Below are 105,955 nucleotides of genomic sequence, written 5' to 3'. Positions count from 1 at the left end.
CTACAGTGCATAATATCATCCAAAGATTCAGAGAATCTGGAACAATCTCTGTGCATAAGGGTCAAGGCCGGAAAACCATACTGGATGCCCGTGATCTTCGGGCCCTCAGACGGCACTGCATCACATACAGGAATGATACTGTAATGGAAATCACAACATGGGCTCAGGAATACTTCCAGAAAACATTGTCGGTGAACACAATCCACCATGCCATTCGCCGTTGCTGGCTAAAACTCAATATTTCAAAAAAGAAGCCGTATCTAAACAGGATCCAGAAGCGCAGGCGTTTTCTCTGGGCCAATGATTATTTAAAATGGACTGTGGCAAAGTGGAAAAGTGTTCTGTGGTCAGACAAATCAAAATTTGAAGTTCATTTTGGAAAACTGGGACGCCATGTCATCCGGACTAAAGAGGACAAGGACAACCCAAGTTGTTATCAGCGCTCAGTTCAGAAGCCTGCATCTCTGATGGTATGGGGTTGCATGAGTGCGTGTGGCATGGGCAGCCTACACATCTGGAAAGGCACCATCAATGCTGACTGTTATATCCAAGTACTAGAACAACATATGCTCCCATCCAGACGTCATCTCTTTCAGGGAAGACCTTGCATTTTCCAACATGACAATGCCAGACCACATACTGCATCAATTACAATGTCATGGCTGCATAGAAGGAGGATCCGGGTACTGAAATGGCCAGCCTGCAGTCCAGATCTTTCACCCATAGAAAACATTTGGCACATCATAAAGAGGAAGGTGCGGCAAAGAAGACCTAAGACAGTTGAACAACTAGAAGCCTGTATTAGACAAAAATGGGACAACATTCCTATTAATAAACTTGAGCAACTTGTCTCCTCAGTCCGCAGACGTTTGCAGTCTGTTATAAAAACAAGAGGGGATGCCACACAGTGGTAAACATGGCCCTGTCCCAGCTTTTTGAGATGTGTTGATGCCATGACATTTAAAATCAACTTATTTTTCCCTTAAAGTGATACATTTTTCTCAGTTTAAACTTTTGATATGTCATCTATGTTGTATTTTGAATAAAATATTGAAATTTGAAAGTTCCACAGCATTGCATTCTGTTTTTATTCACAATTGTACAGTGTCCCAACTTTTTTGGAATTGGGTTTGTACACTTCTAGGAGTGTGGTAATATAATGCCAAACCGGTCAGGCTCCTTATATTGTCAGTCGTACATGTCGGCGTACCTGTGCTTGTTAAGACTATCATCCACACCTGATTAAATGTTTCACATACCGAAAATCTTATTTTATATGTATATTTTAGTCTGTTAACAGGATAATGAGCTAGTTAGACTAGATTCTCACAAGCTGAAGCTCCTGTGGTGTTGCTTCAGGAACTGCTGTTGGCGCTCCATCTGCCCGTTTCTTCTTTCCCGGGCCCTCCCCCCGCCCCCCTCCTCCCGCTCCTTCTCGGCATCCTCCCCGGGAAGACTGCCGACGTCGCTGAGGTCCCCGAGGTGTTCAACGGAGTCACATTTCTGCAGGTCGGAGGCGATGGTCTGCAGGCTGAAGACAGAGAGGGAATCAGACCCTGCTCTCTCCCCATGTGTTTCGGGCCTCTCCTGCCCGCATTCCTTCTCCCTGTGTTTCTCCACCAGCTCATCCGTCTTATCTGCCGCTCCACTTCCCTCCACCCTGTCAGTCTCCATCACGTCTCCTCCGCACGGCCCGCCTTCTGCGCCGCACACCCCGCTGTCCGACTCCGCCCCAACAGGAGGACTCCGCCCACAGCAGACCACACTTGGACCACCTTTAGCTTGGTCTCTCTGGGCGTGGATGGCCTCGCTGATTTGCTCAAGGTTGCGCAGGGCGACAGAGTAGCGGTTCTTAACTTTGGCCACATGCTCCTCCAGCTCCATCACTTTGGTTTTATGCTCCTAGAGTAAGACGATGGAAATAAAAGATGGAGCAATTAACACCTTTAATTCCTTGTTGGTTTTAGAACAGAGAGGGAACAGTAACCTAAAGTAACCTAGTGGACATGACAGTTGTTAGAACGACTTCACTGTCTTTTGTTTCTAACAATGACCGCTTGAAATTACATTATTTGCAAAAATAACACATTTAGTAATCTCCAAAGTTATTGGCACTCATTGATGAAGATAAGAAAAAGGGGTGTATAAAAAAAAAACACAGGCAACCACTGGTCAAAATGGAAAGATTGCCAAAAACTGTTGAAAGCAAACAAGCGTAAGCTCCTGGGTTTGCTAAACAGCATTGGCACTTTGATTAGTACCACGTGCAATGGTCGGATGAAACAAAAATAACGCTTTTTTGGTCACAGACACCAGCTTTGGGTTTGACATCAAAAGAAGGATGTATGTGCAGAAAAGAACATCATACCTACTGTACAATATGATGGTGGATCTTAGATGTTATGGCACTGTTGTGCTTCCGCTGGTCCTGGGGCACTTGTTAAGGTCAACAGCATCATGGATTCTACCAAATACCAGGACATTTTAGCAAAAATGCAGCTGCTCTTTAGGGGCTGCAACTGTAAGCGGATCTTCCAGCAAGGTTGTGACCCCAAGGTAATGACCCCAAGTACACATTAAAATCCAGAAACAAAAGTAGTTTTTTTTATACAGCTTTTTTTAGGGTCATCTTATCAATGGTGCCAATCATTATGGAGGTGACCGTTTGTACCTCCAGTATATAGTTGAACTGGGCCTTGAGCTCGAAGTAAGGCTTGGACTTGACAATTGCCCTCTTCAGAGATTTCTGCAGCGTCTGGACACGAGCCTCAGCAGTCTGACAAGAGTGGGTGACGCGCATGTGCTCCCGTTCGCTACGCAGACGCTCCTCCTCTGCCTCGTTCACCTTGAAGACAACAACACAAAGTTTGGTCAGGAAAACACCTTAGCACCAGTCAACCCGATAAGCAGAACTACCTAAATGAAACAAGGCCAATTCAAGCAGAGTTTAAGCATAGGAATGATGACCAGAATACTGCTACATGATTTCATGTACATCTAGATGCATTTAGATATTATATAATAGAAGACATGTACATTTTAGTTAGAATCAATTTGGTGGAATTCACTTTGATTGGAAGAACAAATGTATAAGATCAGTTAAAAGAGATTGAAGCACTAACATTTCAGAAAGAACAGAAACATTCTAAATTCAAAATGTCGGTGACAGACTTAAAGAGCATGGCCTCTCTGTCCTTGATCTGTCTGGGCGGATGTGTTTTAGCGTGGTGGCTGCCTGGCTGGGCATCTATAACATTAGAATGAAGGGGCAGGGTAGATCATTCTTCATCTCCTCCCATATAGGTTCCTTCTTGTAATTTATTTGTGCTACTTGAATGGTTCCGATCATTAGGAGGTTTTTTCCCAAAGCTTCTTCTGTTGTGACTCGGCAGCAGAGCGAGTCCTAGATAGAAAATGATCATTCTTACTGCTACACATCATGTGTTCTTAAAGACAAGCAATTTGAGAAGACAGAGTTCATTTTTGCAAAGGATCAATACTGTCCTCATATCTGAAACAATTTAATGGGGGATTGATTCATAAGGCACATCCCTACTGGTTATGCTGGAATAGCTAGCACCGTTGAGCACAACAAACAATGGAAAATGACTGAAACCAAGTTTAGTCATGAGGGTAAATCGCTACAGGAATGGCAATGGAAATACTCCTTTAACCTATCAACACACTCATCTATATCATATATTTCAGCATTATTTGATTAGGTTTTAACTAACTCAGTAGAGTATGAATTTTCAATGAGGACTTGGCTAAAGCCATTCAATGGCAAGAGGACAGGACCAAACAGAAAACCAGACCAATAATGTACAAAAATAAATAAAAAATCAATACGATATAAGTACAAGGGTTAGTGATCCAGTAGTGAAGCATTGGGCCAGTAAAAGAAAGGTTGTCGATTCTAATCCCTAGCCGACAAGATGTAAATCCCTGTGGTTCAGTCCCTGAGCAACACATCTCACCCTAATTGCTCCCAGATTGTTCCAGGAAACAGCAATGTGTTCATACTGTTAAAATGACAGAAAAATAAGCATATACTCAAAACAAATCCCATTTGTCGTATTGACACATTAAAAGCAATTACCTTGGAAGTAGCATGGTTCAGCATCTCCTGCCAGGTTGGGTCCAGGGTATTCCTGCCGTCGGCCATGAGACCCTGCTCTGCCACATACACCATCTCCCTGGCAGCGGTGTGCATGGAGACCGCCCGCTCGTAACTCAGCGCTGCCTTCTGAGTCTCCTGCTGAGCCTGTTTGAGGGCCAGCCAATCAGGCATTGAGTAAGCAGGCCATATCGAAACAGCAGCCAATTGCATGGTACCGAGTTTGAGAACAGTGGGATAGACAGGTGAACGGAAAGCACCACTACCGCAAATACCAAGGTGTTTTGACCTGACGATGGAGGTTACATTAACACAGAAGTTGTCAGTTTACACAAAAATCTATAATCTTGCTGCATTTTGTATAGACGAATTATGTGCTTCAATTCTCCACAAAAAAAATAAATAGATCTTGTCTCTTTAGACCAATAAAACCTAATTCACGAACTAGCCTTTAATAGCCAAACCCTATAGGCAGTCATTTTCTCAGAATTTTTCTCGATCAGTCACAAACAAGTTTAAATGTAAGATTTACTTGAAAGGAAGCATTACAAAGAATGTAGCCAATCATCACCTTCAACAGAAATAGGTTGTTGTAGCTAAAATGTTTGTGTCAAAGTACCTAAATAGATTTGCACTACAGCTGATAAAAACAAGTTAACATATACCGAATGTTTACATTAATTTACTTTACAAATATTAACCGAATGCTTTATTACTTTTTATTTACTATTGAAACAAAAATAACTGATGTCTTTCAATATGAAACGCAGGTGAATTTCAAAAGTGCACATTCATGATGGCTCATGCGATCCCTGAGCAACAAATAGGATTTCCCACAAAGTTAATGCACAACAGTACCTCCTTGGCAAGTCGACGAGCCTCATAGTAGGGCCTGGCCTTCTCAATGCAAGTACCAAGCTGGGAGCTGTGGGCGTTAAGTTTTCTGGCCGAGTCCGTTAGGATCTTTCTGTAACCCGATCTGGCCTCCTACACATGAAAATAACATTTCCAAATCAGATTGCATTGTAATGAGATTTCATGCTCATCAACAGGACATTTTCCAGATTAACAACGGATTAAAGCATGTTATGGGAATAGCATGGGAAACGGAGACGATTGATTCTAAAGGAAACATCATCCTCACAGAAGATGGGCGATGTACCAGCCCATATTTATCATGGGCGAGATGATGATATCCACTTACATCCAAGTGCAGTTCGAGTTGGTTGATCTCTGCACTCGCCTCATTGAGATGTTCCAACTCCTCCTGTAAACAGATACGAGGGAGCACAGGAGGAGGCAGATTTGATTAGTTCACTCATAACCTCACAGTTTGTGAACTCTAGGCACCACGGTTATCATTTGTGGATCATTAACTGATTATTGCATCATGATATCAGGAAGTGTGTTGTCAATGGCATGTGTGAAAATATTGATGCAGTTCTTGTGAATTGGCTATGGACTAAGCAAAACATCACTCCTCTGATGTATAATTTACAGTAGGCCAACGTGAACCCTCGAAGACAAAAGACAGCATTGAATCAACTCATGAATGTAACTCATTGTGTAAATCTTTAGCTATGCAGTCTAGATCAGGAAACCCCATTGAGATAAAAATATGTATTACAAGAACTACGTCATTTTTTCCTAACCTGAATTCTGGGATCCAATTCCTCTTCATATGGACTGAGTAGTTCGCCTTTCTTCTCTTTCTCTATCAACTCTTCCTCGCAGGTACCTTTTTCTTTTAGCATATTTTCAGCTCCATCAATCTCCTTGTCATTTGGTTCCCTGACCTTCGCCTCAGCATCCTCACCCAGGGTCTCTTCCCTCCATTCGACCACTTCTGGGTCTCCGGAGCCGGCTGGGCTCTCACGCAAATCACCTGGCTCCATTCCAGGCCCGTAACGTATTTCGCTAGCTAAACTTAGCTAACGACTTGGCTACAGTAGATAATGGTGGTATCTTACTTTTCTTTTTAGTTCGCTGGCTAACGGTAACTATATATGATTCTAGCCAGTTAGCAAACTGCGTTTGATCGGGAGGAATTTCGTAACATAGAAATTAAAAAGTGTGTAATAGCAGCAATATCACTAGTAGTGTATCATTCAATCCCGGCACTAGCTAGCCACAGTAGGCTAACATGCTAGAGTAACAACATAAAAATTACTGTACCTAGCTAGCTCGACTAATACAGTTGACGTTGCATTAAAACAGCTTTATTTAAAAGGTAATCGACTTCTGATAAAGTTGACTTTAAAATACTACAAAATTCAAATGAAGTACTATGTTTTCTCATTACTCGTAGTCTTTCCTCCATCTCTCCAATATAGCCTTCACCCACTTCGGTAGCTAGTATTGCGCTAACCTCCGGTCCGTACTAGAGCCATAAGGTAAATAAAGAACGCTTACTACGTCAAGTGGATTGAACTCGTCGGCCTTCGTAGCCACATCGACTTTAAGTCATCAATCAGCGTAGCATATATATAAGTCTGGTTTATGCGTTAATGTCTATCATGATAACAACCGAGATAATGTATTACTTTTAATTGGTAAACAGTTTGCCAGACATCCAGGTAACTTCTTATACATAGGCTTATTTCTTATTTACGTTTTACCAGCACTTCAAAACCGTGGACAACAAATACAACAAATAAGTTGATTGTTGTAATTTAATTACAAATGAATAATACATACTGTGTGATGAGTGTCTTGCATTTGCAAAAATATATACTTTAGCACCCATCTCTTTGGGAAAATATGAACAAAACATTAAGCACAATGCAGCCATCTCAAAAGATTATTACCAAAACATGGGGACTAATTGAGTTCTAATCTCAAAATGATTCATTTGAAATGATTGTGCTGCAATAATAGAAACCAATGAAAAATGGACCACCACCCTTGCTGATCACATCACGAGGGTGGTGGTTTCACCTGACAAATATTAGATATAATGATAACTCCCGCTAGTCTCAAATCATTTTGAAATTATTTAATAGAAGTTGCATTGAATGTCATGTGCATGATTATAGAATATAAAAATACATCTTTGAAATAATAACATTTCTACCTAGCCCACTATCCCAACCCTACCTTGTAAAAATATATATCTTTGAGAATATGAAAAAACCTGAGCAGTATGGGAAAATTCAGAAGTTGAGGAGAAAAATGGAGACATCTGTCATAAGGACCACAATGTAGTTTAAAGCTAAACAGTACCTCCACATCTAGCATTCACTCACAATTATACAGTGTGGTGAGGAATCAAGTCTATACAGTTGTATTTCTGTATAGCAGGACATATGGATATTTTATCCTAATTTCAGCACGATTGACAGATAAAATAAAACACATTTTAAAAATAACACAGACAAATTACACTTTGAAATAATTTATGCAATTAAGATAAAAAAGGAAATTGCCTTCTGGGGAATAGATAAAACACCCTACCCTCATCATCCCATCCAAAAACAAACCTTTATCAACTACACCAGACAGGTGCATATTCTTAATAAAGCAACTTAAATAGGAAGGTCCAGCCTTTACTTTGGTGTTTACCATACATGTGTGTGGTGACATATCAGAACAACATCAAAATAGTTCTCAGGGGTGCTTAAAAGAAAGACTGTTGATGCCTGTGGTTGCAATTTCAATTCTACCGTTCCACTGTACAACAGATAATATACACATGGAGAAAATTCCAGAAAACTTAAAGTCTACCAAATTCTGCCAGAGATGTTCAATATATAGTCTCTAAGTACACTAGAGTCCCATTAATGATAATAACATGGAAGGGTATGAAAAAAGAAAGAAAATGAAAGTCTGCTCTCTAACAGCTGAAGTAACCAAAAATGGATACTGCAACAGGTCAATGATACAAAACACTTGAACACAATCCATAAGAGAATGACTAGAAATAAAAACATTGAAGGTTATGAGATGGTGAAGTTCAAGCCCAGATCCTATGGAATTGTTGGGGGGGACTTGAAAAGCCCATACATGGACAAAAGCCCTGAAACGTTACAGTTGAAGCAAGAAAGCTTTGTTATGTTCTTAAAGTAAGAAAATATAGCCCAAGTGAATTTCTTTCAAAACACTTAGAACAAGGGGTGTTCTATTTTCTTTCCTTATACTTAATATTTCCCCTTTTTTCTGTCAATTTTTGTTAAATAAATGACTGCAAAGGTAATTACATTGTTTTGTGTTCAAATAGGTTACATTTATCTGTCAATATTATTCAAAGGAAAATTAAATATCCATGTGTCATAATATACAACATTTTCCAGGGGTTGTACTAACTGTTCTCATAACATTAGCCCTACATGTAATATGCAGACCCTTTCCTCCTCCGTCCGTGATGTTTGTCATCAACTCCAGGTGGGGTCATATTTGTTCCATCCTGGAGGGGGTGCCAAGAAGATTCTCTTTCCCTTTGATAGAAAACTGACCACTCCCCGGTATCCTGTCCTTGGGACCCCAGACTTCAAATCCTCCATCACCCCAAGGTTTTTGGCCAACACTTTAAAACCCTCTTTGCTTGAGTACTGCACACGAAAGGGTCCTGGTCCTTTTAACTGTCCCTGCTGGATCTCTTCATATCGGACCAAAGGCACACTGTAAACCTGCTTTTCAAAGATCTCCTTGTATTTCTCCTCCTTCAAGTAAGACAGATCCAGCTTGGAAAAAGGCACAAATTCACTGTTTAGTTTTATGTAACGTAAGTATTTGTCATAAAATTGGCCCAGGCTTACACCTTTCCGTCCAAAGGTTAAAGTTCGGGAAATTTCAGGCCGAATACAGGCTCTGTCTCTGCGCTGCTCTGGCTGACGCATCCAATCATCCCAGAATGCCCCGGGCCACTTGGGCTCCAGCTCTTCCCAGAGCTCCTTGAGAAGCATCCACCCCAGCCCCGGGAAGAAGTCTGTCCTGTACAGAAGGTCTGCTTTACCAGGGTCAACGTAGCCATCCCGGCCATTATCATTCCAGGCAGACACACACCACAGAGAATGGTCAGACTTCAAGATTGGATGAAGGGATCTGAAGTACTCAAAGAAGTCTGGTGCCACCTAGTGAGAGAATCGAAAAGATTAAGTCCCTGTGCTTCAACTGAAAAAGATGAGACATTAACATAAAATGTTTCAACATTAATCATAGCAACCTTACTTCATATTCAAAGTCAGTAGAATGTAATAATATGATTACCTCCAAATCATCCTCCACTATGACAACAGCAGAATGGGAGAGTGAGTTGAATACTTGGTTCAGAGCCCAGTGATAGTGCCTTGAGATTTTGTAGTAGCCCTGGAATTTCTTGTGTTCCGGTTTCACAGAGATATCTGACAGGTCCGGTTGTTTCAGGTGTTTTACTTGACTGCCGTATGAACCAATAACCTGTGCAGTCTCAGCATGGCCACAGTCCTGGCTGACAATTATTGGGTAGAGTTCGGCTGAGGGGCGGTACTCTATGAGTTTGTCCAGGCAGCGTTTAATGCTGACCCTGTTACAGGCTATAACCAAGATAGGAATCGCCACTTGAGCGGGGGCACCTCTGCTCACACCATTGTCGTTGGCTTGTTCCCATTGTGACCGATGACCCTGTATCTGTAGGAGGATCTTTCTCTGCTTTTCAAGCTCTGCCTCAAAAGCTTCTGCCATTTGGATCACATCCCCAGCCAAATCAGCCCCTCCTCTTTTTCCAGCCAGCTCCCTGTCCTCTCGGCTAGACAGGGGTCGGCCCCACAAATACAGCACCAAGATCGCATTCCAGGCGACAAACAGAAAAGCACCACAAAGAATGGCAGAACCTCTCTTACGGAGCATGGCCCAACAACTTAGGAGGGAAAGGAATAAAGTTTGTAAAAAATATGTACCAAAGGAACACTAAAAGCAAAAATAACATCTAGAGAGGTGACTTGGTAAGGTTAAATCTTCATGTAATAAAGTAAGGAAGATGTGTCCAGGTAAACAGAATGAGGTAAAGACAGTCAAAAAAAGACAAGGAAAATGTATAGGGTATGAGGAAAAAATTGAGGGAGAGCGGGATTCATCTTGGACAGGAGAAAGGTAAACTGGTGGAGATCAAGCAACTGGTCTTCAATTCATACCTTCTATGTCAATCTGAAATTATAAAATGTAGGGGTAAGGTTTAAAACATATTTCATCATCATTTCATTACATATCAGATATAGTATAGGCCCAGTATTTAGCGAAAGCCTTATTGGAAAGGTGACATTCACCGGCTAATCGATTTTTATCACCTGTAGCTAATCCCGTCAACCATCGCCCAAATATGACAGTTTATGTATTGTAAAATATCTATTATTTGACACCTCTACTGAACCTTAAAAATAGGTCAACCAAATTGGTTACCAGCTCACACTGCTAGTTACATAAAACATTTCAATCTCAGAAATTAGCACTTACCTCCAGCTTCATAAAACACATGCGGTGTCTGTTCTCATTTATTACATCGCTTATCAAATCTCTTTCATAACAATATGCCGGACCATACGAAGCAGTGATGAGTAATTCTGTATCGTTGTCACATTTTAATTTTCAATTGTTTTCTTAAGAAATCAACTTCATTTCGATAGTTTCCTTCTTGACATTTGTTTTCAAGACACAAGAGTGCAAACTTCCGGATAGCTAATTTTCCCCGGAAGTCCCGCCCAAACGGTTACTTCTGAAGTCTGCACGTAATACAGTGTGTATTCATAATTGTCCTTCTTGACTGTTTCACACCTTAAAATTAGATGTATTTTGGAGGAAGGTTATTTGTCATGTTTTACTACGTGACAACTATTTTAATAAACATGAGTGTCGCACATTGTTAAAAATCATAAATTGTAATCATAAATACTGCATCTTGACGGGCTGTAGGCCTTTCTTAATAATGGGCATACTTTACTTGCATCTCCAGTAACTCATGGAAACTACAATAACTGACAATTTTACATTATCATATACATTTTTATCAGCTACTAGATTCTAAATGACGTCTGTCGATATTAGAATCAACAGAAAATATATTTTAACTTGGCTTACTATTATGCAATATGCAACAGGACAGGCGTAGCCTACACAGACTGGCTATCATAGACTCACTTGCTTTCTTCTTTAAAAGGTGTACGGTGATATTATTAAGGGGTTTTAAAATCTTTATTTCAACCCCTTATTGTTGGCCAGTTCTAAACATTGAAAGTAGACTACTTTATAGTCAAAAAGGACTTCACATCATAGAGTTGATATGATGATTATGTCATGTAGGCTACAGAATAAAATGCAACTGTGAAATTAACTTATTCCTAGTAATTATCAGAGCTAACAATAGATATATGGTTTTCATATAAAGTGATTGTAAAGTGACAGAGTGAAAAATTATGCAACGAGACATCATTAAGCTCTCTCTAGATCAGATAAATTATATTTCGAAATGTGTGACAATCCTTCTCCTAAACAAAGCACTTTAGAATCGTTAAAGCAGCAAAGCAGCTACTTCACAGTTTGTTTTCACATGTGGCCTGACAGACCCCATCTGAGTTTCATTGTACTGTAAATTGAGGAATGTCAAGACTCTTAGTCTACCGGACATTCGTGTTGTCCATTTTATGACACCTTGCAAATGGAAACCAAATACACTATAGTTTAGTACGTATTGTTTTGACATGAGTCATCATTTCACCGGGACACAGCACAAGGATTTCTTTATGATTCAGGTGTAGAGGCATTTAATTCTCCATGTTCTTCACTCACTAGCAGAACAGGTTTTCTGCCTGAGATGCTTTTAACTCTGAATCTGATCAGGTTTGTATGTTGTCCTTCCATACTTGCCTCATTATTTGGTTGATGACCTACATAACACTCTCAGTTTCACTGATTATTTCGGATATAAATAAGGTTAAAATGGGCATCTGATTTCACAGAAGACCATCCAATTTGCATGAAAGAAAGATTGTGTCCCTATTTTATACAAAGTTTACATATACATTCAAAACTTCAGGGGACATTTCTTTGATTTGATCACAAAATGTGTTTATGATTACTAGCATTATCATATTTACATTATTTTAATAATACAATATGTCAGACCAAGCTGAAAGCAGAGTCAATAAGGGACAGCTGTGTTGCAATCGTTCATCTTTGTACTTGGCAATTTCGAGAAACTTGTTTTTGTGCCTCCTGACGCACCTGTCTAGGATATGTTTGGTTTACAGACATTTTATACAGACTGGTCATATGCATTTTTGTGCCTCCTGACGCACCTGTCTAGGATATGTTTGGTTTACAGACATTTACAGATTGGTCGTATGCATGTTTGTGCCTCCTGACCCACCTGTCTAGGATATGTTTGGTTTACAGACATTTACAGACTGATCGTATGCATTTTTGTGCCTCCTGACGCACCTGTCTAGGATATGTTTGGTTTACAGACATTTACAGACTGATCATATGCATTTTTGTGCCTCCTGACGCACCTGTCTAGGATATGTTTGGTTTACAGACATTTACAGACTGGTCGTATGCATGTTTGTGCCTCCTGACGCACCTGTCTAGGATATGTTTGGTTTACAGACATTTACAGACTGGTCGTATGCATGTTTGTGCCTCCTGACGCACCTGTCTAGGATATGTTTGGTTTACAGACATTTACAGACTGGTCGTATGCATGTTTGTGCTGCCATATTTGTGACTTGCGTTACGTTTGTGAGTGGCCTTACAGATTTATGAGTTGCTCGACATATTTGTGAGTAGCATTTTACTAATCAGTTGCCTGCGGCATCCAGATTAGGGCCTCTTTAGTTCTGGTTATGTTTAGGCTCCAGAAACCCTATACTTTCAAAATAACAACTCATAATTACTTGTGTAAATAAAGTGTTGGGTAATAAGTATGATTTATGTTCACACATTTTACAATTAAATTTTCCATCACCCAGTTAGCTTATTGAATATTGGTTGTCTTTCTACTAAATCAAGTCACCTAATAAACAATATAATCTATAGTATATTTTAGCATATTATAGTGAAGCACCAAGGGAGATATTCAGACAATAATGATATTGGTATTAGCACAATTAGCTAAAGTAAAAGAATGCTTTGCTCAATGTCTAGCTAGCTTTTTGCTTTTTTAACTACATCTGGCATGCAGTATCATTTCATTAGCTTGTTAGCTCATCTCATCCTTGGCTAGATTACACTGACTATTAGTTAACTTGTGTTAACTGCACACTGAGGCAAAAAAAAACTCCTTACACCAGGATCTTGCGTTGATAGCTTTAGTGTCAGCTGTAGCAGAAAGATATCACAGTAAACAACAGGCTTTTTAAAAGATGGTCATGGCATTCACTGCTCATCAGTTGCATCTTTTGGACTTGTCATCACAATGTACATGTATAATAAGATATGAAACACGAGTAGGTTAAATAAATCATTTACAACAACGCGAGGTGGTATAAAACCTGCATAGTATTCAACCATAGTTTTTTAACTTTTGTTAAGTAATTGTAAATATAGACTGAAACTAATAATGCGTATTTGTAAACATGTAGGAGTTGCTAAATAAAGGCCATAGCAACACTTGTCAGCTAAGCATTTGATGGTCAGTCTATCCTCCACAGCATGCTACACCTGTCGCTTTATGAACTATGTTAAATATGAAATTGCATGCCTTACTTTTGGAAAGTAATACATACACACTTTTGCTATAACCCTTCAACATAACTGAATCATGTATTGAATTAGTTTAACACAATTTGCAATATTTGCAATATTAAATTAGCAAACTTGGTGAAGAAAATGTAAAAGACACCTGCGACAGCTTCCAAACGCCAATATTCAAAGTCAATGTTTGTCTTAATAATTTTGTGACTATGCGGTAGAACTCAACAACATACAGCCTAAAATTATGCAGAACTGTAAAATGTGTAAACATAAATCATACTTACTACCCAACACTTCATTTGTACAAGTAATTAAGTGCTGTGTTATTGTGAATGTATGTTTTAAGCATATAAGGTTTCTGGAGACTTAGCATAACCAGAACTAAGGAGGTCCTAATCTGGATTCTATGGACCGCTATTCACAAATATATAGCAGCTCCCACAAATATGTAAGGCCACTCACAAATGAAGTGCAAGTCACAAATCTGTAAAATTCAGGTAACAAATGCTGTAACGTTCACAAAAACATGTTAGAACATTAAAATCAGTCGTAAATTAATTTTTACGACTTGTTTCTGTTTACTAATCATTATTTTATTTAGGATTTTGACATATGTTTGTGAAATTATAAGAATATATTTCTTGGCAGTGAGTTTTATTTGACAGTTGCATTATGTATTTGTGACTTGCTGTATATATACGTGACTCACTACATACAAGTTTACAACAATTTAATAGATATCTATCTCCATAGATCAATCAATCTGTCAAATTTACTTTCAGTAGGAGGAACTGGACAGGGCCCAACAGACAGGAAGATTAAGACAATTCTAATCATTCCTTCTATCACGTCTGGTAAATACCAATTCCAGAGGAAAACATGGATATTACATAATGTAACTTGAACACTGGGAAGGTTAGCCTACATCCAGTTGGCGACAGGGGACAGGGTCTGGTTCACCCACATAATAGCCTTTCAGGGTAATCAGGGTTGTGTCATTGTCCAAAATATGGATAGGTTAGGCTATAAACTGTTATCTTCACACAGTACAGTGCCGCCTGTTATTATGGGACAGCTAAGATTTTTTATTTTGGTTATATAATCTAAAAGTTTGGATTTGAAAGAAAACAATTATGAAATTATAAGTATAGATTTTTAGCTTTTATTTGAGGCTATTTTAGTAAATATTGGTTTCACCCTCTAAAATGTACAGTGATTTGTTATACATAGTCCCCTTATTTCAAGACACCCAAGTATTTGAACAGGTTATGATGTCCAAGTTACAAAGATGCAATAGTATTTGATCGCATATGTTCTTTGCATATTCACCTCGGGAACAAATGAAGAGACTACTGCTCCTTTTTCTTTACTGAATAATACAAGAAAAATATTAGAAATGTTTGCAAATCCTGAGCTGTATAAGCTGTCATGCTTACCAAGATTATATAAAAACATTTATTGAATATTTTAATGACATACCTTAACCAATGAATAAAGAATATTTCTGATCACATGCTGTCAATCTTGTTGTCAAATGTCACGTTCCATGAATACAGCGACAAATGTCAAACTGGTTTGTCTGACGCACAATCACAATCTGACGCACAAAAACTTAGAACAGCGACGACATTATTTCAGGGGCGTAAATCAATTACTAGGAAATAGTGTATTAAAGAATTATATACAGTACCAGTCAAAAGTTTGGATACCCTTACTCATTCAAAGGTAGTTCTGTATTTTTACTATTTTCCAGATTGTACAATAGTGAAGACATCAAAACTTTGAAATTAAACATATGGAATCATGTAGTAACCAAAAAATTGTTAAACAAATCAAAATACAATTGTATTTTACATTCTTCAGTGTAGCTATCCTTTGCCTTGATGACAACTGCACACTCTTGGCAGTCTCTCAACCAGCTTAATCAGGCAACTGGAACGCTTTTCCAACAGTCTTGAAGGAGTTCCCACTCGACCTTCATGCCATAAAATAATTATGGACTGTCATTTCAGTTCTCTTTTTTGAGCCATATTATGGACTACTACAATACAGACAATGTTTTGCTGTGCACCAATCCTACCTTGTCACCCCCTGTATACCCACAATGGAGTATGAAGTAAATTCTACAAATAAAGGCACACCTGATAATTGAAATGCATTCCAGGTGAGTGCCTCATGAAACTGGTTAGGAGAACGCTAAGTGTGTGCAAAGTTGTCATCAAGGCAAAGGGTGGCTACATTTAAGAATCTATAATATGAAATTAATTTGTTTAACACTTAATAATGCAATTCTTATGGCAAGGAATGTTCGCTGCTAGGCAAAGACAGAAATCAAAATATCACATTTATTTATTACTGTCGGATAATGTTATGTGTAATGCCAGTGGGCTGAATGTAAAATCTTGTACTTCTAGGTGGTAGGATATATTACATGGCAAAGAAACATCTTCAGCTTGGTTGAATATGAAGATGGAAAGAAGATTTGCATAAATGTATCATTATTCTATATTAGAGAAGAAATCCATATATTCACATTTTGTACAGAAATCTATACATTTTTAATTCAGTTATTGTTAATGTAAAAAAATATTGAGCTGAACATTTATATTTTGCAATAATAAGAAAAATGCTTAATACAATCAAGTAGTCTAAAAAGTAATCATTCTCATTGGCACACATCAGTGCAATTACACCATTTAATAAATGAATATAAATGAATTCACCACCAGGGTCTGACTGGTCATCTGCCAAACAAAAGCAGTTTGACAAGCCTGTTACACTAAAAACTGATCAGCCGAATTGGCATTCTGGGCCATTGCCAGATAAGCTAGTGCATTTATAATAAAAGTAGGCCTGTCTAACTTCTATAGTTTTTCAACAAATTGGGCCAGTGTATAAGAAAGGTCAGGGACCATTTCTGGTCCTAGTCCATCCCTGTTCCAAGCAATAGCTGTCCCGTTCACATTGAGTTTATATACGTAAGGTTTATGTTGCGTACAGTGTAGAAAGGAAGAAAAACATTTAGATAAAAACAACTATTGCCTCACTTTTCCCGTAAGTCCTGCTTGTGCATCAGTCCAGCCAAACCACATAATCCAACGTTTCTTCAGTTAGTTCCTCACAGTAAGTTATTTGTGGATCCCAGTTGACTGTACTTTCAGGGTTACCTTCCTTTTCAGTAAATTCCTATTTCATTGTATGTCTAGCCGAAGCATCTAAAGTATTCTCCCTCCCTCCGGTCTTACCTCACCTCATACCACCACCCCCTGGCCAACCGATCGACCCCCTTAGTGAGGCATGTTGGGATTGCCCTCATTCGGTTTGATGGCAGTGTTCACGTTGGGCATGATCACAAAGGCCAGGATGCCCACCAGCATCAGAACCACCGTGACCACGATGATGGACGCCACCACGGCGTAGTAGCACTGGTCAGAGCGGAACATCCTGTGCACGCGACCTCTGACCCTGCTGGGGGGGCGACCCACGTCCACGACAGTGGCTACGCCCTGCTCCACGGTGCCCAATTGGGGGTTGCTGGAAGGCTGTGTGTTCTGCTTCTTAAGAGTGGGCAGGTTGATGCTCGACTTGGGGCTGGTACCCGGAGGGGGCTTCTTGAGGACCAACTTGCCCTTGTTGCGCATGAAGCGCACGGACAGTGCCCTCTGCATCTCTGGGGGGAGCTTGCTGAATATGTCCTTGTTGTTGTTGAGCTGAGGCAGGTCGCGGCCGTGGGGCAAGTCAGTGAGTTCCCGACACACGGGGCAGGACAGGAATTTGAGTTCCTGGGAAGTCACGTTGATCCGGGCCAGGCATTCCAGACAGAATGTGTGGCCGCAGGAAAGCAGCTTCGGGGTTTTGAAAACGTTGTCATAAGAGCAGAAACACACCACACACTCCGTATCATTAATGTCGTTCTCATGCGGGTCAGGGGCATCCTTCCTGTGCTGCCCCCGACTCTCCTCGCTCCTCCCACGTTCTCTCCTGGATTCTCGGTCTCTCTTTTTTTCCCTCCTTCTCCCAGATCTCTCTCCTCTCTCCGAGTCAGTGCTCCTGGACCTACGGATGTTGGCAGATTTCTCCTTCTTGATGGGGTTTTTAACATTGGGTTTGGGTTTGACATTGGATGAGTGGCCTCCATCGGCACCCTGTCTCTCCCGCTCGTCACTCATGGTGGATAGAGGCAGGTGGATGTGCCAATGTATCGAGGCAGGTGGATGTGCCGACGTGTAGATGCAGGTGGATGTGCCGACGTGTAGATGCAGGTGGATGTGCCGACGTGTAGATGCAGGTGGATGTGCCGACGTGTAGATGCAGGTGGATGTGCCGACGTGTAGATGCAGGTGGATGTGCCGATGTATAGAGGCAGGTGGATGTGCCGATGTATAGATGCAGGTGGATGTGCCGATGTATAGAGGCAGGTGGATGTGCCGATGTTTCACTTGGTAGCTGTGATGGCTGTGGTCGGATGAAGAGCAACGTCTGTGAGGTTCTAGTTTATCAGTCTCTCCAGAGGAGCTGTGGGGGAATGCATTTATAGGTGAGAAAAGGCGATGGGGTTGTCAGAAGGAATTAATGTAGTTCAGGCAACACAAAGAACAAAGGGCAATGGATCTCTATCAGCACCATGACACAGCAAAACTGATCTCAAGTAAGTGATGACAGGGATGTTGTTATAGTCTATGACAAGTAACTCCTTACTTTCCTACAGTGTTGTGCCTGAGAATATCCATTTACATAACAAGCCTATGGGGTGTTTGATGGCATTTTCCATGACAACTGTTTGCTTAAGGCTTATAAGATGAAGATGAGACATTGACAAACAGGGTCTGTCCACACTACTCATTGTGTTTGTTTTGACCAGTTACAGAATGTATTCTGAATAGTACAGCTGAAACATTGCGCTCATTGGTGGCTGATCGTAAAATGGCAATCTGCTACTGATTGTTACATCATTTTTTAACAACTTAGAGGTGTTTCTGTTTTTGTTTGACCAGTACAGCAAGGTTGAGGTCAATATTCATTAAAGTCAGACAATCAACATGATGATTTGACCTGGCAATATCCAGTTGCTGCACTGAAACATACCCATTTATTCTTGAACAACATGTCCTAAAGGTTTCATGAGTGTAGTTATAGCTACTGTAAACCCCATCAGAACTCAAGGACTGTCACTTTATGTCCAATAGTAAATATAACATAATAATCCATCTGCAGAGCAACTCAAGAAATGGATACACTTTAAAAATCCATTTTAAAAACCCCTTTGATCTTTTAAGGTCAAAACATGACTTTCCTGTTTTCTTTAATTATATGTCCACACCATGATGTTGAAATAATCTGGAATTGGAAAAATGACAATAATGCTCTTGTTGTGTTTGAATTCTAGCCTGTTCAGGACATTGTGATGTCCATCAAGGCTGAGCGTACTCATCTTCAAACATTAATATTGTTATTTTCATTAAATCAGTGTTTATTAATCCTGATCTTGGGGACCTAAAGGGGTGCACGTTTTTGTTTCTGCCCTAGCACTCACACACCTGATTCAAACTAAAGGCTTGATGACAGGTTGATTACATCAATCATGTGTGGTAGGGCAACATTTGAATCAGGTATTTAATGCAAGAAACACTGCACTAAAAAAAACACACACATTGATGTTTTAATAAAATCTAAAAGACTGCACTGAGCATTTGACCCAGTATATGCCCAGGACCCAGCAGAATGACACCCTGAATCCCACCCCTGGTTTACATTTGAAGCTGGGTCAGCCCTGGTCAGAGAAGCTACTAAGAGTGGTATTGGAAGGACAGTAGGAGGTACTGTTGTGGTGTAAAGGTCAAATCCCTACAACCTATTACAGTGAAGGGGATACTGTCCTGCATAGTGGTGCTGTCTTTTGGATGGGACGTTAACCATGGTGTACAGGCAAATTGTCCATTCCAGCCCTCATATCTTAGCCCCAAAATCATCCTCAAATTTCAGTTGGCTCTCCATAACAAAATATGATTGAATTGTAAATTACTAAATGGATGTACTAAGTAGCTGTGGATATACTTATGGATCAGCTTAATGACTAGAATGTGAAGGTAATTTTCTGTTAGAGTAACCCAATTCTTGTGATTTATTTGTTTTATAGTTAGTCTGACCATAGTTAAGCAACTTTAATATAAGCAAAATTAGGAAATGTATCAAGCTAGCCAATCTTGTCGGTTAAAGAATAATTCTGATTATACTACTAATACAATTAATGTATTTACCACTTTCCACATTCCTAATTCCAAGCAGCAAATGTAGACAGCATTTTCTCTCAGTTACTTAAACGCTCAATGCAGTAGTTCTGATTTCTTACTGACCAAGATCGCTGCCATTTTGGAGCTTTGAGTGATTGACATTACCTATCTGGTAAATTAATTGGATTTCTACAGTTATTTGACCGCATGGTGGGATATACACACACACACACGTTCCTTTAACTAGAAAATCTTATGTTTGATTGCCCTGGGCCATTAACCTTTTGCATCATCGTAACAGTCATCAACAAGATTGCAAAACTTTATACACAGTGATTCGATTACTTCATTAGTTACTAAGGATAAATCCATTAACTTGCTCATGACATCAAGACAGAAATGGTGGAAAAGCAAAGTTCTTCATAACCATTCCACTCTTACCTATGTCGGTGGCAGACGAATCCCAGGCTGTCAGAGATGGTCCTTTCCAAAATGGAAACGATCCCATTCAGTGAGTCTCCTGCATGTTCATTGAGACACACACTCAAACACTTACATGGGGACCTTAATCCTTCAGCCTATTCATCTCTTCCTGGTTTCTCTTCCTGGTTTCCTTATTTTTAATTCCTCCGTCTACATACATCTACAACTAGTCTGTGTACTGTATTTCTCTCTTGATATTTCTCTCTCACTCATCCCTCCCTTTTCTACGTGCGTTCTCTCTCTCCCCCTCGTCTGACCAGTCGGACCAGTTGGAGTGGCATTTCAATTTGTTCTAAACAATGCCTTAGTCTTTAGTCTTCAGAGTAGGAGTTTTAAGGACATTTTAATACAGTTAATTTTTGAAGACTGGCAGATCATGTTAAATTTAACAGACGTTAAAAGCACTTTGGCATTGGTGCCCAGACCACCTACCTAAGTTATCAGAAGCTGTAAAAAAAAAACACACAAAGATATTTGTGCGATGCCCTGATAATAATAATAATAATGTATGACACAATTTCTAATTGCTCCTACAGTTATTCATCTTTTAACTTTACATTTATTATTCTAAGCTTCTATGTTTTTGGCACACTACGCATAGGAATGTAAAACGTGTTTGTTTCATTGTCACCTGTTAGTAAAAGAAAATGGGCCATCTGGTCTACAGCAACAGGCGTATCAGAGACATACTGATCATACCGACAGTACTGTTGTGTTATTAGACAAGCGCTGACACACAGGTTTGCATTCATGACAAGATAAATACAAAAAGCCCTCAAGGAAACTGAAAAATTATTCAGCAACACCCTTTATGCAGTTTCCATGATCATGTTTTTAAGATCCTATTAACATCAAAGGGAATCAAATAATCAAAGTTAAATGGCATGTTATTTGCTGGTAATTAGGGATGAGTCAGCTAAATGTGATCATTTTCTCATTTTCTCAAGACAAATTATCCAAAAACTGTTTGGTGGATCAACTACAAGCACAACAGAAAATAAGGACTTTTTTAAGATATTTTAAGATTACTACATCATTTTTACAATTTTATTTTTGTTTTAGTTAAAGACACAGTCTGTACATGTTGTGAAAGACTATTTTGAGCTGGATAGTTAATGTTCTTAATGAGCAAAAGTGAGTGGTTTTGATGACATGGGGCACAAGCAGGCACGACTTAATATACAGTCCTCAGGGTCCCATTTTGGCTCAACAGCATCACTATTATCACTAGATTTATATATTAGTAGAAACTAATGTTTAAAAACATAAAGGTCCAAGGCAATCCTTGAGTGCAAAGTACACATATGCATATGCAATTTAAGATTAATTCTGCATAGATCGTGTATTTTTTTTATTATTTCATATTACAATGAAATTGTCTTAAGCAGATAATTGTGGATTGTGGGTAAAAGCAGATTCTACCAAATGTACAAAGTTTTTCATAAAATGTGGAAATAAATCGTTTTATTTAATTACTTACTATTTTCCTATATTTTTATCCAAAAGATGGGGGCAAAAGTATAAATTTTCCTCTGACTCATTAGGGCACCCAATCTCCACAAAAAGACTGTAAATTACACATTCATTAACCCATGTACCGTAAAGGCTTATGTCGCACATTTTGCAACATTATGCTTAACACGGTAAAAGAAAAATGGTTTGGTTAGCACAAACACAACAGAATCAGCCGACCCATAACACAATCAAATTCATAGACTCGTATGGGTTAAATGGGTTGACCAATCAGCCACAAAGTGGACAGAGAACTGCGCATGTCATCCTGACTTCTCATGTTAAGTTAGTTCCTCCCCATTAAGTTATAATATTTAACAGAAAATACCCATTGAAAGTACTTTAACTACAGCAGATGAAAGTCTTTTGCGGATTTTACGACATGTATAGAAGTCCAATCAAAATTAGCCAGATTGTTTGAAAAAAAATAACCAGTTGCGTGAAATACATACTTTACCAAAAACGTTCTGTTAAATCCATTGGCGTAGCAAATAAAATACTAACAACAACCCAAAAAACTAACCCTGATCCTAGGATTTACATGTTACTGGTAGACACACCATCATCTAGAGTCATTCAAACAGGCAAAGCAGCAGCTTAAATTCAGCCCTAACACTCAACTTCCTCATACAAGCAAAGTCAAGACCAGAACCACTAGGCTAATTCTATTTACAGCCTTCCATACAGTTAATGAATAATGAGGACAAGGAATGAGTCGAGCAGGAACAGTACGTAATCGGCCATGTTAACAAAAACACAGCCTAAGGTAGTCGCAGGTCAAAACAATTTTCTGTAAAACTTTTATTTTGGTAGAAAAATAATGACTGCCACACCCAAGTCAAACAAATAGCATTACTGGCTGTCAGTTGGTCATGCGTAACAGGGGACAGTAAAAAGGTAGACCAAACAAAACCCAGGCAGACAAAGCAAACTATTTAATCCAAGTAAATAGGTCAAATCCAGTTGTCAAGACCCATTACATTCTAATTACTTATCCATTTGATGTAGAGTACTCATTGGTTTGGACTGGTCTAATCCATTTGATGTAGAGTACTCATTGGTTTGGACCGGTCTAATCCATTTGATGTAGAGTACTCATTGGTTTGGACCGGTCTAATCCATTTGATGTGGAGTACTCATTGGTTTGGACCGGTCTAAGCTGGCTACTGTTTCTGCCACATGAAGCAGCGTGAGGTTCCATGGTGAAGCTGGGTCTGCTTGTGTACTTTCCACACTAATGGTTGGGACAGAAGGAGCTGAAGCTGATCCCAGATCTGCACTAAAGACACATTGTCACATTCGAGCCTGCCCCACACCCAAGACACAGGAAACCGTGACAGTCCGAGTGTGGAACACCCCGTCAAGCCGGTCTAGAACTGACATGTGGTTTAATAAGACCAACAGCCCATCCACCAGTGTTTATGATGATGATTCTGATGATCCCAGTCCCTTATGGCAGACCTGTTCGGCGCTCTGCCTCCCTGATCCTCTCAGCCCAGCTCCTCTTTGGCCTTGCCCTGTTTGCGGGGCATTTTCTTACTGCTGCTGTCCTCCAGCTCCTTGTTCTTGTAGTAGTGGGGAGCCACCTCCAGAAGCCAGCTGCTGTCTATCTCAATCACCTGCAGACATGTGGCACGGGGGTTTTAAAAACAATGTAGGAGAGAACGTTTTGTCACCATGGTGACCAACTGCAGCAGTGCAATGCTGAACGATATGCAAATATGAAACCGAAAGGTGTGGTGACCAATAATATGTCTGTCTGCAAAAACCACTTGTTGGTAGTTATCTAGGCCAAAGGCTATGCCACAGACTGCTAGATGTGGGGCGCCATCATTTACACTGAGGCCTTTTTTGCCCCTAAAACAAAATGGCCTACTTACGTTTACAGAAATAAAACAGGTCCTCGTGATGGTGAGTATAAACACCAACACGGTTTGTATGTCAACCGTACACAAAGGCAAAGCAGTGTGGGCTCACTGGATAACACTTGTTTCAACACACAGTTCTAACTAGCGTTGATGCAGACCTGTCTCATGAACTCCTTGGTGGTGAAGACCAGCTCGTGGTATATGAGCCAGCGGGGCTGCTCCTCGAACAGGGAGCTGTTGGGGTGGACGTAGACTGTTTGCTGGTGCTTCACCGTCTTGTAGCCTCCCTTGCTGAGCCGCGCCGTGTGGTAGAAGTACCCCGCTGTCACCGCCTGAGGGAACATTGTTCAGTCTGTCATTTGAACAGGCTTTTATGACTGAATGAGTGAGAAAGACAGTTTGTGAGCATAACGGCGACGAGGACGATGATGAAGGACGGAAAGGTGTAGCAGTTTCACCGGAGGATGAACTGCGATGATGACGACGGGTTTTGTGCTCAGGCAGAGCGACCGTTCTGACTGATTAGGCGAAGTTAAAAAGGTCGCCCTCCCCATCTCCTGCAACCAAGTGGCTGGGTTAACAATCGGACAGATTGGAGCAGCATCTCCGGGAGCAGACAATGACTAATCCCATCTGCTATAATGGGCTCCACCACACGGTCCCTCCAACCTGCCATCACTCCATTGAAACCAGCGGCGTAACGGACGCTATCTGAATCTGCAGAGTCAGCGGTTTAATGAGGCGTTCACAGAAATGAAGTGTGAAGCAAACTGGTCAGGTGACAAAGTAGTAACCACATTCAAATACCTTAACTGACACAGTGGAAAATCCGTCAGTGTCACTAAGCACTTCACCCTAACTGTTCCTGTAAGCAGATCTTGATTAGAAAGTGCCTGCTGAATGACTGAAAGGTCAATGTAAGTTCTCAGTTGTTACATATACGTGTCTACCTCGGGAACCTCATTGCTGCTATTCCTGCATTTCAGTTGCACATGATACATTGCACCTTCAATTTGCCTGCACTGCACATTTAGAATTGCCATTTGTACTTGCATTTGCCTCATCGCACAACTATTCATTTCCCACTTGTACATACATATACTTAATACTTGGACATTTTCTTCCCTGCCTTCATTGCTCATTTAGAATTGCCAGTTGCACTGTATTCTATACATTCCACTTGTAACATTTCCTGCCCTCTTCGTCTATTTGCACTTCAGGATAGATGCTACCTGCATTTCGTTGTATTATACTCATACTGTTCAATGACAAGAAAGTTGAATTGAATCTAATCTAAACACACACTGGACTAACCACTGAACCCGGGGGGCTTGGTTTGGCTGTGTTCACCCTTTAGGACAAGTGGCCTGTCCCCCTAGGAGGATGTTGAAGATTCTCTGAGACAATGTGATGTAAATGGCGCGTCCCAATGCCAACCTTCCGGATGGGCACGCTGTCTCCCTCACTGCTGCACACCTCCACCTCAATCCTGTCCATCAGGCCCTCCAGCTGCTCCCGGACATCTCGCGCCCGCTTCATGGAGCGGAACTGGATGAAGTTCTCGTAGCACCACTGAGTGGAGTAGCCACTCTCCGCCCACTGGGAGGGAACCGAACAGGGAGAACAGCTTAACACAGGAATCACATACTTCCACAGGACAGGAGGCAAACAGTTCATGAGACAAGGTTCAACAAAAACAAAACGAGCACTGTAGTCATTCAAAAAATGTCAAAAATGTATTTTTTCTTAACTATCGCTTTAAGTGGTTCCACACCATTTCAGAAGTTGTGACTCTAAAATTGGATTTGAAAAACAGAAAGAGTAGACAATCACTCCCTGTTATCATCTTAGCTGCTGTAGCTTTATTCAAACTCATCGGCAGGAATAAAAAGTCACACGCAGCTTCCTAACCATCTACAGCATCCTAAGTTAACATCTACAGCATCCTGATCACATACAGTGTCCTAAGTAACCATCTACAGCATCCTAAGTTAACATCTACAGCATCCTGATCACATACAGTGTCCTAAGTAACCATCTACAGCATCCTAAGTTATCATCTCTACAGTGTCCTATGTTACCATCTACAGCGTCCGAAGTTACCATCTACAGCGTCCTAAGTTACCATCTACAGCGTCCTAAGTTACCATCTACAGTGTCCTAAGTTACCATCTACAGTGTCCTATGTTACCATCTACAGCGTCCTAACCATCTACAGCGTCCTAACCTACCATCTACAGCGTCCTAACCTACCATCTACAGCGTCCTAAGTTACCATCTACAGTGTCCTAAGTTACCATCTACAGTGTCCTAAGTTACCATCTACAGTGTCCTAAGTTACCATCTACAGCGTCCTAAGTTACCATCTACAGCGTCCTAAGTTACCATCTACAGTGTCCTAAGTTACCATCTACAGCGTCCTAAGTTACCATCTACAGCGTCCTAAGTTACCATCTACAGTGTCCTAAGTTACCATCTACAGCGTCCTAAGTTACCATCTACAGTGTCCTAAGTTACCATCTACAGTGTCCTAAGTTACCATCTACAGCATCCTAAGTTACCATCTACAGTGTCCTAAGTTACCATCTACAGTGTCCTATGTTACCATCTACAGCGTCCTAACCATCTACAGCGTCCTAACCATCTACAGCATCCTAACCTACCATCTACAGCGTCCTAAGTTACCATCTACAGTGTCCTAACCATCTACAGCGTCTTAAGTAACCATCTACAGCGTCCTAAGTTACCATCTCTACAGTGTCCTATGTTACCATCTACAGCATCCTAACCATCTACAGCATCCTAACCATCTACAGCGTCCTAAGTTACCATCTCTACAGTGTCCTATGTTACCATCTACAGCGTCCTAACCTACCATCTACAGCGTCCTAACCTACCATCTACAGCATCCTAACCTACCATCTACAGCGTCCTAAGTTACCAGCTACAGCGTCCTAAGTTACCAGCTACAGCGTCCTAAGTTACCAGCTACAGCGTCCTAAGTTACCAGCTACAGTGTCCTAAGTTACCAGCTACAGCGTTCTAACAATCTACAGCGTCCTAACAATCTACAGCGTCCTAAGTTACCATCTACAGCGTCCTAACAATCTACAGCGTCCTAAGTTACCATCTACAGCGTCCTAACAATCTACAGCATCCTAAGTTACCATCTACAACATCCTAAGTTACCATCCACAGCGTCCTAAGTTACCATCTACAGCGTCCTAACAATCTACAGCATCCTAAGTTACCATCTACAGGGTCCTAACAATCTACAGCGTCCTAAGTTACCACCTACAGCGTCCTAAGTTACCACCTACCGCGTCCTAAGTTACCACCTACCGCGTCCTAAGTTACCACCTACCGCGTCCTAAGTTACCACCTACCGCGTCCTAAGTTACCACCTACCGCGTCCTAAGTTACCATCTACAGCGTCCTAAGTTACCACCTACAGCGTCCTAAGTTACCATCTACAGCGTCCTAAGTTACCATCTACAGCGTCCTAAGTTACCACCTACAGCGTCCTAAGTTACCACCTACAGCGTCCTAAGTTACCACCTACAGCGTCCTAAGTTACCATCTACAGCGTCCTAAGTTACCATCTACAGCATCCTAAGTTACCATCTACAGCGTCCTAAGTTACCATCTACAGCGTCCTAAGTTACCATCTACAGCGTCCTAAGTTACCATCTACAGCGTCCTAAGTTACCATCTACAGCGTCCTAAGTTACCATCTACAGCGTCCTAATCACATACAGCATCCTAAGTTACCATCTACAGTGTCCTAAGTTACCATCTACAGCGTCCTAACCATATACAGTCATCTCAAACCATGATCATCACCTGTGTGTAGACATTGAGCAGCACCATGTGGTCTCCTCCGGGCACCACAAAGTTCTGCCTGGCATTGTCCGCGTGAACCACCTTATCTTTGGGCCGGTAGAAGATGGAGTTGTTCACAGACAGCATGGCGGCGATGGTCAACACCTGCTCAGAACACTTATACCTGGAAGGGGGACGGAGATGGTCCGGAAAATACAAACAATTGCTATTGTGGTAACCACTACCGTACATAAGGGTGCCAAAGATTGTGGCCCGCCTGTGTTTGAAAGAAATTGAAAAATATATATATTTTCACTGAATTACAGGTTAGATTCATATGATTTTTGGAGCGGAAGATCAAGCCTATAAAGAAAAAACGCTTCAAAGTCTATATATACTACAAAGACATGGCAAACTAAAAACAATCTGATTTTAACAAAGAATACAGATGGAACTGTCCATTTAATTTACGTCTTATTTTAGCAAGCCTTGAGCAGACAAGATGAACTACAAGTTGCATCAGGAAGATGCACAGGGAGCTTGAGAGAAAGACAGAAAGAGCAGAATGATGAGCTGGTGACAACAGACAATGAGAGACAATGTTGGGTAAAAACAACCAGGGAGAGACAAAGCCGGGCAAAAACAGCCAGGACCATAGACTCACTGTTCCGAGGCCAGGATCATCTTGCTCAACATAGGATCCACAGGCAACTCAGCCATCCTACGGCCCAGCTAGAACAACAGACACACAACATGATGTCTCCTTTCATGTACAATACATAACCTACAGGCCGATCTAGAGTTAGTTGGATATTTTAAATTATGTGAAGGGAAATGTTTTGGTAATTTAAGGGAAAGACTAAGACATAAGATTACAACAGAAAGACATGCATCTTGAAGTCAGTTGTCAGCTGACATTCCACATTCGAACCGTTCTGCTGAAGAGGAGTGCCTCAGAATTCAATTGAGCAGTAACCACTTTTTGAAAATGGCTGTGATGACACTCAAGCCTGCTATATTTTCAGAAGAAATCATCGATAGGTTTGAAACCACATATGATAGAGACGTGGAGTATGCAGTTGTCACAATCCAGAAGATGGACATAACCTTAGAAACTTGAATGTATCGTGTTACACTGATTTCATACTAAATAACTCCTTCCATGAGGCGGTGATCCCTGAGTTCACAAGGTAGGAGCAGGGAACAGTGCCGCCGATGCACTTGTATTTTGGTAGACAGTCCTGGGTTGGTTACCTTGGTGAGCTCTCCGAGGTGGTTGAGCGCACCCAGTGCGTACAGCTGCTCTAAAGCCAGGACCAGGGTCTCGTGAGGGGGTGGGTCCATGAAGTCAAAGTGGATGAGGTCATTAATTCCTGTCGGAAAATACGAGACATCATTGAAAGTCTGCGTTTTTGCTACACTCATGATGAGGTTCCAGCCCGGGCCTCATGAGATCAAAGGAAAACGTCATAAATGTAAAACTGTACATAAGTGGATTACTCTAACAGGATCACTCAGTAAAAAGTCTCAGATTTGAATGTGTTATAGTAAAAACCCAAATACTGGCTGTTGCGAGCTTTTGAAAGATCAATGTCATAGGAGTTATGAAAAGCTTTTTATCCACACCCAAACTCTTGAGGAGAAGCACAACATTGCCCAGGTTGGTTCTCTGGATTTCTGGCACGGTGGTCTCTTCCATCTCGTGTTTGAACGCCCACGCTGTGTAGAGACGGAAACACTTCCCAGCAGCCACTCTCCCTGCCCGGCCTGCTCGCTGATTGGCTGAGGCCTGCGGTGTGTTAAAACAGACAATGGGCCTAAATATAGAACAAAATACCTCAAACACGTACATTGAGGTAGTGAAAGAAACCAGTGCTTGGAAAGGCGACGTCATGCGTTCCTTCACAACCACAAATACAAAAAAAAGCAACAGGAATAACACTTTCTCTGAGAATTACAACACAGTGGCCTCATTGACAGTAAGTGCCCACTGAAAATACCACTATCAAAAGTTCATGTTTGGTTAACTCCTACACAAATACAAATACATCCAAAAAACCACCTTAATGAGGCATCTCAAACAAACCTAAGAAATATTTGTTCGCTATTTCCTCATATAATCGCTCTGGAACACCAATAAAAGTAACAAATGAAGGTAAATTCTTCACAACATTATACTGTTACTGAAGAATAGGTGAAATGCAACCCTAGGATGCTAGTAAGTTACCCGCGAGCAAGGTGTGACGATCAGAGACTCCATCCCAGTGCGGGCGTTGTAGCTCTTCTGCTTACAGAAGCCTGGGTCTATCACGTAGATTATCCCATCGATGGTCAGAGAGGTCTCTGCAATGTTAGTGGCCACCACCACCTGAAGACCCAGAGAGGATACTTAACATTAGATGTGTACAAACAAGGGAATGACAAGGGCAGGTAGACGAACCATGACGTAACAGCACCGTGGGACACAATCAAATCATTCAGCATGAGAGCACACTGAAAGAACCCAATAGCATCAACCTAGTATTAGGCAGGCTTTGGTCTAGCAGTTTGTACCCATGATTGGAAATGTAATGACACGTGTAGAATGATTACACACAGTGTATATTTTCACCTGTGACAATTTATCTGTATTTTTGTAAGGGTGATGATACAGACAGGATGGGTTTCCTTCCTGGTGAACTTTGTGCTTCGGCTCTACCATTGTAATTAATGCAGTATAATAAAAGTGCATCATTTGACGTCACTAACGGGATTCAACTCAGTTTGTAGTTAGTGACTCTTCTAAATTAAAGGGAGGCATTGACTATATTGTGAAACAACGTTGCCGGTTTCTCTGTTCTTCTAAAATGAGGTAGACATTTACTACATTCTGAAACAACCTTCCTTGTCTCCCTATGCAAACAGAAATTGCTGTCTGAAACACCAAAGTAGTAGTCATTTAGATAAAACACTCACTCAGAAGCCTGGGTTTGTGAAAGCACCCATTGTAGTAGGGCTGGAGCAAAACGTCCTTAAGTGCTACATTCATTGGTAGACATTTTACTAGCATTAGGGGGTAAATGCCAGAGGATACAGACATAAAGTAGCTGTCCATGCATCAAGGTTTGCCACTACGTCCAAGGTACTCTGGGATAAAAGCCTCAGGTATTCAGGGGTAAGAGCCAGAGGGATTCTGGGGTGAAAGCCAGAGGGATTCTGGGGTGAAAGCCAGAGGGATTCTGGGGTAAAAGCCCGAGGGATTCTGGGGTAAAAGCCCGAGGGATTCTGGGGTAAAAGCCCGAGGGATTCTGGGGTAAAAGCCCGAGGGATTCTGGGGTAAAAGCCCGAGGGATTCTGGGGTATAAGCCCGAGGGATTCTGGGGTATAAGCCCGAGGGATTCTGGGGTATAAGCCCGAGGGATTCTGGGGTATAAGCCCGAGGGATTCTGGGGTAAAAGCCAGAGGGATTCTGGGGTAAAAGCCAGAGGGATTCTGGGGTAAGAGCCCGAGGGATTCTGGGGTAAAAGCCCGAGGGATTCTGGGGTAAGAGACAGAGGGATTCTGGGGTAAGAGACAGAGGGATTCTGGGGTAAGAGACAGAGGGATTCTGGGGTAAGAGACAGAGGGATTCTGGGGTAAGAGACAGAGGGATTCTGGGGTAAGAGACAGAGGGATTCTGGGGTAAGAGACAGAGGGATTCTGGGGTAAGAGACAGAGGGATTCTGGGGTAAGAGACAGAGGGATTCTGGGGTAAGAGACAGAGGGATTCTGGGGTAAGAGACAGAGGGATTCTGGGGTAAGAGACAGAGGGATTCTGGGGTAAGAGACAGAGGGATTCTGGGGTAAGAGACAGAGGGATTCTGGGGTAAGAGACAGAGGGATTCTGGGGTAAGAGACAGAGGGATTCTGGGGTAAGAGACAGAGGGATTCTGGGGTAAGAGACAGAGGGATTCTGGGGTAAGAGACAGAGGGATTCTGGGGTAAGAGACAGAGGGATTCTGGGGTAAGAGACAGAGGGATTCTGGGGTAAGAGACAGAGGGATTCTGGGGTAAGAGACAGAGGGATTCTGGGGTAAAAGACAGAGGGATTCTGGGGTAAAAGCCAGAGGGATTCTGGGGTAAAAGCCAGAGGGATTCTGGGGTAAGAGCCAGAGGGATTCTGGGGTAAGAGCCAGAGGGATTCTGGGGTAAAAGCCCGAGGGATTCTGGGGTAAAAGCCCGAGGGATTCTGGGGTAAAAGCCCGAGGGATTCTGGGGTAAAAGCCCGAGGGATTCTGGGGTATAAGCCCGAGGGATTCTGGGGTATAAGCCCGAGGGATTCTGGGGTATAAGCCCGAGGGATTCTGGGGTATAAGCCCGAGGGATTCTGGGGTAAAAGCCAGAGGGATTCTGGGGTAAAAGCCAGAGGGATTCTGGGGTAAGAGCCCGAGGGATTCTGGGGTAAAAGCCCGAGGGATTCTGGGGTATAAGCCCGAGGGATTCTGGGGTATAAGCCCGAGGGATTCTGGGGTATAAGCCCGAGGGATTCTGGGGTATAAGCCCGAGGGATTCTGGGGTATAAGCCCGAGGGATTCTGGGGTAAAAGCCAGAGGGATTCTGGGGTAAAAGCCCGAGGGATTCTGGGGTAAGAGCCCGAGGGATTCTGGGGTAAAAGCCCGAGGGATTCTGGGGTAAGAGACAGAGGGATTCTGGGGTAAGAGACAGAGGGATTCTGGGGTAAGAGACAGAGGGATTCTGGGGTAAGAGACAGAGGGATTCTGGGGTAAGAGACAGAGGGATTCTGGGGTAAGAGACAGAGGGATTCTGGGGTAAGAGACAGAGGGATTCTGGGGTAAGAGACAGAGGGATTCTGGGGTAAGAGACAGAGGGATTCTGGGGTAAGAGACAGAGGGATTCTGGGGTAAGAGACAGAGGGATTCTGGGGTAAGAGACAGAGGGATTCTGGGGTAAGAGACAGAGGGATTCTGGGGTAAGAGACAGAGGGATTCTGGGGTAAGAGACAGAGGGATTCTGGGGTAAGAGACAGAGGGATTCTGGGGTAAGAGACAGAGGGATTCTGGGGTAAGAGACAGAGGGATTCTGGGGTAAGAGACAGAGGGATTCTGGGGTAAGAGACAGAGGGATTCTGGGGTAAGAGACAGAGGGATTCTGGGGTAAGAGACAGAGGGATTCTGGGGTAAGAGACAGAGGGATTCTGGGGTAAGAGACAGAGGGATTCTGGGGTAAGAGACAGAGGGATTCTGGGGTAAGAGACAGAGGGATTCTGGGGTAAGAGACAGAGGGATTCTGGGGTAAGAGACAGAGGGATTCTGGGGTAAGAGACAGAGGGATTCTGGGGTAAGAGACAGAGGGATTCTGGGGTAAGAGACAGAGGGATTCTGGGGTAAGAGACAGAGGGATTCTGGGGTATAAGCCCGAGGGATTCTGGGGTATAAGCCAGAGGGATTCTGGGGTAAAAGCCAGAGGGATTCTGGGGTAAGAGCCAGAGGGATTCTGGGGTAAGAGCCAGAGGGATTCTGGGGTAAGAGCCAGAGGGATTCTGGGGTAAGAGCCAGAGGGATTCTGGGGTAAGAGCCAGAGGGATTCTGGGGTAAGAGCCAGAGGGATTCTGGGGTAAGAGCCAGAGGGATTCTGGGGTAAGAGCCAGAGGGTAAGAGCCAGAGGGTAAGAGCCAGAGGGATTCTGGGGTAAGAGCCAGAGGGATTCTGGTGTAAGAGCCAGAGGGATTCTGGAGTACACAATGTGTACATGTAGCCAGACAACGGCAGTGGCCAAAGTCCTCTACCTGTCAGACAACAGCACACCCTTGTGGCGTACTGCAGAACAGACAAAAGAAGAGGAGCTCTCACCTTGCGGGAGCCAGGCGGTGTGGGGCTGAAGATCTTAGCCTGCATATCTGATGGTAGGTTGGCATAGATGGGCAGCACCAGGAGCTCCGAGATCTTGGAACCCAGGCGTCTGCATCTCTCCTGAAGTAGCTCACAGCAAGTCTCGATCTCCTCCTGTAGAAACACTCAAGGAAGGAAGAGACATTCGGAAATGTGGCTTCAATACAAACTGAATACAGGCAGAACTTTTCCAAATCAACGCAATGCAGCAGCTGATTTAATGTCATGTATTAGCTGACGGACTATCTGCTAGTGTGACATATTACGAGGTGTGTTTTAACTGAGTATGTAGCCCTTGACATTGTATTTCCTAAGGTGTGGTCGTGCAGAAGTGTGTTAATGTGTTACAGTAACACGTAGATGACATAGAGCTAATGATTTCCTATGATTATATCATGCAGATGGGGCAATGTGTTGTGGCAACCGATGGAAGGTGAATGTGTTGAGCTCTTCTGACCTGTCCAGTGAGGAAGACGAGGCAGTCGCCAGGCGGTTGGGTGACATGGATCTGCAGCACAGACACCACACAGGCCTCCAGGTAGTCTGCCTCCGGAGCCTGACAAACAGGACACAGGAATACTGAATCAACTACACCAGAGCCAAGAAGAGCGGTAGCAAAAATGTGACCTACATCAACAAAATCAGAATCAACCAGTTCAGACGATTCCCCTTCTAAAAAGGTCAAGTCAGACAATTCCCCTTCTAAAAAGGTCAAGTCAAACAATTCCCCTTCTAAAAAGGTCAAGTCAGACAATTCCCCTTCTAAAAAGGTCAAGTCAGACAATTCCCCTTCTAAAAAGGTCAAGTCAGACAATTCCCCTTCTAAAAAGGTCAAGTCAGACAATTCCCTTTCTAAAAAGGTCAAGTCAGACAATTCCCATATAAGACATTTCCCCATCTAAAAGGTCAAGTCAGACAATTCCCCTTCTAAAAAGTAATGTCCAATGTTTCCCTTGCCACACTACTCAAACATCCTTTCTCCTGCTAAATGATACATCACCCCCACAGATGCTGGTTACTTTCCCTGCAGTTAATTTGAATCAAGAACACCTTCAGGAGTGGCTGCCCTATTCAAAGATACAATTACCAAGTGTATTATCTATGCACTGGAATGTATTTCTTTTGAACACCTCTATTTTATATTGAAGGGTTCTCCCAAAGCTAACCATTTACAGACCTTCGCGATATTCTGTAAATTTTATTGATGATTTTGCTTAACTACTCTCTGTAATATCTGTTGAATATAACTTGTTTATTATAACAGGGGATTTGAACATCCACATTCATAATAATACGGACAATAATGCCAAAGAACGTGTTGCACTACATGACACTTTTGATCTCACTCAACATGTGAAAGACTCGAGGCCACATTCTAGATGAGGTTATCTGCAAAGGTCTCAATATTTCCTCTGTCATGGTTAAGGACTTGGCCCTGTTTGATCATTTCAGTGTCTTTTTTGAATTACTGATTACACCGGATGTTCAAGTAAACTCAGTTTCTGTTAAGAAAAGGTACATTAATGAGTACCAATGCTCCGTTTATGGAGGCCATAGCTATCTCTGAAACAATAAAAGTGCAGAGTCAGTTGATGTACTCCTGGACCATTTTAAAGCCAAAATATTGAATGTCATGGATCGTGTTGCACCAGTAAAGGTAAAGAAAACTATGAGCAAACAGAAAACACCATGGAGAACCACCATGATGGTAAGTGCCCTAAAAAGAGAATGTAGGAAAGCGGAACGTTAGTGGAGAAAAACTAAATTTCAAATTCACTATGACATCTATAAACAAAGCCTTGTTGCTTCAACAATGAGTTACGCAGGGCCAGACAGCAACATTTATCAGGCATGATCAACAAGAATATCAACAATACCTGCACTCTATTTGCTATGGTCGACAAGCCTACAAACCACCTAAAGCAGATAGCATCAGAACTCATGTCCACTGTGAAATGTAATGAATTTGCGCGTTCCTATAGTGAAAAAATTATAAGTATTAGAAGGACCATCAGAACTACACAGTGTAACAATGTCACTGTACCGTCATTATGACCACTAAAACTATTTTGCAGGTATTCCTACTTACAAAGCATGTAGAGGTCTGTCATTTTTATCATAGGTACACTTCAACTGTGAGAGACGGAATCTAAAACAAAAATCCAGAAAATTACATTGTATGATTTTTAAATAATTAATTTGCATTTTATTGCATGACATAAGTATTTGATCACCTACCAACCAGTAAGAATTCCGGCTCTCACAGACCTGTTTGTTTTTCTTTAAGAAGCCCTCCTGTTCTCCACTCATTACCTGTATTAACTACACCTGTTTGAACTTGTTACCTGTATAAAAGACAAGTGTCCACATACTCAATCAAACAGACTCCAACCTCTCCACAATGGCCAAGACCAGAGAGCTGTGTAAGGACATCAGGGATAAAACTGTAGACCTGCACAAGGCTGAGATGGGCTACAGGGCAATAGGCAAGCAGCTTGGTGAGAAGGCAACAACTGTTGGCACAATTATTAGAAAACGGAAGAAGTTCAAGATGATGGTCAATCTCCCTCGGTCTGGGGCGCCATGCAAGATCTCACCTCATGGGGCATCAATGATTATGAGGAAGGTGAGGGATCAGCCCAGAACTACACGGCAGGACCTGGTCAATGACCTGAAGAGAGCTGGGACCACAGTCTCAAAGAAAACCATTAGTAACACACTACGCCGTCATGGATTAAAATCCTGCAGCGCACGCAAGGTCCCCCAGCTCAAGCCAGCGCATGTCCAAGCCCGTCTGAAGTTTGCCAGTGACCATCTGGATGATCCAAAGGAGGAATGGGAGAAGGTCATGTGGTCTGATGAGACAAAAATCGAGCTTTTTGGTCTAAACTCCACTCGCTGTGTTTGGAGGAAGAAGGATGAGTACAAGCCCAAGAACATCATCCCAACCGTGTAGCATGGAGGTGGAAACATCATTCTTTGGGGATGCTTTTCTGCAAAGGGGACAGGACAACTGCACCGTATTGAGGGGAGGATGGATGGGGCCATGTATCGTGAGATCTTGGCCAACAACCTCCTTCCCTCAGTAAGAGCATTGTAGATGGGTCGTGGCTGGGTCTTCCAGCATGACAACGACCCGAAACACACAGCCAGGGCAACTAAGGAGTGGCTCCGTAAGAAGCATCTCAAGGTCCTGGAGTGGCCTAGCCAGTCTCCAGACCTGAACCCAATGGAAAATCTTTGGAGGGAGCTGAAAGTCGGTATTGCCCAGTGACAGCCCCAAAACCTGAAGGATCTGGAGAAGGTCTGTATGGAGGAGTGGGCCAATATCCCTGCTGCAGTGTGTGCAAACCTGGTCAAGAACTACAGGAAACATATGATCTCTGAAATTGCAAACAAAGGCTTCTGTACCAAATATTAAGTTCTGCTTTTCTGATGTATCAAATACTTGTGTCATGCAATAAAATGCAAATTAATTACTAAAAAACATACAATGTGAACTGTCTCTAGATTATTTTTTTTAGATTCTGTCACTCACAGTTGAAGAGTACCTATGATACATATTACAGACTTCTAAATGCTTTGTAAGTGGGAAAACCTGCAAAATTGGCAGTGTATCAAATACTTGTTCTCCCCACTGTAACTTGGTTATTATGTCGCAATATAATATAATTGACAATAAACAGTTCAACATCTTAAAGCTTCCACATGTTGTCTCGACACACTGCCATCTGATTATTATTATTTTAACTATTTCTAACTGTATAACAATGGATCTACACTACAGCACATAGTTAATGGCACTCTGAAATCAGGCATTTGACACTGTAGATCATAGAACACATCTAGACAGGCTGGAAAATTGGGTAGGACTCTCCGGGACAGTCCTTAATCGGTTCAGATCTTATTTAGATGGCTAGAGTCACTTTGTCACCATTGGCAATCATGAATCTGATAGGGTGGCTATGACATGCGTAGTTCCCCAGGGATCAGGTCTCGGACCACTCCTATTCAATCTCTATATGCTACCTCTGGGCTAAATTCTACAAAACAACAACATTAACTACCATAGCTATGCAGATGAATCTTGGTGTTCTTATAGACTCAGACCTCACATTTAACAGTCATATCAAAGTGGTCACCAAAATAGCATTCTATCATCTAAAAAATATAGCCAGAATCCAAGACTTGGTGTCCCAAAACGACCAAGAGAAGCTCATCCATGCTTTTATCTCAAATAGGGTTGACAACTGGAGCAGGTTGGGGTTCAGACATTTTTCACATGCTGTCCAGAGGGATTCAGGTGGTACCAGTTTTACTTACTCAAACATGTTCTGAGGGAAGAAAGAAATTGATTGGTTCAGGCGAACACCCAATCGAAAAAGAGGAGGCAGTGGAAGCAGTGCTCATTCCACGATTATCACTTGATGAAAAATTGAATTAATGTCACCTTTATTGATAGTTATTGTATAAAATGTCATTCACAAATAAAAAATGTGTTTTGCCATGAAAAAAAACAACATGTACTTATGCCATGAAATGAAATAGCTTTGGCAGACTCAAGCTGTTGCTCAATTCTTAGAAGTCAGTAGATACCGGTAAAGCTTATTACTGGCTAATACGCTGTTAAAACAGCCAGTGGCAAACAGCATACATAGCCGCTATTTGCGGTGGAGGTAAATTTAGTAAACGTTAGTAAGTTTAACTCTGTCAATGTCATTCACGAATGGCCAATTAACTATTAAAACAGCCAGTGGCAAAAAAGGATTTGTTCAGGATAGAGACAAGAGTCTATACCGACAGCCGGCATATGTACTGCACCGTGGTGTAGTGGTTAACGACACAGCCTTTTACGTGGGCGACCCGGGTTCGAATCTCAAGATGGCAACACTTTCTATTGCAGGCCGGCTGAACTTGGCTTGCCTGGTTTCTTGTTCAACCCTGCTCCTGGCCACCCCCTGCCCTGCATGTTTTAGATCTCTCCCTGCTCTGTCACACCTGATTTAAATAATCAGCTCATTATCAAGTCCTTCATGAGCTACATCAGGTATGTTAGGGCAGGGAGAGATCGAAAATATGCAGGGCAGGGGCGTCCAGGAGCAGGGTTGAAAAACCCTGCTGTAGGTTAAATGAATGAATAGTGGATGTAATCAACTTCTCTTTTGAAGTGTTTGAAAAAGTCGTCCACATGCTGAGATTAGGGAGGGGGAGGAGGATGACCGAGGGGGTACAGTTTCTCCTGAGGCCATTCCAATTCAGCGTACGAGCGGTGGTCGGCTGTACCTTGGTGTAAAAGATGTCCACCGGGAACCTCCTTCCGGGGATCCGGAAGACAGGCGCGTCGTCAAAGAAGCAGGAGAAACGCTCCGTGTCCAGGGTGGCGCTAGCCACCAGCACCTTCAGGTCCGGCCGGAAACGAGCGATGTCCTTGATCAGGCCGAACAGGATGTCCGTGTGTAGAGTCCGCTCGTGGGCCTCGTCAATGATGACCACGCTAAGTGAGATTGATGAATAGAAAATGTATAGTGTGTTTAATATATAGATCAGAAAGAAACCATGTAGAAGGACAGTTTCATTCCTCATTTTCTACAACATCACTTAGGCTGTGTTGGTACCTGTAGCTGGCCAGATCGGGCTCCGTGAGGAACTCTCGGAGCAGCATGCCATCCGTCATGTATTTGAGCACGGTCCTCTCCGACGTACAGTCCTCAAAACGGATACTGTAGCCCACCTGAGGGACAAACGGGCCGTTGGAGCGACTAGATCGATTTCACTCCTATGAATGGTTTGGCTGGTTTATTTAAACCGGAACTGAGAGTTGGTGCAACACTCACCTCGTTACCCAGCTTGACGCCCACTTCCTGTGCAACCCTAGCTGCTACGGACATGGCTGCCACTCTGCGAGGCTGGGTACACCCGATCTTCATGCCCCCTTCATTGTAGCCCTGGAGATGTGAGGTCAGTCACAGGTTAAAGGGGTATGAGATATAGACAATACGACTGTACCTCAAACCCTTTGTTCCTAAACATAGTACAACCCTGTTTCCAAAAAGGTTGGGTCGCTGTGGAAAATGTAAAGAAAAACAGAATACAATGACGTGTAAATCATGTAAACACTATATTCAATAGAAAGTAGTACTGACACAACATTTCAAATGTTGAAACTGAGAAATGTTATTGTATCTTGAAAAATATATGCCCACTTTGAATGAAGCCAGCAACACGTTTAAAAAAAGTTGGGACAGAGGCCACAAAAGACTGGAAAAGTTGTGTAATACAAAAAAAGAACATCTCACAACTAATTAGGTTAATTGGCAACTTGTCAGTAACATGATTGGGTATTAAAAGGTCATTCCAGATAGGATGGGCCTGTCAGAAGAGATGTTCACCACTCTGAAAGACTGCATGGTCAAATACTGCCACAATTCAAAAACCAAGAATCACAATGTAAAACTGCAGAGAGTTTGGGGAGCTCATTGTCTACGGTACGCAGTGTCATTAAAAGATTCAGAGAATCTGGAGTAATCTCTGTATGCAAGGGACAAGGCCAAAAACCAATATCGGATGGCCGTGATCTTTGGGCCCTCAGGCAGCACTGCATTAAAAACAGACACGATTCTGTATTGGAAATCACTGCATGGACTCAGGAACACTTCCAAAAACCATTGTCTGTGAACACAGTACGTCGCTGCATTCACAAATACAAGTTAAAACTCTTCCATGCAAAGAAGAAAACATACATAAACATCCAGAAATGCCAGCAACTTCTCATTTTAGATGTACTGAGGCGAAGTGGAAACATTTCAAAATGTGAGATTATTTTCGGGAATCAAGGACACCGCGTCCTCCAGGCTAAAGAAGAGGGGGACCTTCCGGCACAGGTGACTTGAACACCTTTGAAGGCACCATTAAGGCTGAACAATATGTCCAGGTTTTAGAGCCAGATATGCGGCCATACAGACAACCAACGTTGTTTTCAGGGAAGGCCTTGCTAATTTCAGCAGGACAAGGCCAAACCACATTCTGCACGTATTACAGCATGGCTCCACTGAAAAAAAGGGCGGGTGCTAAACTGACCTGCCTGCTGTCCAGACCTGTCACCCACTGAAAACATTTGGCACATTATTCAACCAAAAACACAACAAAGGAGAGCCCGAACTGTTAAACAGCTCAAATCCTATATCAAGCAAGAATGGGAAAACATTTCAATTTAAAAACTACAGCAATTGGTCTCCTCAGTTCCCAAACACTTACTGAATATTGAAGAGGTGATGCAACACAGTGGTAAACATGCCCTGTCCCAACTTGTGTTACTGGCATCAAATGTATTTTTCCAAAAACTATAAAATGTTTCAATTTCAGAATTTGATATGGTGTCTTTGTAATATTTTCAATAAAGAAATGTGCTAAACTTTTTTGGAAACGGGGTCGTAAAAGACTGAAGATTACTATACTTTCAAATCTACTCAATGTCCAACGGCCATGTCTCTTCTGCTTTCTGTCTCTTCTCCAATCTCTCTGAAATGTGACCATATTAATGATAAGGTTTATGAAGTGACCCTTGAGTACTTTACCCACCGACTCCATGAGATACTGGGGGATCTGGGTGGTCTTGCCAGAGCCTGTCTCTCCCTCGATGATCAGGATCTGGTGCTGCTGGATGGCTAGGAGCAGGTCCTCTCTGTAAGGGAACACGGGTAGACTGCGTCGTACCTCCTGGATGGACTGTTTCACCACCTCGGCCTGGGACAGAGCCATCCGCTCCCGCTCCTGGAGATACACGGGAAAATACATGATTGGATCTGTACTGGACCTACAAACAAATGACTACACACCTGGGATAAAAGGGAGAACAAATGAATTAACATTCACACAAGTACCAGACTGCATCTTTAAGTTGGATGGACAGTAAAGAAACCTCACCAGGAATGTCACAGAATGGAAAACCCTGCTTCAGACCAAATATCCAGAAGCATCACTCTGGAAAACATCACTCTTTCTTGACAATCTATGAGAGATCACACATTAACAACCAAACAGTGTCTACACACCTTCTCATCCTGGGTTCCCTTCATGGTGACTGCACTGCTGACAAAGTTGATCATCTCATCCTCCTCTAAAATCAGCTGGTACTTCTCCCGTTCTGCCTTCAAACCCTTCTCCCTCTCCTCCTTGGCCCCGAAGCTGAGTGAAGCGGTCTTCAGCCTTTCTTCCTCCCAACGGCCCTGCTCTCCTCCACCTTCCATGGGCATGTCTAACTCCAGCTCCATGTCCCTCTGAGGAACCTCCTGGAGAGACAAAAGGACAAAGAAAGAGCCAAAGAGAAAGACGGGCAAACATCAAGTCTTGAGTCCTAATGATTTCCATATGTATACATTTAAACACCACTCAACTGATCCTCAATGACAGGGCCTTTAGAAGCCAGCCATCTTCTCCTCACCTTGCTCCTCTTCTCCTCGGGCATGTAATATCTGTTCTTCCTCTCCTCCTTCTCCTTGGCACCGGCCTTCTTGTAGTCTTTGGCCAGGTCACGGATTTTGCGTTTGTACTCCAGTTCCTTCCGCTCCCTCTCCGTCAGCGCGTCTGTGGAGAACAGGTACTCCTCATCGGCTATCTCCGCCTCCAGGTCCTCTAACTTTTCTGCCTCTCTTTTGGAAAGGTAGTTCCTTCTAGACTCCTTCCTCAATTCTGGCAACTAAAGGAGATTAGGCAGATTAAGCCTGTCTGTTCTAGTAATTCGGTTACGTTAAGGCACCTATGACAAGACAATAGAACTTGGAATTTGTCATTGCACTCACAATTTTCTTTTGATCCTCCTCTGCCATCTTCAGTCTCTTCTGAGCCTCTTCGTAAGCCTGATGAGACCACCAAAAATTAAACCACCTTTGATACCATATCTACAAGTCTACAAGTACATGTCAGAGAACAGGTCTGGTAATTGAATCTCCATCCCACCTTCTTGTCTGTTCTCTCCATAATGTTGCGGGTTTTGTCTTTGTCCTTTAGTTTTATCCGTTCAGCAAAAGCGTCCCTCTCCTCCAAATCGAGTATTCGTTCTCTCTCTTCCTTCTCCCACTCCTCCTCCTCTTCTTCGTCAACCTTTTGGTTGCCATGGCCCAACCTGTTCAAAACAGACTGAAGTTATTTAAAGAATAGCAGGTGAATTCAACATAGCATGACAGCAATACAAATATTTTAGGGGAATAGAGTAGGGTAACTGGCTTCACTGTTGTAATGTATTTATGCTTGAGATCCAGTTAATTAGACCAAAGACTCAACAACCATACTGCTGCCTCTCGCTGACATCCAGAGCAAAAAGTCATGAGAAAAGCAGGTAGAATGTGACAAGCAAGCAGCCTGAAACCACTTTCGATATAAACTACCTTTTAGGGGCCTCCTCTTCACTTGACTCCTGACTCTCCTCCCTTTTCCTCAGGTGCTTCCTCTTATTTCCTTTCTCTTTATTCTTCTTCTTCTTCTTCTCTTTTTCGTTCTCTATCGCTGCCTCTCCATCACTCTCGCTGTCCGACAGCAGGGTGTAAGTCTGATTCTTCCTCTCAATCTCCATGACACGTCGCTCCATCGCTCGGGCTGGCTTTTCAACAACTTGTTTACGAGGAATCTAAAAGCCATGGAAGAAAGTCATTATTAGAGGTGCATAATAACAGGGATTGTGAGTGGTGATGGTAGCTGTAATTTGAGTATTAATATTCCACCAGATAATTATGAATGAGAATCCATTTAAATTTTTAGTAATGACCTAGGGTTTAACCAGTCAGGAACAGGCGACAGACTTTAACTTGGATCTAGCAACTTCAGTTACTGGTCAGAGGTTCTAATCCATGGAGCCAATTTCTGGATTTTTTAGGTAAATAGACAAGTCACATATTTGGTTTCCAAGTTATGTTTTACAAACAACTTTTTTTTTTATGTGTATATGTTGGTCTGCTTCATGTTTTTGTCATGGAAAAACTATTTTGATAGTGGTATTGTCACAGATGTTAAAATAACCAGTTAAAAATAAGATAGAGCTTAATGCCAAAAACAAAATATCTTCATACCTTTTCATACAGTTCCTGTGCAAAGGCGATTACTCTCTGGTTAATGTCGATGGTGCCTGTCGACTGAAGGCGGGCCACAAAGTCTTGAGAGCTCAAAGACTTCCGGGCAGAGCCGATCATGAACTGAGCAACATATCTGTCACTTAGGCCGAGGATGTCATGCAGACTATCGTTCACCCACTGCTCTAAATTTGCCATGTTGCCTAGTTGAGAGACAAAATCCATTAGCTACTCAGGTACAGACATGTAGAGATGTGGTTAATGGCATTGTGCTACTTTTACAATGTCACAGGAATAGGAAGACTCTAGTCGATCAGTGGTATCTTTTTTATAACAGTACCATCTCACTGAGTTTTTTTCTCTACTTAGAGAACAGCCTCGTGTGCATTTAACTAGTTGGGTTATGGTCTCATTCCATTATGTTTTCTCACGATATACTGTTAGGGAACCACAGTGGTAGAAATAGAAGGCATTGGCTATCACGGTCAGCAAAATGAATATTCCCACACAAGTCCTATAACAAATATAAACTAAATGATTTCCCGGTATTATATCAGCTCAGTTAATAGTGCAGTCATTACGAGGATACCGTTTGCTAAACATCCTAATAAAGCATGAACAGTTAAACAGCGGCTAACGTTAGCTACTATGTACTTAGCTAGATACTAAATGAACCATTACAGCAAACATTACGTAAGACCACATTAGCCAGTTATAACCAATTACTGTAGCCTGCCCTCTGAGTGTGTCTGTCCTTTCTTTCATTTTTTTCTTAAAAAGCTCTGACCAGAAAACACATACCTTGTTTAGAAAGCCTCAATCAACGTGGGGTGCTAAAAGCAAGTAGCACCTAGCTTAGCAAAAAGCAAGCTCCGTTTAGGTTAATTTGTTGGCAACCTGACATGTAAATGAACGTTTACGTAACAAGCGAAGTAACAATAAGTTGGGGCATAGCTAGATAGGTACAATGGTTTCGATTTTGATCAAATATTGCTTCCAAGCAATAAACATGAAAACATACACTAAACTTTTCTGATAAGGGACAACCGGATGCGGAATTACGTATTTCAATAACACAACCAAAAAAAATATAAAGACCTCTAGTCCGCTACTGTCGAATTCAGCGTTCTGCCCACTTGTGGCTGATGATTTGATCTAACAGCTCAATCCAAACAAAATTAATTAAATGTGTAAATCTAAAGGACCTGCATTATTAACACTGCAGGTGCATAATTTACCAATCGGATAGATATTTGTAAGCAATAAGGCAAAAGGGGGTGTAGTATATGGCCAATTGGCACATTAGGCACAACGCATCTCGTACCTCCTGGACACTTAGCAGTGGTATTGGCAATATATCACAAACCCCGGAGATGCCTTATTGCGCTTATAAACCAGCTTCCACGGGTAACAACCAATCAGCATTCAGGGTTGAAATCCCCCAGTTTATAAGTAGGCCTAAGCAATGAAGCATGCTGGGGTGTGGTATATGGACAATTTGGTATATGAACAATATACCACAGCTAAGACCTTTTTTACGTCTTGTTCGATATGTCTCGATATGTATCATAATGTAAATAAGCCCAAAGAGGTGTTCTTAGGACACAGCACATAGCCATGGTATTTTGGCAATATATCAAACTCCTAAAATGCCTCATTGTGTTTATTAACTGATTACCAACTCAAAAAGTGATGTGAGCAGTAAAAAGTAATGTGATGTTATACCCATTGGTTACATGTCATATACCATGGCTATCAGGCAATCAGCATACATGATTCAGACGATCTCGTTTATAAGATACCCTACACCACGGGGATGACATTAAATACATTTTTATTGTAATAAAGGTGTTGGTAATGGTTTATAATAGCAATAACGTATCTCTGTCACAGTTCTCCCGAGGTAGGTCAGCAGGACAGGCGCAGAAGTGTATAACCAAAAGGTTCTTTAATTCCAACAACTTGATGTGACATCATACTCTAACACAACGACCATACCATGCAACAGCAACATCCACAGTGACAGCAACAATGAAACAACAAACACAGGGGCATGAGGAACTTACGAACTAAAAAAGATGTTAAAGAGGAACAGGTGATCCGACTTAACAAGACAGGTGAAACCAAGAAACCTACGGGAACCAAACTGAACATAGAAAGGCTGTAACCAGTCATTACTGTACCCCCCACTCCAGGTGCGATTCCAGACGCAAGACAAGAAAAAGAAAAGAGGGCGGAGGACAGGGCACAAAAATACTTGGGGTGGACTCTGGGTAGTGGACGGATGCAGAGCAGGCCTTATGGCGTTTGGGTAAGATGTGGTGCTTACCAGGGTGCCAGGCATGTTGGGCTCGACAGACGGCCAGATGACCACCAGTCCAGTCTTTAAGATATGTGGAAGGCCCTCCAGCGGGTGAGGGTAGGAGTCTTCCTCCTCGAAGTCAGAATCCAGCCATCCAAGGAGTTCCTCTACCGTCCACCTCTGTTGCGTCCTTTGTAGTGGATTGGTCATTCTGTCACGGTTGTCCAGAGATAGGGTAGCAGGATACAGGCGCAGCGGTATATAACCAAACATTTCTTAATTTCCAACAACTAGAGTAATGTATCCATCTGCCACCATCTCACCAAACAGTGTCCTTTCTTAAATTCTGGATCCATGGCTTGATTCCTTGTTCACTTTAGTTTAATCTAAATTGGGCAGTGGTCAGCTATTGCGAGTAAAAAGTTCCATTGTGGCAAACCGTAATGAGTTGTTCATTGATTAGTTGATTGATAGTACTTTATTGAACATGTTGCCATGAAGTTTCTTTGTTGCCAACGTTACACAAATAAACACACAAAACAGAGATGCCAAAATGCAATTGCAATTTGATTAGCGGATATAGCTATTCGGTACCAATATAAAATACGTAAACAGAGAATATACAGATTATAATCCCAAAGCTATAAACAAAAAAAAATCTAAAATGCATACAGTGCAGGTTCAAATAGTCAACAATGGGGGGAAGTGGGGTGGGTCAGGTGGAGTGGATGAGGGTATGGAGGGGTAGAAATAAGAGTTACAAGTTTCAGGTTCAAAGTTCACTACACCAGTGAGGCATTGTGTCTGATGATGTTAGGCAGACTGAGGTGTGCAGTGTAGAGAGGAAGTGTGCCAGAACTGTGCCCTGCGGGCGTCCTGTGCTGACACACAGCTTTGTAGCTGTACAATGTTTGGTCTGCCCGTCAGGTAGTCAGTGACCCAGGAGACCAGGGGTTCCTCCACCTGCATCTTCCTCATCTTCTCATCCAGCAGCACAGACTGAATGGCCTTGAAGGCACTGGAGAAGTAAAAATACATTACCCTCATAGTGCTCCCTGCTTTGTCCATATAGTAGTTTGCCTTCTGCAGCAGGTAGATGATCGGGTCATCCACTCCTAGGTCTGGTAGGCAAACTGCAGACATTCGTGACAGAGGGCAGCCCCTTCTTGGGCTTCGTGACCAGGCAGGACGTCTTCCACAACACAGGGACCTTTTCCCAGGTAAGGCTGGGGTTGAAGAGCCGCTGAAGTACCCCACACAGTTGGTCAGCACAGCCCCTCAGCCCCTTTGGTTTGATGTGATCGGGACCTGCCGCATTATGTGGGTATAGCCTCAGCAACTCTCCTCTCATCTGCATAGTGCTGAATGCTAGTCCAGGTAGGCGGGGAGGGGAGAGCAAACAATGGAAGATGCTAGGCTTACCAGGGCAGGGAGGGGAGATGTAACGGGAGCAGGGAGAAGGTTCAAGGCTGTGCCATTGGGCTGTGAGAGAGGGGAGATCAAACTTGTTAAAAAACAGGTCCAGTTCATTGGCCCTGTCCAGGTTCCCCTCACCCTGTCTGTTGGCAGTCTGTTTGAAACCAGCAGTGGTCTTCAAACCAATCCAGACTTCTCTCAATATGTCCTTGTCTGGCTTGTCCTCCATCTTGTCTTTTTAGACTCTCTTCCCATCCCTAATCTTCACCCTCAGCTCCTTATGAACACATTTCAGCCTGTTATTGTCTCCCTCCATAAAGGACCTCTTCTTCTCATTTAGCATAGCCTTCAGCTCACTGGTGACCCATGATTTGTCATTGGGAAAGCCGCATACAGTACCTTCCTGGGGGGTACAGTAATGTCGACACATAAGTTGATGTACCCTGCTCTGCAGTGAACAAGCCCATCAATATCCTCGTCATGCGGCTCGCAGAGTGCAGCCTAGTTTGTAGTCACAAAACAGTCATGTAGGGCCTCATTCACCTCCTGTGTCCATTTCCTCACCTCCCTGGTGGTCAAAAGCAGCTAACTGGCCACCGGTGTGTAGTCTGATTAGGTGAACCAGGTTGTGATCAGACCTGCCCAGGGGTGGTAGTGCTGTGCAGCTGTATGCATTTTTAACATTTGCATACAGCAAGTCCAAGGTCCAATTTCCCCTGGTTGGACACGTCACATACTATTAGAATAAGGGCTGAGAAGAGGAGTGGGAGGCATGGCTGAAGTCCCTAGACATAACCATGAAAGCATGAGTGATGTTTTTGGAGCCTGGCCGTCACAGAATGGATGACATCACATTCTGCAGTAGTGTTTCTCAATGGGCCGGACATAAATAACAAAAATTCTGGCTAGGCCAAATTCCCTTGGTAGGAAATAAGGGCGAAGCCCCACTGCCAATAATTCAATTTTCAGACTTTAGATGCACTCCTTAACATTAACATGACCAGGGTGACAACATCGGTTGTTCACAAGCACAGCAAGTCTCTCCTTTCCGCTTACGTGCACTTTCCGGAAACCATTGATAGTTATTTTAGCTTCCATATTGCGATCCCGAGCCATGTTTCCAAAAAACACATAACACTGCGTTTACAACACTCCCACTGGTTCCTTGCTAGCGTCGTCGGTTCCTCCATTTTCATGGCGAGAGATCGTACCCCTCATTCACACATAAGCGGCATGCCGTTGTTGAAAGCGGAAACACTCCCTTGCTAGCCATTCCAAAAAGGCTTACCGCCCTGCTCAATGAAGCGGGACGGCAGAGTTGGCAATGGCGGAACCGCAAATGTGAAGAAATAGAGCATTGTTCTACTTAGCTGTTCCTTCTCCGTCGCGGAAAGCCAAACAGAGCACACCGGAAAATCCATAGAAAAGCTTGTAGGAGGTACTACAATACTGAATAGTCCATTACCTAACCAACACGTCAGAAGAACAGCTAATTTTACTAGCCTACAAGGACAGGAGGAAATATGCCACACTCAAGGTATATCGAGACAATATAAGAAGCAATATAGCTTGGTAAAGGATTGTTCAGAATCTCATACCTATAGTTACCCTCGATCAGTTAATACGTAATATGTATTTAGTAGCGCTAGCTTTTGCTATCAACCAAACCGAAATACTAGCTACCTGATACAATAGTAGTTTTTAAAACAAATGGCATGCACCCATTTTCGTTAATTAACTGTTTCTGTGTGGCTGTCGCGGTTCTCTTGAATTGCTAGTAGGCTATAGCAGAGAAATCCGCTCAAATCCCCTGTTTTCTTTTAGTGAGTTTCATTTTAATGAACGGAGATGACTACTCCATTTGGTTTATGTTGAGCCCGACTTTTTTCTTTTACGCAATAGGCTATTTTTCCCAGCTTGAAGTAGGTAACTGGTGAAAAACACAAAGGCGGGACAATTTCAGTTGCCTCCTGTTGTCACTAGCGGAATGGAAAGCGATTTCACCACTTGTGTGTGAATGGTTATATGCCCCATTACAATGGAGGGAATACAGGGCTTGTATTTACGCAGCATGGCTTTCAGCTTCACCCCAGCCCTGCATCCCCAACGTCGCCTAATCAGATGGACAAAGATATGAGATCCTGGCCCAAGTTCAACCAGCACCCCTCGGCTGTATGTTGTCCATTTGGCGTCCATAGGCTTGTAACTGTGGTAACGCCACGATAAGCCTTGAAGAAGTTATTGAATAAATTATCAAAAAACAAAAATAACAAAATAATAATAATATTATGAACTAAACCAGTTTACAACTCTGCAGAAGTTCGAAGAAGTGACATAAAGACGCAATAGCTGACAAAAGTCCCTTGGTCATGGATTTTGTCTAGAGGGGATGACCATATTGACAAAAAGGTGTTCGCAACAGGCTGCTACCTTCACAGCTCCAAACGACACAAGGTGATTTGTATATCGTCAGCAGTAGTTTTGATCCACTCGAACATGCCCAACGGCACAAAATATGCTTCACTTTCAAGTGTTTATACCTGGTTGTGTTGATAACCAAACATATTTAGAAATGAGGGCAGAGATTCTCTCAGTTTCGTTTGTTCTGCGGGAGCCGCGGGTATTGTGGTACGATAATAACAATGGTTGGTTACTGTGGTCTTTGTGTTAAGAAGTTTGCTGGTTCGAGAACCGCATGGGGAGATCGGTTTCATTAGAATTTGATTAAATATCAGTAATCTGAAACTTTGACTGCTTAGCCCAGAGGTGTCAAACCAGTTCCGAGGAGGGCCGTGTGTCTGCTGGGTTTCGCGCTCATCTTGTACTTGATTGTTTAATTAGGTCACTAATTGGTTAGGTCTACCCTCACCTGGTTGTTTAGGTCTGAACTGGGAACCAATTTAAAGGAAAAACCAAAAACCTGCAGACACTCGGCCCTCCGTGGAACCGGTTTGACACCTCTGGCTTACCCTATCCTTTTGGCCTGGTGTCTCTTTCAAAAAATATATTCTTAGTCTTTATGGCACCAACCAAATAATGGCGAAAAATCAATAAAAATGAACAGTATGATTTCAGTTCAACCTTAAAGTCAGAATGGCCTTACTGCCATCATAGGTAGGCTACTTGTCAGTGTTCAAGTTAGGTCTGGATATTTTCACAAAATTATTCTGAGCAGAATTTTAAATATAATCTAATTTCAATTCAGGAAATGTCTCCATGCTATCAGATAAAGCTCAGTGATAAAATAACAATGAGGAAAAATAATATAAATAGACTACAATATATATATTACATTGTATATTTTTACGAAAGTAAAAATGTCTATTGTAAATTCCATTCAGGACATATTCTTAAGTAGATGAATGAAGATTTAAATATCATTAATCAGCAACTCAACCACCACCCAGATTTCCACATCGAAATGGTGATTTGGGTGAATCCTAATAATAACGGAAGGAAAATTGACCGCCCAAAACTAAAGTTAGGATATGAAATGTGATTTAGATGATAAAGGAGGAAGAAGGAAGTGTCTTCTTCCGTGAACCTCAGAACAGTAATGAAAGTAACTATAGTAACTGGGACTGAAATGTGCATTTCATTTAGAAGTTATGCAACCGCTTTTTTCTCCAGCACGCTAATTCTGATTTGAGAAAAAAAACTGGTATTAACTGAAAATGACAGAATTGTTGAACGTCAGTGGGCTCCTACTGATGCTGTGTGGAGTTAACCTGTGCGACACGCTGGGGTACAAACCGGTCATCATTGTTCACGGTCTTTTTGATGGACCTAAACAATTTGTTCAGATGGCTCGTATTATAGAAAAGGTAAGTTCTTAAAAACGGAGATCGCAAAAGCATTACAACACATATTTAGGAATAATACATATTTAATAGTGTATAAAACAATGCTTATGCAATTTGAGACTAATCACATCACGGAGATATGGAAAATGAATAATGTAAAATTTCATTTTATCAGGGTAGGAATAATGGTAGTCTATTATAAATGGTACTATTATGGGCTAACTATTATGATAAATGCAATGGTGAAATAACTGATAAAAACCGCTAGTAAAATAAAACATTCAATCAGAAATTGACTGAATTCTAGCACATAGAACATTTTACTGGCACAGCATGTAGTTCCTTTTTAATACACGGATAAATGTAGGCTACAGGAGCAGAGCAATACTGAAGATCCAGCTATATTTTTTAAGTATAAAATACATTTTACCAAGACATGTGATTCTTCATCAAACAGGATGGTTTGAATCCTGAATGCTGACTGGCTCTAAGCCGTGGTATATGAGACCACGTTTATACCTCGGGTATGACATTACATAATGCATTGTTATAATTGCGTTGTTAATGGTTTATAATAACAATAAAGAATCTCAGGGTTCGTGGTATTTTGCCACTATACCAAAGTTAAGTGACCCAAACTCTCTACCTAAGTTAAGTAACCCGTCCCTAAGCTCGCTGTGACATATTGACTAAATACAACAACACTTTATGTCTTTGTTTAAATATACACTGTATATTAGCGCAGATACATTTATCCCCAAAGAACACCAGAAACTTGTTCTGTCTAAATTGCCTCATTAAATAATTGCTTTTGTATCTTAATTTAACAAGCGTTTCAAGAGAAGGATAGATCAAAAGTATGTCCTATAAGTCTGTGTTACCCAAACCCCGATTCGTGGAAGAATGCCTGCCGGTCCATCGCATATACATCATGAAAGGTCCTATTGAGTGCACTTGATTCTTCCTTATTAGAACCAGAGTTAAGCGTGAATCCACCGCAAAGTCCACTATTTTGTGGTTGGCACATAGTGTGCTTTCCATTTCACCTACACAAATTTGACTACATTTTTGGATTGTTTAAGATGTCAGCTGTTAAAGGTATGAGTCTCCGGACACAGTCATGTCATGTTCTCTATGATGCTCATATGCTTAGTAGGACATATTACTTTTACCAGTGACAGTGGCTAATTGTAACTGAAAGCAATGCATGTCTTCTTTTCTACTCTCAGTGATTACTTGATCTTCCTTAACATTTCATTAACTTCCCAAGATGATTTCATGCATTTCAATAGCTACAACCATAGACCTAAATACTTGAGATTTCCATTTGATATACCTACTTTAAAAAAGAAAATGCCTGAGTTATTTAGGAGTGTTTGTTATAAATCCTATACCAGAGAGTTTTCTTATCCACTCTGCCTCAATATGTTGTAACTCAATTAGGGTTTTTTTAGGCTGGGTACGTATATAGCCTTTCTGACAATTGGTTAAGTAAAAGGTTTGTTAAATACATTTTATTTGACTAATTAATCATTATTATGTGTTTTTGTTGTGGTTGTTGTAGTAACCTGCACCATAGGCTGATGTATTTGTTTAACAGGCGCATCCTGGCACCAATGTGTCAGTGATAGATCTGTACGACAACATGGCCAGCCTGACGCCACTATGGAAACAGGTGTTGGGGTTCAAGAAGGCCCTGTATCCAATCATTCAAGAGGCAAAGAATGGTGTCCATCTTATCTGCTTCTCACAAGGTATTGCTCTTTTTTATTTCTTAAACAAGATTAAGAGGTATAGATGTTTCTCAACTGCAATGCTTAACGGTAGAAAGCAGCGGTAGAAGTTCACAAGGATCTTGGAAGACAGACAGGCCTTCTTCAGCCTCCTCAAGAAGTACAGGCGGTGCCTTGCCTTTTTGACCAGGACTGAGGTGTTAAGGGACCAGGAGAGGTCCTCGGAGATGTGGACACCCAGGAATTTGAAACTGGACACACTCCATCTCAGTGCCACCGATGAGAACTGGGGCGTGACTGCAGCCTTTAGACTTCCTGTAATCCACAATGAGCTCCTTGGTTTTTTTTGCATTGAGGGCCCAGTTGTTTTTCAGCGCACCATGCCGCCAGGCACTTGATCTCCTCCCTGTAGGCTGACTCGTCATTGTCACTGATCAGGCCTTCCACCGTGGTGTTCATCTGCGAACTTGAAGATGATGTTGGAGCCGTGTAAAGGAATGCAGTCGTAGGTGAAGAGGGAGTACAGGAGGGGGCTCAGCACGCAGCCTTGTGGAACAACAGTGTTTAGGATCAGGGTGGAGGAGGTAAAGATGTCTAATCTGACCCACTGGGGTGTGTTGGTTAAGAAGTCCAGTTGCAGATAGAGGGGATTGATCCCTAGGTCATGGAGTTTGTTGACCAGCCTAGAGGGGATGACCGTGTTGAATGCAGAGCTAAAGTCTATGAACAGCATTCTCACATAGGTGTTGGTTTTGTCCAGGTAGGTCATGGCAGGGTGTAAAGCTGTGGAGATGGCGTCCTCTATAGACCTGTTCGACCGGTAGGCAAACTGGTAGGGATCCAGTTGGGGGAAGGCAGTCTTTCGAAGCACTTGATGACCGTCGGGGTGAGTGCGATAGGTCATTTGAAAGTTATTCAGGCTAGATGCGGACGACTGCTTCAGCACTGGCACAATGGCTGCGGTCTTGAAGCACGTGGGGACCGCCGCCTGGGCTAGTTACAGATTGAAAATGTCAGTGAAGGCTTGCATTCACCCTGCTCAGTGCAGACAACAGATCTATGGTGGATAGGCTGAGGAGGGGGGGGCAAATTAACTGTAACTTTCCTAAAATAATAATAATCTGTTTTTTTTCGGATAACATTCATTACATTAATATTAATGTTTTAAGAATAAATAAGTTAACATTTTGCTATGATGGATATTTATTAAAAGAGTTTATTGTTGGGGTCCCCATGGACACCAGTCGGTAGTCCTAGTATGTAAAATATTTTGGTAGGATGAGGGTTAAAAAGGTAGATTATGAAGTGATTTCAAAACTATTTGGTGGTAGAATTAATGTCAATATCCTAAATAAAAACTTGTTATTAATGAGATAACACTTCCATTAGCCAAGAAACAACTACCATACAGTGGGGAGAACAAGTATTTGATAACCTGCAAAATCGGCAGTGTTTCCCACTTACAAAGCATGTAGAAGTCTGTAATATTTATCATATGTACTCTTCATCTGTGAGTGACGAAATCAAAAACCAAAATCCAGAAAATCACAGTGTATGATTTTTAAGTTATTAATTTGCATTTTATTGCATGACATAAGTATTTCATACATCAGAAAAGCAGAACTTAATATTTGGTACAGAAACCTTTGTTTGCAATTACAGAGATCATACGTTTCCTGTAGTTCTTGACCAGGTTTGCATACACTTCAGCAGGGATTTTGGCCCACTCCTCCATACAGACCTTCTCTAGATCCTTCAGGTTTCGGGTCTGTCGCTGGGCAATACAGACTTTCAGCTCCCTCCAAAGATTTTCTATTGGGTTCAGGTCTGGAGACTGGCTAGGCCACTCCAGGACCTTGAGATGCTTCTTACGGAGCCACTCCTTAGTTGCCCTGGCTGTGTGTTTCGGGTTGTTTTCATGCTGGAAGACCCAGCCACGACCCATCTTCAATGCTCTTACTGAGGGAAGGAGGTTGTTGGCCAAGATCTCACGATACATGGCCCTATCCATCCTCCCCTCAATACGGTGCAGTCGTCCTGTCCCCTTTGCAGAAAAGCATCCCCAAAGAATGATGTTTCCACCTCCATGCTTCACGGTTGGGATGGTGTTCTTGGGGTTGTACTCATCCTTCTTCTTCCTCCAAACACGGCGAGTGGAGTTTAGACCAAAAAGCTCTATTTTTGTCTCATCAGACCACATGACCATTGGCAAATGGTCATTGGCAAACTTCAGACGGGCCTGGACATGCGCTGGCTTGAGCAGGGGGACCTTGCGTGCGCTGCAGGATTTTAATCCATGACGGCGTAGTGTGTTACTAATGGTTTTCTTTGAGACTGTGGTCCCAGCTCTCTCCAGGTCCTGCCGTGTAGTTCTGGGCTGATCCCTCACCTTCCTCATGATCATTGATGCCCCACGAGGTGAGATCTTGCATGGAGCCCCAGACCGAGGGATATTGACCGTCATCTTGAACTTCTTCCATTTTCTAATAACTGCGCCAACAGATGTTGCCTTCTTACCAAGCTGCTTGCCTATTGTCCTGTAGCCTATCCCAGCCTTGTACAGGTCTACAATTTTATCCCTGATGTCCTTACACAGCTCTCTGGTCTTGGCCATTGTGGAGAGGTTGGAATCTGTTTGATTGAGTGTGTGGACAGGTGTCTTTTATACAGGTAACAAGTTCAAATAGGTGCAGTTAATACAGGTAATGAGTGGAGAACAGGAGGGCTTCTTAAAGAAAAACTAACAGGGCTGTGAGAGACGGAATTCTTACTGGTTGGTAGGTGATCAAATACTTATGTCATGCAATAAAATGTGAATTAATTATTTAAAAATCATACAATGTGATTTTCTGGATTTTTGTTTTAGATTCAGTCTCTCACAGTTGAAGTGTACCTATGATAAATATGACAGACCTCTACATGTTTTGTAAGTAGGAAAACCTGCAAAATCGGCAGTGTATCAAATACTTGTTCTCCCCACTGTAGCGGATAGGATGGAAGACAGATGATGGTGTCTGACAAACTTCTCCCCTAATTAAAAAAGGCATGCTTTTTTATACTGTAGCTTAATGTTGTCTTCCCCTGCATCTCCTAGGTGGTCTTATATGTCGAGGACTCCTCTCCACACTCCCTGACCATAATGTTCAGTCCTTCATCTCTCTCTCATCACCACAGGCTGGCCAGTATGGAGGTCAGTGATGGTAACTTTTTTAAATCAAATTTGATCAGGCAAGGCCTCTGTATATGTGTTATTATTTCCAGAAAAAATTCCTATCACAAAGTTTCAGTTATTGTTAAGAACATCATTTTTGTTTTTATATAATTGTCTCAGGAACTTTAGAAGCCGTGTCTGAACTTGAAACTGATTTGTTCCACACATCACACATTTGACTACCCTTTTGTTTATGATTCACAGATACAGCCATTCTGAATTGGCTTTTTCCACACTACCTAAAGGCAAAGGTTTTTCACATCTGTTACTCTTCTATAGGACAGGAATTGTCCATCTGCAATTTCTGGAATGGTAAGAAAGAATTGTGTAGTTAAATGTGAACTTACAGTGGGGAAAACAAGTATTTGATACACTGCCGATTTTGCAGGTTTTCCCACTTACAAAGCATGTAGAAATCTGTAATTTTCATCATAGGTATTCTTCAACTGTGAGTGACGGAATAAAAAAAAAAAATATCCAGAGTATCACATTGTATGATTTTCAAGTAATTAATTTGCATTTTACTTCACAGTTGAAGTGTACCTATGATAAAAATGACAGACCTCTACATGCTTTGTAAGTAGGAAAACCTGCAAAATCGTCAGTGTATCAAATACTTGTTCTCACCACTATAAGTGTCAAACAAATAGACAAACATAACATTAGCTTGTAGAAGTGTCTAAAGAGCATTCTGAAATGTTTTGGACCAATTTCATTACCTATTTCTAAACTAGATTTAACTGATTTTGTGCAGTTAACACACAAAACCCTATAATGACAGAGCAGAAACAAATGTAAAGATTTTTTTATGCAAATGTATAACCCCCCAGAAATATCACATTTGCTATTCATATCCCTTCACTCAGTACTTTGTTGAAACACAACCTTAAGTCTTGGTTATGACCCTACAAGATTGGCACACCTGTATTTGGGGAGTTTCTCTCATTCTTCTTTGAAGATCATCTCAAGTTCTGGATGTGGGAGCAATGGAGAATATCGATGCAAAGGAATTTTCTGATATCTTTAGCTGGGCAATTCAAAGACATTCACAGACTGGTCGCAAAGCCACTCGTGTGTTGTCTTGGCTATGTGCTTAGGATCGTTGTACTGTTGGAAGGTGAACCTTCATTCCAATCTGAGGTCTTGAGCGTCTGTCTGTACTTTGCACTGCTCAACTTTCCCTCGATCCTGACTAGTCTCACAGTTAGGAGTGTCGCGATATACCGGTACTCACGATAACTGTGATAATAAAAAAATTAAATATTGATATCATGTTAATAATACACATATTATAATACCGTATTCACTAAGCGAATATGATGACGTGTTCTTCCAAAAACTCCTATTGGTTTTCCGAAAGCTTATTCCTGTTCTGAAAGCTTATTCATGCTTAAACTACGAGTCTGGGCCTATTTACTGGCATTGAAATCAACTCGTTAGGCCCACTAGAACCCCCAGGAGAGTCCTGCAAAGACGCACCATTTTTGTAGCCTATTCACTGGGAGAATAGGACATTGTGTTTTTCCCAAAACTCATCTCAGTGTTAGGCCTTGTGGATGTTTTGTTCATCTGTTAAGCTTGTTGCCTTTTCACAATCAATTAAGTGTAATTGTTCTTTTTTTATGCTTTACATTTTTTTATTTGTACAGATGGTTACAGACTCTCTCTTCACCTCCCTACACTCATATTTTGAGTGTAATTCAGTTGCCAAAAAACAAACAAAACATACAATAAAAAAGGCTTATTTTTCTACAGATATAGCGATAATATAGTTATTGCGAATAATTTTGGGCACAGTAATCGTGTAGTGAAAATCTGAGTGACAGCCCTACTCCCAGTACATCCCTTTGAAAAACATCCTCACTGCATAGTGCTGCCACCACCATGTCTAACCATATCGATGAAATTGGCAAGGTGCTGATATGTCCAGATGTGACACTTGGCATTCAGGCCAAAGAGTTTTATCTTGGTTTTATCAGACTTGAAGATCTTGTTTATCATAGTCCGCAAGTTCTTTAAGTGCCTTTTGGCAACTCCAAATGCACTGTCAGGATCCTTTTACTGAGTGGCTTCTATCTGGCCACTCAATCAAAAATGCCTGATTAGTGGAGTGCTGCAGAGATGGTTGTCAATCTGGAAGGTTCTCCCATCTCCATACAAGAACTCTGCAGCTCTGTTTGAGTTGCCATCAAGTTCTTGGTCACCTCCCTGACCAAGGCTCATCTCCCCCAAATGCTAAGTGTGGGTAGGCGGACAGCTCCAGGAAGACTGTTGGTTCCTAACTTGTTCCATATAAGAATGATGGAGGGCATCAGAATTATTTTGGTTCCCTTGCCCAGATCTGTACCTTGACACAGTCCTGTCCCGGAGCTCTATGGATAATTTCTTCAACCTCATGGCTTGGTTGTTGCTTTGGCATGCACTCTCAACTCTGGGATCTTTTATAGACATATTTGTTAATTTCCAATTAATTGAATTTATCAGAGGTGGACAAATGAAGTTGCAGAAATATCTTAAGCAAGATATAGATTTTGAGTGTCATAGCAAAGGGTCTGAATACTTATGTGAATAATTTCCAAAACGTGTTTTTGCTTGGTCACTATGGGGTATTTTTTGTAAAACTAAATTTAATGCATTGTAAAATAAGGCAGTAATGAAATGTGGAAAAAATAAAAAGGTCTGAATAACTTATTTTGTTCGTACACTTGAACTGTTTTGTTTTACCAGACCCACACCAAAAAGAACGTTTTTTGAAGACCAGTAAATATCTGGCCTTGCTAAATGGAGAGAAACCTCACAGTAAAATGACAGGTATTGAAACTCTTTCCTACTTCTGATATTTCTGCATCTAAAATGGAAGTAACCCTGAAGAGCATAACAGACTGAAAATAACAAAACAGAACCTGGCACAGGACTGAAAATAACAAAACAGAACCTGGCACAGGATGTGTTACTTCTAGTTTGCATGTAGTTATATTATGTATTTTAAAGCAATGAGCATATTTAGTTGAGCTTCAATTTTGTATGTTTGATAAAGCTGTGGTTCAATCTCTCCCAGTGCCCCAGTGCTTTTCTGAAAAGATAAATTGTTTTCAAATACAATCAGAATTGACTGTCTGTATAAACAAAACTATTGACATAGTAAGTCTCACTCCCAGAACAAATTGATCTCTCTCACATCATCAGTGTGGCGGGAGAACTTCCTCCGTATAAGCAAGCTGGTTTTGATCGGAGGACCCGATGATGGAGTGATCACACCATGGGAGTCCAGGTATCCACGATCACTATCTGACAATAAATGAATTGCCCTGTTGTATATTCTAAATTTCTTACACACACATTCCTTGCATTTCTGGAAGGTTAACACTGTATACCTATTGGACTAATTCTAACTAAGGGCATGTTTATACTATGATACATTTTCTGAGACATATTGAAGAAGACACCAGAAAAATGTATTGGGTAAACTTGCAGATCGTTCGATTTATCTTTGCTGCATAAGCCCTAAAAAAGGCATAAAAAATATTTTATTACTAATTTCCCTCTGAAGAATATCTGAAGAAATTGGATGTTATAGTGGGGGAATTCAATCTAAATTGCTAGTGTAAACACAGCTTGTTTTTTTCTGTCTATCAGCCAGTTTGGATTTTATGACAACAATGAAACCATTGTTGAAATGAAGAACCAGAATGTAAGTTACTTTTGGCATTCACCTTGGGTACCACCTCCTATCATTTACAATGTTCCTCTGGTTCATGTCATAAAGTGTTGGGTGATTATATGCTTCCCTGTCACTCTGACTTGAATAGTGGTACGTTACGGACTCGTTTGGGCTGAAGACACTGCATGCTCGTGGAGACCTGGCTGTGTGTGTGCTCTCAGGAGTGAAACATGCCAATTGGCATAATAATGAGACGGTTTTCAGAAGCTGCATCGAGGAGTGGTTGACATAAACATGAACACACATTTGTTTTTCTATCCTTGTTGGGAAAGGAAAAAAAATCAATATTCCCTAACACCTAGCCTAATCCAGACCCTACCTAACCCTAACCTCTAAACTACCCTATAAACTAACCCAAATGCCTAAACATGAAAGGAATCTTAACACTGTCTTCAAATAGTAAGTTTAACCAGGAAACCTAAGCGGCTAAGAACCTTTCCTGGTGTGTCACACTTTGTTGTGACATTTAATGTTTGCCAAAAAATATTTTGCTAATTCTGTTGACATGTATGTAGTGACCTTTTTATTTTTTATACAGTATTGTTTGTAATTATAAAACAGCAGTGTTTTATACAGTATTCTGAAAGGCACTGGTCTTTCCTGAGTGTCTATATAGTGTGTCCTTACACAAAGATATTTAAATACAGTGGATATAAAAGTCTACACACCCCTGTGAAAATGCCAGGTTCTTGTGATGTAAAAGAATGAGACAAAGATAAATCATGTCAGAACTTTTTCCACCTTTAATGTGACCTATAACGTGAACAATTCAATTGAAAAACAAACTGAAGTGTTTGAGGGGGAAAATAAAAAACTCACAATAACCTGGTTGCATAAGTGTGCACACCCTTAAACTAATACTTTGTTGAAGCACCTATTGATTTTATTACAGAACTCAGTCTTTTTAGGTAGGAGTCAATTAGCATGGCACATCTTGACATGGCAATATTTGCCCACTCTTCTTTGCAAAAGCACTCCAAATCTGTCAGATTGCGAGGACATCTCCTGTGCACAGCCCTTTTCAGATCACCCCACAGATGTTCAATTTGATTCAGGTCTGGGATCTGGCTGGGCCATTCCAAAACGTTAATCTTCTTCTGGTGAAGCCATGCTTTTGTGGATTTGGATGTGTGCTTTGGGTCGATGTCGTGCTGAAAGGTAAACTTCCTCTTCATCGTCAGCTTTCTAACGGACTCCTGAAGGTTTTGTGTCAAAATTGCCTGGTATTTGGAACTGTTCACCATTCCCTCCACTCTGACTAAGGCCCCGGTTCCAGCAGAAGAAAAACAGCCCCAAAGCATGATGCGGCCACCACCATGCTTCACTGTATGGTGTTCTTTGGGTGATGTGCAGTGTTGTTTTTGCACCAAACATACCTATTGGAATTATGGCCAAAAAGTTCAACCTTGGTTTCATCACACCATAACACATACTTGATGTTTGTTTTTGCAAACTTCAGCCGGGCTTGGATGTTTTTATTTGTAAGAAAATGTTTCCGTCTTGCCACCCTACCCCATTGCGAATTCATATGAACAATACAGGAGATTGTTGTCACATGTAGCACACAGCCAGTACTTGCCAGAAATTCCTGCAGTTCCTTTAATGTTGCTGTAGGCCTCTTGGAAGCCTCCCTGACCAGTTTTCTTCTTGTCTTTTCATCAATTTGAGGGACGTCCAGCTCTTGGTAATGTCTCTGTTGTGCCATATTTTCTCCACTTGATGATGACTGTCTTCACTGTGTTCCATGGTATATCTAATGCTTTGGAATTTCTTTTGTACCCTTCTCCTGACTGATATCTTTCAACAATGAGATCCCTCTGATGCTTTGGAAGCTCTCTGCGGACCATGGCTTTTGCTCTGAGATGCAACTAAGAAAATGTCAGGAAAATCCTACTAGAACAGCTGAACTTTATTTGTGATTAATCAGAGTCACTTTTGTTGTGACTTTTGTTGTGAAAAACTTAGTTTTTCAGTTGAATTGTTCACATTATAGGTAACATTAAAAGTGGAAAAAGTTCTGACATGATTTATCTTTGTCTCATTCTTTTACATCACAAAAACCTTGCATTTTCAAAGGGGTGTTTAGACTTTTTATATCCACTGTAACTCTGTGTGTGATGGATTATATCTGATATGGTTGTGAATTCAATCATTTTAAAATTATTAACAAACATTTGCGTACCATGTTGTCATTCAATTGCCCAAGCATGAATTGTTTCAAAGATCTGTGCAGAATAAACAAAAAGTAAACTAGTGTGTTCAACCTAATATATCTCTTTAAATCAGAAAATAAACAGAAATAACATTTACAAAATATTGACACTCTTGACATAATATTTGGTGGCACACCTTAGGCCATAATAATTGCAATCAAGCACTTCCTCTCACCATTAATGAGGTTCCTGCACATGCTGGCAGTTTAGCCCACTCTTCTTTTGCAAACTGCTTTAGTTCTGCTGTTTTCAGATCTCCACACGCTTTCAATGGGATTTAGTTCTGGACTCACTGCTAGCCACTTCAAAACAGTCCAGCTTTTTGTTTTGAAGTGTGATTGAGATCAATGTCCAGCTGAAAGCTCCATGACCTCTGATGGAGACACATCTTAATGACACTGGGTTTGATATTGTGCTCCAAAATGCCTTGGTATTATCCTGATTTCATGATTTAATGCACACGGTCAGTGCTTTGACCAAGGACCATGTTTGTTAAAACTGTCATAGCTTGTGTCTGAAGGTCAGAATCTGTGTGGCATTCTTGTGTTCTTTGTTTTATCCATGCTCACTGTGGTTTGTACAGTGGCACAAAACAGGAGAATGATTATTTGTATAAAGAAACATACAAATATGTATGTCTTTATTCAGACTGTATGAAGTATCGATTTTCATATTGCAGGCAAAGGTGAGTTCAATTCCAAAGTAAAGCAGATGTTGAAATACTGCAGTTTTGTTGGTGTACTTCTACGAGGTGCCAATAATATATTGTGATTTCTTTGTGGAATAAACTAAGATTGATTAAAGTATTTAGATCTTATGGATTTTTTCAACGGCAAACCAAAAAAGATTGTGGTTACCAAAATATATTTACATTTTAAAATATCTTACAGAAAGAAAAGTGCGAGGTTGGCAATACCTCAGTCCAGGACTGTGGTCGATCTGGCACTGTACATGTATTACTGAAAAGTGTACCTGTATCAATAATCAAATGGAGTGGGGCGGCCAATCCTGGAGTAACAAACGACATTAGTTTTAATGTAGCCATCTGAACTGATAAAGTACAGGTACATTGGTGTAGAACCTGGTCGGGAAAAAAATCATACAGCATATACGGAATGGAGCAAATGAAATGCCACACGCCTCAGAACAGGTATTACCAATGACGTCGGCAAGGTATACACACAGATTCTTTCGATCCAGTGTACTGCAGCGCACTCGAGTTCCTGGTTGGCATTGTAAGAAACTTTGTTTATTTGTCATGATTTATTCTATTTAGTCATTTTTAAATTCATGAAGAGAGTGAAAAAATGTATGCGACACGGTTGACAATTCACTGTCGCCGCCACCGTAGCTTACATTTGCATTAAAGATTTTGTACCTTTGTCCAATCTCCGTATCGCGTGTTCAGATTCAGAGCGCGAAGGCAGATTTAACTTCTAGAGATTGCCTACCCTTGGTCTAAAATGGAAGAACGTGCACAGTTGTGATTTTAATAAACGTCAAAGGGACACTTAGTTTGTTAATTCGGTGAATATAGCCTAACCTAAAACTTTCGCCGCTAGGACAAGTGGTGTAAATATTTTCCACGTACCTCTGCTGCTTCAAATACCTAGACAGGTCATTGGTCGTATTTACAGGCTGTGTAACGCACGGTAAGGCAACGTAGCTACACCAGCTGTCAACTTTCGAAATGGTGGTAATAGATTAGACTGCTTATGTCAACGTTTCAAAATACATACTATTACTAATAACACAACACAGTCGTAAGAACGTTCTCTTAATAAAGACACGAGCGAGTAGTGAGACGAATGGGGGAGATGACATGGACGTTTTTAACTTTGACAGTTTGTATTGTAGGTAGTTTTGACTGTCAGCGTGGCTCAAGGTCGATCTCTACGCCTAGTAGTGGTTACTTTACTTTGTAAAGTGAACACTTACCAAACAGCGATTCACGCTATAGCGCTATGATAGAAAAAGCTAAGATCGAGCGAGGCTCTTCATGGGAAAACTAGTCAGAGCAGATAACTCCACAAAGCTCACCGCCACGTAGCCTATATAGGCTAACACTTGTGAGTAGCCTACAGTTATTTAAGCAGTAAACGTTCCGTATTAGTGTATTGCAGTACTTGCTCATCATATTTGTACTCCGGTAATGAATACCCGTTTTATCATCATATCCTGCGGTGCTGGACGGGCTATTATGGGAACACTATACTGTTGTAGCCTAATAGACATTGTTTGCGTCATTTATAGTCGCCAAGAAAGAAACTACAGCCGAGAAAATAACTACATCTTATGAATTTTAAGATTAGAGAAAGATTCTAGCCAATGTTTCCTGGTTTGTTCCAACAGAATTTTGAAGACCATTCAGTGGACATAAGAAGGGACTTTTCTAGCCCTACGTTCCACCATGTCCTCCAGAGGCAAATCGGAGGCCTGTCTGGTGTGTGGGGGTGACCTGCATGGTAACCAACGGCGATGGCTCTTTGGGGGTCAGAACAAGAAAGCTGGTCCGGCTCAGACCTCAGACTCACTGGGCAGAGGAAGTCTCTCCACCTCTTCTGAAAGCAGCCCCTGGGGTGAGTTGTGCCTGTGTGTGTGTGCGGGTGTAAACAGGCGCTTGCAGTTGTGTGTGTATTCTAAAGTTTTAGTTGCTCCTCTGCAGGTAGCACTATGTCCCTGGGCTCTACAGCATCTCTGCCGTCTCTGTCCTCCCCCTCCAAAGCAATGGACCTCCTCTCAGTACTCACCCACATACTAGGGCAGTCTGTACCGCGGGGTGGCAGGCGGGGGGAGTTCCTGTGTGGCAAATGCGTGTCAGTTCTAGAGCGGGTTTTCAAGTTCGACACGGTCATTTCCAGAATGAGGGTGTTATCCTCTGAGAGACTTAAGAAGTTGACCGGCGAGAGGGACAAGGTCAGGCAGTGGGTGCGCAGCGCTTATTACCAGCAACACCCTCAGGATTTGCGGTTGGGAAGCGGCACCAGCGAGGAGGACACAGAGGGTCTGGGCGACAGGGAGGGTTACATGGAAATGCTGAAGGAGAACATGGCCCTGTCAGAGTACGAGTGCTGGTCGGAGAAATCTGCCAAATGTCCGTACTTCAGTAGAACGGGGAAAAGGTGCAGGAAGGGGAAGGAATGCGAGGGGTGTGACTCTCTGAGGGTGTCAGACTCCGCCTTTGAGTCAGTTTGTGGGGTTCCCCGCCATCTGCCCTTCCAGTCCTTTTCCCCCTTGGCCCTATCGCGAAACAAGTCCCAGAGCATGCCCCTCCACTGGTCGAAAGTGCCGTCGCTCAGCTCTAGCGCAGAGTCATTGGCCGCATCCGCTCTCTCCTTACGAGCGCCTTCTTGCACCGGGTCCGTCCAATGCCTGGACGTGCAGGGTTGCCATGATTCATTTGATTGGCCAGACGATCCGTCAGTCAACCTGGTTCTCAGAGAGCTCAAAGGTATCGAAGGAAGGCCAGTCGTTTCTCCTTCAGGGAGTAAGATTCCTGTTTTGGGAAAGAGGGATGGGCGATGTTTAGGAGAGATGGGTGTGTCGTCATCATCTGAGGTGTCAAGGGTGCTGGATTTTGGAGACCGGGATAGTGTGGAGAACGGAGAAGAAGAAATGGATGAAGAGAGCGATGATGTTTTGACTGAGTTGAAGGATGAGTTTATTCCACTACATAGAGAGGTGAGTTGTCTCTTACTCTGAACAAAAATATAATTGTGTCATGTTGGTCCCATGTTTCATGATCTGAGAAAAACTTTCCCGAAATGGTCCAAATGATCATCTCTGTAGACCCAGTTAAATGAAATCCATGGATTACAGGCTGATTTATGTCAATTCACTGATTTCCTTATGAACTGCAACTCAGTGACATTTTTGAAACTGTTGCATTTTGAAAAACCAGCATGCCAAATAATGTCAGGAAGTTATGTGTAATGCAGGATTTCTTCCAGACCACAACACACCCCACTGTCTAAAAATGAGAGAAAAAATATAAAACAAATCTGGGGAGGAACATTTGTCTGTCATTAATGAGGATTGTCTGCCTCTGTGTTTATGTATCACTGTGTCTGTTCCTGAGTGTAAATATTGACTAAGTGGTCAGTAGCATGTCATCCAGGATCTATAATTTCTGTAACCAGTGCTAAGGTCCACCGGGTATAGGAACTACAGATTCATACAGCATATTAATACAGTAGTAATGCTGATCTAGGATCAGTAATTATCGTATTAAAAATATCAAAAATGATCATAGATTTGCACCACAACTGGTTATTCTCTTGATAAGGAATACAGGTAGGACTAAACGCAAACGTACTTAGTGACTAAACTCAAACGTAACCCTGTCTTTCTACTTCTCATCAGAGTGCTACAGGTCGAGTACATATGGCAGTAAGGCAGTTGAGATGGCAGCTTGATAGAGCTCTGACACGCATCAAGGTCCTAGAAGCTGAGCTTAAAAAAGGGACCAAAACCAAACCAGACACTACTGATCCCAGTGGACCAGAGGAGTGGGCTATGGTAAGCACTGAATGGTTTGCTGATTGGACTCTCCACTCTTCTCCCCTTGTAGATATTCTGGGCGGTTTCCCAGCTACATATGGCTTTATGGAAGGAATGATGGGTGTGTTAGTCTGTTTGCTCACAGGACAAGGGTGTGTCTTCCTTCCTGCAGGTGTACTTGTTCAACCACACTCACAGGCCACCTCTCCCTGGAATCTACCCCAACCAGAGGAGTTTGCCCTTCAGCACAGATTGACTTTGCATACAAGCGATTATTAACTGACTCTTCAGCTGCTGAGGGGCATCTCCTTATCTGTCCTTTCAGTACACTCCATTTTCCAGCCCTGCTCCGGGGTCTGTCTGTCTAGTGTGTCTAGGCTTCGCCCCTGAAGCATCTTACCTAAACCCCTTAAAGATAAGAACATTGAAATAACCCAATCATTTGGATTAAGTGCATGTGTGGTCTAGTACATCAAACAGCAGATTGTGGACTTATGTTCTAAGTTTCATACTATAAGGCAAAAGGACTGCCTGGAAATCATTGTTATTAAGCTGTAAAGCTTAAACTGTAACAAGTAGTCTGTGTGGGTCGAGCCTTGAATGTTGATTGGTTGAAAGCTGTGAGATTTTATTACACCGGTATGGCAAATGCAGTATCGCCACTGTTAGCAATTGAATTAGTAACTGATTCATAATCGCAATAAGGCTTCTCAGGGGTTTGTATTAAATGACCAAAATACCACTGCTAAGGGCTGTTTGCAGTGCAGTCACTTTGCATTGTGTCATGTCTAATAACATCCCTTAGTCATAGTATATTGACCATCTATCACACCTCATGCCTTAATGCTTAATTAGTTCAACCACAAGACTCTGGCTTCAAAATGAGGGGTCTACTCTAGCTTGGTCCCAAATATGTTTGTGCCGTGTTGATTACTCCTATGGTCAAAATCATGCCAGACAAACCTAGCCTGCTCTCCTGTCTCTGCAACAACATTGGGCCTGTGGCGACTTGCATCTTTCACTTAAGTTCTGTGTATGTCATTATGGCTTTTTAAGTGGCAGCAGAAGGACAGTGGGACCTTGCTACTGCAGAGTCTGGGGCGTTCACTGCACAGCCGAGACCGCGTTATCCTGGTGAGTTGTTCATAGCTGAGACCGTTATGTACCACCAAAACACGGACACTCCAAACTGTCTGATGACACCGTGGTGTTGCCAGATGGGAATCAGCTTAGTCACAAAGTAAAACCGAAAGATTGTATTTGAACAAAACTGCAGTTTAGCAAACATCATCTGCTTTAACAGTAGCCAATGCCAAACAGATCAGAGGCTACACTATGTGATGTTCCAGTGAATCTCAAGGCATGTGCTTTCTGTGACCAGAATCTCCTATCCCCCTGTCTATCACAGGACTGCATGGACCTGATCAAGAGGATGTGTGAGGAGGTGGGAACTGGGACAGAAATGGCAGATAAACTAACACAGGCCCTTGCTGACCATTTAAAAGAAACCCTCTTCGATGATAAGGTGGGAGCTGAGACGTATCCCCTTTGATGAGGAATTTAATAAGCTCTTGCAGACTTTCAAATCATGGATAATAACATGTAACACCCTCTGCTACTTGAGATGTTTGTACAATGTTCTTATGCACTACTTATTCTTCAGCAGGGCCTGGAAGACCTGTGCCGTGAGATGAGTGATAGGGAGAAGAGAATGGAGAGCGAGATGGAGGCAGTCAGGAGGGCCAGCAGAGACCGGGAGAGGGACCTCAACACTCTCAATACTGTACTTCAAAGTAACCAGCACATCATTAATGTGAGTCTGAACACACGCTCATTAACAGAAGCGGCTTTGAACTACAGACCTGATATAAAAAGTTACATTGTCAAAGATGTTTCTACTTCCTAACATATAGTTCCTTGTTGGCTTCAGGAAATGAGAGTAGAGCTGGTTGAGAAGGAGCGAGTGCAGAAGGAGGTGCAGGCAGAGAGGGATGTGTGGAGGCAGAGAGACAAGGCCCTCACAGCGGTGCTCCAGGAGAAAGAAGCTCTTCTCCTCTGCCTCAATGAGGCATTAGAGAGCTGTCAAAAAGATATGCAGGTGATGGGGGGGGACCAGCTCAACACATGCATATTGAATTTAACTTGAATGTGGTTTTAGGACCCTTACTCTGGTAGTTTCGTATTCCAACTTGTTTTTGGCTATAGTTCTTTCTTAGTGTAGTCCTTAAATCTTCTAATTTTATAAATGCTCCTCTGGCTCAGGTAGAGAAGATAACATTTGTGATACTGTGACATTGATTTTGGCCATTTGCAACTCCATCCACTGGTCTACTGGGTATGTGGCCAGTGTCAGATATCAGATGAGGACAGGATAACTGGCTCGGCTCCAGCACCAAGCGGGTCATGGACGGATGGAAAAGATATCTGAACCGGGATATTGACAGCCTTGTACAGCATGAACCAACAGTGGAAAAACGCTTTATTGAATATTGGCCCACAATGTTTTGAAAGAGTGTTCTGAGTAATTCCGATGTCTGTACCTTTGCCCGTTTTCTATCTAAACCTAAGTGAATTTAAATTGCAACTAAGTGAATTTAGTCTTAATCCCTTTTTTGGTGGCAGCACGAGGTTCAAGGACCAGTACTGCAGGCACCGACCTTGATGTTTGTTAATTGGCTTCACTGGTTTCAAGGAGACTTTCCTCATAACTTCTTAAATTTTTCTTCAGGCGCTTTGGGACTCTGTGATTAGCCAAGGTGTTTCAGGAGGTGGAGCTGAGGGGGCTCTGGCCACTCAGCTGAAGGAGAAGGAGAATCTGCTGACAGTATTGCTGAAAGACAGAGAGAAAAACAGCAACGCCATGTGCCAAGAGGTCTTCAAACTCAACTCTGCCCTGCAAGACTATCAGGTCCTGATGCAGGTGAGAGCAGACGAAGATGGGTGGAAAATGGATGCAATGACAAAATTGCATATCGGCTAAAAGCCATGGTCTGTGAGATTGTATACCATGGATATGACAAAAATAAATGTATTTGCACTGTTCTGATTATGGTAGTAACTGGTTTATGATAGCAATAAGGTTTGTGGTTTATTGGTTGTATACAAAACCACCTAGTGCCTTTTTGCTTAAATCTAGTTTGGTCAGTAGAACTCATGCCTTTACTGTCCTCCTCTCTCTCTCCATGGGCTCCTCCAGGAGCAGCGGCAGAAACACGGTCAGACTGTGTCTTCACTGTCTCAGCAACTCAAAGACACTCAGAACCAGCTGAGGGAGAGAGGCAAGGAGAGCAGGGAGGCAGAGTGGGCCTGGCTCTGTGAAAAACAGGACCGAGAGAGGGAGGAGAGGAAACTGAGAGAGAGTCTGGAGAAGAGGGACAAACTTATACAGGTATGTCCATACAATGCCTTAAAAAAGCACCAAAGACTAACACTGTATATGTTGATTTGTGATTCTTTTTTTATTCAGCAAGTTCTCCTGCAGTCTGAGGAACGGGATAATCTAATGAAAGAACTCCAACAGAACCTGCTGAATAAATGTGAGCCCCTGACTGCCGTCAAACACACGTTATGAAAGGAGGGAGGTGGGTTAGGAACATGAATGTACAATGGACATTCATATGGGGGCTGTATGAAGCTGCACTTTCTAGAACCACAGGCAGTTGACTAGTAATTACAAGTCAATACAAGCCTTTAGGAAAGGTTGTTTTCTGCATTTGCACTAGTTGCAACATAATTCCGACAGACAAGCCTTGGATTTTGTGTTAAAACTGTTTGTCCTTTATTTGTAAGTAATGGACATCCACATCAGTGTGTCAATTTTACATGCTCACTCTTATTTGTATAATATTTAATGTTTTAATGTTAAATTACTGATTGAATTTATTCATTATGCTAGTGGTTCATGTCTGATGAGGACCAAAGTATTTGAATTCTCAATTAAATTGATCATATAGACATGTCAGTCAAATGATGTGTAAGGGGGAATATGATTCTTTTTTTTTGTGGCCTTCAGGACAAGGTGTACCCTTCCTTATAACGGCTAAAATCATAAAGGATTATTTACAAAGTTTTCTTCATTGGTTTTGTGTTATGTTTTTTCATTTCTTGTGTAATTGTGTCTTTTTGGGCTGTATCTACAAATACTGACTTTTTTGTTTGTGTGCTATATGATACACTGCTTGGCGTGGTGATTGTCCTAAAGCGGTTTACAAAGTATTTATTTAGACATCTTCTTTTATGTGTGTTTGGAGAAAGTGGGGTTACTGCAGAAAAGTTTGATCAGTTTATTTTTGGAAAATATTTCAAATTTTATCTTGTTTTTATGTGTATTAATTTGCCATTCTTGGATTTTTGCTGCCAAATTATTTCTTTTTTTCTTTGCGCAATAAACCTCTATGCATCTAATAATTCATTGCATGTTGCTGCCTATTCCATGGAATGCCATGACCCGCGGGGGTCTCTTTTCTGTATTTAAGTCGTGGAATATTATCTCCAGTGATTCAGTTGCAGTAAACCCCACAGCTAAGTGATCATCTATCCTCTCCAGTTCTTTGGGCCAATCAAATGCCCGACTAGAGTTTCCTGTTACTTGAGGAACGGTTGCTTTGGATACGAGACTTCAACAATAGTTCGTTTGTCCCTAGGGGCGGAGGTGAGCGTTGTATTTTGGCTAGTTGCGTAATATTGACACATGATGTTTCAAATGTATTAAAACTAGACATGAGTACAAATAAAATGTCACTGCGAGCAGTTCCCCTCGCCTCTGTTACAATAGGACCGCAATCTTGGCGCGACGATACGGTTCGCGCTTTACGGCGCGCAGAAATCCTTTTGCGGCAAACCCACGCAGGACGTTCGGGATCCAGCCGCCCTCGGAGCAGTGGCGCTACTGGTTTTACTCCAAAGAAGGATGACACAATGGTAGAGGATGGAGGTGATAAACATTCCGTGTGCAAAGTAAAACTTAGGCCCTCTACGACAGGAACAATGGTGAGGGATTATTCAGATTATACAAAGTAATTAATTTAATGTGCGCTATTTTCAGATATGTATGGTAATAGCTGCTAGAATTAAAATACATTTTTGTATATTGTAAGGTAAATAATACTGTTTGTTTGGTGTATAGAATTTGTGTAATTTTTCATTGCCACTATTTTCAGTTCCCTTATGCCACCCCCACCACATTTGAGGCCCCATTTCCCCCTCCCTGCTTGCGAGAGCTGTGTGCAGAGGCTAGTGTGGGGCTAGCACGAGAGTACATGCGCAGAGTGAGGGAAGTGGAGGGCCAGTTACGTAGACAGGCTGTCCAGGTGGGACAGGAGGGCACCAAGCTGGAGCGGGAGAGAGGCCACCTGGAGAGAATGCTGAGGAGTCTGCGGAATGAACTGCTGATCAACCAGAAGAGTGCGGAAGGAAGGACCAGGAGACCAGCCACTACTGAGACTGTAAGTGGACTGTGTGTGACTACACTGAGTAAACTTTGTAATCCCATCTGACACCAGAGGGTGGTGCTAGCACTGCACAAATGGACAACATTGCATGAGTTCTGCTGTGTCGTTTGAGAATAAACTGTATCTGACGTTTGATGTCCGGTCCCAGGGCAGAGACGGAGCAGACCATTTACTGCAATGTGAAAAGGTGGAACTCACTAAACTGAAACAGGAACTGGAGTGCATTCTGAGAAACACATTGTCACAACTACAGGTGAAGACTTTTAACAACTTAGTTCTCACTTTACAATAGTCTGTAAGTGCCTAAAGCTTTGCACATGTATTAATACCTCTTCATTTCCTGTGTATGTTTGTCCTGCAGACCCTGGGTCAGTGCAGCCGGCAGCTGTTGGAGTGTGCCAGTGAGAGAGCCCGTGTTCTAGAACTTTTACCCAGCACTGGATCTCTGTCTTTGGGACGACGTGGAACTCCCTCTCAAGGTTTCACAGAAGTGGCAGACCCCATCGGCCCCTTCACACCAGGTTCTGTGTCAATAACATACCGGCACCTTCACACCAGGTTCTGTGTCAATAACATACTGTATTAACGTAACAATTTGTGGCACTGAACAGACACTCTCTTGTCCTATTGATGCTTTCTTTTTACTGAAAAAATATTATAGTAGAATACTATTTAGTTGAATACACTTCTAATAGTAGAATACACTTTATATAATTATAATGTAGCATTTAGTTGTGCATTCACCGTTTTTAAGCAACAGTCACTCAATTAGCCCAGATCAGCAAAACATTGGCTACAGTTGGGCAAGTAAAGAAGCAGTATTTAGATCCCATGACAGAACGTGAAGTGCAGCAAATATTCAGCCACCGTGGCCCCTTTTAATGAGTTCCAGTGGCACACCCCCCATCAAAGATGCCCACCCCATTTACAGTTAGTCCCACAAAGTACCCTCTGTTACTACATAACCTCCTAGAGGATCTATTTCTGTGTTCAGTCTATTACTATGGTTCATCTGGTTTTGTAACATTATCCAAACATCTACTTCTCTCAGAATGTAAGCATGTTCTGGAGTCCTCCACTCAGGCTGTGAAACAGTCACAGCTGCTGAGGGAGAACATCAGACAGATAATTGGGAATGCCATCGCCAGGCAAAAAGCTGCTCACCGTACTGTCAACGAAGGCCTGGTGAAGAAAATAGCCGAGACTGTGACTTTAAAGGTACACTATTAGGATGTGTTTCTACCATATTATATGGCTTACAATTCCTTTTTAGATGAAACAAAACAAAAAAAAAATGAAACAAAATCTAACTTTTTCGAGCAGCAACATCTCACAATGATGTCTGCAGCCACAAGGCAGGCCATTTTTCGCAAACAGAGGCAGCTGAACTGCATTCGTCACAGCCATGACAGTGCTCTGGTCAGTATGTGTCCGGAACCTTCTATAGGGCTCGTCTTTGATGGTAGTGTGCAGTTGATCAAGAAAACCTATTTGGAAATGACCATTGTGTTTTACCTAACTACTTAATCCTCCTATACTGTCACCCAGGGACCAGAGTACAGTGGGGATGTGCTGTCCAGAGAAAAGCTGACCAGACCTATAGTAAATGTTTACCACAGACATCCTGGTACTCGGTTACCTGAGGCTGCTCATCTCATACAGGTGACAAACACCTACCAGTGTCTCTTATCTTGTGTCTTTGTCTTTTTATTGCACCCATTTATAAAACCAATACATTTAAAAAAAAAAAAAAACATTCAGCATGGCCCAAATTGTAATTTGACATCCCCCAAGCAAATATTCCATCAACATCAATTGAATCAATTAAGAGAAGCACTTGTACGTTCTTCTCAGGGTAGCTCAGTTCTCCGCCGCTGTCTGCTTTCCTCCGAGGAGGAGCTCTCCAGGCTACAGGGCACATGTCTGCAGCTGGTGGACAACCTGCAGGGAAAGAGGGCGGCAGAGCTTGTGGACTGTTCTGTGGTCAGGCTGCGGACGCAGCTGGTAGACAGACGAGCTATACCCATGTTTCTCCAACAGGGGGTGTACTAAACTCGTATATATTACTCCGTTCATCTTTCCTTGTGTTCTCTCCTCACCTGCTTCTCAAGAAGAGTTAAGAACCACAGTCCATCCCCTCTGATAAGGACCGGCCTAAGGAAAGATGTATTGAGAAACAGCTCCTGTATAAGCCTATACACAAACTGCATGAGTGCTTTATCCTGGATAAGGTCAAAAGACTGACTGATGTGTCGGACCCATTCACATGTGGCATACCTAAGCTATACTAGTACATTTCATTTAGAACTGGCTAGGTCCAATTTGAGCAGGACTGTGCTTAAGGTTTAGTATGCAAATCTTTTGACCATTGAATATTTTTTATTTCCAAAAATCACCCCACCATGTTGAATAACTAATGTATTCAATGACAAATGTTTACTTTCTTAATTGGAGTTATGGCTGTACTAAATAGGTTGTTGACAGATCTGTAATAATATTTACATCTGGAAATCAATCTATGTAATGGAAATAAAGTTTGAAATGCATCATGGAAAATCAATGAGAAAATTGTTTCTATGTTCTTTCTCAGACAGCTTTACAACCTGGTCTTTGTACACATGGTCCTAAGGGATTCTTAAAAGTGTTCCAAAAGTGGAACATGGGGGAATTACAAAAGTATTATGCTTTATTTATGCTGCTTCATAGCATCAACCACCTGTGGAATTGTGACACTAAATGTCAAAATATGCGTCTTCCAAAGCACACCTGATGATCGTTCTGCCTCCATGGATGTCACTTCTGCCTCCATGGATGTCACAGGTGCCCAAGCTGCCATTGTTGCTTACGCACAATAAGGCAAGGCTACCTTATTTCATAACTTACTCTCCAGACCCCTGTCAGTACCAGTCAATTGCCCCCTTTGTATTCTGCATGCAGAGTTGAGCTGTAAAAGCTTGAGTTTTCAGTTAATGGAAAATATATTTCACATTAATTCAGATAGCTACATGATTCCTCATACCGTACGTTTTCAGCCACCAGGAAATGACAATGATCTATATACACTCACCTAAAGGATTATTAGGAACACCATCCTAATACTGTGTTTGACCCCCTTTCGCCTTCAGAACTGCCTTAATTCTACGTGGCATTGATTCAACAAGGTGCTGAAAGCATTCTTTAGAAATGTTGGACCATATTGATAGGATAGCATCTTGCAGTTGGTGATTTGTGGGATGCACATCCAGGGCACGAAGCTCCCGTTCCACCACATCCCAAAGATGCTCTATTGGGTTGAGATCTGGTGACTGTGGGGGCCATTTCAGTACAGTGAACTCATTGTCATGTTCCAGAAACCAATTTGAAATAATTAGAGCTTTGTGACATGGTGCATTATCCTGCTGGAAGTAGCCATCAGAGGATGGGTACCTGGGGGTCCTAAAGAGATGGACATAGTCAGAAACAATGCTCAGGTAGGCTGTGGCATTTAAACGATGCCCAGTTGGCACTAAGGGGCCTAAAGTGTGCCAAGAAAACATCCCCCACACCATTACACCACAACTAGCCTGCACAGTGGTAACAAGGCATGATGGATCCATGTTCTCATTCTGTTTATGCCAAATTCTGACTCTACCATCTGAATGTCTCAACAGAAATTGAGACTCATCCGACCAGGCAAAATTCTTCCAGTCTTCAACTGTCCAATTTTGGTGAGCTTGTGCAAATTGTAGCCTCTTTTTCCTATTTGTAGTGGAGTGGAGTGGTACCCGGTGGGGTCTTCTGCTGTTGTAGCCCATCCGCCTCAAGGTTGTGCGTGTTGTGGCTTCACAAATGCTTTGCTGCATTCCTCGGTTGTAACGAGTGGTTATTCAGTCAAAGTTGCTCTTCTATCAGCTTGAATCAGTCGGCCCATTCTCCTCTGACCTCTAGCATCAACAAGGCTTTTTCACCCACAGGACTGCCGCATACTGGATGTTTTTCCCTTTTCACACCATTCTTTGTAAACCCTAGAAATGGTTGTGCGTGAAAATCCCAGTAACTGAGCAGATTGTGAAATACTCAGACCGCCCCGTCTGGCACCAACAAACATGCCACGCTTAAAATTGCTTAAACCACCTTTCTTTCCCATTCTGACATTCAGTTTGGAGTTCACGAGATTGTCTTGACCAGGACCACACCCCTAAATGCATTGAACCAACTGCCATGTGATTGGTTGATTAGATAATTGCATTAATGAGAAATTGAACAGGTGTTCCTAATAATCCTTTAGGTGTGTGTATATTGGCCACTTGAACAATTACAGTGAGGGAAAGAAGTATTTGATCACCTGATGATTTTGTACGTTTGTCCACTGACAAAGAAATCATCAGTCTAATTTTAACGGTAAGTTTACTTGAACAGTGACAGAATAACAACAAACAAATCCAGAAAAACACGTCAAAAATGTTATAAATTGATTTGCCTTTTAATGAGTGAAATAAGTATTTCATCCCCTCTCAATCAGAAAGATTTCTGGCTCCCAGGTGTCTTTTATACAGGTGACAAACTGAGATTAGGAGCACACACTTAAAGGGAATGCTCCTAATCTAAGTTTGTTACCTGTATAAAAGTCACCTGTCCACAGAAGCAATCAATCAGATTCCAAATTCTCCACCATGGCCAAGACCAAAGAGCTGTCCAAGGATGTCAGGGACAAGATTGTAAACCTACAAAAAGCTGGAATGGGCTACAAGACCATCGCTAAGCAGTTTGGTGAAAAGATGACAACAGTTGATGCGATTATTCGCAAATGAAAGAAACACAAAAGAACTGTCAATCTCCCTCGTTCTGGGGCTCCATGCAAGATCTCACCTCATGGATTTGCAATGATCATGAGAACGGTGAGGAATCAGCCCAGAACTACATGGGAGGTTCTTGTCAATGATCTCAAGGCAGCTGGGACCATAGTCACCAAGAAAACAATTGGTAGCACACTACGCCGTGAAGGACTGAAATCCTGCAGTGCCCCCAAGGTCCCCCTGTTCAAGAAAGCACATGTACAGGCCCGTCTGAAGTTTGCCAATGAACATCTGAATGATTCCGAGGAGAACTGGGTGAAAGTGTTGTGGTCAGATGAGACCAAAATCGAGCTCTTCGGCATCAACTCAACTCGCCGTGTTTGGAGGAGGAGGAGGAATGCTGCCTATGACCCCAAGAACACCATCCCCACTGTCAATCATGGAGGTGGAAACAAGGGTTTTGCCACCAAGTTTTAAGTCATGTTTTGCAGAGGGGTCGAATTCTTATTTCACTCATTAAAATGCAAATCCATTTATAACATTTTTGACATGCGTTTTTCTGGATTTTATTGTTGTTCTGTCTCTCACTGTTCAAATAAACCTACCATTAAAATTATAGACTGATCATTTATTTGTCAGTGGGCAAACGTACAAATCAGCAGGGGATGAAATACTTTTCCTCCTCGCTGTAACACAGAAAATAAACATTTTGAGCATAGACCATGCATAGACCATCACTATATGTTGGAATGACCACAGACTTCCCCGGAATGGTAGCTAGAACTCATGTCATCCCCTCACTTTTAACAGCGGTGGCCTACATTTAAAAATGTTTTTGTTTTTTTTAAAACAGCCCATTGAAACTGTTCATCCCATGACGTGCGTTTGAACCCATTTGTAGCGGTTGTCCAGTTCTGTTTGAGCTGGAAAGTATAGTTGTGCCAGTGTAGAGATTATACCACAGTCTAAACAAATTAGTGGTGTTCTTGTGGCAACTGCGCAGTGATGCTAATAGTTCTGTAATCCATTTTATTGATGCTGTGAAGAGACAGCCCTACACGACCTGGGTGTTTGTGTCGGTCCAGGAAAACTACTGTTTATAACTAACAGACTCTTTCCCATGCTTTGTGAAGAGCGAGAGTTTTTGGAAGTGACCATGCTTACCCTGAAGGATGTTCATAAGGTTTCGAGCGTTCTATAAATCGCAAGTCAGTTGCGGCTAATTTTAGCTAAGCGTTGTTTACAATATTGTTAGCAATAGGTACTGAGCCAGCGGATAACTTACTTGCTAGGCGTTTCTCTAACCCGGGGATGCGGAACGTGTCATATCCCTCATGTAAAAGCCACTGACTGCATTGACGCTTCTTTCATACCATGCGGCCAATATGAAAATATTATTTTTATGAAGTGTGCACCGCAAACCATGAATAAGGCGGTAACAAATACTGAGATAGCTACTGAGCCTGCCAAAAACGAATGTGAACAACCTTGCCATTTTGACAATGACAGACCGAGGGGAGAAAACAGGCAAATATCACAGCTAATAACAGTTACTCTAGTTGGTAACTTTATTAGGCCCTAATCCATAGGCGGAAATCCAAGGGTGGACCCCCCATATATCACTGTAAACATAACTAATTTCAATAACAGTAATAACGACACCTCTGCACTTTGCCTCATGCAGTGGTTTGATCCACTGCATCCCAGCCCTCAGCAGTGACACGTCGTCCACGTGTGCGAATCTGACACATTGGTGGCTGACTTTCATTAAGTAGTTCAAACAAAGGATATGTTACATTTCTTTACTTCTACCACTCAATACAATTCATTTTCAGGTATCTCGTTATGTTAGCTAGCGGTTAGCTGATGTTTGCTAGCAAGCATTTACATCAACAGCTTTTTTTTAGCTGTTTGAATTCGAGTCAATGACAGAAGCTTGCACTGCAGTGTATGTAGTGTTCCTTAGCAGGCAAGGTGACAGTGTTCATGTATGCCATCTGAAATAGGGTTGTCACACGTCCCGTAAAACACGGGATCGTCCCGTGTTGAAAAATAAAATGCACCTTACAGAAGCATTACGGTACGCGATTTGTCCAGTATTTTCGTGCACACCCTACTTTACGTTTTCACAAGCTTTGATTGACACGAGAAATAATAAAACCAACAGAGTTTCATGAAACATAGCGGAGAAGAATTAAATCAGAATGACAGACGAGTTGTCTTGTCACTCAACGTCATCATTGCCCTGGTTACGGAGACTGAGATTCAGTTTATAATTTTGTTCAGTGTAATTGTCCCCTCCAAATTTGATATCAGATTTTTGCCCCTGCCCTAATCTATGGATTTCATATAGGAGAAATGTGCATGTGGGGCATGTCTGGGATCTTTTATTTCAGTTCATGAATCCAACAATTACATGTTGCGTTTATATTAGTGAACAGTATAATAATGTGAAAGGCCATCATTTCATTATTACTCCAGATAAATCATATACACTTTCTGCAATTACATAAAATAAACTGAACCAAATATTACACTTCCACGTCCTTCATATTTTCTAATAATGCATTCAGGTAAAAACTTGTTCATCAATATGCATTTTTGTGGTCAGTCCAATGTTTCGAATGCTACAGGGATTCACATTAATTCATGCCAGCAAGACGAGAACCACGGTCCTACCTGAGATTAGATTAGAATGGGCCACCTTTTAAGGTAAGGCACTTAAGGTGCCTCTGCATCATGAATTTCAGTTGCACAATTGAACCACTGAGGGCAGAAAATGTCTACTTGAAAGTGCGCAAAAAAACTGTCAAATGAAGACCAGAATTTATGTTTTACTAAAGCTGACCCTAACATGATTTTGCCTTGAAAACAATATTACGTGGTAGTGAAACTAAAGATATGTTCTTAATAGAGTTTTTATGAATAGTGTCAATGTTTAAACTAGAGCCACATTTGTAGAAAGGTAAAAGGAAAATGCTATTTTTATTCAACAGCCTTTCACTGCTACCAGCTCAATGTACTGTTCACCAGTTTCTCTCACAACCCCTAGTTTGAGAAACAATTTATAATAGAACACTACACTTTATATACTGCATATTGACTGCTAGGGGGTCCAATTTGATAATTCACCAACAGCACCTTCCTACTGAGGAACAAGGTTAACCGTATCTTGACATGTCTTGTAGTTCCATTTTCCTATTACTGCCAGTTGGAAGGGAAGACTAATGCCTACACACACCATGAACAGCCAAATATTCTTGTCTGCCCACCGGAGGGGCTTAACCACAAATTTCAAATCTTTTACAAATGTAGCCTTAGCCAACCACAAAAAGTTTTAATCAAGTATGTAAAATTATCTTCCATGAAATCGTAATGATCAATGCCATAGTTGTGTAATACAGTGTACCATGTCCTTGCAGTGTGTGGACACTTCACATTAACAGTATACTTCTCTGCAAACTCAACCCGTTCCTTAGTGTTTTGGAATAACTTCCATGTTTTTCATTAGTGATGATCTTTGAATAAATCCATTGCCATTTTGCAGACATTGTATCGTCGGCTCTGTCGGTGGCTACATTAGAATCCCAAGCTTTGTCCCGTACGGTCACCTGTGAATAGATGTTTACTGTTTTATCCCCCTCCTCCTGAGTCATCTGACTTATGGTCATTTGACCGTCCTCCCTCTAAACTTCACGTCTTTCATTAACAAATCAGGGATGATTCAATAAGCCTTTAGTGAGGAATTACAGATGCTTTGTATATAGACACTCTGTTCATAGAAAAGTGGTGCTGTTGGTTTCGGCAATAGTATATTTCGTTGTAATACCCAATATTTGACTGAATACTCAAATTGTTTAATTATGGTTTTGTAGTAAGATTTCAGTCCTAATTATAGAAGCAGCATTTGTCAAAGAGCGGATCGACTTGTCTTATCACTAGATGGCTAATGTCCTAATTAAATCAGATGTGTTGGGTGGGGAGATATTTAGAGATAAGCAAGATAGTATCAAGGCAAACAGGAGGCTATCTTCAGATCTGTGCAGACGATGCATGAAGAGTGCTACTAAAAACAAACTGGGATATTTACCGACAATTGCACACTATATCAAGACATTTTACAGGACAATAAGTTCAATGTTTTAGGTGATGTTCATGCATCTAAAATAAATCAATTTGATAGCTAGAAAATTCTGAGTTCTTGAGGAGCTGCAAAAGTACACAAGCTGTCAAATCAAAGGTAGTATAAACTATGGTTTTGTTTAGAGAGGGAGAAAAAAAAATGATGTCACAGCTTCTATGCCCTCTGCTTTTCCTGTGCCTGGTACCATCTGTGGGTAAGTGAAAGAGAAAGGACTTCCCCATTGAATGTGCATTATATTCTAAACTTCTCATTGCAATGTGTAGATTATGTACTGTGTGGGTTATGATGGGGTGAGTTAATTAATTTTGTTTTACACTTTGCGTTATTACAATAACAACATGGCTTCAGTCAGTCCCACTCAGTTCCCACACCGGTCAATCACCGATTGCACAGACAAAACCTATTAAACACAAGTACTGTACTTCAGTCATTAATATCTTTTTCTTTCAGTTTCTCTGTTTTGCTTCACCTGTGTCTTCCCTACCATTTCCCCACTGGACTGTATCAAGTTCCCACAGAAGTGTCCTCCAGGTCAGCTATGTCTTTCCAGCAAAGCTGTGGGGAAGAGTGGTGAGAGCACCTGAAGTTACACACATTCAGTATGTGCGCCCGCGTAGGCGTACGTGACTATTAGTATTTTTCCAAATAACACTGTTACTGTAGCGCCAACCCCATTCAGCAACACCTTTCATCTACAGGAGCCTTCAGTGTGACACTGTATGAGAAGAGCTGTGTCCTCTCCTCCCTGTGTGGCCTGGCTGGTGAGAAGTACTCCATGGGCCTGAACTTCACCTTCACCAATGAATGCTGTGCCACCCACCTGTGTAACGGAGCTGCAGCCCTCTCTGCCCTCTACTGGCCTGGCTTGGTGTTCTCCCTCCTCCCATTCACCCTCTCACTGCGGTGAATGGACGGTCTATGAAAATTATAATGCTACCGTCAGAGAAAGCAATGGGAAAACAATTGTTTAACCTGACCATCTTCCTGAGTGGAGCATAACGAAAGTTTTGCTTGATTGCCTTATGAAAAACAATGCAAGTTTTAAACAACTAGAATAGTGTTCATGTCTTCAGTGTTTCTGTCATTCTAAATGGAGAGCTCAAAACATAACAATTATCACTGTATGGATAATAAATAGTATTGATACCATCTAACATTGTCTATTTGTAATAATATATTTGGATAAATCTTAATTGGTAAAGGCACTGTATTGCTTATGTAAGATACAGGAAGGTATAACTATATTCATACTTCAAGCCTATCTGTTTAAATATGTGCTCACACTGCAAATGAGATATGTAGGACTAGCGTTGTGCGTGTCAACTAGTCTGCTTCTACGTCACACAACAGGTGTTTTTGATTCTGTTTTAAGTCATTCGTGTGCAGATTCACGATAGTGCCTGATTGTGCTGGAGTTATTGTAGCCAATAACTTTGGTACAAGAATATATCGACATGTTGTGTCTTTTTAACTTGGCCTTTTTGACACTTTTGCATCCTAGAGCGGCTGGACACTCGACTGAACGCCCGATCTTTAATGCGAAAGTCTCTAGTACAGAAGACCCACCGTCTTATCTCGAATTACCTGTATTTCTGCACTATAGGGTGCCTTTGATAGACAAGAACAAATTTACTCCAGTCAGTGGAACTGGACACGAACAATTACCGGATAAAATCAGGGAAATACTGCTACCGATGTACCCAACACAGAAGCCCTCAAATCGACCAAGTCAGGCTGGCGAAGTGATAACACTCTGTAACGTCAACAAGATGCACGTGCAGGTTAAAAAAAGCATTTTGGGCTCAAGGGGATCACCGTCAAAAGTGACACTCGGAACATGTCAAGCCAATAAATCTACAAAAGATTCCCTCTTCTTTGAATACGACCTCGGCCTCTGTGGGAGCGAGCGCTCGGTAAGATTCCTATTAGCTTGTTTTAATTAACATTCATAGCCTACATTTCTCAGAAATTATTTGTAATAATATTGACATGGCCCTACTTCCATAAACCAGATTGTAAACAATCGAGTTGCTTACTCAAACTCACTCCGATATGATCCTCCGAAGATCCAAGGGCCTATCAGGCGATCAGTACCATTCACTATGAAGGTTGTCTGTCTCTTCAACAGGTGAGTTGAAACAGGAATCCCCACTTAAACGATGCCCCCGCCGGTTTCCTAAACGCCAAGGGTGGCGCTGGAGAAACTGTCGATGCAAGGACTTAGTTTAAATCATGTTTTGAGGCTTTAGTATTTGCTTAGATTTACTTTGTTTTCCAATATATTTTTGGTACAACAATTCAACAAGGCTCATAAGGCCTTTTTTATATTCTTCAAGACTAATATAATTAAGTATTAATATGGGAGAACAGGGGTGTATTAATTCCACCAAACAAATATTTTTAACAAATATTTTTAGACTTTAAGCTTTTTGTTGTGGAATAAATACACCCCTGGTTGTCCAACTTTTTCTGCTGATAGATAATGTCAGTGATTTAGATTGCGTGTTTCTTTCCAGATATCATTATGCCTACAAAATAGGCTACACGCCAAAAGTCAAGGTGCAGACATTCTCCAAACAAATGACCGAAAAAAACAGCATCCTGCTCACTGCTCGTAATGGTACAGTACAGATGAGTAATTGACCTTGGAAAATGAGTAGTCCATGTTACAATTAAATAATGTAATAGTAAAGATATTACTCATTCTTTGTCCCTCAGCTCAATGGGCAAGGCTTGGCCCATCCGAGGGGTTTTATTTGGGAAAGTCCATGTACTTCCAGGCTGAAGCACCTTCCATGTCTACAGACAGACGTCTCTATGTCCATTCATGTCATGTGACCCTAAAGCGGTCACACACCTCAATGCCACAGTACACAGTCATTGACAATTTGGGGTAATGTAGACATCCAGCCTCAATGATGTGTTAGTACACTGTCCTTTTCTTTTTAGGGGACACTTTGAAACACACAGTCCTCTCTTCTGTTCAGGTGCATGGTTGAGAGCAAAAACCACAGAGGTTCCAGATTCGTTCCATATAAAAGGAGTGCTGTGAGGTTTTCCGTCGACGCGTTTCTGTTTCAAGGAATGACAGCGGTTCAGGTATGTCGAGGATGCCATTTGAACAGCATTTCATACATGATTGCTGTGCCTTCGTTAGGTGATGGCCTACCAAGCCTATGTCATTTGCTGATGTCCCCTTACTTCCAGTGCAATGTAGAGCTAGTGTGAGTTGGTATGCAGCCTGTAGATTGGGGGCCCTGTTTGATATGTGTCCTCAGCCCCAGCAGCTGTACATGCACTGTGCTGTATCTGTGGGAAGGTCAGTCCCTTCGTCCACTGCCAAGGCCTGCAACTATGATGCCAAGGCAAGAGGGTAAGCCTGTGCTGTTCCTAGACTTCCTGCTGCTTCATCCAACATACACCCTTCAGAGAGAGAGAGAGAGAGATGTGAAAGGGCGTTCGTTTTGGTCTTCTACATCTTGGTCATTTCCTTTCAGATGGAAGGAGCTGTATGGAGCCTCTTCCGTGTGCTCCTGCTGTGACTCAAAGTGCACTTCTGCCGTGCCTTCTAGTGAGTACTTCTCCTTACCGGTGTCCCCCTGTTGGTCTTTTGGTCAAACATACTTTTGTTTTACTCTTAGTCATTGACTGTATTCATTATTTTTGTTTGGAATGCCAATGTTGTTTTTTTACATTTGTTGCAAAGAAACCCATCCCTGTGTTTTCAAATACATTCCAGATTCTCCCTAAGTCGTTAGTGCCTTGGGGGATAGGTTTATTCATGCACTAGGACTGACGATAGCACAAGTCATCTGTGCATCAAGGGATCCATTTGAATCAAGTGTGACTGCTAGGGGCGAATACAAAACTGTTCACCAAGATTTGGACATTTATGTTATTAAAATCAGTTAGCCTCCTTTCATTCAGTTGGCCAATCAAGCCGTTTGGTGTCTGACATTTTGTATACATTTTTAGCCACCCCTAAGATGGTTTCCAGCAAACCCTGGTCATTGGACTACAACACAACCCCTGCTCTGACCCAGGAGGTGTGGACAACGACAGAGGCTGAGGTGGCGGTGCATTCAGGACGTGGGAAGCAGATGGGGAGGCCTAAAACCAGACCTGTGAAGGGATTTGCTGTTGTAGATGAGCAGGTATCCGAACCACACAGAACATTCGAGGAAATATTTGGTTTGGAAAAATAGAAAGGTGTGATGCCACTGCCTGATGTTCATGTGCATAATTCACCAATAAAGAACAAATGCTGATCCAATGTGTAGTTTGGATTTCATCTGTAAAACTTAGATATGTTTTAAAAAAACAAAAAAAAACAGACAAAGTGAAATATATATATGTTCCTTTATTAGCATTACTACATAGGTATTTCTAAATGGGTTTATTGCTGCATGTGTATCAAACATTCTGTACATCTATACTTTTACAAATGTTAGATCAATTAATAGAACCATTGTCATCAACACCAAATGACACCTTTTCAGTTTCCCCCATTTCCAGTCATGATGACGTCTCTTTTGGTCCTGCAATTGCATAATAGACAAAATACTTACAGAATTAACAAGACTTGGTTTTTAAACTGAATCACATAATATATGAACATTTTTTTAACCCCCATTAACTGAGAATTTAAAAAAGGGAGAGCATTAAAAAGGTTTAGTTGAACTGTCTCTGCTTTAAACGTCATTGTCCATTTTCCACTGTGTTCTAACAGAAGTGCCACATAGCGTTACAACTAAAGAAAGACGTTTCAGACCAGACACCTGGATGGTATAATGGCTCTCAGTCTGTTTCATAAGCTCCGCCTGTCCGTCCAGGCTGCTGGGAGACACTCAGGCCTCAGTAGTAGGAGCTCAGGTGAGAATGCGTTGCCGGGTGCCTCGGCATTGGAGACCCGGGATACATGGGGCTGCTCGTTGAGTTCCAGTAAGTCGTAGGGGGCCCGAAAAAATTCCCTGGGGACACGGGCATGGGCGCGGCATGCGTGCCCATGAAGTTCATTTTGGGCTGGTGGCTGTGGTAAGACTGGGCGTAGGACACCTCCGTCTGGTACTTGACGACGCTTCCCTCCGCCGCATGGTTCTGGTGGGCCTGCGAGATGCCCTGGAAGTCGAACTTGTAGGCGTAGCGTTTGCCGTGCACCTTGGTCATGATGTTCTTGTCGTAGTAGTAACGCAGGGCGCGGCTCAGCTTGTCGTAGTTCATGTTGGGCTTGCTCTTCCTCTCGCCCCAGCGTTTCGCCACCTCGTCCGGGTCGGTCATCTTGAACTCTCCGTTGGTGCCCTCCCAGGTGATGATGCTGGAGTTGTTGCTGTCTGACAACAGCTCCAGCAGGAACTGCCACAGCTGGATCTGTCCGGAGCCTGGGGGGAGACAGGGTTAAAGGGATTGGTGCCTCATTGAAGGGCAAGACAGCTGTTTGTTTCTGAATTGCTCCTCTTAAGAGGACTGCTGTTAAAGGGTGAATTCATGCACACATCCAGGGTTATAGCAGACAGACAAATTACACTCCTACTCCTTTATCTTGATGTTTCATCACCATATACAACTTCTTGTGGATTGTTTACTAGAATCGTGTCATATGGGTGTTTATGGCTGAGGGTATGCATCATAAAACCTTAAAACCTCTAGGAATATACAGTAAACAGGAATGAACAGTCTGTGGTTTTACTTCTGCAAATGTGACCTTTTCACTGTGTGCCATGGAGAGAGAGGGAGAACTGGCAAAAACCTACCCACAGGCCTGTGAGCGCTGGGGTCAGACAGCTTGTACGAACTGTGTTTGCCTGTCTGGTTCTTGGAGTGGATGGGCTGGTCTTCTGTTAGGGGACAGAAGTCATTCTGGTCAACAGGACAATTCAGCTGTTTTCACCTGGTCTTGCTTGATGGTCCGAATGTAAAAATCAGAAATCTACGTGGTCGATTTTATCGATGTTCCATCCAAGACAGGAAATATGTTATTCAATATTAATTGTTGGCTTTTTAAAGAATACCTCGGCCCTCCCCATTTTTCTCAGATTCACTCTCCTGAGTTACAGTTCATGACGCTAAAGCAGACAGCGTAAAGGTCACATTTGCCCTCGGTTTCACCAGTTTAACATGATGCATTTTGGGTATGCTCTCACCTGGATTGGCTAGACGACTGCTGATGGGGCCTAATGCCTGGTATGGGTCTGCAAGAAAATGTAGGTTTGAAAATGTTAGATTGGTCAATAAAAAAATTCTTGTCTTGACTGTATTACAAAGGTTACACCACTGTTAAAACAGACAAGCATTGGGAAAGAAGAGAAAGTTGTGTGCATGCACCTTGCACTACTCTCGGGGGAGGCTCTGTGACTCTGGTGAGGTGTTGTTGCTCCATAGGAGAACCTAAATACAAAGAAGATGATTGAGCTCCACCAAAACATCACATCAACAAACTTTTTTCATTTACCGTATTTTACTGTGATGCGCTTCTTCCGCCACTAATAGGGCTACTATCTTATACAATCGTCCATGTTAACCGATATGCCTTTGCTGTCACATTAAATGTCTGACACTGAAATTACGTGTGATTTTTGTTGTACCTTTGGGTACTGCAGGTGGCATTTGACTTGATGACCAGCTGTTCCTCCTGTTGATCTCCTCAAAGCTGTTCTCTGCTCCAAAAGAGAGCATTAGAATGGAACTTAGTTCACAGGGGGCTTTAAAGCACAGGCAGACAGACAGGGCAGCAGTAACGGAAGGAAGGACCCCCATAAATGGACCCTCAAAAAGATTGATTAGTAGCAGTCCAAAAAGACAAAGGAGAGCTGAAGATGATCCAGCATTCTTGGGGTTAGTGTCCTTTCATCCAGACCACCTCTGTGGTACTAGACTGTCAATTGTGTCCCAAAGCGGGACCCATAGCCAACACTTCCTCTGCCTGTGCAGCTGTTTCCTGTCTGAAACTGTCTGTTGAGTCGTGGACGCAGCAGTGTCATCAACTTAGGGCCACACTGCCACGAAACTTTAAAGAACTCTAAACTCTCTACTCTATACTCTTTTTTTTAATCTAGGCTGTTAATCTCTGTGGTTGCTAGCTCGAGGTTCTTTACGCCTTCTGGACTGTTCACTTAGTCTCTATGTTCTTGGTAATGCAGATCTTTTTTCATTGGCTTGAAATAGATGTTGTACCTGGTGTGAGTGAAATGTCTTACCTGATTTAACCTGTAGTCTGGGCTGTTGCTGTGTGTTGCTGGTTGGAGTTGTGGGGTAGGAGAATGTAGGGCTGCCTTAAAGGAGGATACAGAAAAATAGGGGTTACAGTTCATCTCTATGAAAATAACACACGTTTAAAAGGCAGGGCTGGCAAAGGCAGCTCAGTTCTGATATTGTTTTCACTGAATGGTCTTTTAAATGATCATATTAGATCTTTTTCAGAGATGATCTGGTTGGTCAAAATCTTGATTGTTCTGCCTGTCTGGAAGCAGCCGGTGCGTCCCAGGCTGGAACCCTTACTCTGTCGGAGGTAGTTGAGGTGGCCGAGCAGGATGTCTGTGTTGTAGGCGGACGTGAGGCGCATCATATCCTCCTTGGTCATCTTGCAGAGGGCCTTTCCTTCCAGCGTGTGAAAATGCATGACGTCCACCTCCTCCAGGCCATACTCCTTGATGGCCCAGTCCAGCCACTGGCGTACGTGGTCCTGGGACCACACCTCAGGGTCTGGAAGAGGAAGAGCAGAACAAGAGAGAGTGAAGAGGGAGTTGAGGTTTTCAGACCCAAAGTCTTATCACTTTAAGAATGTGTTTAAAAATAATAAAGCAGAACCCAAGGAAAATTTAAATCGTTTTGTTCTCAAAGAAAATGAACAGTATTTTAAATCTAGTCAAAAAGGTCAGTTACAACCCCAAAGGGCCTCATGTAACTCATTAATCCCCCAAATGATCCGATGATAGTTCGCAACACCTAGCTTCTGTCTGTTCTCTACGGTCTCCATTGTCCTTGTTCAACTCTGCTCTGATGTAACATCCGTGTATTATCGTGGAGTCTAAAATAACTTGGCATGTGTGACTCATTCAGTAAGAATCAAGCCTTGTATTCTCATATGTTTTTTTGTAAAGCAATGTCTTAAACATGACAAGAGAATGTAATCTTTAGAATCACCTAACAATGACTAATTGGCTAGATTCCATTCTAAGAACACATTTCCAGTCTCCAGAATATGCTCTTACTAGCTGACTCCCAGAGGAGGGATGCTAACAGGACAGGTAAAGAAAATGTGAACACCATCTTAGCCTGTTCATCCCTCCAGGTCCAAGTGTGTTTTTGGCAGAATCTGGGCCTGTCCCTAACGGGTGTTTTAGCAACTCACCTGCGGGTACTATGACCCTCTTCTCCTCCGTGGCGCTGTTGGGCGGGGTGGCGGTCTGCGGGCTGGTGCGGGGCTCTGGGTACGAGGTCTGGTAGGCCAGCTGGTCGTTGCTGCTCATGTGTCGGGAGCGCTTGGTCACACTGCAGTCCACAGGGGACTGACGGCTGCAGGGAGGAGAGGAAAAGGTGGATCAGTAACAACCTGTGTTAATGCTCACTCTAAATGAGTGGTGATGTGGTAATAACGCTAGTAATAATACTGTTGTAATGAAAGATAACTGAGTCATGATTAAAACTAAACAATTGGTAATGTTGTAATAATCCCTCTAAATTTGTGGTGTTGTATTAATGAAAACTCTATGAGTGGCAATGAAATATTGACAACTCTAAATGACTGGTAATGTCATAATGATAACTATGGCGTAATAATAACTCTAAATGACTGGCGATGTCATAATGATAACAATGGCGTAATAATAACTCTAAATGACTGGCGATGTCATAATGATAACGATGGCGTAATAATAACTCTAAATGACTGGCGATGTCATAATGATAACGATGGCGTAATAATAACTCTAAATGACTGGCGATGTCATAATGATAACTATGGCATAATAATAACTCTAAATGACTGGTGATGTCATAATGATAACAATGGCGTAATAATAACTCTAAATGACTGCCGATGTCATAATGATAAATATGGTGTAATAATAACTCTAAATGACTGGCGATGTCATAATGATAACGATGGCGTAATAATAACTCTAAATGACTGGCGATGTCATAATGATAACGATGGCGTAATAATAACTCTAAATGACTGGCGATGTCATAATGATAACGATGGCGTAATAATAACTCTAAATGACTGGCGATGTCATAATGATAACTATGGCATAATAATAACTCTAAATGACTGGTGATGTCATAATGATAACAATGGCGTAATAATAACTCTAAATGACTGCCGATGTCATAATGATAAATATGGTGTAATAATAACTCTAAATGACTGGTCATGTCATAATGATAACTATGGCATAATAGTAACTCTAAACAAGTGGTGATGTTGTATTGATAACTGTGTGGTAATGTTGTAATATTAGCTTTAAATTAGTGATGATGCAGTAACAATAGCTGGGTGGTAGTGTTGCAATGAATCAGTTGTAATGTGGCTTTGATAACTCCAAACGAGTGATGTTGTAATAATACTGCCAAATGAGTGATGTAATAATAACTCCAAATGAGTAGTGATGTAATGATAACGCCAAATGAGTGGTGATGTTGCAATGATAACTCCAAATGAGTGGTGATGTTATAAAGATAACTCCAAATGAGTGGTGATGTTATAATGATAACTCCAAATGAGTGGTGATGTTGTAATGATAACTCCAAATGAGTGGTGATGTTATAACGATAACTCCAAATGAGTGGTGATGTTATAATGATAACTCCAAATGAGTGGTGATGTTGTAATGATAACTCCAAATGAGTGGTGATGTTGTAATGATAACTCCAAATGTGTGGTGATGTTATAATGATAAGTCCAAATGAGTGGTGATGTTGTATTGATAACTCCAAATGAAGGATGATGTTGCATTGATAACTGATCACCCTGCTGCACCTCCCCCACCTGGTTCCATTAATGTGCTCTCCTCTCTTCCCAGTGTTCTGAGCGCCCGGCCCGGCCCACTCGACCTCGGTGGGCTCTTGGCTCTCTTCAGATGCCTGACTGAAACCTCCAGGTGACGTCATCTCCCCCTTCATGTGCATGCTCGGGCCAGCAGTGAAGGGCGGCTCGAAAATGGACTGGTCCTCGCTCACCACGGACAGCGCTTCCTGCCAGCACAGTGGAATCAGCCATTACGGTAAGTATGGGACACAACAAGTCATGTGATGCTGGTAGACAGGAAACTGGCCACACCTCAGAGATTTCACACATTAGGTTGAATGGAACACGCCAAACCAGAATTCAAACCCCTCGTGAGTTTTGTTCCATTGATGAAGGATTTAATAACACCTGTTCGTTTGTTTCTTTTAAGTTGTCAGGGAATCTTCAGAATGGGTGTGATTGGGTGTTATTGTGGGCTTGGGAAACGTTGAAGCCTGCGGAGCCTGTGTCCGATTGCGGCATAGAGCCTAAACACCACTGACTTTATTGAATCAGTCCAGTATCGCCGTGTCTGACTGCGGTTACACAGGGTGCCCTTATGACAAAATGAGAGCTTCAGGGATCTTTGTTACAGTTTTCATTGGTTGGGAATGGACTTTTGGTGAGAGAGGTGGGGGGCGATTGGTGGAGTTAGATCAAGATTTGTGAAGCTTTCTTTGTGCTGCTTCCTGTGTTTAACGCTGACAAAGGCCTCAAACTCCAAACCATTCTTCAAGATGGCACTCCTCTAACCGTATGTGCGTGCGTTTGTGTGTGTGGGTGGGGGTGTTATGTCTAAGCAGTGGGTAAGGGTTAAGGATGGATAGGCCTTGTTTTTCAGTCTGTACGCAGGTGTGTGTGTGTGTGTGCGTGTGTGTGTGTAGGTCTGAGCTGGAGTAAATGTGTGTTTGTTTAGAGGAGCTGAGTATTGTCTTTGCTGCTTGTACGTCAGTGCTGTGCTTTTTCGGTGGCCCACAGGAAATCTGGACCCCATGTGCAGAGAAACCTTTTGGCACAGGCCAAGGGGATAGGAAACAAGGGGGGGCCATGGTGTAAAAATGTGGGTCATTTAAAGCCGAAAACAACCTAGGGCTGATGGAGGTAGGGGGAGCAGGGTCCAGCACAGCAGGAAGAAGACGCAGCCTTGATTGAAGTTCTAAGTGCCGCTCTTCCATTGTCTGTTTTATTTTTGATCAGTCGTTACACAACCATTGTTAAGTGTGTTTTGATGCATAGTACACAATTAGTGGTATTTCCTTCTCCTCACTAACACTGATGCCTCATCACAGGACTGTTAGCTCTGGTGAAATTGTAGCTTAATAACACTATTACTCTGTCAGAAGGACTTATATTATTGTATTGCTGGCGTTGATGTGCCAGTCCGTGTAATATGTCTGCATTCAATCGTAGAAGAACGACTGAATCCATCGCTCCTGCGCACTTCCCTCCCTGGTCATTATCCCCCTCCCCCCTCCCCCCTCCCATGTGCCTCTTTCTGTCTATTTATCTCTCCTCTTTCCTTCTCTCTCCTCTCCCTTCTTCCTCTGTCTCTTTGCTTTCTCTGTCATACTCATTCTCCTCCCTGTCGTGTTGTGGGGAGGCCCTGACTCAGTGCAGAAGTGAAACAGAAGTCTGAGCTGAGAAGAGGATGAGAGGCCGAGCAACAACGACTCATGCAGAGGGTCAGCAGGAACGCCATTCACATATGGCGTGATGTAATATGTTAGGCTTTGGAGCCATTTGATAAGTTCAATTTACTTTTTGTTTTTCAGTAGGTTCACCCGCTGTTTCAATGGTACATTTGTAAATTCAAAGACACAAGCTCATACTCTCTCCCTCCCTCCCTCTCCCTATCTCCACCTCTCCCCCTCTAGCTTACAAACTGACACATATACCGAATGTGGCCTGACCGCCAGTGCCACAACTGACTTCCTGTTCAATGAGTTTCGTAGCAGCTAAGCCCTGTTGCTGAGGGACACTAAAAAACAGCTTGGAAAACAATTTTGCATGTATCATCTCGTTGCTAGCACACATTATTTAAATACATCTGTTCTGCTGTCAGAGTTTTAAATCTGTCTTCTCAGCATCTTTGAATGTTATCACAATAAAGGCGAGGGGGCATTTTTATCTAAGGTTCATACCGAATGTTCTTCGCCTACTTAAAGCCTGATATTACCATTTAAAAAGGTATTACCAATGTAGAAAAGTCTGTGAAAACAACATACCAAAAACAACTCAACCATAGAGTCAGAACTTCGGTTTGCAGGTTTTAAGTTTGTTTTCTCAGGTTCAGCTGCGTATTCGTTGATGGTTAGCAGCACATCAGATAATCATCCTAGGAATCAGCCAGTGCGGTGCAGCTTACACAGTTCACAGAAACCAAAGTAACCGACAGAAACACAGAATTGTACCACCATCTAAATCCAACCGTTTGGAAACTCAAGAACATCTAGTGCAAAAACACAGAACTAAACAAAAATGCAGACGAAACCAAATTTACATTTAAGGACGTTTACGCAAGGATCCAAACTGAAATGCTTTACCATTGACAATGCAACAACAATGTCCGTAAAGACATGCTTTCCACTGCTGCTTTCTCCTAGTTCCTATATATCCTTGATGTACAAGGCAGATCTATTACTGAAGCTTTAGAGGTAGAGGTGCTAGGAAGAATCCTTTAGTTTGCAACTCTGGCAGAACCATTCGGTTTAAAAAATCTAACCCTGAGAAATCCCTTTACAAGGGTCTTTAAAAAACTTAGTAAAAATTCAACATTGTTCAAGGGAGTGTTTACATCTTTAACCTTCGATATAATGTGTGGTAGAAGTGGCAGCCTATTTATTTGTTCTCATTTATTTTAAACACTATTTGGTGATGTTGCGATGTGCACAAATTCGATGATGTCCAATTCACTATAACTGCCTTCCTTATTGCAGCCAGTTCTCTGCATGTTCGAGAGAGTTGAAGATCAAGGAATGTGTCCTAAGAGGCACATCTCTACAAACTGTTCAACTTTTTATCACACTGAATACTCAATCAGGTAAACAACAAGTATTACCGCTTGAAGGACAGTGCAAATTAGAATGTCCTTCACTATTTACTCATGAAAATTCTTAAATATTCTCATAAACTGCTGTAAGCTTCATTGAAGCAACAGAACTGTCAGTGTACAATCTTTTTATAGGTGTATATATATATATACACACATAATATTTTCAGGCTTTCATGCTTTATTAGACAAAAGAGTTTTGCTGAAAGAACAGTAGGTCCGATTCAACCGCAAACTGCAGCAATACATGTGCACCAACGCAGTGGCCTAAACCACTGGAACACCCTAGGCCAATCAGGGCTCAGTGTTAACAGGTGATGACAATACAACAGAACAGCCGGAATTACATTTATTCAATGATTTGTCCAAACACCAAACCTGTACTAAGCCATGCCTCCAATTCATGGTTCCTCAAGAAACCCAATGCAACATTGAACTATTAACCATAGCTCCAAGATCAACTAACCAAAAGTGCAAAATGAACCATTGACTGGTGATCTCCTAGATCTCTTGGGCTCTATATGATTGTAGTCAAAAAAGAAAAGGCATTACAGTGTGTGCCAAATTCACATAGTTAGACTCACTTTTGTACCACAACATTGCTGAATTTGAATGTTCTATCAGTAATTTTGCTTTGGTAGTGCATAAGCATAGAAATAAAAATACCTTGTAGACCCCTTAGGGTTGCAACGCCTCGTTGCTTTTTTCCAAAGCGACTTTTTAATGCAAAAAAACTGAAAGTTGTCACTAGGCTATAATTTACATAAATAACAAACATAAATAACATAAACATAAATAAATTACGAAATTATAGCCAATTGACATCCATCAATAACTAGCCAATATACAAATTGTTTTGCTTGCAACATACAGATGATCACTAATTCTTCATGGCCATTCGTGTAACTGGTAAAATGTGACAAACTCTGTCCTCAACATAGTGTAGAGGCCAGGAAAGCAGAAGTAGGGGTTAAGCCAAGTTGATTTTGCAAAGGCCCGCAGCTGCTGCGCCTTCTACTGCAAAAAAAACTTGATGTGGTTTTCACAACATTTAATATGGCAACACCATGGCTTCTGTGTAATTTTTGGACAATAGAAACAAAACGCCTCTAGCATAGGCTACTCGTGGGGTATTCGTATGTTCGTTTTGGTTATAAACAGAGTTCATTTATTCACACAAAACAATGCAGTGCCTCGATACTTCTAATGACTTGATTCTGTTTTGCAAAGTCTTTGTTGCCTTTTTCGTGTTGAGGGAACGGAAATGTGTGCGGAAAGTCTGAGGTTTGAGACAGGAAGCCTGCAGAGTTCAGATAACGACACCTGACAAGCGCCCCCTTTGCAGTTTAGGCTACTATAAATTATTCTTTAAATAGCTTTATCATACATTAAAACAAATATATTGGTATTTTACCAAATATTAATGTTTCATGTTTAGTTTAAAAGTGTTAATGCGCATTTGTGTATTTGTTTGCGCACCGTATCTGTGTTTCTAAATTGTTTCCTAAAACATAGTAACATACATTTTCAATTATCAGAATTACCATTGATTTCAATCCAAACGGTTTAGACCTAAAAACACACCATTTATTTATTATTTTAAATCGTTATATATTTCGGGATATGATTTGTCTCCCACGGGGATCTGCGTGCTAACATTTATTTGTCCAAACAATAAATATTAATTAAGTTATAATAAAACTGTAAACTGAATCGCCTGTTGCAAGTCTTAAGCAGGTTTTGAAATATCCTCAACACCGTAACCCAACCAATTTTAAAATCTTGACATTTATTTGGTTTAGTTCATTATCCTTTTTTGACATTTCGTTCTGCGAATGGCATTCGCTGAATTGATCATGGTCTGTAACCTTATTAGGAGATCATCTTTTATTTTATTTTATATTTTCTCAAAGGTCAAGTACCTTGCTCTTTTATCTAACCTAGTGAATTACCAAAATGGTTTCGTTACATTATTATTATTTTAACTGTGTGATTAAAATAGAATAGACGAATGCTTTGGCCCATGCACTAAAATTAATGAAAAAGACTGTAAATAACTGTTAATGTAGCTGTTGAAAACTAATAAAAAATATTGACTTTTCCAATCGTACATTTTCTTTCTCAAACTTTGCAGACAGTTTAGGAGCCTGGAAATCATTACAAACATTAGTATTTCTTGTTGGCAAAACCCGCGAGGCTATTGTTTTTAACCAAACCTTTAACGAATTGTTCATCAAAATTAAAATATTATAATTAAATAGTAAATAGTCCCATAAACAGTTATGCATATGTTGTGGTGATGATGATGTTGAAAGGTAATTTAAATCTGAAATACCAGTTTCCTCACGAATTTTGATCCTCCAACTCTATGGAAAGTGGACTCTTATTCCAAAAACCTTCCATGGCGCCAAAGACACCTGCGGTGAAGGCGCTCCAGAAAAGTTATCCAGGTCAGGACTGGTTATTCTGCTTAACGTGTTTATTTTCTGTAGACTGTATCATCGAGTCAAGTGCATCACTTCTTCTTTAAATTCTCGTTAACTTTATTTAGGCTAGCATTGCGTTAAGTGGTTTTCACCCATCAACGTCTGCTTACATCTTGATGAAACAAATTAAAATCGCGAGTTTTGCGCACCCCGTTTTAAGCCTTCTGGACACCATTTAGTTTTTATCTGAGTGTAAAGATGTAGTGGTTACTTGTGTTATTAAAGAGCCGACATACAACCACGAACGGGAAGGAAGAGGAAATTTTGTACAAGAAGGAAAGAGTGGGGACCTCGCATCACCGCCTTGACTCTCTCACTCAGCAAACAGAGACCTGCTAACCGACTCAGTGGGTGGCTGCGTATCGTTTTCACAAGCGAGATTAAAACGAGATCAAACGCCTACCTTTATCGTACAGTCCATTGTAGCAGTCACTTAGTCGTTGTTTCTTATGTAGTCATTTAAACACGTTATAACTAGTATGGATAACCTTACTGAATAGCATCAACCCATGCACAGGCGCATTTACGCTTTGGCGCAAAACATTGCAGCAACAATTCTCGCTCAGACCATAACCGGATGGCAGCTTTTTTTCTCTCTCTCTCTCTAAATTGGGAAGTGAAGTCACTCTAACAACGCATTAAGGCTGGGTCCCTACTGGTGAAACGAATTACTTTTACATTTCTTAGAAAATTGCACAGATAAATCTATAAGCCTACTGACGATTGATGACAGTCTTCCTCATCTGTCTGTGGGGAAAGCAGATTAAGCGGATGATTGGCTGTGTAGCAATTTGCAAACCTCAAGTTTATTCTCTGCGTATCACTGGTCCAAAAGGGTTTTTAGAAATGTGTTGGCATCACACATGAAGACACATTGCATGATGCGCTGACTATACTACGAATTTGACGTAACAGGCAACTACAGTTTGTAATTAATTGCAATGTTGAGGTACATTGTTTTTAGTCAAAATAATATTGCTTATGCCACTTTCTAAACTTGAATATCCTCACCAAAATAACCATAGTGGTAAGGAACGTTGTACAGCCTTCCTGTAGTCTTTCTAAATATGACTCCGGATATTGCACCTCATGTCAAAAAAATCTCTGACCGCAAACTTGCACGCTGTGATAAAAACAACCTCATCACAAAGTATGCTATAAAATAACACCAAGTTCCCCTTAGCAAGGTGTCTGATCATTAAACGACAAATCACCATCTACCGATGATATAGGAAAATGCATCTTTTAAGACGTTATTTTTTTATGCTGCTATACAGGTCTACTGGTTTAAAGGATGGGGTCTATTCGTTAGCTTAGCTGAACCATTTCGTTGAGGTTGAAGTGGCCTCTTAAGTTAAATAAATAATAAAAAATATGATTCAGTATTAATTTAAATCATTTAATATACTTAGTATTGTCTATGGAAAAAAATCTTTGCAAAAACCCATACCCTCAATTAGGCCTAACCTGGCATGCATCTAGACTTTAGTTGGCTTTCAATTTTTTTTATAAAAACATAAATAGGTGAGCTTAACTCACGCGCTGATGCAATATACAAAAAATATCCCTGTATTTATTGACTATGTATTTATTCTTAAAATATTTTAAAAGTTAGGCTAGTAATTCATCTTTAAATTATTCTGATGTTTTTCAATGTGTCGTTAGGTTATTCAGCTAGTAAATACGTTGAGTTGATGTTAGACTCATCAATAGACCGGCCAGGAGGTTGTGTAACTCGAACCCTGATGTGTCCTTGTCTGGAGACGGGACTCCCAATCACGACTCGTCTCCCACACACGACTTGGAAGCTCACTTTTCCAGATGTATTTTTTTCTTTGCCGGGGAAATTTGGGGTGTTTGTTTACACAAGGCTCTTGTGCCTCCTTATCTACTCAGACCACTCACGCCGTGATTTCAGAGTTCTTCAGCATGTAGTTTACGGTCTATTGTTCTGTCGTATGGCTTCTAAAGATATGCTCACGGCCTCCCAGCTCATTAGGCTATAACCAACATGCAAGTTCAGATTTTCAAACACCCTCATCCAGTCTCTGGCCCCCGCCCTATGGGTTTGTGCTTATAGTCAGCGTTGCCAAGCGTTCAAAATGGAAACAATTTCCATGCATTTTTCGAATGACAAAACATAATGGCGTGTTTTCTTTTAAATGTCCAGAGCCTTTCATTAATTTTGTCACCAGTGGGTTCAAGCGTTAACTATTTGACAATGTAGGCTGAATATTAAGCAAACTTGACAGTTAAGCTTTGCAATTGATATCTGTACAATAAAATGTATGCATCTGGAATGGAAAGGAAGTAGGCCTATGTGATGACAATCACTGGATTTGATGTCATCAGTGTGGGCGTGGCATCCGGTGGAATGACAAGTCCCGAAATAAATAATGGTTGGCTTAGTGAATAAACAGCGTTTTGAGGGTAAACTATACGTAAAGTCGCGAAGGTCTAAGCCGCTGCCTTCGCAGCTCATGTACTGCTGCAGCATGGTTTCGAATCTGGCCCTCAGCTCTTTCGGCAAAAATCTTTCCTTCCATCTTTCCCGCTCTTTATCAAGAAAACATAAATGTCTTATTGTTAAAAATAATGTTTACTCACAATTGCAACATGTTTAGCAGTTGTAAGTAAAATGAATGTAGCTGTTTTTCATAGGCTACTGCTTTCATCATTACATAACACTGATTTGGCAGTGCGTTCATGACAATTTGGGAAACCCTGGGACACTCCATTTGCTAATTTAAATGGACCGTAGGCATTTTGCGGGATTACATTTAGCCTACTTGCTTTCTAAACATAACTACATTTTCTAATTAAGATCAAAAGTTTTATAACTTTCCCCCCAAATGTAGTATATATAATCTGCCCACTTGCTAGCATTCTGCATACCTGCATTTTACTTCTTTTTTAACCTCACCTCAAGGGCGTACCATCAGGGGACAATGTTATTAAAAGCAGGTAAATGTGCCCCCCCCCCCCCCCCCCCCCCCCATAATAAGAACTTGCTAAATATATATCAAACTCACTATTGCGCCATTGTCTTGCTTACATAACGTATATTATGCTGTATATAACTCGGGTGACAATAAAACAGACATTCAAATTGTTAATGGCTGATTTGTTTTCCGTTATGCGTAGGCTAATGTTTAAATGTTGAACTTGATTATTAGTTTAGTTATAGGCTTAATGCTGTTTTACGTTTTTCATTAAAACGATCTATATTGTTCCTTTTTTTTTATTATGTCCGGTGTTTCCAATCAAGATGTTCCAATTTGCCAGTATCAACCAAAGAAATCTGGTCTCCGAACCATTTGTTTTTTTTAAGGAGAGTCATTCGTTGTGTGTTTGTTTCTTTTCTTTTGTGTAGTGTCTTGGTGCTTTTTTGCCGTGGTATTTTGTGAGGTAGAGGTAATAATACTCCCCATAATAATGTTCATCATATGCCAAATGGGGTTAACTGCATGGGGTTGTCCGCATATGTCATTGTCATCATCAACGTACCTCAAATATATCTCAAAGGTAAGAAGAAAAATAATGATGTATCCTAATAAAATTGTATCTCAATTTAAGTAGGAAACATGTTCGTGGTGTATTATAATTTAGAGTTACAGCCATATACTTTTGGGAGGGAAACATTTTCACAATACACATTTTATGTTGTTTTATAGAACTACTTCAGACATAATTAGTTGATCCCAAGTTATCTAATGGGAGTAAAAGCCAATTGGGCAATCTCCGCAAGGTTTGGGAGCGCAATTGACCATTTTATGACGTGTTCTTGTAAATGGATGAGTCTGGCTGCCAAATCAGTGTTCGTGAGTCGTTGTTGACGTCACGGCCAGTTAAACCACGTTTTTTGGGGGGGACAGTGGGCTCACGAGGACACATTCCTTTACGCGGGGGTGCGGGCACGCCCCTCCAAGCTCTTTTGCTTTATAACTGGACTGGCCCAGGCAAAGGGATACAACACAATTGTAACTCTGAACTGTAACTCTGAAGTGGAAGCAACTGCTCCGGTCAAAGATGTACTGGGATACCATTCTGAAATCCAACGAGAGAAACATAGACATTAAAGACTCTAAAATAAAGGTAGGATTTTGCCTCCCCCGATACTTTTTCCTATGCGGCCTGCAGGAATACTTACTATCAAGGAAATAAAAAAATTCTCAGACTATTTTACGAAAATAAGAAAAATATTTAAAGAAATGCTGTAAAATTGCACTTAATGTGTGTTAGACTGTACAATTTGTATGAAATCGGCCTATGTATTACTTTTTTTTTCAGATGGAGATATCTGCTGGATATTATATGGAAGAATTCAGAACACAGGAAGTCCCTGCTGGTTTTGACTTTGCATCATACGGTACGTTCTCATTGAATACCGTCATGATTCATCCTGAACTATTGATCAGTTCAGATTCAAGGACACTCAAAGTCCAAACGCAACCATCAACAGCACTTGATCAACTTCCTCACAGTGTCATTGTACATTATAAAAATAACTTTCAGATTATCCAAAATGTTCTATGATAACATTTTGAGCTATGTTTCCGGTAGCTGTGTGTAGTTGAAGGACAACGGAAATGTTTTGCAAAGTTATAATCTCATCAGTCCTGTCAGAAACTCAAAATGAGACCTTGACCAACCATGGGCTGCGTCAGGAAAAGGGGTGCTGGGGCGTGTGTTCGTTCATACACTGTTTACTGGAATGTCAATCTGACTGAGGGAGGTCGAAAAAGACGACGTGGTGGGGTTAAAGATACTCCCCGTATTTCACTCCCTCTCTCTGTTTCCCTAATCCTTTCCTCCAGACTTCCTTCTCCAACAGATTTAAAGTCCCTCTCCTCCCCCCTTCATCACTACTCTGTCACACTCCCTTCGCTGCCGTTTCCTCCTCTTTCCCTCTGTTTCCCCTTCTCCCTCTATTCAACTAAAATGGGTAAGACTGAGACAGTGTTGGATGCTGCTTAATATTTGTTGAATAGGTATATTCATGTATTATTTTACCATATTACAGTTAAATAACAACAAAAGAATAATAGTAGTGAACTATGTCATATTGCTTCTATGGTGGCAGTTTAAAAGTATTTGGTGATGAGCTTTTACCCCTTTATTTAATTGAATTAACCTATTCACTTCTAACCTATTAATACAGTTACCCCTTTATATAACTATGGGAACCTATTACATTCTTACCTTGGCTCAGTCCATTTAGAGTACTGTTTAAGACTATTACATTTTGGATTCATTCTCATCCTTGTGTTGCTGTCGCCTCCAGACTACAGTGGTGAAGACCTGTCTTTTCTGTTAGACAGTAAAGGACCGGGGCATCAGTATCCAGAGAGTTTTGGAGAGCCTCAGAAGAATCCACAACTTTATGAAAACAAAGGTAACCCACATAGAAACTAAACATACATTTTTATTAGACCAACCTAATGACCAATCTGGGAAAATCCGTAACCAGCCCAGTCAGAGACTGTTGACAAACGTCCACTGTTCCATGTAGCCTACTGTATTTCATTTTAGCATTTACTGCAGTGGGCTAAATCATTGTCATCTCAGAGTCAAAGAAAAAAATCTATTTTGAAGCAAAAATATACAGCTCACACAGGTTAAATGTTTAAAACAATGAAGCCAAGTGTACTATTCAGAAAGATGAGATGAGAATTATGAAATGTTACATTTGAATCCCAATATTACATTTTATATACTTATATACTTCGTATGCTCAAGTATAACAAAACATATTTTTTTTGTGTTAGTGACCTCCAGTGATGCTGTGCTGTTCAATCTTGATTCTTACCCAGAGTTCAACTGTTGGGCGTCATACCCAAGTGGTGAGCATCAGTGCCCTACTCTCTAATCCATGTTTCTGTCATTTTGAGAATATTTCTATAAGCCACATCTGTTGTAGTAATACGTATTAATAAAATTGTTATCATTATTATTCATAATATTTCTCTCTAACCATTCTTAGATGGACTGACTTTGGAACAGTCTCAAGCAGGGTTCCAAGAGTGCACCCAGACATATCACAGCCTCGTGCCCCTGTGTGCCCCAGCCCAGAGTGGACAGTTCAGCCCAGCCATGGAGGAAGCCAGCCCGAGCAACTCCTTCCTCCCTGGAAAAGGGACAGGTTGCACAAGGACCCCCAGCACTGTCACCATGGACCACCTTGGTAATAAACCCTAACACATTTGAGGCGTAATGCAAAAGAAAATCACAGTGAACAGAATCATGAATTTATGCCAAATTGTTTTTAGAAATGTGTTTGGTTGGTTACCTGTAGGCTGTATGATGATTCATGTTTTCCATTTTCAAGCTGTTTGCCATTACTAGCTTTATTTGTTTATTTATGCTTCTAGAACTACATCTATAAACCCATAGGTCATGACTGTATCATATCTGCAACATCCAACTTGTTGTCTTCCACAGGTGAAGCTGAGCAAAGCTACACCCGGCATTCAGGTGAACAGCTGTACAACTCAGAAGCACAGAGGAGGTCTGCCTCCTACTGGCCAGACTACCCCTCTCCTAGCTTCGGGGCCGGCACCCCCCTGCCTCCTCCTCCTCACCACCCTCCATCTTGTTCCTCAACCCCTGGATCACAGCTGCCCTCAGAGCTGTTCTGCCCCCGTGTGGCCAAACGCAAAAGCACGCACACCCAGAGAACAGAGAGAGACAGAGGACACGCTGTGGGAATGTCTGCCTATCCAGGTGAGGCTGGTCTCTTGTTTTCATAATTACATGAAGTTATGCCTGATCATGGGAAGTGTGTGTCAATTGGACTGGGAATGTGCAGGTGCTCTTCAGCGTCCTTTTGTAGTCCCTTGGAAATGTATATTTGCAGTTGTTACTGTAAATCGCTCTGGATAAGAACGTCTTTTAAATGAAGATCCGGAGTCTCATGATGTGGCTTTACTCTGTCCAGGTTCAGGTCCCATCCAATTATGGCAGTTCTTACTAGAGCTGCTCCTAGACTCTGCCTGCCGGACCTTTATCTGCTGGACAGGAGACGGTTGGGAGTTCAAGATGTCCGACCCGGCAGAGGTGAGATTCTCTACCTTAGGAATGGAGAGTCCTACAGCCCAAACACTAGAATGGGCTACTGAGTTAGATGTCATATTTGGTGACTCTTAACTGATCACGCCCTTTTATGTTCTGGTTCCAGGTGGCCAAACGCTGGGGCCAGTGTAAGAACAAGCCCAAGATGAACTACGAGAAGCTGAGCCGTGGGCTTCGCTACTACTACCACAAGAACATTATTCACAAAACGGCAGGCAAGCGCTACGTCTATCGCTTTGTCTGCGATGTGCAGGGGATGCTGGGAAAGACGGCCCAGGAGGTTCTGGCCAGCCTGAACATTTTACCCTTGGGTGCAGAGTCTTCCTGGCAAGACCAGGGGACGGCTGTATCCTCTCCAGAGTCCAGTGAAGCATGGGCCTCACAGTAGGGGGGAGTGGCCAGCTGTTTCTTATTGGTGCTATTGGCTCTTAAATTTGTTACGGCCAAACCACGTTACTGTTAGGTCAGTAAAGCCCTTCCCAAGCATTGCCATTGGCTTTCAAACCTCTCATTTGAGCTTGATAGGCATGTATACACATTTTTGACAGATTTTACAGGGTTGTATTCAGTTGAGGTGAAAGGTTTAGAAAATACTCCAAATAGAAATGAAACAGGGCTGACCAGATTCCCTATTAATGAAAGACAGTATTCCCATTGGATGGTCTGAACAGTTGCACCCTCCTGAACTGCCTCCATGATGTGTTGCTGGGTATTGTACTGCAGTACAGTCAGTAGTTATTGGAATGTTTATATTATAGAAATATGTTGGTTAGATCACACATGCCTCTTTGATATGTAGTATACTGGATATATGACTCTTCGAAAAGGAATCACTTCAGCTTTGTTTAAGACATTTCTACCTGCAACGTTTGACATTTGGCTAAAGAACGAGTCCCTGGTGTTACACTTGTTGATGACAAAGTTATAGGCCTACAATAGTAGCCTTTTCGTTTGTTTTTGGTGTATGGCATAAAGATACACAAATTTACTCTGAGTTTGAGGACCAGGTTATTTTTATAAGTACATATCTACCTCCTTTTATTTCTGTAAAAATAAAAAGAAGAGGGAAAATCCTTGTTCTGTTCTATATAATGTGTGATTTTGTACATGATATTTGTAAATAAACTGTACATACATTAAAAAAGCACGAGTATTTCATTTTCTATTTGTCTATCAAGTCTACATAAAATTGTTTATCCATTAACCCAGGGGTTCCCAAATTATTTGGCTGACAACCCCATTTCGATGAAAAAAAATTCTCACTACCCCAACAATGTGAAGAAAAGTTATATAATCGTTATTTTTTTATTTGAGGCTATGAGAGTACATTTTAAAACCCTTTCCCCTGACCCCATTTTCATATCAGATGACCCCACCTGGGGATCGCGACACCTAGTTTGGGAACCTCTGCATTAACCATTGTTTTTGTTTGAGTGCGCTGATGGACCTCCCCCTGTACTGTGGGTGGGTAGCTAGGTTTACAGCACTGGGATAAGTCAGTTGGATATTGCCTATAGAGAAGTAAAAAAAAAACGAGCATACATCTAGCCTGCAATAATTAATGTGCTCGATGGTTTAGGAGAGGCTGGTTTGAAGAGATTCAGACGTAAACTCTGTGATTGCAAGAGGGACCAGGGGCCAGTAATTCGTTTTGGCAAGGTTGAGAAAGCGGACGCTGATGACTTGGTTCTTATTTTGATCCGTACCTACACTGAAAACGGGGCTTTGGATGTGGCTATAGAGGTCTTGGAAGCAATTGGTGACAAAGAATCTGCAGAAGAATTGATGGATTTTCAGAAGTGTAAGTCGAATAAAGTTAAAAACTGATTCAACCCGTTGATGCACGTCGGTTGAACATTAAATAACTTTGGAAAGATTACAAATGCTTTAGCAGTTTAAAACGTTAGGCCGATTATTCATTTAAAAGTTGATTATTAGTAGTAGATTATTATATTTTGTTTACTCTTAAATAAGTTGCAGTGACATATTTCATCTAGGCAAAAACATTAGGAAGTGAGTGCATTCTTTTTGTCCATCTGTACAAATATGCTTCAGTATCTGAGCAGTAGAGGACGCCTCTACCCGGACTTATCGGACCTATTGAGGAAATGCAATCTAGGGGTACACATTGATAAGGGGGGCATTTTCGTTCCAGGCAAGACATTTAAATGTTGCTTCATTAAAATTGATGTGTATGTTATGCTTTATTGATAGAGGACAGTAAGTGAGCGAGACAGTAGGCAAGAATCGAACCCACATTGCAAAAGTCTTACTGACACAAAAAGAAGTGGCCATCTTTGGACCACCCTACATAAAACTTTTTTTCAAAGCTGGGTAATCGTGTTCTCACTGTCTTTTTTTCTGAGCGTTTGAGGAAAAACTATTCCTCACTTACTGAAGCACGTCAAATAGTAGCATAGCCTACTAAATTTCCATTTACAACTGAAACATACTTTGT

The 105,955-nt window shown here is 41.7% G+C and overlaps 11 protein-coding genes and 1 long non-coding RNA gene across 19 annotated transcripts; 6 read left to right on the top strand and 6 right to left on the bottom strand.

The window, feature by feature from the left end:
• Nucleotides 1-1,065: 1,065 nt before the first annotated feature.
• On the bottom strand, nt 1,066-6,515 carry sh3bp5la (SH3-binding domain protein 5-like, a). Its single transcript, XM_010905706.4, has 6 exons — nt 5,770-6,515; nt 5,322-5,384; nt 4,976-5,104; nt 4,100-4,264; nt 2,672-2,845; nt 1,066-1,902 (listed from the first exon to the last, which is right to left on the bottom strand). Exons 1-6 carry the CDS (start codon nt 6,010-6,012, stop codon nt 1,327-1,329), a joined length of 1,350 nt encoding a protein of 449 aa, XP_010904008.2. The 5' UTR covers nt 6,013-6,515; the 3' UTR covers nt 1,066-1,326.
• A 582-nt stretch (nt 6,516-7,097) lies between these two features.
• On the bottom strand, nt 7,098-10,793 carry mgat1a (alpha-1,3-mannosyl-glycoprotein 2-beta-N-acetylglucosaminyltransferase a). The gene is made up of 4 exons (XM_010905708.4): nt 10,544-10,793; nt 10,225-10,237; nt 9,323-9,950; nt 7,098-9,186 (listed from the first exon to the last, which is right to left on the bottom strand). Exons 3-4 carry the CDS (start codon nt 9,938-9,940, stop codon nt 8,488-8,490), a joined length of 1,317 nt encoding a protein of 438 aa, XP_010904010.1. The 5' UTR covers nt 9,941-9,950; nt 10,225-10,237; nt 10,544-10,793; the 3' UTR covers nt 7,098-8,487.
• Nucleotides 10,794-16,108: 5,315 nt separating this feature from the next.
• On the bottom strand, nt 16,109-20,809 carry rnf183 (ring finger protein 183). Of its 2 annotated transcripts, none has more exons than XM_034289143.1 (2): nt 20,449-20,809; nt 16,109-18,292 (listed from the first exon to the last, which is right to left on the bottom strand). In XM_034289143.1, exon 2 carries the CDS (start codon nt 17,944-17,946, stop codon nt 17,065-17,067), a length of 882 nt encoding a protein of 293 aa, XP_034145034.1. In that variant the 5' UTR covers nt 17,947-18,292; nt 20,449-20,809; the 3' UTR covers nt 16,109-17,064. The 2 variants fall into 2 exon arrangements, with proteins under 2 accessions (XP_034145034.1, XP_034145035.1); XM_034289144.1 differs by lacking the exon at nt 20,449-20,809 and having other exon boundaries at nt 16,109-17,993; nt 18,046-18,258.
• A 1,970-nt stretch (nt 20,810-22,779) lies between these two features.
• On the bottom strand, nt 22,780-44,689 carry dhx16 (DEAH (Asp-Glu-Ala-His) box polypeptide 16). The gene is made up of 21 exons (XM_010905710.4): nt 44,422-44,689; nt 43,621-43,823; nt 42,943-43,181; nt 42,515-42,680; nt 42,358-42,414; nt 42,000-42,254; nt 41,611-41,847; nt 41,138-41,329; nt 39,394-39,504; nt 39,175-39,290; nt 38,843-39,053; nt 34,017-34,115; nt 33,521-33,673; nt 29,920-30,060; nt 29,319-29,481; nt 28,947-29,065; nt 28,357-28,424; nt 27,714-27,876; nt 25,308-25,469; nt 24,029-24,202; nt 22,780-23,621 (listed from the first exon to the last, which is right to left on the bottom strand). Exons 2-21 carry the CDS (start codon nt 43,816-43,818, stop codon nt 23,493-23,495), a joined length of 3,153 nt encoding a protein of 1,050 aa, XP_010904012.2. The 5' UTR covers nt 43,819-43,823; nt 44,422-44,689; the 3' UTR covers nt 22,780-23,492.
• Nucleotides 44,690-51,012: 6,323 nt separating this feature from the next.
• Nucleotides 51,013-60,143, top strand: LOC105031354 (lysosomal thioesterase PPT2-A-like; the record flags this gene model as incomplete). Its single annotated transcript, XM_010905712.4, has 8 exons — nt 51,013-51,162; nt 52,742-52,895; nt 55,969-56,064; nt 56,290-56,397; nt 58,813-58,896; nt 59,272-59,356; nt 59,722-59,776; nt 59,895-60,143. Coding segments are annotated over 8 exons (876 nt in total), but the record flags the coding sequence as incomplete, so codon positions are not given.
• Nucleotides 60,144-63,055: 2,912 nt separating this feature from the next.
• si:ch73-95l15.5 lies at nt 63,056-70,106 on the top strand. The gene is made up of 11 exons (XM_010905713.5): nt 63,056-63,254; nt 64,372-64,598; nt 64,685-65,700; nt 66,382-66,537; nt 67,576-67,653; nt 67,928-68,044; nt 68,183-68,332; nt 68,450-68,617; nt 69,248-69,439; nt 69,716-69,907; nt 69,986-70,106. Exons 2-11 carry the CDS (start codon nt 64,430-64,432, stop codon nt 70,088-70,090), a joined length of 2,343 nt encoding a protein of 780 aa, XP_010904015.2. The 5' UTR covers nt 63,056-63,254; nt 64,372-64,429; the 3' UTR covers nt 70,091-70,106.
• A 1,108-nt stretch (nt 70,107-71,214) lies between these two features.
• On the top strand, nt 71,215-74,529 carry ccdc105 (coiled-coil domain containing 105). 3 transcript variants are annotated; one of them, XM_034289091.1, is made up of 8 exons: nt 71,215-71,508; nt 71,679-71,963; nt 72,118-72,222; nt 72,331-72,490; nt 73,021-73,187; nt 73,293-73,388; nt 73,518-73,631; nt 73,824-74,529. In XM_034289091.1, the coding sequence occupies exons 1-8, from the start codon at nt 71,239-71,241 to the stop codon at nt 74,019-74,021; spliced, it is 1,395 nt and encodes a 464-aa protein (XP_034144982.1). In that variant the 5' UTR covers nt 71,215-71,238; the 3' UTR covers nt 74,022-74,529. The 3 variants fall into 3 exon arrangements, with proteins under 3 accessions (XP_034144982.1, XP_028971752.2, XP_034144983.1); XM_029115919.2 differs by having other exon boundaries at nt 73,518-74,529; XM_034289092.1 differs by having other exon boundaries at nt 71,371-71,452; nt 73,518-74,529.
• On the bottom strand, nt 73,823-81,794 carry LOC117593515. Of its 3 annotated transcripts, none has more exons than XR_004574936.1 (4): nt 81,709-81,794; nt 81,373-81,443; nt 74,069-74,123; nt 73,823-73,910 (listed from the first exon to the last, which is right to left on the bottom strand). It is a non-coding gene; the product is annotated as an uncharacterized LOC117593515 (long non-coding RNA). The 3 variants fall into 3 exon arrangements; XR_004574935.1 differs by lacking the exons at nt 81,373-81,443; nt 81,709-81,794 and adding exons at nt 74,736-74,922; nt 77,909-78,019; XR_004574937.1 differs by lacking the exons at nt 81,373-81,443; nt 81,709-81,794 and adding exons at nt 74,736-74,913; nt 77,909-78,019.
• lypc (ly6 domain containing, pigment cell) lies at nt 80,178-82,010 on the top strand. The gene is made up of 3 exons (XM_010905719.3): nt 80,178-81,081; nt 81,339-81,458; nt 81,587-82,010. Exons 1-3 carry the CDS (start codon nt 80,997-80,999, stop codon nt 81,793-81,795), a joined length of 414 nt encoding a protein of 137 aa, XP_010904021.1. The 5' UTR covers nt 80,178-80,996; the 3' UTR covers nt 81,796-82,010.
• Nucleotides 82,011-82,211: 201 nt separating this feature from the next.
• On the top strand, nt 82,212-85,161 carry zp3d.2 (zona pellucida glycoprotein 3d tandem duplicate 2). Its single transcript, XM_010905720.4, has 8 exons — nt 82,212-82,801; nt 82,901-83,016; nt 83,405-83,508; nt 83,607-83,781; nt 83,876-83,987; nt 84,167-84,261; nt 84,386-84,459; nt 84,864-85,161. Exons 1-8 carry the CDS (start codon nt 82,343-82,345, stop codon nt 85,091-85,093), a joined length of 1,365 nt encoding a protein of 454 aa, XP_010904022.2. The 5' UTR covers nt 82,212-82,342; the 3' UTR covers nt 85,094-85,161.
• Nucleotides 85,162-85,228: 67 nt separating this feature from the next.
• On the bottom strand, nt 85,229-96,997 carry fli1rs (Fli-1 proto-oncogene, ETS transcription factor-related sequence). 3 transcript variants are annotated; one of them, XM_010905721.4, is made up of 10 exons: nt 96,830-96,997; nt 90,874-91,079; nt 89,236-89,399; nt 88,383-88,586; nt 88,082-88,156; nt 87,470-87,541; nt 87,210-87,272; nt 87,029-87,076; nt 86,639-86,722; nt 85,229-86,266 (listed from the first exon to the last, which is right to left on the bottom strand). In XM_010905721.4, the coding sequence occupies exons 1-10, from the start codon at nt 96,845-96,847 to the stop codon at nt 85,743-85,745; spliced, it is 1,458 nt and encodes a 485-aa protein (XP_010904023.1). In that variant the 5' UTR covers nt 96,848-96,997; the 3' UTR covers nt 85,229-85,742. The 3 variants fall into 3 exon arrangements, with proteins under 3 accessions (XP_010904023.1, XP_010904024.1, XP_010904025.1); XM_010905722.4 differs by lacking the exon at nt 96,830-96,997 and adding an exon at nt 96,276-96,684; XM_010905723.4 differs by lacking the exon at nt 86,639-86,722.
• Nucleotides 96,998-100,391: 3,394 nt separating this feature from the next.
• etsrp (ETS1-related protein) lies at nt 100,392-104,605 on the top strand. Its single transcript, XM_010869512.4, has 8 exons — nt 100,392-100,521; nt 100,717-100,795; nt 101,711-101,821; nt 102,195-102,269; nt 102,410-102,610; nt 102,868-103,149; nt 103,364-103,482; nt 103,604-104,605. Exons 1-8 carry the CDS (start codon nt 100,456-100,458, stop codon nt 103,883-103,885), a joined length of 1,215 nt encoding a protein of 404 aa, XP_010867814.2. The 5' UTR covers nt 100,392-100,455; the 3' UTR covers nt 103,886-104,605.
• Nucleotides 104,606-105,955: the final 1,350 nt, after the last annotated feature.

Source organism: Esox lucius, chromosome 20 (genome assembly GCF_011004845.1).
Source record: "Esox lucius isolate fEsoLuc1 chromosome 20, fEsoLuc1.pri, whole genome shotgun sequence".
In the NCBI taxonomy this organism is placed as follows: domain Eukaryota; kingdom Metazoa; phylum Chordata; class Actinopteri; order Esociformes; family Esocidae; genus Esox; species Esox lucius.
The sequence above is the reverse complement of the archived record's forward strand: the minus strand, read 5'-3'. Positions and strand labels throughout refer to the sequence as shown.

Excerpts from the sequence above, each read along its gene's own strand:
- etsrp (XM_010869512.4), top strand. The coding sequence starts at position 100,456 with ATGTACTGGGATACCATTCTGAAATCCAACGAGAGAAACATAGACATT. Across the intron at positions 100,522-100,716 it reads TTAAAGACTCTAAAATAAAG|ATGGAGATATCTGCTGGATA; the intron begins GTAGGATTTTGC and ends TTTTTTTTTCAG. Across the intron at positions 103,483-103,603 it reads AGATGTCCGACCCGGCAGAG|GTGGCCAAACGCTGGGGCCA; the intron begins GTGAGATTCTCT and ends TTCTGGTTCCAG.
- fli1rs (XM_010905721.4), bottom strand. Across the intron at positions 87,077-87,209 it reads TCCCCCGAGAGTAGTGCAAG|ACCCATACCAGGCATTAGGC; the intron begins GTGCATGCACAC and ends ATTTTCTTGCAG. Across the intron at positions 86,723-87,028 it reads CAGTCGTCTAGCCAATCCAG|AAGACCAGCCCATCCACTCC; the intron begins GTGAGAGCATAC and ends GTCCCCTAACAG.
- si:ch73-95l15.5 (XM_010905713.5), top strand. The coding sequence starts at position 64,430 with ATGTCCTCCAGAGGCAAATCGGAGGCCTGTCTGGTGTGTGGGGGTGAC. Across the intron at positions 65,701-66,381 it reads TTATTCCACTACATAGAGAG|AGTGCTACAGGTCGAGTACA; the intron begins GTGAGTTGTCTC and ends ACTTCTCATCAG. Across the intron at positions 69,908-69,985 it reads AGAGGGACAAACTTATACAG|CAAGTTCTCCTGCAGTCTGA; the intron begins GTATGTCCATAC and ends TTTTTTATTCAG.
- sh3bp5la (XM_010905706.4), bottom strand. The coding sequence starts at position 6,012 with ATGGAGCCAGGTGATTTGCGTGAGAGCCCAGCCGGCTCCGGAGACCCA. Across the intron at positions 4,265-4,975 it reads CTCGTCGACTTGCCAAGGAG|GCTCAGCAGGAGACTCAGAA; the intron begins GTACTGTTGTGC and ends GCCCTCAAACAG. Across the intron at positions 2,846-4,099 it reads TGAACCATGCTACTTCCAAG|GTGAACGAGGCAGAGGAGGA; the intron begins GTAATTGCTTTT and ends GTTGTCTTCAAG.
- dhx16 (XM_010905710.4), bottom strand. The coding sequence starts at position 43,818 with ATGGCAAATTTAGAGCAGTGGGTGAACGATAGTCTGCATGACATCCTC. Across the intron at positions 41,848-41,999 it reads CCGAGGAGAAGAGGAGCAAG|GAGGTTCCTCAGAGGGACAT; the intron begins GTGAGGAGAAGA and ends TTGTCTCTCCAG. Across the intron at positions 39,054-39,174 it reads CCCGATCTGGCCAGCTACAG|CGTGGTCATCATTGACGAGG; the intron begins GTACCAACACAG and ends AATCTCACTTAG.
- lypc (XM_010905719.3), top strand. The coding sequence starts at position 80,997 with ATGGTTTTGTTTAGAGAGGGAGAAAAAAAAATGATGTCACAGCTTCTA. Across the intron at positions 81,082-81,338 it reads GTGCCTGGTACCATCTGTGG|TTTCTCTGTTTTGCTTCACC; the intron begins GTAAGTGAAAGA and ends TTTTTCTTTCAG. Across the intron at positions 81,459-81,586 it reads CAAAGCTGTGGGGAAGAGTG|GAGCCTTCAGTGTGACACTG; the intron begins GTGAGAGCACCT and ends TTTCATCTACAG.
- ccdc105 (XM_029115919.2), top strand. The coding sequence starts at position 71,239 with ATGAGTACAAATAAAATGTCACTGCGAGCAGTTCCCCTCGCCTCTGTT. Across the intron at positions 72,223-72,330 it reads ACACATTGTCACAACTACAG|ACCCTGGGTCAGTGCAGCCG; the intron begins GTGAAGACTTTT and ends TTTGTCCTGCAG. Across the intron at positions 73,188-73,292 it reads CCGAGACTGTGACTTTAAAG|CAACATCTCACAATGATGTC; the intron begins GTACACTATTAG and ends TTTTTCGAGCAG.
- rnf183 (XM_034289143.1), bottom strand. The coding sequence starts at position 17,946 with ATGAGTGACGAGCGGGAGAGACAGGGTGCCGATGGAGGCCACTCATCC.
- zp3d.2 (XM_010905720.4), top strand. The coding sequence starts at position 82,343 with ATGTTGTGTCTTTTTAACTTGGCCTTTTTGACACTTTTGCATCCTAGA. Across the intron at positions 83,017-83,404 it reads GTTGTCTGTCTCTTCAACAG|ATATCATTATGCCTACAAAA; the intron begins GTGAGTTGAAAC and ends GTTTCTTTCCAG. Across the intron at positions 83,509-83,606 it reads CCTGCTCACTGCTCGTAATG|CTCAATGGGCAAGGCTTGGC; the intron begins GTACAGTACAGA and ends TTTGTCCCTCAG.
- mgat1a (XM_010905708.4), bottom strand. The coding sequence starts at position 9,940 with ATGCTCCGTAAGAGAGGTTCTGCCATTCTTTGTGGTGCTTTTCTGTTT. Across the intron at positions 9,187-9,322 it reads TAGTGGAGGATGATTTGGAG|GTGGCACCAGACTTCTTTGA; the intron begins GTAATCATATTA and ends TTCTCTCACTAG.